Source organism: Schistocerca piceifrons, chromosome 1, assembly GCF_021461385.2.
Source record: "Schistocerca piceifrons isolate TAMUIC-IGC-003096 chromosome 1, iqSchPice1.1, whole genome shotgun sequence".
NCBI lineage: Eukaryota > Metazoa > Arthropoda > Insecta > Orthoptera > Acrididae > Schistocerca > Schistocerca piceifrons.
Genome location: NC_060138.1, coordinates 1,099,700,436 through 1,099,844,614, shown reverse-complemented (window position 1 = coordinate 1,099,844,614; position 144,179 = coordinate 1,099,700,436). Strand labels below are relative to the sequence as shown.

At 42.6% G+C, this 144,179-nt stretch overlaps 1 protein-coding gene across 1 annotated transcript; it reads left to right on the top strand.

The window, feature by feature from the left end:
- Positions 1–56,523: 56,523 nt before the first annotated feature.
- On the top strand, positions 56,524–121,197 carry LOC124777914 (mannosyl-oligosaccharide alpha-1,2-mannosidase IA-like). Its single transcript, XM_047253470.1, has 10 exons — positions 56,524–56,561; positions 58,593–58,728; positions 58,813–59,031; positions 79,950–80,129; positions 93,586–93,799; positions 103,956–104,180; positions 104,295–104,578; positions 111,540–111,656; positions 118,140–118,296; positions 120,483–121,197. Exons 1-9 carry the CDS (start codon positions 56,524–56,526, stop codon positions 118,257–118,259), a joined length of 1,533 nt encoding a protein of 510 aa, XP_047109426.1. The 3' UTR covers positions 118,260–118,296; positions 120,483–121,197.
- Positions 121,198–144,179: the final 22,982 nt, after the last annotated feature.

The window sequence follows — 144,179 nt, the reverse complement described above, 5'->3', positions numbered from 1 at the left end:
CTAATCGCACGGTTTTGCGGTGCGGTCGTTAAACACAGACACTAAACTTATTACAGTGAACAGAGACGTCAATGAACGAACGGACAGATCATAACTTTGCGGAAATAAATGAAGTAAAGATGTCACAATAGGGAAGACTTGAACCAAGGACTTCTTGTTCCGCAGCTGCTCACGCTAACCACGGAACCACGGCGTTCCTGTGCTCAGACTGTCCTTACTGTTGCCTATCTTACGCATGGGCATCTCAGTTTGTATATTTTGATTATTTTTTTCATAGTTCCACACAACTTCTTCCTGTTTTCTCGATTGATCTGTGTTTAGTTTTTCAAGGCCTATCCACTGTGCCAACTTATAACTAAATCTGAGGGGGGTGCGATGGGGAGGTTCCCTTGTAAGTAATTCTTAAGTGGTCGAACTCTTCCTCCAAGTACTGTATCTCACAGTTTGTTTTAGACTTAAACAGTTTGGCTTGCTGATCTTCGTCGAGTCATAAAACGGACCAACGAAGTCTTTATAGCCTCTGGGGAAGTCTCGAGCAGTAGGGGAGGAAACGGCATGCACAGAAACATTGCTAATGTCCATAAAAGTAAAATCATCAGCCGTAAAAACGTGCATTGCATGATTGATAAAAACTGGTTCGTACATAACTTTCTCAATTCTTTTCAGCATTTGCTAACAGGAGACAAATGTTGTGGGGCAAAGACAACATTAGGACATTATTTGTTTAGTTAGTCGTTAGACCATAACTGTCTTTCTTTCCTTTTTGCTTGCAAATCTACCTCCTTCAACGTCGTGGCAAAATCTGTTTTTCGTATGCTAAACTTTATCAATCCCAGTCATTTTTACACTCATCTGATCCTTCTGGTGTCGAAGTCTACTTTTCCATGTAGTCTTAAGAGGTGCCACACTATATAGTCCGTCCCCTTCTACTGATAAGACTTTTATTCCCGCGCCTATCGCTTTTGTGCCTCATAGCGCCCTTTATCTTTGCACTTAATTCCGCGCGGAACCAAACATACTCTCACCTGGCCCGACAGTTATAGCCTCGTGCGGAACCGAAGGTCCGTGTCAGGTGGGCATCGTAAACTGCTGCAAGAACGGTTGCCCTCCTACTTAGTTCTGTCTATCGATGCGGTTATGTTCATGTTCCCTCGTACAGATCTCAGTATCCTATTGGGAACGCGTTTCACATTACTAATATCTCCCATTTCTATAAGTAGCTTAAATTTAGTACAGGGCGCTTCAGTCCGGCACCGCGCTGCTGCTACGGTCGCAGGTTCGAATCCTGCCTCGGGCATGGATGTGTGTGATGTCCCTAGGTTAATCAGGTTTAAGTAGTTCTAGGGGACTGATGACCTCAAATGTTAAGTCGCATAGTACTTAGAGCCATCTGAACCATTTTTAAATTTAGTACACATTTTGAGTTCAACCGTACTGAAATCAAAGGCAAAAATGATCCACAAGGAAGATAAGCAGGGACTCCTAAAACGCCTATGATGCGCAACCCAGTGAGCAGATTACGACTGCGTACGACACCGACGCCTGGCGAAGAAAATATGTCTATCGGGCTTGTAGCTGGACCGAGGACTTCTCGAGGGGCAGGATGACGCCATTTATTTCCGTGTTGAGAGCCATCCATGGACCCTGAAATGTGGACGGTTTCTGGATGATGGCCCCGCCTCTACTTTCGAAGCGGAGCGACGACAATCAAGAACTAGTCGCTTGTTCCCAGCGTGAAGGTCATCACTGTATCACGGTTCTGCTGACGACGGTATTAGATAACCGGTTGCACCATTTTAGGCATGGCGCGCGTTGTGTTGGGGATGATTTGGAGACGGTATATCTTTCGTGGAACTCTACTTCTAGAGATTTAGCATGTTGCCACTCAGCATTCGAGAACTCACTCACGTAGATGTAAATAATGTTAGCGTAGGTCACAGCTGTAGAAATCCGCAACGGGAGCTTCTTGACGAGTGTCCCATTGTTTAAGATTCGGAACTCGTAGTGAGCCATCAGCTGCAATGGTATTATTAATGATCAACGAATGTACCAGCATGCTTTAAGAATTTGGGTGGTCTATTCTAATTTTATATGTATCGCCATCAGGTACTGTAAATGCTTAAACTACATTACAAATCAGGAAGCGACTGTTTAATCGTAGTTGCATATTGCTATTTGTATACGACCCGCATTAGACTGCAGGTGGCGGGAGTCGAGATTGTAAGCAACAAAAAATAAATGTTTAAATAGATAAATGCCATCGCCGGGCACTAGTGCGGTCTGGATGCTTGGCTGGACCAGGACACAGGTGGGGTCGATACTTGACGAAAGCGAGCCTGGTGCGTGGTGGCTGGCTGTGCAGCTCGCGACCCACATACCAGCTTATTGCACTTCGGCGAAACCCGACAAGCTGCGCCTCCGCATTAAATTTCGCAACGTGGGCTCCAACAACAGGCGAACTGAGTCTCAAGGCTCCCACGACACGAGCTGACGTACTCGTGTCAATTTTTTTGCAACGAGGCGCGTTATTTGACTTGCGACCTCCGCCATACAATTCATTATTTTCCAAGTTACTGTTGTTGTGGTCTTCGGTCCGTACACAAGTTTGGTGCAGCTCTCCACGCTAGTCTATCCTGTGCAGGCCTCTTCATCTCTGGATAACTATCGCAACATCCATCCATTTGAATCTGTTTCACACACACACACACACACACACACACACACACACACACACACACACACACACACACACACCCTACATTACCGAAATTATGAATCCTTGAAGCGTTAAGATGTACCCTGTCAATCCATCCCTCCTTTTAGTCAAGTTGTGCTACGAATTTGTTCCTAATTCGGTTCAGTACCTCCACATTAGTTATCCGTTTTATTCAACTAATGTTCATCATTCTTCTGCAGCACCACATTTCAAAAGTTTCTATTCTCTTCGTGTCAGGGCTGTTTACTGTTCACATTTCACACCCCAAATGAATACCGACAGAAAAGACTTTCTAACAGGTAAATTTATATTCGATGTTAACAAATTCCTCTTTTCCAGAAATGCTTTTCTTGCTATTGCCAGTCTGCTTTTTTATGTCCTCTCTGCTTCGGCTGTCAGTTATTTTGTTGCCCATATAACAAAACTCTTCTATTAATGGCCGGCCGGAGTGGCCGAGCGGTTCTAGGCGCTACAATCTGGAACCGCGTGACTGCTATGGTCGCAGGTTCGAATCCTGCCTTGGGCATGTATGTGTGTGATATCCTTAGGTTAGGTTTAAGTAGTTCTAAGTTCTAGAGGACTGATGACCTCAGCAGTTAAGTCCCATAGTGCTCAGAGCCATTTTTTTCATCTATTAATTTTACTGTCTCACTTCCTAATTTGTTTCCCTTAGTATCTCCTCACCTAACTCGACTACAATCGTTTACCCATGTTTTGTTGTTGTTCATATTATGACATCTTTTTCAAGATACTGTCCATTCCGTTCAACAACTTGTCCGGGTACTTTTCCTTACCTGACAGACTTAGTGTCGTCAGCGAACCTCGAAGTTATTGTTGCTGCCTGAACCCTCTTCCAAAACTTTTCTTCAGTTTCCTTTACTGCTTGCGCAAATCGACTAACATATACTTTTCTTCAGTTTCCTTTACTGCTTGCGCAAATCGACTAACATCTGGGATAGGCCACTTTTATTCTCTTTTGATTCTTGTAACTGCAGTCTCGTTTCTTTACAAGTCGTAGAAAACCTTTCGCTCCCTGTATTTTCTCGCTACTTCATACTGAATTCCAAAGCAATGTATGTGTCTATAAAAATGGAATAGTCATTATCGATCATTAATTCCTTATCACGAAGTACTATGGTTGTCTCCTACGATCTGTATGATTTGGCCCTGTAACGGTTTGAGCTGGGCAGGTGAGAGAAATGTTTGTGGACTGCGTCTCAGACAGGGTCTCGCCTCGCCTCGCCAGGGGTGAGCTACGTCACGTCTCGTCACGCTTCTTGTGGCACGGAGCCGTCTACATTGTCTGCTAAGGCTCCGGCCACCGCCCTCACTTGCAGCACGGCCTGTGGAAACTATGAAAACTACTTGCACGGACAGTTTACGGCGCCCGGAGTGAGTATACCGTTATTTAGGAATATCCTTGCTTCTGTCATGGTCATTTCACACAGAGTATCAACGGAACGGAACGTCGACGTTCTCGAAAAGAAAGTTTACACGTTGACTTTGATGGAGGAATGGTGGCGCCATCTGCTAACATCGGAAGTTAACGTGTTCTCGCCACGCTCACTCAGGTTGTAGTTATGGATTCCGTGCTTTTGTCTCTTCTCGGGCTTAATTTGATTTCGTAATTTGTTTTCGAGACACGTTGCAGTGGTTTCATGAGCTCTTTGATACAGTAGAAAGGCTCTTTGTACGGCTTTCTTAATACTGTTTGATGTTGGCGATTTATGTAGGTATGAAATGCAACCATCTTCATCTCTTTCATCACCACCACCAGTGATCTGCCCTAGGAGAGGTATCCACATGTAGCTCTCCATGCAGTCCTGTCATTTGCTACCCTCTTGTTTCCTTTCCTTATACTATGCACTATCTGGTATCTTCTGCGTCCTGTTCTTCTTTCATTCACCGTTCCGTCCATAGCATCCATCAGTAAACAACTTTCTCATCCAGAGTCCAAGCCAGTAATGTTTCATCTTCCGTATTATCTTTAAAATTTCTCTCTGCCTCCACTCTTCTCAACACCACCTCATTTTTTGCTTTGTTTACCCATTCTGTCCCTTCCATCATCCTCCAAATCCACTTCTCAAATTTTTGTATTCTTCCTTCTTCCTCTTTCCTCAGTGTCCATCTCTCAGCTCCGTATAACGCCAAGCTCCACATGAAGCGCTTCGTCAGTATCTTCCTCAGGTCGCTGCCCATACATTCACGTAGAGGCCGCCGCCTGTTATTAAATACCTCCTTGGCAGTTGCCGTAGGCGTTTTCATGTCCTTATTACATCTCATCTCGACTCCCAGATATTTGAAAACACTAACTTGTTCTACATCTTTCTTCCTAACTTTATAGATGTTCTCACTTGTCTTGCACTTATCTCAAAATATTTTGTATTTTTCTTATTAATTCTCATTCCGAATTCCTCACAGGTCGTATTTAATAAATTCCGGTCATACTTCTTTCACTCTCTGCCAATAACACCGTATCATCCGCAAAACGAGTACATACTAACCTCCTACTACCAACCCGCACTCCTCTATTTTGTTTCAAACGTTTCTGAATAATAGGTTCCAAGTATATGTCATGCAGTATTGGGGAAAGATAGCAACCTTGCCTCCCTCCCCTTCCAGTTGTGCTTTCCTGTGTCATCTCAGTCCAAATCTGTACTCGTATTTTGTGTTGTAGGTATAGGTTTTTAATCAAGTTTCTATCCCTCCAGTCGATACCATTCTTCCTTAGAATGTCCATTAATGTATTCCACTCTGTCAAAGCTTCCTCGAAGTCAATGAAAAAAGTGTAAATATATCGTCCTTTTTCAGCGTATCTCTCATCTATAATTCTCAGCAGTTCAATTGCATGTCTTGTACCTTTCCTTCTTCTAAACACACAGTGCTCCTCTGCCATACTTTTTTCCAGTCTGCCGTAAAGTCTTCTATTTATCACCCTTAATAAAACTTTTTCTGCATGATAAACCAAACTCATAGTTCCAAAATCGCCGCATGTCTTGGCATTCGTTTTCTTCTCAGTCGGTATTATTACTGCCGACAGAAAGTTATCCGCCTATTAACTTTTCTCATACCACTTATTACACAGATATGTTAACCCTTTCTCGCGACTAGTCCCAAGGCTCTTAAACAACTCTGCTGGTATTGCATCAACTTCACTTGCTTTATGATGCTCCATCCCTTTCTACTTCTCCATCCAAGAGGGAGCATCCTTTGTCGTCTTCTATAACTCTCGTCTTCTCTTCTAATTCAGTATCCTTTGGCTTTTGATCAGCCTCATATCGGCAGGCACTCTGCATATTCTTGCCACCTTCCCAACACTTCCTCCAGTTTATGAACCGTAGTGCCATCCCTTCTTTCCATTCCCGTACTTGTCTTGCTTTTCTTTGCTTCAAAGACTAGATCAGCAGCTAATCTATGCATTATTTCATATTTTCCATCTTTCTCTAGTTTGTCTATTTCTTTCCATCTCTTTCCATCCGTGCCGGCCGCAGTAGCCGAGCGGTTCTAGGCGCTTCAGTCTGGAACGGCGCTACCGCTACGGTCGCAGGTTCGAATCCTGCCTCGGGCATGGATGTGTGTGATGTCCTTAGGTTAAGTTAGGTTTAAGTAGTTCTAAGTTCTAGGGGACTGATGACCTCAGATGTTAAGTCCCATAGCACTCAGAGCCATTCTCTTCCATCCGCATGTTCCTTGCCTGTTCTGTTTCTCTTCATAATTGGGTATTCAGCTTCTTGTGCATTCTTTTTCCTTCATCTCTTCCTGCTGTCTTCCATTTTCTTCTTTCTTCCATCTTACCCAGCATTGTCTTTGTTTCCTATTCTTTCCTTATTCATTAGAACTTCCTCATCCCTACAACTTCTTCTGCAGATTCATTAAGATTTTGTCTCATCCTCTTCCATTTCTCGTTTGCACTTTCTTCATTGGGCTCTCTATCCCAAGTTGACATAAATGTGTTTTCTAACTCAGCGTCCTTACCTTTTTCCTCTAGTCTCTCTAGGCCAAATTCTCTTTTGGTTTTCTTCCTATCGCTCTCTTCAACCTTATTTGCAAGTCTGCCAAGGTACGCTCTGGCAGTCTTTAGGCAGTGGTTGTACCTATTCTGAATTACGATATAATCTACTTCGTATCTGTCATCGTTCAACCTAGATATCCTTGTATATCGTCGTCTTCTGTGCTGTTCAAACAATGTGTTTCCAATCACAAGAGAATTTTCTTAATGCAGCCAGTCACTTTTTGAATTTGATTCGTATTTATTGTACCATTAGTTTCCGAGCCACTGCAAACTCATCAGCAGGTGCAGGTGTTAGAGGAATTGTATATTCCGCACCATGTGCAGCTAAACGTACGGTCGTGGTTCTAGCGGAACTAACGGAAATTTAGCCAACTTAATGTCACCGAACCGAAAAAAGTTATGTTAGGATACTTACAGAGCACTCGTAACAGGGAACGATTTTTCCTTTCCGTAAACATATCGTTAACTAAATTTCCCGCCGGCCGCGGTGGTATAGCGGTTCTAGGCGCTCAGTCCGGAACCGCGGGACTGCTACGGTCGCAGGATCGAATCCTGCCTCGGGCATGGATGTGTGTGATGTCCTTAGGTTAGTTAGGTTTAATTAGTTCTAAGTTCTAGGGGACTGATGACCTCAGAAGTTAAGTCGCATAGTGCTCAGAGCCATCTAAATTTCCACTATTTACGCCAACTCGGCGACCCTAGCGTCGAGCAGCATTTGGTCCCAGATATAATATCCGGGTAAGACCTCCGTCTGATAAGCTTGCAGCGGCTCAAAAACTACTTAATGGTACAATAAAGACATATGAAATTCGAAAATAATCTGGTTGTATTTCACACCTACATAAACCTACAGTTTAAATCACAGTTGCAGTTAGTCATCTACAGTGGATATAATGTATTGTTTAACGTGTTTGAGTGTATACCGGCTGAACCAGAACTCCATCGACAAACCTTCAGAGGTGGTAGTATGGACCAAAACAAGAAAAAAAATCTTTTTTAGTGAAAGAGAGATGTGAAAGAGAGATGTGTTAAAAGCCACTGTACCAAGTTAGCGCAATAGTTAGCGGATCTGCCTAATGAGCTAGAGACCCCGTTCGAATCCCGGTTTTGGTAGAAATTTTCATTCGTCGCTTCAGTCTCCATATATACATCATAGATGTTTGAGACGGGAAATGTCTCTGGAACCATATAGTTTCATGTAATAAACTTTAACATTGCTTGTCCTTCAGTGCTGGTATTATATTCCGACTTTTTGTATTGCGGGTGGTGTCTCATAACCTGACTTTCACTGTTCGGTACTGGGCTAAGACAAATTATGTCGTGGTGACGTTCCGCTAGTGTGAACACTCAGCTGTTTGACTGCTATCTCCTTCCGCTGACGTCTAATGTGAATCAATCTTCGCTAGGAGCTTGGGGGGGGGGGGGGGGCGGCGGTTGCGGCCGGAATCTACGCGCACTCTAGATGTGCGAGACAAACTCATTGGTCCGAAGATTAAGTGCGGAAAGTATATGACCGACCGTAAAAATTGGCGTCGCTGCTGCACTTACGAAATCAGTCCAAATAATGACCAGCGATACTGTGTAAGAATTGTCAATACACTTGTAACACTAATGAAAATGTCCTCTAGCAATGTATAATAATTAGTTTCAGAACGGTTCCGAGATCCGGCCACTGGACTGGAATAAGTACAGTAGTTCATACACCGCCTCTAGCTGGCTCCTAGCAACTTCGGCTGACAACCAAACGCGTCAGCGTTTCCACCTTATTGCCTCGAATTAGGCCTCACCGCCACAAACGCCAACTCAGTCTAGCTGAAGACTGCACGCTTTGATATGAGGCCGCTGCCTAGCGAGCACGACCACGCTCTCTAAACAGCCAGTCTTGCCCAGAAAAACAGGGAGATGAGTAAGCAGAATTCTGCGGCCGCGCACAGGAACGCGCTTTCGAATTCTCGTACACTCTTAGCCTTCACCCCAGAGGACACGCCGAGAAGGTCTTGCGGCCGACTCCTAGCAGCCCCAGAAGCAAAATGCAGGCAACTTGATTAACCATTTCGTGCTCCTTCACAAATTGCCTGTAAAACTAAAGAAACAGAGACTATTGCATAACAGTTTTAAAACAAAGCATAGAACTCTACAGATAGACAGATGCTGAATGAAAAGCGTTTCGCTGTCAAGAGAGCAATGCCTGAAGTCTTCAATGACTACCATAGCAGAATATTCTAATAAAATTTCACAGAACGCGAATAAATTCTGATCTTGCGTAAAGGCTATTTGTGCCACCCAAGTTAATGTCCAGTCAATCGCAGATGAAGCAGGAACTGACACTGAGGGTAGCAAAGCGAAACCTGAAATGCTTAACTCTTTCAAATGTTCCTTTACCAAGGAAAACCCAAGAGAATTGCCCCAATTTAATCCTCGTACACTGGAAAAAAAATCAGTATTAGCGTCAGTGGTGTTGAGAAACAGCTGAAGTTGTTAAAAGTGAACGATGTATGGAATCCCTATCAAATTCTATATTGATTTTGCGTCTGAGTCAACCATTCTTCAAACTATAATCTATCGTAGATCCCTCGAACGTAAAACTGTGCCCAGTAGCAGAAAGAAAGCACAAGTAACACACCCGTGTACAAGAAGAGGAATAGAAATGATCCACAAGAACACCAACCAATATCCTTGACATCAGTTTGTTGTAGAATCTTAAAACATATTCTGAGCTCAAACATAATGGGGCATCTTGAACAGAAAAAACTCCATACCAACGAGTATGGATTCTGAAAACCTTTCTTGTGAAACCCAACTCGCACTTCTTTCATATGACATACTGAAAGCTGTGGATCAAGGTACGCAGGTAGAGGCAGTATTTCTTGATTTCCGAAAAGCATTTGACTCAGTACCACAGCAACGCTTATTGTCAAAAGTTCGATCATATGGAGTACCAAGCGAAATTTGTGACTAGACTGAGAAATTTTTGATAAGGACGATGCAGCATGTTATCTTGGAGGGAGAGTCATTGTCCGATGTAGAAGTAGCTTCGTGTGTGCCCCAGGCAAGTGTGTTGATATCCTTGCTGTTCATGCTGTGTGTTAATGATCTCACGGTCAAAATTAATAGTAACCTCAGACTTTTTTCAGATGGCGCAGTTATCTATAATGAAGTATTGTCGGAAAGAAGGTGCAGAAATATTCAGTCAGATCTTGACAAGATTTCAATGTGGTGCAGAGATTGGCAACTTGCTTTAAATGTTCAGAAATGTAAAATTTTGCTCTTCACAAAACGAAGAATGACTATAATATCAATGAGTCACTGTTGGATAGGGTCAACTCATACAAGTATCCGGGTGTAACAGTTTTTAGGGATATGAAATGGAATGATCACATAGGTTCGGTTGTGGGTAAAGCAGGTGGTAGCTCTCGGTTTATTGGTAGAATACTGGAGAAGTGCAATAAGTAAAAAAAAAAAAAAAAAAAAAAAGCGTACAGATCACTGAAACACTCGTGTGACCCATCCTAGACTGCTGCTCAAGTGTGTGGGACCTGTACCAGATAGGACTAACAGGGGATATTGACCTGTACAGAGAAGGATCCTTGAAGGCAGACATAAACTATCCTGAGAAAGTCTATTACCAAAGTTTCAAGAACTGGCATTAAATGATTACTCTAGGGACATACTACAACCACTACGTATTGCTCACATAGGCATCGTGAGGATAAAAGCACTCCGTCGTCAGGCCACAAATGACCTATCAGGACCATCCGACCGTCGTGTCATCCTGAGCTGAGGATGCGGATAGGAGGGGCGTGTGGTCAGCACACCGTTCTCCCGGTCGGTATGATGGTTTTCTTTGACCGGAGCCGCTACTGTTCGATAGAGTAGCTCCTCAGCTGGCATCACGAGGCTGAGTGCACCCCAATCGTGAGAATAAGATTCGAATAATTACAACACACACAGAGGAATTCAGTCAATCACTCTTCCCGCGCTCCGTACGTGAAGGGAAAGGGAGGAAACACTAATAACTGGTACAATGGAAAGTATATTCTGCCATGCACTTCGTGATTTGTGTAGTATGGATGTCGATGTAAATGTAGATTGCTGCTTCGTGCTCGTACTTCAAAATTTGTTTCAGACAGGTGCTGGACAATCAATCAGCATCCTGGGAAAGTTACTATCCTGTAATGCAGCATCATAGGTCACGCCACTATCATTTAGGGGGCCTACGGAAAAGACCGACGTATCATCGCACAATGTTCCAGCCTTTATACTCTCGTTGTTAACTGTCTTGTTTATTTCCTCATCCTCTGTTGTTGTAAAGCGGGGTGTGGTGTGGATCGAGAAATTCAATTTAAATTTCTCAGAACGGAGTTCAGATTGTGATAATTATATATTGTTACCGACCGTCTTCTCCTCAATAATCGAGCTTCAGAGAACACTGATAAAAGTAAAGTTCTCCGTTCTGACCCTAGACGGGCCAATCGAGCCCGACACACCGGCGTGTCATCCTCTTCCGAATGGCGTCATTGGATGCAGTGTGGAAAGGTATATGGCATCAGCACGCAGCTCTCCCGGTCGTTGTACGGCTTGTCGGCTTTGGAGCCGCTACTACTCGGTCAAGTAGATCCTCAATTGGCATCGCGAGGCTGACTGCACCCGCTGCGGTCCTCTCACGAAGGGAATATCACTGGCAGTACAGGTTGTCGAACCCGGGTCCTCCGCGTGGGTGTCACCCGCGCCGACCACTCAGCTATGGAGGCGGACAGAAGACAGTATACGAATATGCACTACCTATAACTGATCCATCTGATCAGAAATTAAATGAAATCTTGGACCATTTTACGCGACCAACTACTATTTCAGAAAACATCATCATCTGCAGACGAATCATTTCAAAGTCTCGCTCTTGCGACCGACCCGTGCGACAAATTACCACCACAGCCCGCCATCGACTTGGTGGACCGACTGCTCTCCCCGCGGCTCTCAACAGGGGCAGAGATGCATCTTTTATTTATTTTCACAACTCGCCAACGCTATTGCCCGCTAGAGTCGTATGCACACATTAACTTTCGGACGAGGTGTGATAACAGCATCCTTGAATCTTCAGACTTAACAAAGCCCTCTTATCCAAGTAACGGCAACTCGTTGTAGCGTCCATACGAGCTAAAGCGATTCCAACGGGTTAGTCATGGATGATATGTTACATTTCGACAGTGATCAACCATCTGCGTGTTTCCTACTTAAACCTTACGTTTATCCACGTCTTTCGTTATTTTTAATGTGTATGACGATTCAGTATTGGTTCGGCGCTGATAAGTAAGGTGTCGAGTCCCTAAACGTCAACGTGATAAAAGATGAACTTGAGTCCCAGTGTAGCACTTGCCACGTCACACTCGTTACATTGTACGTTAGGCATTTCTGAACTCTATACGCTGATATCACTTCATGGTACTGTATCTCCATTGATTCTGTTCCCACCGACTAAATTTCCTTTAAGCAACCTTAATTCGATTCGTACGTATCTCTTGACATGTAAAGCGAAGCTCCTCCAACAAATCTTTTACATAATGCTGCTGTTCCCAGGAGCCACGTAGAACAATCTTTGCTTGCAGTGTTCTGAAATCGTAGGTGGAAAAATCTCTGATAATGAGATTTTCACTCAGGCGTTGATGGGATTGTCTGTTGCTACAGGCGACTGTTCTCGAAAACCAGGTGATCCGGGCTACATTCCACATCTGGCGCACAAATTTTCATTCGTTACTTTAAAACACTCGCACGAATTATTTACACAAGAATGGAAAAATTGGTAGAAGCCAACCTCGGGTAAGATCAGTTTATATTCTGAAAAAAATTAGGAACACGCCAGGGAGATTCTACGACTTGTGTTAGAACATAACCTGTAGAAAGACAGACCTACATTTATAGCTTTTGTGGATTTAGAAAAAGCGTTTGAGAATGATGACTGCCATACAATCTGTAATATTCTGACCATAGCAGGTACAAAATATAGGAAGTGTGCAGTCACAAGAGTCCAGAGGACATAAAAGGGAAACCTTGGCTGAGAAGGAAATGAGGCAGAGCTGTAGCCTGTCCCAGATGTTATTCTGTCTGCAGAGTGAGCAAGCAGTAAAGGAAACAAAGGAGAAATTTGGAAAAGTGAATTAAAGTTCAGGGGGAAGAAATAAAAATTTCATTGTTCGCTGACGACAATGTAAGCCTATCAGAGCGGCAAAGGACTTGGAAGATCAATTGAACGAACTGGTCACTGTCTTGAAGAGACGATATAAGGTGAGCATTAACAAAAGCAAAAGAAAGGTAATGGAATACAGTCGAATTAAATCAAGCTATACTGGGAAATTAGATTAGGAAATGAGACACTTAAAGTAGTGGATGAGTTTATCTGTCTGGGCAGCAGAGTAACTGATGATGGCCGAAGCAGAGTGGATACAAAGTGCGAACTGACTATAACAAAAAAAAGTGGTTGTGAAAAATAGGATATTTTTCACATCTAAGATAAATTTGTCTTCTCTGGAGATATGTCTGTAGCGTAACCCTGTATGGAATGAAATCGGTACGATAAACAGTTCAGACAAGAAGAGAATAGGGGCTTCTGAAATTTAGCGTTAGACAAGGATGCTGAAGATGATACATCTGATAATTAACTTGAGGTACAGTTTAATTAAAGAAATGATGGCCTTGCAGGATACTTTCTTACGCAATATGGAAACGTCATTTTCTGAGAAGGAAAATGTGTGTGAGGGAGGGGGGGGGAGGTCGGGGGGGGGGTTAAAATTGATAGAGGGAAACAAAGGTTTGACTACAATAAGCAAGTTCAAAATAATGTAGTGTGCATGCGTTACACAGAGATGAAGGGGCTTGCAGACAGTTGACTATTGTGGAGAGCTGCATCAAACCAATCTTCGAACCGAAGAAGAAGAAGAACACACGGGACTCGCATTCGGGAGGACGACGGTTCAAACCCGCGTCCGGCCGTCCTGATTTCGGTTTTCCGTGATTTCCCTACATCGCTTCAGGCAAATGCCGGGATGGTTCCTTTGAAAGGGCACGGGCCGACTTCCTTCGCCATCATTCCCTAATCTGATGGGACCGATGGCCTCGCTGTTTGGTCCCCTCCCCAAATCAACCAACAGTGGCATTAATTGCATTCCAGCGAGTTTGTTTTAGATGGTAGTCACTGTTAGAGTTTGGCGGCCAGGCAGTGCCCCGTAGCGCTGGCCGGAGAAAGAAGCGACCCCTCGCTATCTGTCGGGCGTAGCGCGCGTGCAGACTCTGCCGCCGTTGAGCTGACTGATTTACGGCATCGCACGCATCTTAATGTCGCCCCAGGCCCTCAGCCGACCGGACTACAGCGGCGAAGTAGTGTCTGCGGCTACAGCTCTAACTGCAGGGTGTGTGGCGGAGGGTGCATAGGGAACCTCTCTCGTTCCCATCGCCCCTGTCTGTCCTCCGATAGATAGCGGCAAGAACGGAATTTACTGGATAACGTAGAAATCTCTGTGAGACTTCTCACCGACAGTTCAGTTGCATACAGAGAAACACTGTAAAAATTTCAGGTAAGAACATCAAATGTAACGTATTGCGCGTAAGGAGGTTGAAACATGCATTAATGTATGACTAAGCGATTGCCGAACAGTCACTGCAAATACTCATATGAACAGTGTTACAAATAAAATTTTCAAGGAAGGTATGTTCGTGTAAATAATAAAAGTGAATTCCCAGCTGTAAAACACGCAAGGGCTATAGGTAACGCTTAAAGGAATCGGAAAGATATATACCATTTTTGGCGCAGACCAATATTTGCTAACTTGCCGCTAGATTTCTGTCTCTTACAAAAGAAAGTCTTAAGAACAAAAATTTACTAACTCCACGAAAAATGATCAGTATCAAATATTTCATAGAAATGCATCAGCTGAACGAAGCACTTTCGTCCCAAAATGCACGAAAAATTTCAACTGTGAAGCAAGTGAAAAAGGGGAGTAACTTTGGAAACACAAACATGTACTTTCTCCGGGCTTGGCTGGTACCCCTATTTGGCGAGTGTCTTTGAGCGTGAGCAACATGTTATTAAATGTAATGTATCTGAAATATGTATGATAAACTATTACGTATTTACTCGTATATCACCAGACACGGTTCTTTTTATTAACATAATACATCGTCAGTAGTGGTATTTTATGTCAGATTTTCACTTGCATCGTCTGCTCGCACATTTTTTTTTAGGCATTCCTCCTCTTAGCAGTGCTGTTCCTCGTATTTTATTTCTATTTATTTTACTGTTTTTCTAACCTCATGTTTGCAGCACTTCACGTATCTTGATGTGAACAAAACAGTTTGCATAGTCTCGCTAAACGTGTCTCTGCGGTATAAATACGTACGTTCTTAAATATGTTTAATAACTGTATAGTAAGTACGGACACTGCGGCCCCACAAATGAAGAATTTAATGTGTCACATTAGTCAATCACAATATTACAGCACCTGTCAGTGAAGGTTCTTCGGTCGGCTTATCGTGATATTCACGAGGACTCGCTGAACCACTTGATAATAAATGAACAACTGTCTTGAAATCATTCACAGTGCGATGTGCTTTCCTTAGTCTCCTCTGTACTTGTTTACTTTAACGTCACCGCCTGTTTGCCATAACGGCCAAAGGAGGCCAAATGCAATACTATCGTGGCCGGGAAATACTTTCCCTTGTGTGTATGCGCTGCACGGTGTCAACACGAACCAGAAAGTCTGTTTGTTCCCACATCTGGCCACAGGTAGTGTCCACAGTTCATACGTATAACTTTGACCAACAGTGTAATCAACAATTAATGTCAAACAAAAAACCGATAGAGAAATTTTTGTTAACAAATTACCGATACGTTTTGTAGGCGGCGCTCAATATGCATGGAGAAGCCGTCATTTGTACTGACTGGGTGAACCAGAAGTTACTGACAATATTTTAGAAGCCGATCAGGGATACTTTCTGCGTATTAGGTGTAAATGAGCAGTGGTTTCTGGTGCCTCGTCAGAGTTTCTTACCCACATTTGTCTTTGAATCTCTGTTACACTGAAAATACCTGCGCAACAGCGTAATTGTGAACGGTTTGCGCTGTTTGCCTTGTTTGTAAACAAACGTGTTACATTCATTGAAGATAAACGCTGTTGGTAACAATAATGCTCATTTCACTCTTCGCCCTCAGTGTTGCGCTTAGTATTGCTCAGTCCTATCTCGGGTTTGTTTTTGCGGCAGTGCTGGTTGTACGTTACCAGTGATACACAGCAGTATAGATAGGTGTACTGACGAAGAGTTGTCCGATACGCACCTTGTGTATGGGTTCGTAAATGTAATGAAGAGCAGTACGACGGCGCTAAGTTGCCTTTCCCGCAGCGACTCAGCCACCGCACAGTACTTTTGCATTTGCACATGGACGCCTGCTTGTAACAGGATCTTTCGGTGCTAGAGTGGAAAGTACTGGTTATATCGTAACAGATGCTTGTAACAGGATCTTTCGGTGCTAGAGTGGAAAGTACTGGTTATATCGTAACAGATGTTTTTGAAGAAACAAACGTAATTAGAGCAACGAATCGATGACGTACTTACGTTTTTCTTACTCTATAACGAGCCGTTGGGGACCCTGGAGCCTTTAAACCGAAATACTTTGAAGATATTCCTGAACAACCTGGGAAATTTTGTTGCTGGAGTTCAGTTTCCCCAATATAAACGAAGAACGCTAAAAGAAACGTGTTGATGATTTTGATTATAATTCCTGTGGTAGAGCAGTTTACGAATTAATAATACGCCGATAGCGAACTTTGGAAGATATGCTGTTAAAAGAAGGGCAGTGGTGGACTGAAGTAGAGCGGCACCGCGTCGTGGATAAAGTTCTGGACTGTCTCATTTTTCAGACTGTGGAAGCGTGGCGGCCGCTCCCCTGTTTGCTTCTGTTGCGCCTCCTTTTTGCCGGCCTGCTGATGTCAGGCTGTGCTGTCTGCGGTGCCTGGGACTTTTCCTCTGTGCCGCTAGGCCTCTGCTCCGTACCAGCATTCCACTCGTGTTGTCGGGGTACCAAACAGCTGGACTGCCCTCGGGGTGTGGAGGTCCGCTTCTAATCGAGCACCTCTGGACCACGCACCAATTACCCGACCTCTCTTGTCAGCACACAGCTATAGTCTGAATAAAATTTTTTACAAGTTGACACTTCACGCTTTGGTGTTGGTTCCTTCCAATCAGAGCACTCAAGTCACTCCCGAACCGTTCGCTGTACCCAGACTGCCACAATATTCTCTTGTCCGACTTTTTCTTGATGTGTTATGGTCTCAAATCCCGGATCTGGCTCTTTTATTTCTTATTTCATCACACATGATAACCCCCCCCCCCCCCCACACACACACAGTGATGCTAATGAAATAAACGTTTCGTACACTGCAATAAACGAACACTACTGGAACCTTCCGCACTCGTCGCGATTCACCGTCTCACACACACATTTATTATAACCAAAGAGATCGGCTTGTATTAGGTAAGCGTGAAGTTAAATTCTTGAATACTGCTGTTCATCGTTTCGACTGCACCATCGAAGTCATAAATACAGAAACATAACACAGTGTAGTGCTGTAGCGCAGCGATTAGACAATAAACGTGATATATAAAAGATAGCAGGGTTCGAATCTCGTCAGATGTAGCGAAAGCTTTTTTAATTTCTAAATTTAATAAAAATACTTTATTGTTTCTGTTCAATTATTTGGTTTAAATTACTTGTATTTCTACACTACTGGCCATTAAAGTTGCTACATCACGAAGATGACGTTCTACAGACGCGAAGAAGACAGGAAGAATATGCTGTGAAATGCAAATGATTAGCTTTTCAGAGCATTTACACAAGTTTGGCGCCGGTGGCGACACCTACAACGTGCTGACATGAGGAAAGTTTCCAACCGATTTCTCACACAGAAACAGCAATTGACCGACATTGCCTGGTGAAACGTTGTTGTGATGCCTCGTGTAAGGAGGAGGAATGCGTACCATCACGTTTCCGACTTTGATAAAGGTCGGATTGTAGCCTATCGCGATTACAGTTCATCGTATCGCGACATTGCTGCTCGCGTTGGTCGAGATCCAGTGACTGTTAGCAGAGTATGGAATCGGTGTGTTCAGGAGGGTAATACGGAACGCCGTGCTGGATCCCGACGGCCTCGTATCACTAGCAGTCGAGATGACAGGCATCTTATCCGCATGGCTGTAACGGATCGTGCAGCCACGTCTCGATCCCCGAGTCAACACATGGGGACGTTTGCAAGACAACAACCACCATCTGCACGAACAGTTCGACGACGTTTGCAGCAGCACGGACTATCAGCTCGGAATCCGTGGCTGCGGTTACCCTTGACGCTGCATCACAGACAGGAGCGCCTGCGATGGTGTAGTCAACGACGAACCTGGGTGCACGAATGGCAAAACGTCATTTTTTCGGATGAATCAAGGTTCTGTTTACAGCATCATGATGGTCGCATCCGTGTTTGGCGACATCGCGGTGAACGCACATTGGAAGCGTGTATTCGTCATCGCCATACTGGCGTATCACCCGGCGTGATGGTATGGGGTGCCATTGGTTACACGTCTCGGTCACCTCTTGTTCGCATTGACGTCACTTTGAACAGTGGACGTTACATTTCAGATGTGTCACGACCCGTGGCTGACCCTTCATTCGATCCCTGCGAAACCCTACATTTCAGCAGGATTATGCACAGCTGCATGTTGCGGGTCCTGTACGGGCCTTTCTGGATACAGAAAATGTTCGACTGTGCCCTGGCCAGCACATTCTCCAGATCTCTCACCAATTGAAAACGTCTGGTCAATGTTGGCCGAGCAACTGGCTCGTTACAATACGCCAGTCACTACTCTTGATGAACTGTGGTATCGTGTTGAAGCTGCATGGGCAGCTGTACCTGTACACGCCATCCAAGCTCTGTTTGACTCAGTGCCCAGGCGTATCAAGGCCGTTATTACCGCGAGAGGTGGTTGTTCTGGGTACTGATTTTTCAGGGGTCCATGCACCCAAATTGCATGAAAATGTAATCACATGTCAGTTCTAGTATATTTGTCCATTGAAATCATCTGCATTTATTCTTGGTGTAGCAATTTTAATGGCCAATAGTGTAATACTTTGCTGCGTCATTTTCAGTATCGTATTCACGTTATTAGATCTTATTTTTCTTCCAGTCATTGTTGTTTCGTTTTGTATCACCTGTAATCTGGAGCCATGAATTAACCAGTAACGTGGCAGCTTGTGTAACCAATATGAGGACAGTTTCAGGTAACCAATTATAACGAGAAATTACAGTTAATGTAAAACAAAAAGAAAAGACGATCATTCCAGTTGGGACCTGTGGAAGGTACATTAGCTTATTTGTTTTCCCTTTAAATATATGTCATATATTATTATTTTTCCGACATGTTCTACATCCTGGAGGACCACCTCATTACGGATCAATTAGAATTAAAGTAAATCTAATCTAGTTTTAACACTGAAATTCAAAATTTTCTTCCTTGAGTTTGTTCGTAGAGATTGGAGCTTTAATCGCCGTGAAAAAGCGATTATGATTGCAGTTTCCGCTGCAGATTGTTTACCACCATTTTCTCGGCTACATTACACATCGTGAGGTTGTAGTTAGTCTGGGACAGGAAACTCAGGGTTACAAAACGCGTCGTCTGCTGTACTTAAGTCACTGGTCGCGTAAAATTAGCTGTCTTCAGAGCGTCCATAATTTCCGTCATACGTGGCGCTGGCCGCTTCCAACATTGCCCCGCGTTGAGCGTAAACAGCATTTGTGAAGTGACCCACGTGTTTGTATGTCGCCCGTTACCGAGTAGTAGGCGGCAGCCGATGTGGCAACACTGTAGCGCCAAGTGATAGACGTCGACTACCAAGTAATTTTCATCGGACTATAGTGCTTCATCTTTCCCATATACGGTCTTTGTGAGTGTTCCCAGCAGAACTCTGGTGAAACAGATGCCGGCTACACTGCGCAAGCCTACTCAAATTTTTATAAGCCACCATTAAGAAAGAAATCTAGGAATATACTGCAGCATTCTTCATATCGCTCCCGTAGGCACCACAAAGACAAGATTAAATTAATTATAGCGTTACAAGACACTTCAGGCAATCATTCTTCCCGCGATCCACACATTGGCGGTATTATTTAGAAGCACCGTCTGCCATGCAGAGTATAGATGTAATTTTAAAAGTAGATTGATTTCATGCTAGTCTCTACGCTAGTCCATCCGATGCGTGGCTTTTTATCTCTACCACTGTAACCTACACTGAGATGACAAGTCATTCCATAGCGATATGCACTTATTCAGATGGCAGTAGTATCGCGTACACAGGGTATAAAAGGGAGATGCATTGCCGGAGATGTTGTTCGTATCCAGGTGGTTCATGTGAAAAGGTTTCCGATGTTATTCTGGCCACACGACGGGAATTAGCAGACTTTGAACGCTGAATGCTTGTTGCAACTAGACGCATGGGACAATCCATTCGTGAACTCGGTTGGGATTCAGTATTACGCGATCCACAGTCTGAAGAGTGTGCAGATAATACCAAATGTTAGGCATTACGTCTCACCACGGACAACGCCGCTGCAGTCATGGACTGTGCGGCTGATCCCGGCGAAGGTTCGAGTCCTCCCTCTGGCATGGGTGTGTGTGTTTGTCCTTAGGATAATTTAGGTTAAGTAGTGTGTAAACTTAGGGACTGATGACCTCACCAGTTAAGTCCCATAAGATTTCACACACATTTTTGAACGAACAACGCAGTGGCCGACGGCCTTCACGTAACGCCCGAGAGCAGCGGCGTTTGCTGTCAGTGCTAACAGACAAACAACACTGCGTGAAATACCTGCAGAAATTAATGTCGGACGTACGACGAACGTATCCTTTAGGACAGTGCGGTGAAATCTGGCGTTAATGGACTATGGTAGCAGACGTCCGACACTAGTGCTTTTGCGAATAGCGCGACGTCGCCTGCAGCGCCTCTCCTGGGCTCGTGACCGTATTGGTTGGTCCATAGGCGACTGGAACATCATGACCTGGTCAGATGAATCCCGATTCCAGTTGGTAAGAGCTGATGATAGGGATCGAGTGCAGCATAGGCCCTACGAAGCCATGGACCCAAGTTCTCAACAATGAGCCGTGTATGCTGTTGGTGGTTCCATAATGATGTGAGCTGAGTTTACATTTAATTGACTGGGTCCTCCGGCCCAACTGAACCGCTCATTGACTAGGAATGTTTATGTTCGGCTACTTGGAGACCATTTGCAGCCATTCGTGGACTTCATGTTCCCAAACAATAATGGAATTTTTATAGATGATGATGCTCCATGTCACCGGGCCGCATTTATTCACGACTGGTTTGAACAACATTCTGGATAACTTGAGTAAATGATTTGGCCACCCGGAACACCCGACAAGAATCCCATCGAACATAATCGAGAGGTTAGTTCGTGCACAAGTTCCCCCACCTGCAACACTTTCGCACTTTGGATCGCTATAGGGGGAGCATGGCTTAATATTTCTGCAGGAGACTTGACTTTTTAAGTCCATACCACGTCGAGTTGCTAGATTATGCCGGGCTGAAAGAGGTCCGACACGATATTAGGAGTTATCGCATTGCCGGCCGGAGTGGCCGAGCGGTTCTAGGCGCTACAGTCTGGAACCGCGCGACCGCTACGATCGTAGGTTCGAATCCTGCCTCGGGCATGTATGTGTGTGATGTCCTTAGGTTTAAGTAGTTCTAAGTTCTAGGGGATTGATGACCTCAGAAGTTAAGTCCCATAGTGATCAGTCATCTGAACCATTTGAAATTATCGCATTACTTTTGTCACCTCAGTCTACATCTACTTCATACCGCTTATTGTAATTTGATCTCAATCTGCAATTTCTATCCCACTATTTCACAGTTCTCTTCATCATGACAGAACTATTCTTAGATGTGACAGTATGTGTCCTATCAACCTACCCCTTCTTTTAGTCGACTTGGGCAAAGCATTTCTTCTCTAGCCGGTTCGATTTAGTACATCGTCATTAGATACTTGGTATACGCATCTAATTTTCAACACTTCTCTAACACCAAAAGCCTCTATACTGCTCTTTTATGTTGCTTATTGCCTTCATTTCATTTCCGTGGCTACGATAAAGACAAATATTCTCAGTAGAGACATCCGAACAGTTAAATTTATATTCGATGTTGAAAGGTTTCTCCTTTCAGGAATACTGTGCTAGCTACTGACAGTCCGCATTTTAGATCCTGTCTACTATTGCTGTGCAAATAGCAAAACTCATGTCCTGTTTTCATTACCTCGGTTCCCAATTTAATTCTTTCAGCTTCATCTGATTTAACTCGGCAACATTCCATTACCTTTGTTTTACAACTTGCTCAATGTACAGAGTGAGTAACGTGAGGTATAGGCTGCATCCCTCTTTTAGTCCCTTCTCAATTACTGCGCCCCTGCGCCAGACTGGGTACATATGTATTGACAGCCGGTAGGAAAAGTAGTGCGGAGATAAGGCACCTGTAGAATCGGGATGGGGTAGCCATGGCAAGGAATGTCTGGTGTGATGTGCTGGCGTGAATGAGAGCGAAACAGAAGTTGTACATCAAAAACTCTCATGTTCCAGAAAGAGCGCTGGATGAGGCCATCGACAATTATTGCTGATGCGTGTACTGCCCCTTTTTCATGGCAGTGCGTTCTCATACGAGTGGCTATTTGTTTCTGCTGCAGCTTTCTACTAGTCACGAAGTATAGGCACTGCTCCGCTGAGGTTTAGGAGACCTTCACTGTTCTGCGAAGATCTGCTTCCACTTAGCCCAGTGCCCGGAGCTGTCTCTTGGTGGATGCCGTCACACTCTTACGCAAGGCGTCTAAGCCGTCCCGAGACTCCTCAGCAGATCCAAAACACGCGACCCGGAGGATTGGGCAGCACCTCAAGTGCTCGCCGGAGACCTTGGTGGCGGCTGTGCGCTCCCGCTGACTCACCTGAATCCGCCAGCTTATCTCACAGCGCCGTTGCTTCCACACGCGTGTTTACTTTCGAGATGATGTGGGAGAACAATTGCCGCGACAAACCCAACGCCTCCTACGTCGACTCGTTCTGTGTTAAGTGCCGAAGATTATGTGAGCACTGTCGCTCAACGAACAAAAGTGAGCGTACAGAAATGAGGCCATCTTTGTGACTGGACCGGGGAGTCCCTAGTAAGTGGAACATAGCATGTCACTCGTAACACACAGAAGTTTTCAGATGCTGAGGTAACTTCGGGCATCCCAAAGGTGTGTTATATTTCCAGATAGGCACGGGTAGGGATATCCCCAGATACACGCAGTAATAGTTGTAAAAACTTGCTCGGATGCGCATTTTCATATTTACACGTGCGGAAATCCCCAATAATAATAACTTTATGGTTAAAACGTACAGGCTACAGTCAATATTGACGTAAAGGCTACAGTCAATATTGTTAAACAACATTCATCAGAATGTGTTGCTTGCGACCGTTGAACGTGAATGCATGAGGCAGTGCTTGTTACTGTGAGAAGTGTAACCTTATGACATCATGCAGTAATATCATGTATTAGTGTGTACATGGTAAAAGGTAAAGGATCTGTGAGACTAACATTTAATTACTAGATTTTTACCTACAGTGTCGGCCCCATTTCACATATAGTACATATATTGCTCACATCTCCCATCTCCTCCTCCCCCCCCTCTCTCTCTCTTCCTCTCTCCCTTCCTCTCTCTCTCTCTCCCTTCCTCTCTCTCTCTCTCCCTTCCTCTCTCTCTCTCTCCCTTCCTCTCTCTCTCTCCCTTCCTCTCTCTCTCTCCCTTCCTCTCTCTCTCTCCCTTCCTCTCTCTCTCTCCCTTCCTCTCTCTCTCTCCCTTCCTCTCTCTCTCCCCCTTCCTCTCTCTCTCTCCCCCTTCCTCTCTCTCTCTCCCCCTTCCTCTCTCTCTCTCCCCCTTCCTCTCTCTCTCTCCCCCTTCCTCTCTCTCTCTCCCCCTTCCTCTCTCTCTCTCCCCCTTCCTCTCTCTCTCTCCCCCTTCCTCTCTCTCTCTCCCCCTTCCTCTCTCTCTCTCCCCCTTCCTCTCTCTCTCTCCCCCTTCCTCTCTCTCTCTCCCTTCCTCTCTCTCTCTCCCTTCCTCTCTCTCTCTCCCTTCCTCTCTCTCTCTCCCTTCCTCTCTCTCTCCCTTCCTCTCTCTCTCCCTTCCTCTCTCTCTCTCTCTCTCTCTCTCTCTCTCTTATATATATATATATATATATATATATATATATATATATATATATATTCCTCTCCCATCTGTTTGTCTGTATCCTCCTCCTCATTCTCGTTTTCTAACTCCTCTTTCTTCTATTTCTGTCCATCTCCTCCACCCCATTCTGTCCTTTCTCTTCTGTCCATCCTCTCTTTCTCAGTCCACCACCTCCTCCCCCTCCTCACTATCCAACTCCTCCCTCTCTTCTCAGCCATGCCAAACCACACCTATAGTCCTTAGAACGCATTCCAATACTTCGCATAGAGCACACCTGTCATGCAGTGCAATCTAGATGTCAGGGGTTATGGAGCCTCCTCAGCACCACCCCACCTGTATGAGAGCAAGGTGGTTCTTACCATCACAGTACTTCTTCCCAAACAATATGTAATTTGTGTACCAAATTCCATTGGAAATTGATCCTGTTGTCTAGGAGGAGATGTGGAACATACACCCAAGAACATATGTCCATTTTTATATGTGTACATGTATGATATGCAAAATGTGATGGCCTGTACCACAATTTCATTTGACATCCTAATGTCGTAGAACTTTTACACAGAGAATTTCATAAAGTCTATTTCAGTATATAATTTATCATCTGATCGCATTCATCAGTTAGTTGTGGTCAGTATTTTGAACGCCGGTACAGATTTTCCAGTTTCCTGGGCACGAGGACTGTTCTTTAGCCTGGAAGCAGTGCACTGGTCTCCAGTTAATCTGATTAAATAGGCGATAGTCCGGGCTGAACGTGATGCTTTCAAAGACGAGTGATTTCCAAAGGATGGCAGGTGTTTCTTAACACTCGCTTGGAAAGAAACTTCCTGGAAATGTTGGCAGGAAACTGTACCTTACAGCAAATACTATGAGCGGTAGTAGGGATTGGCTAATTGAAGCGGCGATATTCTGTCCTGGAGGCTAATAGGCCGCAAGGCTTTTACGTTGAAATAATTTTGTACAGCGGTTTTGGAGTTGGGGAAATCGAGAGCCAACTGGGAGCCCTCGCGATGGTAGGACGTAAGTCGCGGTCCTGTGGGGCGGCGCAGTGTTTCAAAAGTGTTGCGTGCATGAAGTCGGGAGCGAATGATCCCCAGAGATCAAAGAAATTGTTTCTTCTGCTACGTAAAATTGGAGGAGTTGGCATGCAGCTTGTGAAGCACTCGGCGCTTTTTCGGTTTTTGTGAGAAAAAATGCGACTTGATGAGAGAGTCTTGCTACATGGGCGGAGGTTTCCTTTCACAGTGTGGAGACATCAGCTAGCGGGAGGTACTGTTCGATAACAACAAGGCAGACTTGGCGAGGTCTTGTAGAAGATAATAAATTTCGTTGATTCTCCTTTGTAACTTTAGACTTTTATCTTGTTTTGTGTGTAGAGATGACTAGGAAGATCGGCCTCTATGTTGTTATCATCCGAAACGTAAATTACAAGGTCCACTCGAAGAAAGATAGAAAAGCAGGTATGAAATTTCTTCTCAGCAAAAGCCTTGAACGCAAAAATGGAACAATAATGTTTCGCCTCGCTCTTAGATATAGATAGAAATGTGTGGGAATTTTATATGAATGACACTCAAATACAAGTTGATTCCGTATTGATGATCGGACTTCCAGGGATGATGGAGAAGGATAAATGTATCAATTTGAAGTAAGGGCCCCTGATTCGGCAAAGACGAGTCAATAGTTATAAGCCAAAATCGTTCCGGTACCTCTAAACCACATAGACCTACTTTAAGAGCTATGATCACTCGTTCAGTAAAAGAGATTTGTTTAGTAGCAAAGACGAACAAGTTCTCATAGCTCTTACGGTATCCACTTTAGAGCCCATGTTTACTTTTTTTCTAGTTTTGGTCCATTCTGCCAGTCGACCACATCCCACAGTATGGAAAGCAAGAAGAATGCAGTCGAAGAGGTCTACTGTCAGAGGTATCAGGATGATTTTCGGTTGTAAATTTAGACTCGGTCGTTTGCGGACCAGTCTCTTGGCGCAAACTGATATATTTACCCTTTTCCATCATTCCTGAAATTGTAACGTAATCATAGAATCACCCTGGGTAATCAGAGGTGCTGCTTACCGCAGGGGTAAATTGTTTAACAAAACCTCAAAATCTGCGGAAGAGAACTGGGCACTTTCTGATGCGGAAAGCATTTCTCCTACCCGTGCAAACCTCTAGTCATTGGACCACAGCTGTTACCAATGTATGTGAATGGCGTAGTATATGACATCTTAAATTCCTTGAGGCTGTTGACCGATGATGCTGTTGCATACAGGGAAGTAGCAGCGTTAGAAAACTGTGTAGCAAAAGGCAGGAATACGTTCGAAGTATCGAGAATTGGTTCGATGACTGACAGTTCACCTTAATCGTAAACAACTTGCAGTGCGTTTAAATAGCCGAATAGACCCATTATTGTTTAATTGTACGTAAATCAATCATTGGAAGCAGTCAGGTTCACTGAATATCTGAGAGTACGATACGGAGCGATTTAAAGTGCAACGATTACGCAAAACGAATCGTAGGATTGGCGAATACCAGACTGAACCTAATTAGTAGAATCCTCAGGACACGAAGTTCAACGGCGAAGGAGGTAGCTTACGAAGCCTGATTCGCCAAATTCCCGAGTACCGCTTCTGAGTCTCAGACCCTTATGACATAGGAGTGATGCAGGAAACAGACAGAATCCAACGAAGAACAGCGCGTTTAATTATTGGTTCGTTTAATAGGCGCTAAACATCACGGAGATGCTCGTCCAACTCCGGTGGCAGACACTAAAAGAGTGCTGTGCTAGATTATGCTGAGGTGTACGGTTAAAATTCAGAGATCGCAGAAGAGTCAACAAATAAATTGCTTTCTCCTACGTACATTCAGAGATCGCAGAAGAGTCAACAAATAAATTGCTTTCTCCTACGTACAGGGTGTCTCATTTATCTCCACCTAAATAACTTTTTGCTCAGGTAGACGTTATTTAGCTACTATGGGACACGACTAACATGACTGCCTTTCTTGAAACTTCGTAAACACGAAGATACGAACAGCACTACGTCTTTCTTAAACAGTAGCCTTTACTTGTTAGTCAGTGAGCCAGATCCTCTCCTCGAGACCTGTTTAAAAACTTACCATAGTGTGCCACTCACGCCAACAGGACGTTACTAAAAACGTGTCACATTATTGATTAGCCTCTTCTATACCAGCACATAGTGCAGGTATCTGGAGTAACGTAACTCGTCCACTTGCTGGAGTTGACAGTAAACAAATGGAAGCCCATTACTGCAATTATTGTTCTGCTGACTTACATTCTCCATAGATAAGTAGCATTTCTACCTTCTCTTCCGTAATATATATTGTATTCGCACAATGCTCGAGTTGAAGATGGTTGGCTGAATGACTCTGTGTTTTCCTTGTGTTGGCTGTCCAGTCGAACAAGTGGACCTGTCCAGCCGAACAAGTGGACGAATTAGGTTATTTCGGGTTGTGTGCTAGTACAGTAGAGTACATTTTCTGCTGTCTTTTTTGATAGGGTTTTGAGCAGGTCTTGATCAGAGGAAATGTATCACCGAATAAAAAGATGCTTACGGCTTTTCATATCTTCGTAACGAACTATTTTAGAAGAATGCAGTTATGCTCGTTAACGTCCCCGGACAAAAAAATTATGTAGGGTGTTGTGGATAAATGGGTCGCACTAAACCTGTCACGAAAAGACGGTGAAACTAAAATGAAATTCGAGCTCACTGGAAGGTCTTCCGACAGTCGTTTCTCACGAGCACCATTCGTGACTGCAACGGGAAAGGGCTGTAATGACAACTGTACCCTGCGGTAGACAGTGCAAGGTAGCCTGCGGAGTACATGGATCCAGATGAACGGGTGACGCCAGTCGTCGACAAACTCATTAGTCAAAACAGCCAGATATCAACAGCACAACGACTGAAATTTCGTTTTAAAGCCAGTTTTTTTTTTTAATTTCAACTATGTTGGTAGGTACATCATTATTTACTTAACTAGGGTCATTCTAAGCTGGCCGTCGGTAAAAAAGCCCTCAACCTTACGGAGATATGTTTATTGCGGTCGACCTATTTGAACTCTCCTACCAACCCACGTCTCCTATACTTGTTCCGTCTATCTCCTTTCGCTTACCCTATTTGTATGTCCAAGCCATCTCAATACACCTGTCTCAGTACTCTACACTACATCATCTTTCACTCCACAATGCTCCCTAACGTCATGTAAAGTTTTAAGTCTTAGTTAAACTTCAGGTTCGTTGAATCTAAAGCGTGACATAATACATAATAACGATATTCTTTATTGATAAAATTAAATTGTAACTTATTCATAAAATTAAATAATGATAATGACTGCCAAAAATTAGCGTGAACAATGGCTTTGCATTTTCTTGGAAGGTTTAAGTTAGTCAGGTTTGTATATTGTTTTTAATTTTACGCGCGATTCCAGGTTCTCATCGACAAGACAGCTTCTTAATTTACTCTTGGTGTAAGATTCATTCTTGAAAATGAATAGGCGCGAATAAGTAATGAATGGCAAACGCTAACTTTGCTTCAAAGCAGTCGCCCGAAGATAACGCCACACCAACCATGTTTGTAAAAATAGAAATAAGAAAACCAGTCCTGTCTAAAAGTACTTTTATTTGTTATTACACAAGGTTGTATTTCTTTGTCAGTGTCATCGTCTGTTCACTTATTTCCGACTCGGAATTATTATTAAATCGCTTTCCAAATGGTCCCTTGTTAGTTCATTAAAACATAATTATCTTTCTTCGCTAAATCGCTCGCTTTTTTTTCCACATTTCAAGAGAAACTGCTGACATCCTCCAGCGGAATACATATCCTTTCAGGTGCTTTATTTAGTGTCAACTTCAGCACGTTAAAAATTATCAATCGCCACCTGTTCCGAAGATACTGCCACAGTCAGCAAAAGCGATGTTGAGTGACAGCGGATGCACGTGGGCTAAGTCACCTACATCCCTGTCTAGCGCGCCGGTCGGAAACCGACTTGCGTCCATGTTTCATTTGCACTGTCCGTGAGCGCTAGCACGTTTATTTTCTGGAAGAGCCGCTCTCAAGGGGCCAAAGAGCCGCATGTGGTTCGCAAGCCGCGGTTTGCCGACCACTGCACTACGCGAACATTTGGGCATCGAAGCAAAGTCTGGCGATCGACAACCTTATTTCACCTCCCCTCCTCCCTGTGCTGGCCAAATACTACATCACCTACCCTGCTCCCTGTGCTGCCCAAACTGGCGGTGAAATTTTCTTCCACCGCCAAGATTTGAACCCGCTGCCTCCAAGTCGGGCACCGCTGCACGGCGACTTCGGCTGCAGAGGCGGCGGGCGAAGTGACGTGTGGGCGCTGTGCCAGTTTGTGGCGAATCCGCGTTGTTTCTTTCCGGCTTAGTTTTCGCTGTTGGGCGAGTGCGCTGCTCTGGTCGCGGATGTGTCCCATCCGGGCGGCAATTTTTGAAAACGACAGCGATAGCGTCGTTAGAGGGCAGTGGGCACATCCGGCTGGCGGAGCTATCTGCGGAAGGCGACGACGCCGGCGCGTGGGACCGCGCACGCGCAGATAGGTCGGCCACGTCCGCGGAAAGCTCGCAAAAGCGTCACAGCTCGGCGCTTTCCGCTCTGTCCTCCGCGCCCACCTTCCGGGTCCTTTCAGTTTTATGTAGCAGGGTTGTCCACTAAACGTACCTTTGGAAGCCGCCTACTTACTGAAATTATTCGAATAGATCTGCATTGTGAAGGTACTAATGTAGAAGGTGCTAATAAGAATTCACTAATCAAATTACGCTGGTGACGGCAGTAGAGCGGGCGATGTATTTAGTGAAATAGTTTTGAAAAAGGCAGAGCCTGTGGTAAGATAACCTTGTATAACTTGATATACCCTATTGTACAGTATTGATACATCGGTTAGAGTTCTTAACACGAGCCGCGCGGTGTAAGCGTCTTGTCACGGTTCATGCGGTTACCCCCGCCGGAGGTTCGAATCCTCCCTCGGGCATGGGTGTGTGTATTGTCCTTAGCGTAAGTTAGATTACGTAGTGTGTAAGCTTAGGCACCGATGACCTCAGCAGTTTGGTCCCATAAGATCTTACCACAAATTTCCACTTGTTTCTTAACACGAAAACTTGACAGCAGAAATCGAAAGAATTTGAAATACACACAGAAAGAATATTAACCTGGTTAGTGTCGCAAACTACGAGCGATGTGAGGGAACTCATATGGAAATTGTTATATGTGTAGCCTATCCCACCTTTTTTCAGTTTTTACGTAGAGCAGGCTGTGAAGAAAAGCAAGGTGAAATATGGAAATGGAAATAAAGCTGAGGGCGTCGAAATAGAAGCTTTGAAGTTTGCCGACGACATTGTGATTCTGTTAGAGACGGCAAAGGACTTCCAGGATGATTTGAACGTCATGGATAGGGTCTTTAAAATGAAATCAGTATCAACAACAGCTATAACAATTGTAATTCCGAGTTGTCTAATTACATCAGGTGATGTTGATGGAATTTATATTATAAAATGAGACAGTGAAATTATTCGATGAGTTTTTCTATTTGGGCATCAAAATAACATAATGGATGATGTAGGCAGGATATTAATGTTGACTGGCAATAGCCTGAAAAGAATTTCCGAAAATAATAAATATATTAACGTTGAAAATAAATTTGTCAGCAAGTCTTTTCTGAAAGTATTTATCTGGACTGTAGTTGTGTGCAGAAATGGAACTTGGACGATAAACTGGAAAGGCAAGTAGAGAATAGAAACTTAGGAAATACAGTGCTGCAGAAGAGTGCGGGAAGATTAGACGATTAGATTTCTTGAGTAGTGCTTGCGGTTGCTCTTTTTGTAGAATTGAGCTCTACCAAAACTACGGTTGGGTAGTTTTGGTGCAGTACATGAATGAATGATTAATGGATAAATGGTGGGATTACCGGTAGTACTGGTAGCATTGGTAAGGGAACAAACATAAATTGATATGTAAGAGAGAAATTGGAAACCAGAAATTTCTCTTTGTTTTTTAGTTTGTTTGGTTACCTGTTCAACAGATAATCAGAACCGCACATCATCTGAATGTTAGTCCATCGCCGGCCGGTGTGGCCGTGCGGTTCTAAGCGCGTCAGTTTGGAACCGCGTGACCGCTACGCTCGCAGGTTCGAATCCTGCCTCGGGCATGGATGTGTGTGATGCCCTTAGGTTAGTTAGGTTTAAGAAGTTCTAAGTTCTAGGGGACTGATGACCTCAGAAGTTAAGTCCCATAGTGCTCAGAGCCATTGTTAGTCCATTGTGTTTTTACATCATTCCAGGATATAAGTTGCATTATATAAGTAATAAAAATTACTTGGTCGCGTAACTTCATCGCTTTTATGTAACCACAGCAATTACTTTTAATGCAAGTACAGTTTACACGCACATACATAAAAAACACACACAAACAACTATTGTTCTTATTTTGTGCTCAGCAGAACGTTAGATTGCTAAAATATTCTGTTGGTGTCCACTTATATAGAGTGAAATGATCATCGTGATAAAATAAGAAATCAGAGCTCGTACAGAAAGATGTGAGTGCTCAGTTTTCCCGCTCGCCAGTCGAGAGTGGAATGGTTGAGAAGCTTGGAGGTGGTTCGATGAACCCTCTGCGAAGCACTTAATTGTGAATTGCAGACTGGTCATGCAGGTATAGATCTTCGACATATTTTTGTATTGCGCTTTTTTTTAATTTTACCTTTTTGTCGAGGAAGTTTCGTTTTCTAGCACTATATGGTAAATCCGTATGGTATTATTTATTTTTACAACAACAGCCCTCTATTTCTCGTTACAAATCATCAATTTTCGAGTAGAACCTGAATTAAGCATTGATCAATTTTGCTTTAAGTACTCGTTATTTTTAAGCGACTGACAAGAGGATAACCATATAGGCCAAAAAATGTTCCGTAGGTTACACGGACGTTTATACACCGTCATTCAGTTTTTAAGACGGTCTGCATCTTCCGGTTTTTAGGGGAATTTACTAAGACACTGATCGCATATGTAAAGAAAGCTATCGTTACGAGGGTATGCCTGGTAGGTATGCAACAAACCTAATGTATAGGTAACGTGGGCACGACCGTAACTGACAATACCTACCAGGAAAACTACCGTAATCTGTGCTTGCTTGTGGTAGTGTATGGTAGCCTAAGGTAGTTTTATAACTCTACTCAGTTGTCGTCTAAAGCCATTCCGGTTAGTGAATGTGAATTCATTTACCATTGAACACCGCCTTGACTTTGTCAAAAGTATTACAACTACAAGGGAAGTTATTTCCAGACACGACCATACGAGTACTTTAGCATTCGCTGCATGGGGCTCTTTGAAATGTTCAGTTTCTTGTGATCGAATTTGAATCGATATTCGGGATCTTTGGTATATATCCTCAATTATTCTTCAGACATTTGAAATTACCGAATGTTTCAGGCTCATATTACGTACGAAATGGTTCGTTTTTTATGAAAATTAAATACGCAATGAGCTAAATGAAAAGTTTTTCCATCCCACTTATCTTGTAATGATACCTTTACCTCTTGTAAAAGCTGATCATCATCTGTAATAAACTCATATCTAACAACTACTAATGATCTTCAACTTGAGAGAAAGGTTTTTCTTTTTCTTGAAGAAACTTTTTAGATACAGTATTCGGAGCAATCTGTCTAGAAAATTGTGTGATGAAACCAAAAGATACACAAACGCCACTGTAGATTTTTTCCGTGAACGATTTTGGTCTGTTTTGGCATTCGAGCGGGTGTAGTTGATTATTTCTAGGATTATCTGCATACATACGGATAGTGAAAATATAAGCTATGTACAGCGTATAAAGGCAACAAGAAGGTTGCCCGGAGCGGCTTTTGTCAAGTCGACAAGACGTGTGTAACTCGCGGACCGCGTTATGGCGTTACATGCTCCGTAACATTTCCGTGGCAAGGCTGTGGTGTTCGGCGTTGGCCATTGACATCCTCTGACATGTTGCTGTTATCCTTAGTCCAAAGACAGATGTGGCCCAGTTCTTAATATTAGTCTGCCCTGCGCAAGTGTCTTCATGTCTCTTCTACTGAAAGGTATCTCACCTGAATCCGCTTGGAATAGGCAACCCGTAGACTTCATTACAATCTTTGCCCCCCCCCCCCCCCCTTCCCTCTCTCCCACACCCATACACACTTTCTTTCTCTGCCTCGTGATGACTGGGTGTTGTGTGCTGTCCTTAGGTTAGTTAGGGTAAGTAGTTCTAAGTTCTAGGGGACTGATGACCATAGATGTTAAGTCCCATAGTGCTCAGAGCCATACACACTTTCCTCTGTAACCAAATTGATCGCTTCTGTCAGTAAGGTTTTTCCACAAATTTCTTTTTTCCCCGATTACTCGATCTACCCATCGAATCCACGGCACTTTTCAGTAACACTACATTTCAGTTGATACCAGCGTTTTGTTCACTTCTTGTTATTAAAAATATTTTTTTCTAGGAAAGCTTTCCCAGTTCTTACCAGTCTGCATTTTATATTCTCTCTGCTTCCGCCACTGTCAGTTATTCTTCTTCCCAAACAATAGAACTCTTATACCCTTTTTAGTGTGTCATTTACTGATCTGATTCCCTCAGCATCACCTCATTTAATTAGGCTACTCTCCAGTATTCTTGTTTTCCTTTTGTTGTATTTCATCTTATACCCTGTTTTCAAGACACTCCGTTTTAATGGTTATCCAATTCCTTTATTCTCTTACTGTCGCGAACCAACCTTAAAATTTAGCTTTTCTTCCTGAACTGTAATTCCTGTTCCATGAGATATCAGCAGTAGGGCGGTAGAGTGGACGATATATTTAATGAGATAATTTTGAGAAAAGGCGAGCCTGTGGTAAGATAAGCTCTTAAAACTTGTTACGCTCTATTCTACAGTATTGGTCCATTATTTAGAGTTCTTAACATGAAGACTTGACAGCAGAAATCAAACGAATTTGAGATACGCACTGAAAGAATATTAACAGATTAGTCTAGAAAACTACGAGTGATGCTGAGGGAAGTCGTATGAAAATTGTTAAAAGTGAGTTAGGGTTGCAGCCTATCCCACATTTTTTTCAATTTTTACGTAGAGCAAGCTGTGAAGAAAAGCGAGAAGAAAGTTGGAATTGCCGGCCGAAGTGGCCGTGCGGTTAAAGGCGCTGCAGTCTGGAACCGCAAGACCGCTACGGTCGCAGGTTCGAATCCTGCCTCGGGCATGGATGTTTGTGATGTCGTTAGGTTAGTTAGGTTTAACTAGTTCTAAGTTCTCGGGGACTAATGACCTCAGCAGTTGAGTCCCATAGTGCTCAGAGCCATTTGAACCATTTGAAAGTTGGAATTAAATCTGAGGGCGTAGAAATAGAAACTTTCAGGTTTGCCGATGGCATTGTAATTCTGTCAGTGACCGCAAAGGACTTAGAGAATGATTTGAACGGAATGGATAGGGTCTTCAAAAGACTTTATGAAATCAGTATCAACAACAATTGTGATTGAGAGTAGTATAATTAAATCAGGCGCTGTTGATGGAATTTATATTAGGAAATAAGACAGTTAAGTTATTCAAAGAGTTTTGCTATTTGGGCATCAAAATAACACGATGGCTGATGTAGACAGCATGTAAAGTGTAGACTGACAATATGAAGAAAGGGATTTCTGAAAACGATAAATACATTGTCGTTGAAACTAAATTTAAATGACAGCAAGTCTTTTCTGAAAGTATTTGACAGGAGTGTAGTCCTGTGCAGAAATGAAACTTCGACGATAAAGTGGAAAGGCAAAGAGAGATTAGAAACTTCGGAAATGTAGTCTTTTGAAGAGTGCTGAAAGATTAGATGGATAAGTTAAATAACTATTGAGGATGTACTGAATCGAATTGGAGAGAAAAGGAGTATATTGCCCAACTAGATTGAAATAGGTTGTTAGGGATGAAGGAGGTGGTGGTGGTGGTGCACAGATGAAGAGAAAACATAGTTGTCTACGTAGCTGCGACATTACGGAGGCGTTGCCGTAGAGACGATAAAAAACCGCGTTACGTCACAGGTTGAGGTTAGGCGCGCGAAACATCTGAGCCGGCCCACTGAGACTGGACCGAGTGCTACAACAACAATCATTTACACGCGCTCCATACGCGAAGGGAACAAGGAGTATTGGATCGAATCACCTTCAGACGTGCGCTATACAGTTGCTTAGAAATAATGCTGACGTGATAAGGGATGGAGAATGGAACTACCCAGGGAATGGCTGAATAGAAGCGTGACAGAATTTTGAGGAAGACAGGGCAAACCTAATTGAGGGGAATGGGTACCCGTCCGTGCCAGCCTGGGCAGGACGGCACTTGGTCTCGGGCTTCGCAGATCGTGTTCGCAGCTAAGCCGATACGGAGCCGGGAAGCCCCAGCAGCTCAGCAAGCGCACGCACCGCTAGGGACGCCGAACACGCCTTCCGAGCTTAACGGTGGCCGTTTCGTAGTTACCTGCGGGACGTCACTACCAGCATTTGTGAACACACACAGAGGCAGCAGCTTTATGTTAACTTTAAGTAATCCTTAATGATTTTACGTGACACATAGGAACAGTTAAGGACATGACATTAATTTTGTGAATACGAGTCCTTGAAGCGTCTGTGTTTCGGATCTTGCTTCGTATGCGTATTTCGGAGCGGAAGCTGTATGATCAAAGTTGTTCGTCTAATGCGCTAGATTCTTTAAGCTGAAAAATGTAAATCATAGTACATGCTCACTGTCGACCATTATTTCCTGATATCCAGGTCCTCAGTTTAGGATGTAGTGACACCCGTCTAATTTTGGTCGTAAGTGTTGGTCAGTATTCAGGGATATGACAGGAACGCTCGTATGAAGCAAAAAAAAAATCTTCGTATGGACATACACCCTGTTCCAAGTTATTTCCGAGATAGGACACATTAAGCGCCACGTTTTTACGTTTTTCTCGAATACCTCGAAAACCGCGACTTCTAGCGAAAACATGCCGCAGTCAAAATTGAACTACATCAAATTTTCCACAAAAATGGTCCTGTTCATTTTTTCTCTGTGTATAATAGTGCGCGTGAAGAGAGAGAGAGACTATTGAAAATCTTGTGTGATGTGCATACTCTTTAGGGTAGGTGGTTTTTGTAGGCGAATTTGAGATAGTTTCCGACATGATAGACCACAAGTGTCCTATATGAAATTGAAATTGCTCGTCACGACTTCCTCTACATTACTGTCCTACACTGTAAACAATGACTATGTATTTGAATAATGAGGAAAATAAAGTGTACGTTAGACGTGTTTTATCTCGGAAACCGATCGGAATAGGGCATACATCAACATGAAGCTTTGTTGCTTCAAATGGTCGTTGCTGTCATACCCCTGACTATTGACCATTCCTCCTGGGTCACCCTGTACAGAACTCGCATTGTCGGGTACGTTATGTTAGGTGGTGTGTAGATGCGAAGTGTTTGCCACAGGGCAGAAAGAAATGGAGTTCGGCGCCTATACAGTGCTGGCTGTTAAAACTGGGACACCATGAAGGCAAGTGACTTCCGATTCGATATTGCAGTGCCTGTGTTGTTCAGAAGTACGATGCAATGTTCCTTCGGACATGCATGCATGGCCGTGAGTCGTGCTCGGGTAGCGTAATGGTAGGACGACCACTGACAATTAAGCGAGAAATCTGGATTCGAGTTCCGGTCCGACGCAAATTTTCATTGCCGTCATTCCATTAAACAGCTAATGTTTGTCCATATTCGCAACTAAGAGTGCTTTTCATTTAACGTTATAACTTCAAATTGGCGTGAAGTATGCTACTTGCTTGCATATGTAAATAAGGATTTCAGCACAACCACACAAAGTAGGTAGGAGTAAAGCCATCTACATCCTGTACGTAAGTAAAGATTACACAGCGAGTTTGTCATTCAGAAATCGTATTTGCATGTTGTTTCTTTGTGACAAGATCGTGTTATGTCTCGTGGGATAAGGAAAAATATTTACTAGCACGTGTCCGAACACGACATCGGCAGGATCGTTGCCTTTCGGGACTCTGGTGTATCTTCCCGCGATGTTGCTGGTCGCACTGATCGGGATCCTGCGCCTGTCGTACGAATATGGAATCGATCGGTTCAGGAGGGCTGTACTCAACACCGTGCAGCCTCTCAACAGCCCCACGCGTCTAGCGATCAAAAGCGCAGACATATTGTTCTCTCGGCCGTGTAGGACAGAGGAACCACGTCGTGCATCTATAGCCAGGAAATGGGCTTATTTGAAGTTAAATATTCACACACATTCCTGGCTGTCAGCGTGGCGACCATTGTTGCGGCTTACGCTGACGCGCCGGCAGTGGTGCGTCCAACGACGACACCGGGTTCAACAGTGGGGACGCTTCGTTTTTTTTTCCCGGTTCTGCGTACAGCCTCCGACGAGATCGAATGTTGCCAGATGACATTTGTCATCGTCATACCGGCGTGACGGCATAGGGTGTCGATTAGAGCTCAGAAATGAGCTCCGTGTACTTGCTTTAAACTCTCCTCTGAGTCCTGTCACGTCATCTCCCAACTCGCCGTCCCCGTGTGCCTTTAGACTCGACTCGTGAGCCTCCGCTACTGCCCAGTCATCGCCCGAGAGTCGGCTACAAGTGGGCTCGACTCGCTCAGAATGGAGAACGAGTAAACGAGCTTGCAAGTACAGTAGTAGACCCGCGGCATTTCCACTATTTACGCAAACGTTCTGAAAGCAATTTCCGCCATTAAACTGTGAAATACTAGTCATTTATTTCGCACAATCATGATTTCGCCTTTATAGCCATTCTCAGTGCAGGCGAAAATATCACAAAACGTCCGACCTGCCTAAATGACAGAACAAGTTATATACCAATATAATGATCGGTTAGCAATGAATATCGTTCTGTTTATACATAGGTTTACATAGATAACACTTTTTCGAAGACTGCCGTAAATTTTTATTTTAATATTTAATGTCTATACAGAGGATGTCTAGCAATTACATTGACATAAACACACTTTTGAGGCGTTGCCGAGTCTGTAACGACAGCAGGCCGTACCAGAAAACATGACATCAGGATGAAGTGCAGTCTCTAAATGGTTATTAATTATAAAAATAAATTGTAGAAATGAATGATAAGCTACACAACTGGCTGTTAGCCCATAAATGCAAGTTGCCATGGCCAAATAAACATAGAAATAGCGCGCTTTTTTGTCGCAGGGGTATAACAGTGATGGTGCTGTATGCCCAGTTTCCGTTTGACGCAGTATGTGTTTTCTCATTGTGGAGGTGGAAATTACATAAAAGAATACAACCATTCTGTTTGCGTTGGCCCAAATTTGTACGTTTCTCGCCTGGAGCGTGGACTATACCATGAAACTTATTCCATATATCACTCCTCCTCTAATAGGGCAAATTCGCAATTGGTGTTATTAATTTTCGTCTTATTCCCTCCACTTTCTCACAAAACACAGCTTCGTTAAAGTCCATCTCATTCCTAAAAGTAAACTCCGCCCGAACAGGCCATGAAGATCCAACAGAACCGACCGCCCGCCGTGTCATCCTCAGTTCACTGGGGTCACTAGATGCTTATATGGAGAGGCACGTGGTGAGAATACCGCTCTCCCAGCCGTATGTCAGTTTCTGAGACCGGAGCCGCTACTTCTCAGTCAAGGAGCTCCTCAGTTTGCCTCACAAGGGCTGAGTTCACCCCGCCTGCCAACCGCGCTCGGCAGACCGGATGGTCACCCATCCACGTGCTAGCCTAGCCCGGCAGCGCTTAACTTCGGTGACCTGACGGTAACCGGTGTTACCACTGCGGCAAGACCGTTAGCCATCTGATCCCTGCCATCAGTCATTTCGCCTCGTCATTGCTAGTTTACAGCAGCAAGATCGTGTACTCATCATCCGTACTACCAAAAAATCACTGTTAGCCTTACACTGCTGCGTGCTTCAGTAATACAGGACGAGTCGAAGAGTATGAAGCGACGGCAGCGTCACAATTCTCAGACTCGTCAAACTCGAGGAACTACTGCCGGAACAAAGGGAGACCGGTAACAATGATGTAACAGCGGCGCCTTGACGTGTGAAGGAAGTAAGCCAAACGTTAGACTCGTACTCGCTCCGTTTCTGATCCCTAGTGTCAATGGGCATACAAAATGATCGCTTCTGGCTCCCAAAATTGCTGATTTTCAGCATACCTCACGTGTTAAGGCTAGTGCTTTGGAGGTCTATAAACAAGACACAGCTTGCACGTTGCACCTGCTATTAGGATCTTCCCCGATACAAAGGCTGTTGGACTGCTGCGCTGGCTAGCGTGTTCTCCTGGTGTCTCACCCATTGAAAACATCTGGGCACGTTTTGCCGATAGACTGACACACGCCACAACTCGCCAGCCACTGCCGCGGTTGATGAAGTATGGCATGGAATGGCGTACCCGTATGTCACCAGCGCTCATTTCAATCTCTGCTGATCCATTGTGGACGCAGATTAGGGGCTGGTCAAATATTTACAAAGGAAGATCGCCGAACAGTCGTATATTTTGAGAAATTATTTTATTTTATTTTGAGAACCAGTTTCGGCATTTCAATACGCCATTTTCAGGCCCCATATCCACTTCATGTATAGACATTCATATACTATGCGATCAAAAGTAACCGAACTGCGTAGTTTGGCATTTACCGGCGTGATGTGTGGCTTATGAGCAGTCGCTCGACCATGAAATCAGAGTTTTCTCACCTCCCGCCTAACTGATAATACTTGCAGTGGATCGTGATGCAGTTTGGAATTGCTATGTGATGGTCTGGATAGATGTCTGCGTATTGCACATTACGACCCTCTTCAACGGTCTGCGGTCTCTTGTCAGTCAACAGACGAGGACGGCCTGTACGCTTTTGTGCTGTACGTGCCCCTTCACGTTTCCTCTTCACTATCACATCGGAAACAGTGGACCTAGGGATGTTTAGGAGTGTGTAAATCTCGCGCACAGACGTACGACTCAAGTGACACCCAATCACCTGACCGCGATCGAAGTCAACGACTTCCGCGGAGCACCCCATTCTGCTCTCTCACGATGTGTAATGACTACTGAAGTCGCTGATACGGAGTACCTGGCAGTAGGTGGCAGCAAAATGCACCTAATATGAAATACGTATATTTTTGGGGGTGTCCGGATACTTTTGGTCACAGTGTATGTACTGATATTGGCATACTGGAGCCATCAGTATCTGGATACCGAATTCAGGGAAAGGCATTCCTATTGTTCTACAGCTCCGTGTTCACCTCATCTGAGTCCTTGGAACTCTTTTCTTGAAAAATTGAAAAATGTCTTAAAAGGACCTCTTTTGGGACTCTGACGAACAGTCTGTGACCGTCATGTTAAAGGCCCTACCAGCTGAGGCCTTCAGCGCTGCTGCCAAGGTTGGGAACGTACACTCCGCCGGTTATAGCTGCCGAGGGGAACTGCCTTGAAGGGGATAATAGAGTTGTTTGAAGAAAATAAAAAACTGGTAGATGACACACCTCGTATGTTGCGTCAGTCGACGGGTAGAGGAACAAGGTGAAAAGGGCTAGATATAAACGAGAGTTGAACGACGTGTACACAAAAGGTGTTGTGATGTGACTTCCGGCCTCGTACAGTGGGCGGGCGGTGACCTCTGGGGGTGGAGCCGGCGGCTGCGGAAGTTACACCAGCCGGCGGCCTGTCTCGGCTGCTCCACGTCCGCTCCCGTGTTAATGGGTTCTGCCGTTGCCAACAGCGGAATCTGCTGTGTCAATTCCTCTCTTTTGAGAGCGAGTCTGGAAAACGCGTGCGTGCGTGTGTGTGTGTGTGTGTGCGTGCGCATGCGCGAAAGTTCCAGAGACCCCAACTCCGTACAGAGCGGGAACTCTTGTTTTTTCCCCTGTTTCTTTATCACGGTTGAGACTGTAAGTAAAGGATGTTTGACGAGCTACGCAAGCGCTGTGTCCGGGGTTGCGGGGGAACCAGTGCCAGAGGCGCAGGCCCCGATGGCTGCATACAGTTCGGCCCGCTCTGCAGACTGGCGTGACCCGTATCGGATTTTGCAGTACTACACCAGATGGGATGAGCCTTGGAAGGAAGTCCGACAAAATCGATGTGACATTCAGCACTTTTATCCCAGCGTGTCGGTAGAGTCTCCTGTACGCAAACTGAAACTGATGCCTTGCAACGTAACAGTGGTGCACCTCGTAATACTGTCACACAAGCATACGACGTGTACGAAGTCCTGTGCGTAAAAACAACCGTCGGCCACTGAAAAAAGGTTGGTGTATATAGTTCACATATCCATCAGAAGTTATTGTTGGATTGAAAAAGACCGGTCTAATTATTCGCGTTACATTAATTACATAATTCTCTTTTTTACATCGTGCGGAGGGTCTTGATTTGTCTGATTTTGGATTTTTAGAGCTCCAACGTATTTCTTTTGTGAGCTCATGTCATCACAAGAAAAAGATTATTTTACGGTCTGCTGTATAGTGTGAGTACTACCGAACTATCAGTTTAATAAGTGATGGTCGCAAAATACTAACACACATTCTTTGCAGAAGAATCGAAAAACTGGTTAAAATCGACCTAAGAGAAGATCAGTTTGGATTCCGGAGAAATGTTGATACATGAGAGGCAATATTGAACCTTCGACTTAACTTACAAGATAGGTTAAAGAAAGGCAAACCCAGGGTTAAAGCATTTATAGATTTAGAGAAAGCTTCAGACAGTGTTGACTGGAATACACTCGCTGAAATTCTGAAGGTATCAGGGATAAAACACAGGAAGCGAAAGACTATTCACAACTTGTGTAGAAACCAGTCGGCAGTTATAAAAGTGGAGTTGCATAAAAGGGAAGCAGTGGTTGAGAAGGGAGTGAGACAGGCATGTAGCCTATCGTCCATATTATTCAATCTGTGCATTAAGAAAGCAGTAAAGGAAACCAAGTCAAATTTGGAGCAGGAATTAAAATCCAGGGAGAAGAAATAAAATCTGAGAGATGTGCCGAGAACATTGTAATTCCGTCGGAGTGGGAAGAGCAATTGCGTGAATTGGACAGTCTTGAAGGTGACGCTGACGGAATTAGATTAGGAAATGGGACAGTTAAAGTAGTGGATGAGTTTTGCTATTTGCACAGCAAAATAATTTACGATGGCCACAGTAGAGAGCATATAAAATGTAATCTGGCAATGGTAAGAAAAGCGTTTTTTGAAGAAACGAAGTTCGTTAATATCGGATACAGATTTAAGTGTTAGAAAGTCTTTTCTGAAAGTATTTGTCTGGAGTGTAGCCATGAATGGAATTGATACATGGGCGATAAACAGTTCAGACGAGAAGAGAACAGAACAGAAGCTTTTGAAATATGGTGCTACAGAAGAATACTGAGGGTAGATGGGTAGATCACGTAACCAATGAGGAGGTACTGAATGGTAACGGGAAGAAAAGTAATTTGTGGCACAACTTGACCAAAACAAGGGATCGCTACACACATTCTGAGACATAAAGGAATCGCCAACATAGTATCAGAGGGAAATTTTGTGTGTGGGGGGGGGGGGGTGTATTGTAGAGGGAGAATAGGAGACGAGCACAGTTAGCGGATTCAGAAGGATGTAGGTTGCAGTAGTTGTTCAGAGATGAAGAGCGCTCTCAGGATACAGTAGCATGGAGAGTTGCGTCAAACCAGTCTTCGGACTGAATCCCACCACCACCACAGCAGCAGCAGCAGTATCAACTACTATAAACCTCTCCATTAAGCGCAGAGTACAATAGCCAGTCGCAGTACCGACGTCTAGCAACAATAACTGAATTATTCCGTCGGTAAGCTGCCGTTAAGTTGCAAGGTTTCGGTTTGAGGTAGTGAGCTGATTCCGCTGAAATTGTGAACAGTGCAACAATTTTCTCGGACATCCTTCCAGTGCCTCTCCCAAGTCATCTGGTTCTGCTAAAACTGTGACTAAGTAAAAATTACGGGACGAAGCATTAGGCAAGAACATCAACAAGACGAGGCTAATGGAGTGCAGTTGAATTAAATCAGGTGTTAATGAGGGAAGTGGATTAGATAATGAGACACTGATGTAGTGGACGAGTTTTGTTATTTTGACAGCAAACTAATATACAGAAGCGGAAGTTAAGAGGATGTGAATTGCATACTAGCAATAGCAAGAAAGAGTTTCTGCAAACGAGAAATCTATTAGCATCGAATATACATTTAAATGACAGGTAGTCTTTTCTGGTGACACTTGTTGAAGTGTAGTTCTGCACGAAAATTAAGTAGATGGTAAACAGTTCAGAGAAGAAGAGAATACAAGCTTTTGAAATATATTACAGGTGAATGCTGAAGATTAGATGGAAAGACTGGATAACTGCTGAAGACGTGCTGAATCTAATTGGAGAGAACATATTTTATAGCACATCTTGGCTAAAAGACAGGATGGATTGATAGGCACCAAAGAATAATCGATTTGGTAATGGAGAATAGTAGAGGGGTAAAGATTGTAGGGGCGGGCCAAGACTTGAGATAAAGATGCTTGCTCAGTATAGGCAAGCATGGAGAGCTGCATCAAAGCAGTGTTTCAGCTGAAGAAGGAGGAAGAGGACGACGACAAGTAAAGTTCTTAATTCCACGCCTGTGATGTAGGCGCCATCCTGTAATGCTTCCGTTTTTCGCTGCTGTTAGTTTTCAGAAGTCAGTACGTCAGGACAGTTTCGTAGCAGTTTCATGTGGCAGAGGGTACGAGTGGTTTGTCACGTGCTCTGCTGTGATAAGCCAGCTCCTCACAGGCTGCCGTGTGCTCGCCGCGGAGATCTCAAGACGCGGAGTCAAGTGAAGTCAAGCATCGTTAGCTGGAAGCCCTAATCAGGACGTCCGCCTCTGGTAGAAAGCTCAGCCTCGGCTCGTAAATACAGCTCGCGGTTCCGCATCCAGCACGAGTACAGGCAACGGGATCGTCAGACCTGTTACTCGCGGATTTTGAAGAGTCCTACGTTAGCTTTGCTGTACCTGCCCTCAGTATATGGCTAGCGGATGTACATGCGACGGCCCCTAGTTTCTGAGAAAATCGATGCTGAAGTTTTACCCGTACCTCTTAAACCGATAACGTTAATCCTGTTACGCGCAGCAGAGCGTAGCGGCTAAAGCTCACGGCCACCATGCAGATGATACGGAGTTTAGAATCCCGCACGTGTAGACTTATTTTTCAATCATTTCGTGTGGGGCATCATTATGTAGTATGTAGCAAGCAAATGTATTGAAAAACAGTAATTTTCACCACAGTAATTTCATTAATAAATCAATCGTTGTTGTTGTTGTGGTCTTCAGTCCTGAGACTGGTTTGATGCAGCTCTCCATGCTACTCTATCCTGTGCAAGCTTCTTCATCTCCCAGTACTTACTGCAACCTACGTCCTTCTGAATCTGCTTAGTGTATTCATCTCTTGGTCTCCCTCTATGATTTTTACCATCCACACTGCCCTCCAATGCTAAATTTGTGATCCCTTGATCCCTCAGAACATGTCCTACCAACCGGTCCCTTCTTCTTGTCAAGTTTTGCCACAAACTTCTCTTCTCCCCAATTCTATTCAATACCTCCTCATTAGTTATATTATCTACCCATCTAATCTTCAGCATTCTTCTGTAGCACCACATTTCGAAAGCTTCTATTCTCTTCTTGTCCAAACTATTTATCATTCATGTTTCACTTCCATACATGGCTACACTCCATACAAATACTTTCAGAAACGACTTCCTGACACTTAAATCTATACTCGATGTTAACAAATTTCTCTTCTTCAGAAACACTTTCCTTCCCATTGCCAGTCTCCATTTTATATCCCCTCTACTTCGACCATCATCAGTTATTTTGCTCCCCAAATAGCAAAACTCCTTTACTACTTTAAGTGTCTCATTTCCTAATCTAATTCCCTCAGCATCACCCGACTTAATTCGACTACATTCCATTATCCTCGTTTTGTTTTTGTTGATGTTCATCTTATATCCTTCTTTCAAGACACAGTCCATTCCATTCAACTGCTCTTCCAAGTCCTTTGCTGTGTCTAACAGAATTACAATGTCATCGGCGAACCTCAAAGTTTTTATTTCTTCTCCATGGATTTTAATGCCTACTACGAATTTTTCTTTTGTTTCCTTTACTGCTTGCTCAATATACAGGTTGAACAACATCGGGGAGAGGCTACAACCCTGTCTTACTCCCTTCCCAACCACTGCTTCCCTTTCATGTCCCTCGACTCTTATAACTGCCACCTGCTTTCTGTACAAATTGTAAATAGCCTTTCACTCCCTGTATTTTACCCCTGCCATCTTCAGAATTTGACAGAGAGTATTCCAGTCAACATTGTCAAAAGCTTTCTCTAAGTCTACAAATGCTAAAAACGTAGGTTTGCCTTTTCTTAATCTAGCTTCTAAGATAAGTCGTAAGGTCAGTATTGCCTCACGTGTTCCAACATTTCTACGGAATCCAAACTGATCTTCCCCAAGGTTGGCTCCTACTAGTTTTTTCATTCGTCTGTAAAGAATTCGCGTTAGTATTTTGCAGCTGTGGCGTATTAAACTGATTGTTCGGTAATTTTCACATCTGTCAACAATCAATCATTACAATACACTTTCTTCAAATGTGTACTCCGTTTGTGGTTCGTAGTTAAAATTACAAATATCTGGACGACTGCAGACCATGAGGATAAAATCAAAGAGATTAGAGCCCACCCAGAGGCATAATCTTACTTTCCACGAACAATACGAGACTGGGATAGAAGGGAGAACCGATAGAGGTACTCAGGTTACCTTCCGCTACACACCGTCAGGTGACTTGCGGAGTATGGATGTAGACGTAAATGGACGAAGCATTAGCAGATGCGGACGGATTCTAGATACAGTTAAAAGTACTCATTCCTAAATTTGACCTCCATTATGTAATATTAATACCAATCAAACCGGCTGCCAGCAGTAATCGACGCACAATAGATGCCTTATGGAACAAGGACTGAAAGCTATTTGAACAAGATTACTCAGTCCTTTACAGCAAAGGCACCAGGCAGCATGTTTAGTTTTCATGTCCAGGTTAAAATTTATGAATAAAATTCAAAATACTCCCGACTTGCTAATGACTGATAGAAGAACCGCCTCGAGGAAATACATTCCGTAATTCTGCATCACTTAGTGCAAGTGTTTTCACAAGGATGATTAAGTACGCGCGGTTCACATGGAACTTGCTCGAAGAACAATAGTTTTGAATGTAATGTAATTGCGTTTCCAGGCTTTGCTTCTGCGTAATGCTCGAGCCTGCAAGGTAGCAGTTTTCACGATTTTGCATCTGCGACAAATATCTTCCGGCACAGCAAACGACAGTATTGTTTACAAACGGAATACACATTTAAAGATAGTTAACTGTAATGGTTAATTGATTAATGAATTCACTACGGCGAAACTGACTATTTTGAGGAATTTTGCACAATATTTCCTATTTAATGATATTATGTACCGTGAAATTGAAAAAAGTACACGGAAAAATATGGAGCCGTACCGCCAACTTGGTGGCGTTGAGCTGTAGCCACTGCGCTACGCTAGCTTGATCGAAACGGCATTAACGCTACCGGTATACGAGGTACGCATAAAACTTCAACATCGGTTTTCTCGCAAACTTGTCGCTGTCGCATGAAAAGCCGCTAGTCTGGTATTCAGGACAGCCCCGCTACAACGTAAATGAGACTCACCAAAGCCCGTGATCAATGTGTCTGATGGTCCCCTTGTTAGCGGGAACCGCTAATGCTGAGGCGCTCCAACCCGAAATCATCACCATGACCACCTATCAGGCTCCCACTGCTGGATAAAGCCCCAGTTAGACCATGCCATGCCATGCCATGCCTTCTTCTGTACTAGTCTATGGCCGGCCGGAGTGGCCGTGCGGTTCTAGGCGCAGCAATCTGGAACCGAGCGACTGCTACGGTCGCAGGTTCGAATCCTGCCTCGGGCATGGATGTGTGTGATGTCCTTAGGTTAGTTAGGTTTAATTAGTTCTAAGTTCTAGGCGACTGATGACCTTAGAAGTTCAGTCGCTTAGTGCCCAGAGCCATTTGAACCATTTTTGAACTAGTCTATGTCTTGCCTGATTGTTTCTTGTCAAATGCGTTAGCAGAGCGAAAGCAAGACATCCTAGAAAATGCACCACGGATTTTTGTCTGAGTGTTTATACGCTAGAAGAGAGTGGGGAATCGACAAATGGGATAACAACTAGAGCAGCGTGATGTCTAATACTGCATAAAAGATTTAGTTGCGTGGAAGTCAAGGTAATTAAGGAGAACTGAGTTAGTGATTTCAGGGAAAATTGAAATATTTTACGAACAGTTGCTGCTAACCGTTAAATGAAGTGTCGAAAAGTTCCTGTGTTCAGGGCCTACCGATTTTGGGCATGAGGACTTTTAATAATAATTGAATACCGATTTATATTTAAGTATGTTATATTTCATGGTTTCTGAAAAAAAATGAATAAAAAAATTTAAAATAAACTGTCAAATGTTGTGTGAAATTGTTTCTCTAAAAGCAGGAAATAAAATAGAGAAATATTTGACGTGCCTCATTTGGTGTGCATGATTTCCAGGTACAAAGGTGCGTCAAATGTTTTCGTTATGTTTTATTTCTTAATTTTAAACAATTCATTTCACAAGACATTTGACTTTTAAAATTGTTTTCTTCTGATGTCAGCTTTCCACTTATTGTATCGACGCTTCGGTACTGTTTTACTTCCTGGAAATCGGTAAGACGATTCGTTGGTTTATTTGATTTTCGTAACATTCGTAACGACTTTTTCAACTACAGCCTGTTCTCTGAGCCAATAGTTTGTTCTCTTTGTAGCGAAATAGATCTTTTAAGTAATTTCAACTGCTAGCCAATTTTATTGCGGAACTTTTGCCAGAATCTGATGCTACCTACGGTTTGCGTAACAAAGGAGTAACCGTGTTAATGCCACGTTAAACTGCCATAATCGGAAATATTACGAGCTGTTGCCACCCTTGGTTTACTGCAGCGAAGCGACCCATTTTGGATTCTATTTCCCTCTTATAAGCTAACTGTGTGTGGTTTTTTTTTAGTTAACTATTACTAGGTCTGGTCGTAGGATATAAACAGTATTCAGTAAGCGCGTGTGGTATTTGCAACATTAGTCCACAACGCCGATTCGCACAAGAAGAAGAAGAAGCAGCAGCATCATCTCGGCGAAAGAAACGTGGCAGTTAGGGCACGAGACCGAAAGGCGTTTAATCGTGCATTCTTGTCAGCCCAAACTCACTTTATTCACATACTCACCATAATACACTATTGAAATCATAAAATGGGAATAAGAATGAACAACGCCAAATATACTGATCAGCTAGAACATTATGACCGCCAGCCTACTATGTGTATAAACCCGTCCAGGTCATAGCAGCGTCACGTGGCGAGGAATGACCGCTAGTCACTCATGCACGGTGCATGTAGGATCAGTTAGCGTGCTCTCCGAGTGTAGAATGGGGAAGGCGCGCGGTCTGACTGAGTTTCACCGAGGGCAGATTGTGATGGTCCAGAGGCTCGGCACCAGCATTTCTGAAACTGCATGACTTGTCGGGTGTTTGAGGAATGCTGTGGCGTCTTCAACACGTGGGGAAATCAAGGTGAAACCATGACCAGACGTCGGGAGGTGGGCGGCCACCCCTTATTACAGATGTCGGACGTCATAGGCTGGGCAGACAGGTACAATAGGACGGGCGGCGAACTGTGGCGGAACTAACATCAGATTTTAATGCTGGGCAGAGTGTGTGTGAACAAACAGTGCACCAAACACTCCTAACGATGGGCCTCCGCAGCCAACGATCCATGCATGTGCCACTGTTAACGCCACGACATTACGACACAAATAAGCACGTGACCAGCAGCACTGGACGTTGGCCCAGTGGCAGAGCGTTGCATGGTCTGATGAATCAAGATACCTTCTTCATCATGCCAATGGGAGGGCGCGAATTCATCGTCTTCCAGGGGAACAGCTCCTTGCAACCTGTACTGGACGGAGACAAGCTGGCGAAGGCTCCATTATGCTGTGGCGAACATTCACGTGGACATCCATGGGTCCAGTGGAGCCCGTGCAAGGCACCGTGACAGACAAGGAGTTTCGTACACTGATTGCAGACCACGGTCACCCCTTCAAGACGCTCCCGTTTCCTGACGACAGTGGCTTTTTTCAGCAAGATAATGTGCCATGTCACAAGGCCAGGGGTGTGAGGGAATGGTTGGAGGAACAGAGTGGCGAGTTTCAACTGACGTGGTGACCTTTCCCCCCCAGCTCGCCAGATCTGAACCCAATCGTATACTTGTGGGACGCGATTGAACTTGGCGTCAGAGCTCACCCCCCCACCCCCACCCCCGTCTCTTTCTCCGGAATTTAGGGGATTTAGGTGACTTGTGTGTGCAGATGTGCCAATTCTCTCCAGCGATCTACAAGGCCTCATTGCTTCCAACTCACGATGCGTCGCCGCTGTTATCTGTGCCATAGGTGAACATACCGGCTATTAGATAGTTAGTCACTGTGTTCTGGCTGATCAGTGTACGTAAGTGCAATGTAGTGGTGCATAATAAATCTTAATTTCAAACACGAATTGTCAGATGCCAGCATGATTCCGGTAAATATTTTTAAGCCCTTAACTGTGGAAGCAGGTTTCGAATGTCTGATTGTTGAGATAATTACTTTAAATGAAAACAAAAATAATTCATTGTTTTCACTATTATCCAGAACATAGTAGTTTTCTCTTAGGGACAAAGTAATTCACACGGAAGCACAAGGTTAATGTTGACTGCAATCACAACGTTCCGAGTTGAAGCGTGTTTGATGTTACCGAGTGGTCGATTTACAAATTGATCCGATGTTAATTGAACTAATGCAGTCCGCCGACATACTACTGTAATTGTATCGTAGGAAATTTTGCCGGCCTCGCCTCCAACTTCCCACTCGCTTAGTCGTCTTGGACGTCCTCCAGCGATGGTATAGGCGTCTTCCATGTTCATATTATACTTTTGACGTCGGCCACTCGTACTGGCAGCTACAGCTGTCCCTCTCTTCTGCCAGGGCACGACAATCTCCCCAACGAAATGACTGACCACTCACCACTGCTTGTGTTCTTCAGACATTTTATACTATGGTTTATAAAGTTTGTTTCCTTATGTTAACTTCCCGTTTCAGACATCTCTGAAGCTTGGCTCTGAATAATAATAATAATAATAATAATAATAATTATTATTATTATTATTATTATTATTATTATTATTTATTATTTCGTTTAGCTAAACGGCCTGGTACAAGTCTTTCAAATGGACGCCACTTCGGCGACTTGCATGTCTCTAACGTAGCCCAGTAATACTACCGGGGGTACAGTTTAACGTGGAATCCGAACAACGTGTGACATCCAATTGCCCGGCGGGGCGAGCATTGCATAATCTCCAGACTATGCGACAATGTTCTGTGCTAAACCCTAAAGAACCCCTCTAACGTCTCGTGGAGTAAGGACAATGTCGGTGGTGTTCCGTACAGTCTCTTGGTGCTATTCGAGTGAAGTAGACTGTGGGCTGTCACCAAGGTTGACTTGTTCCGCTCCGTAGCCGTATGTCACACAGCTTAATACTACTATGTACTACCCTGCTTCAGTGCTCATGCCCACTACACCGGCAAGAAGGACCATACGTCACTATTTGATATTTCCGTCGAATACTTGTGAAAATAGTACGTCACTGCCTCGAATCAGTGACCAGGCAGGCTTGCGTTGGCTGATTCTCAACCGATTTACTGTGGTGAACTCTAGATCATATGCAAATTCTGTAGCTCGCTTAAGTATCCGACCATTAAAGGGCGTCCATTTACAATAACGTTGCTTTTTGTCTGGTGCACAACTATCACCTACAGAAGGCAGATACGCAATTGTACTCCAATAACTGGTGATTGGAGTTTTGATTATTTTGTTCGGAACAGCTGGTGGTAGGTCACTTCGTAACAGTTGGTGATGTGTTTGTAGAGAGAGAATTCTTTTTGGTGAAGATAGATCCGAGACTATCACACGGTGAGGATCTGTGTAGATGGGAATGGTTCGTCGACCCGTTGCAAGTGCAGTGTCATCTCGTGAGATTAGGCAGGCGGCAGTGCGTTGCTGTTAAGTAGGCCAGCCCGGCCAGTGGGCGGTGGCAGGAAGTAAGGTCAAGCTGGCTGGCCTCCGTCTCAGAGGCACGTGCCGGCGCTTCCGGTCGTACCGCTCTGTTTACTCACAATTCTTCGTCTAAGAGGGAAGCGATTAGGCAGGTTTTGTTTGATTGCTAAAGCAGCTTCTCGATGCTCCTCATAGCAAAGGGGAGCGACGGTAGGGCGCAGTACTCACGGAATGCTAAGGAACTACGCAACAGCGTCTTGTTACGATGTCCCGAACGACGTGGCGCCCTGAACTAGCATTCAGGACAGCAGTCCACATCCCCGTCCGACATCCAGGTTTAGGTCTTCAGTGTGGTTTCCGTCATTTACTTCAGGCACAGGCGGAGACGGTTACTTTGAAAAGTAGGGGCATTCCCCACGTCGAGCTTTTGTTCCGTCTCTAATGATGTCGTCACCCATGAAACTTTACACCGTAATCTTTCCTCCTCGGAATTCTATAGATACACCACTAAGCTGTACTTCTAAGCTTCCCTTACGTCGTCTTCTCGGAACTTCCGTAGCGTCTTGCGGAGTCTCACTTGTGGTCGTGGCTACAATCCACGTAGAGTCAGCTATGTGGGGCACCCGAGAAGTACAGCTCTGCAGATTGGTTGACCTGGAACAACTTACTACACTCTGACACACTTCGAAAATAGTTTTAATAAGGGTCGGCAGCCGAGACAGGATTAAGCTTGTGACCGCTGTGAAGCCAATGATTGATGTCCGGTAGTTTTCAGACTGCATTCAGAAATAGCCTGAGGTCCGATCACTGAACTTGAAAATTTGCACAGTTAACATTTCAAACATTGTCTCTAGCAGACTACTAACAACTCCTACCGATAATCTTCACAAAGACGAAAGAGGAGAACAGTTCAAAGTCAATAGGTCAAAAGTTGCACAAAAATCACACTTAAAGCTTCGGTTAGACCATGTTAAGTCCGACTGTTTCATTAACCACCAACTGCAGCTAGATAATGGCTCCATGATCTTGTAGTGTGGCGGCTGTTTTGTTATAATGGTGACGTCGTTGTTGTATTTCGAAAGTCATCACTTCCATGAACATCATCTTGCTTGCTTCTGTGTAGCATCTGTTGCGTCGAGCTCGTCATCTGGAATTATCTCCTGCATACGCTGCTGTACACTATTCAGGTTATCGGATCTTGATGATAAAACATATCCTCTTCTGACTGCCGGCCGTGGCGGCCGAGCTGTTCTAGGCGATTTCGAAAGTCATCACTTCCATGAACATCATCTTGCTTGCTTCTGTGTAGCATCTGTTGCGTCGAGCTCGTCATCTGGAATTATCTCCTGCATACGCTGCTGTACACTATTCAGGTTATCGGATCTTGATGATAAAACATATCCTCTTCTGACTGCCGGCCGTGGTGGCCGAGCTGTTCTAGGCGCTTCAGTTCGGAACCGCGCGACTGCTACGGTCGCAGGTTCGAATCCTGCCTCGGGCATGGATGTGTGTGATGTCTTTAGGTAGTTAGGTTTAAGTAGTTCTAGGGGGCTGATGACCACAGATGTTAAGTCCCATAGTGCTCAGAGCCATTTGAACCACATCTGATTGAATGCTTGTGTGTTGTGTGCAATACAAGTCAGTGCCAAGACAGCATCTCAACACACATTTTTTATTCACATCTCTGTTTCCAAAAGTCATCCAAGATAAGTTGGCATTGTACAGTAATATATAACTTCTTAGGAATTCAGCGCATTCATGGACGTAAAAAAAAGCAGTCAGATTGTTTTTATCTAAAAAATTGATTCGAGGCACTTTTGGTGTGGTTTAAGTGCTTAAATCGGCGTGTGTGCACTTTGGACTTGGCGCTAAACAGCGCTACGTTCTGTTGTCACAGCTGTGTCTGCTTATTCGCCGCTTCGCGCGCGAGGCGGGAAAGAGCCATACAAATTGCTGGTATAGAATTAGTGCCGAAGTTCGTAACGTTTTTGCATAAGTTTAATAAACACGACAGATCCACCTAAGAGACTGTACCCATCAATAATACACTCTGCTCCACTGTGTACAACAACCTGCCAACCTTGGCGTAACTTCTCGATTACGCAACTGTAGAAATCACGTGGTTTTGAAGCGAAGAACTCGTCGAGCCATGTTAGGACCTCATTTTCATCCGGAAAGGAATTTCCTTTAAGGTTGTTCGATAGAGATTGCAAAAGGTGATCGTCTGAGGGCGCAAGATCAGGTGAATAACGGTGGATGCAGAATGACTTCCCAACCGAACTCAACTACACACTGTGTTTTTATTTATTTATTAGGAACCGTTGGTGTTCTTCACGAGCCAATTAATGATGAGCAAGCAGAGATGCACATATGCCCACCTGCCGATTTTTGTGATTTTGGCGTGGAGCATGCGGTACCCACACGTCCAATTTTTGAACCTTCCCCATTTCACGCCAATTTCATACGATTGTGGAATGATCATAGTTCATCACATTTGCGAGTTTTCGAGTAAACTGACGTGGACCGTTGTGGATTAATGCGTTTAAACGATCTCCATCAAACCCCGAAGGTCTTCCCGAACGTGGAGGGTCACTAATGACAAAACGATCCTCCTTGCCGTGCTCTCTCCAGTGGCATTATCCCCACAAGCGGCGTAAATCTTTCTGGTTGCCTCCGCTGGTATCTCCCCTCTGTTGAACTCAGACAGAAGGATATGTCAGAAATGTTGAGATATCTCCACTTGGCGCTCCATTTTCTAGCGTCCACAGTTCCACTCACTATCTCCAAACGACAAAATGATACTATGTAAACTTAAATAGCAACAGCGAACTACAAATAAAAAAGACAGTCGATAAATAAACCCATAGCAACCGGAATACTGACATGCAAAACAAAATCGCTACGAACTGATGCATCAGCCTAATATAAGCGGCTCTTCTTGCGGCAAAAATGAGGAGTTTTAACATTAAAAAAAAAGTACATAGTGCTCCTTAGCGCGTAAAATTTTTACACTGCATTTCTTTCGGTGTATTCTTCCTGTGTGAAAGATTTCAAAGTAGGTTTCGGCATGTCAGATTGGACCATTCCCTTGTGAGATTCATTGGAATACACCACAAGAAATGTGGAGGTAGTTTTGGTTCAATCGATACTTCAATGTTAGTCGTCATTGATGGACGCGTACCAGATGCGATTGAAGGAGGAAAAAGAGGAAGATCCACAGAAGAGCGCCACGTTTCGTCACATGTTCAGTTAATAAAAGCGAAAGCGTGATGGAGATGCTCTTCCAATGCCAGGGGCAGGCGCTGGAAGAGGGGCGGTGTCCATGGCCGTGTGATTTCCTGTAAGTTTTCTGAATGCGTACGTTCCCAGAACAGTCATCTGTACATTGTTCCCTCGTACGTACATCTCGCGAAAAGAGCATAGAGTGAAATTAGAGAGAGATCACACGGGGCTAATTGTTGTTCTTGCGGATCTTTGTCAACTGGAACAGGAAAGGAGGGGAATTGCAGGGGTACTGTAATGTGGTTTGCGGAATATGCAGTAAATCTAGCGTGGGCCCTCGGGTTCCGACAAGGCGCGCGCCGCTGCCCCGCTGGCTGAGGTATTGACCCTGGCTGGAGGTGCCACCTTCTTGCAGTCTCCGCAGCGGCCTTGTCTTGCCGTGCTCGCTTCCAAACCTCACGAATTTTTGTGGCAGCTCCGGATGCCGAGACGCATTCCTCCTCCTCCCCCTCCCTCCCTCCACCTCCACTTGCTCTCTTCCTTCTCTAGCAGTCGCGTCTTTACCATTACCGTTGAGCTGACTCGAGAGAAACGGCCAGCTTCCCCTTCACGGACCTGACGAACGCATTCTTCGTTGCACTCTCTGGTGATTTCTGCTCCCGGCCAACGCGGTTCGCTGAATCATCAGCTTTCTCAATCTTTCTTCAGCCATGGGAGCTTTACAATCACGACTTCGCGAAAGAAATGATTTTATATTCTTAAGCAGTGTGTAGTTAATACGAGGGATAGAGGGGTAAGTCATTCTCGTCACTAAAATAGGCACCGATAACGGAATGGCACAAAAAGGCCAGGATCAGGACAAGTGAAAGACAGGCTTGTTCATTTTCACGTCTGATGTTTAATTTGCGCGTAGAAGAGCCCGGTGTGGCAGTTGTTTGTCATGGACAGAAAATCAACAAGCTTCGATTCGCTAACGGCGTAGCAGGAGTCGCCGTAAGGAAACGTAAATTGAGTCGGTCTTAATGAAAGTGAGCGTTTTCTAACTAATGGCTGTAAAGTGAAAACTAAAGATACTGGTGTGCGCAGCAGGTGGTTACACTAAATGACTAAATGCCACACTTGAACTAAAGAATTGACGAGGCGGATGAATATTCCTGCCTAGGGAATAGGGCAGATACAGAAGGGAAAGGCAAGAAAAAGATAATAGCAAGGATTTCACAAGGAAAACGAGCTTTCTTTAAAAAGAGATGTCCGATAACATCCAAAATTTAACTCAGAGACGAAAAACAAAAGCTGCCAAAGAGGTAAGCCACTGCACTCGCCTACAAAATCCGGAAGCACTTACCAGGATTCCAGTCCCGTGCAAACGCCGAATGAATTTTCACTCTGCGACGCACACTCCGCTGCAGAGTGAAAATCTCCGCGTCTGCCAGGAGTGCTTGTGGCACAACGTATGCAAAACTGTCTACTCCGGGCATCGGGAGGGAGGTGTCGGCGGAAGTAAAGCGATGAAGACAGGTCGCGAATCGTGCCTGGATAGCTCAGTCGCTAGAGAATTTTTCCGCGAAAGACAAAGATATCACTATCGAGTTCCGATCCGGCACACGGTTTTAATCTGCCAGAAAGTTGCAATTGCAAATTCTTGCAAGTCTCTATACTGATAGTGTTACTGTGTCCACTACTATGGATTCATACCTTCGAAACCGAAAACTGCATCGAAACACCACCTCCCCCCCCCCCCCCCCCTGACAGCTTACGATTTGCCTCTGACATCGAAGAGGTCTTATGGTCATACCTCGCACTTAAGAGGATCCATAATTGGCTCGCTTTTTATGCACGTTCAAATCTTTGTCTGTGAGGCTCAGGAATAGACTGCGGACATTGTCATTTGGTCACTGACTTTACCCGCCAGTAGCACTCCGCTTGCAAGTACTGATTCCTGCACCGACTTTTCTCGAGCCTATTTCCCATCCAATTAACGCAGGGAAATACTTTGGAGTATCTCCAGCCCTGAATCAAGCCTTTTAGTCTCTGACCAGAACACCCAGAAGGTCCTGTGTACCTCCACTAAAACTCGCGGAATGCGTATTAGGGGAGCAAATTCACGAGCTGCAGGCTGGTACGCGAAGCCAAAGTACTAAATCTACAGCTTTACACCGCAAGCCACCTTACTGTGTATGGCGGAGGGTACTTTGTGTGCCGCTGTCATCCCTCCATACTTCTCCGTTCCAGTCCCAAAGTGTTCGCTGGAAGGATCTGTCCGACTTCACGTTCGTGACAAACGCAGGAGGGAGTAGTGTGTGGGGTGACTCTTGCAGGAACGTAATGTCTTGCAATTTTAGCAGTAAACGCCACCCTGATGCAGAACGCCTATCACTGAAGTTGGATGAGCATCTCTGTGACATTTCTTCGTTTACTAAATGAATCTGTAACGAAACAGGCTGCTTCTCTTTGGATCTTCTCTGTTTCGTCTATAAATCGTTTTTGGTACCGGTTCCATAGTGATGAGCAATATTGAAGTATTGGTCGAAGTAGAGTTTTGTAATTTACCTCCTTTATGCTTGGACTAAATTTCCTGAGGATTCTCCCGTTAATCTCAGTTTGGAATATGCCTTACCTGTGATTGGTCTTATGTGGACGTTCCATTTTAAATCGCTTCGATGGGTGTCACTGCTTCCAGAGATAATCGTATTAGATTGGTGCGTGAGTTATTAGAGCTTTTCCATAAGTTTAATAAACACACCAGATACTCATAAAGAAACTTTAGTCATCAATAATACATTCCCCTTCGCTATTTACAACAGTCTGTCAATGCTAGGGTAAATTTTCGATTCCCTGACTGTAGAAATCACGTGGTTTTGAGGCGAAGAATTCGTCGAGCCATATTCGGACCATTTTTTCATCCGCAAAGGAAGTTCCTTGAAGGTTGTTCGACAGAGAGCGAAAAAGAAAATCTGTGGGCGGAAGATCAGGGGAATGAGGTGGGTGCGGAATGACTTCCCAACCGAAATCCTGTATAGTGATTTTTTGTCAGTCTAGCAGAATGCGGACGGGCGTCATCGTGGAGTAACATTACTTCTCGCAGTCATCTTGGCCGTCCTTCTTGGATTGCATCTGCAAGACTTTCCCGTTGTTGCAATACATGTCAGCTGTGATGGTTACTCCTTCGTAGTACACCACGCCATTGCTATTCCACCAGATGCATAATATTACCCTTTGTGGATGCGCGCAGGTCTTTGTACAGGAAGTTGTGCTTTGTTTGGACTCAACTATTACTTTCTTTTCCTTACGTTAGCGTAGAGACACCATTCCTCATCACAAGTAGTTATGCAGGATAGGAATGGTAGGTACTGTTAACGAGCCAATTGATGACGAGCAAGCACATATGGCCACCGGCTGATTTTTGTGATTTTGGCTTTGAACATGCGAAACCCATACAGCCGATTCTTGAACTTTACCAATTATCTGTAAATGTCGCACGATCGTGGAATAATCACATTTGCCATTTCTCGAGTACACTAACGAGGATGTCTGTGGCTTAAAGCATTTAAACGATCTTCATCAAACCCCGAATGTCTTCACGAACGTGGAGTGTCGCTTTGAGAACGATCCTCCTTAAAACGAGAAAACTATTTTCTTGCTGTTGTCTGTCCAACTGCAATATCCCCATGACCGGTGTATATCTTTCTGGCTGCCTAAGAATACGTAGGAAGTGTTCCGATTTTTCCACTCGACACTCCCATTTTCTAGCGTCCACGGCTCAATTCATTATGTTCACATGACAATATGTAAACTCGAACAGCAACAGTAAGCTACAAATAAAATATGACAATCGTAAAGTCATAGCAACCGGAATACCAACATGCTAAACAAAAGGTGTACGACCTTGTGCACCAGCCTAATACAATCAACGGTAATGGGTCTTCCTGCCAAGCCCTCGGGACTTGCAGTAACTCGGCTCGACACATGTTTCCGTTGCCAATCCTAGCTTGCGCTCCGTATCTTGCGATCTGTTCGTCGACGGAACGTTAAGTCCCGATGTCGGGGGTGGTAGGAATGACGTGTGGGTGGCGCACGTGCAGGCGCAGGCGATGCAGCGGCCGCTGTCGTCGCTGGTGCTGGCGCTGCTGCTGCTGGCGGGCGCGCTCAGCACGCTGCTGGTGGTGCGCTCGCCGCCGGGCCGGCCCGCCCCCGCCGCCCCCACGCCCGCCCCCGTGCGCTACGAGCTGCCCGCGCAGGACCGCAACGACTCGGTCGCGCTGGCGCGCCGCCTCAAGATCAAGGAGGTACCCGACTGCACAAGCGGCCGCTGCTCGCAGCCGGTGACAGTAGGCGCAGGTGGTTGACGCCGCGGGCCGTGTGTGTTGCAGATGATGCGGCACGCCTGGGACAACTACGTGCGCTACGCCTGGGGCAAGAACGAGCTGCGGCCGGTGAGCAAGCGCAGCCACAGCAACAGCGTGTTCGGCGCCGCCTCCATGGGCGCCACCATCGTCGACGGGCTGGACACGCTCTACATCATGGGCCTGCACGACGAGTTCCGGCAGGGCCGCGACTGGGTCGCCGACAACCTCGACGTCTCCGACCTGGTCAGTAGCCTACACTGCGTCTAACATTCTGCGTGGTGTCTCTCCGTTCTAAGTCGTGTCTCCCTACCACTTTCGCGCAACGACGCTCTGAGCGTGTTTTTTAGGGAATTGACTAGTTTGAACCTGGGACCTGTTGCTGGTAAGGAGACGCCAGACCACACATGACAGAGTTGAAAAGAGTTCATTGAGACTAGCGCTGATATAATCAAATACTTAATGATTTCAGCGTCAGCTCCACTGCATTCCCTGTAAAAGAATCTCAATACTAACTAAATTTAGTGGAAGGGGTTCAAGGCTTTCCTATTTTTAGTTAGCTGGTAAAATAACGTCGAAAAAGCAGTTAAGTTTACCATTGGAATTTTTATTCTACTCACTAAACGTTGTTTATAAATTGCACTGTTGATAAAAGGAAATATTTTAATACAGGATGATAAAAACAAACTGCGTTCAACAAAAATGTAAACGAATATTCCCTGAATGGGTTTCCAAGTTCTACAATGGATCGAAGGATGACCTATGCCATATCACAGCTATAATCTAGGTTTAAATTGAGTTTCATAAAAGAGAAAACTATCAGAAATGGTCTACAGATACTCTCAATTATCTTTAATTACTTATTTAACTTGTCGTAAATTACAGTGGCTGATGTGGCTTCTCAATAATTATAGAACAGAAAAATCATCGCGTTTCAAATTTTAACTTCTAGTAGCAAATGTGAATACCGTGAGCTTTAATTGATGATCGACATTAGTATTATGCAAGAAGGGGGTGTAATAGATGAGACTTCTGCAGTTCTGAGTGAAGCCTTACGCGGCATCGCGTGCGTTCATTACCTTGTCGTTGGTTAGGCAGTGTCAGGGGGCGGCGGGCGGCGCAGCTCCACACACCTCGCCGTCTCGGAAGCAACTCTCTCTCGAACTTCTCCTTACTACAATTTACCGAAGCTGGTTTAAGAAAAAGGTATCTGGCTGTGTTTTCAACTGACCAATCAGGGTCTCAGTGTTAACCTTACGCTCCGCCTACAAAAATTCTGTATATCCAATGAGAAACGTTATATTTTTCGTGGAGGGGCAATGTTTTTAATGTTTGCTACGTAACAGAGACGCGTATAGTCTCACGCTAAAACTTGCACCTGGTGTGGCCCTTTTAGTGTTATCGTAAGATCTATACTGTTCTTCTGGAGGGCTCTATCTTTTAACGTGGGCTGGGGGGGGGGGGGGGGTGGTCTTGGCGGTCGGCCGGTGATGTGGGTGACCGTCCCTTATCGTAGGACCTTCTAGCTTAACACGGTTCTGCTCTCTGCTTCTGTTCTCGTTTCTCCCCTCTGAACTGCGTCTGTTTCACGGTGGGAAGGTATTACATGCATTTAAGCGTTCTTGTATTAGTCTGTGATATTCCATTTGCTCACTCGTTGACCATATTACTTTGGTTAATTTAATGTCAGGATTTATTCGGAGCTATGTGACATACTGCCGGATTTGCTATCATGTCAGGGTTTTCATGGAAGGTGTTGGATTTGCCTGACACCTTACATACCGAATACGTCCACTTGTGCACTGACGCGTGAAACTGTTGTAAATTTTAATTCTTACTCGATCCTTGTATGGAGAGCGCTGCTGCGCAGCAAATTTTTACTGAATTAACGAATATCCGCTCCAGTTGCTAAAAAGTTTTTTCTATCACTCCACGACAGGTTTTAGATTTGTATCGAAGCGCTTTTCTCTGTGTAATCTGAAACTGACGTTGCAAATACGAGAAAAACTTGCAGTCCGGTAGATTTAACCCTTTCACTGGTGTGGGTGCGTTCACACGTCCTGCTCCACCGTTCACCAGTTTTTATGCTAGTGTACACGCACGCCGTCTGGGTTTTCCTACAGAGCGCCCTGAGCTGCCGATCTCTCGCTCCTGCGAACGAGTTACTTGCATATCGCGATGAATACAAAAGCTTCGATTGTCTATCATACCACGTATGTGCCTCATAGCGTGTTATAATTCGCAGAAAATTCGTTTCGATATCTTGAATCGTTTGAGATATGATTGTTATGACAACATGACTCGCTATCGCTCGGACGTGAAATGGCGCGCCGCGGGCGACCGTCCTTCGGATATAAAACCCAATAACTCCAGAACAAAATGCGATATCCCTCTGCTCTCAATTTTAAATAAAATTTCGCCGCACGGAGTGGCCGCATGGTCTGGAACGCTAAGTAACAGACCAGGCGTCCCTTCACGACAGAGGTTCGAGTCCTCCCTCGGGCATGGGTGTGTATGTTGCTCTTAGCATAAGTTAGTTTAAGTAGTGTGTAAGTCTGGGGACCGATGACCTCAGCAGTTTGGCCCCATAAGAATTCACGCAAAAGAAACAAATAAAATTTCGATATATTATCGACATTTAATTCTCTGCACTGTATGAGCTAAAAGCAACCATACGGAAAGCTGACGACATGTGTTTTATCTGTCCAAGCTCTTCAAAATCCCGTGCAATGTTGTACTTGATTTGATGCAGCGCTATAATTATGACGGATAACGAAAAAAGTCAGACAGATGCGCAAAAATCAAATATTTTCACCTAATAGTTAGATGTGAAAATTACCGAACTATCAGTTTAATAAGTCCCAGCTGCAAAATACTAACGAGAATTCTTTACAGACAAATGGAAAAACTGATAGAAACCAACCTCGGCGAAGATCAGTCCGGATTCCGTAGAAATGTTGGAACGCGGGAGGCAATACTGACCCTACGACTTGTCTAAGAAGAAAGATTAAGGAAAGACAAACCTACGTTCCTAGCATTTGCAGACTTAGAGAAAGTTTTGACAATATTGATTGGAATAGTCTCTTTCAAATTCTGAAGGTAGCAGGGGTAAAATACAGGGAGCGAAAGGCTTTTTACAATTTGTACAGAAACCAGATGGCAGTTATAAGAGTCCAGGGACATGAAAGGGAAGCAGTGGTTGGGAAAGGAGTGAGACAGGGTTGTAGCCTATCCCCGATGTTATTCAATCTGTATATTGAGCAATCAGTAAAGGAAACAAAAGAAAAGTTTGGAGTAGGAATTAAAATCCATGGATAAGAAATAAAAACTTTGAGGTTCGCCGATGACATTGTAATTCTGTCAGAGACAGCAAAGAACTTGGAAGAGCTGTTGAACGGAATGGACAGTGTCTTGAAAGGAGGGTATAAGATGAACATCATCAAAAGCAAAACGAGGATAATGGAATGTAGTCGAATTAAGTCGGGTGATGCTGAGGGAATTAGATTAGGAAATGAGTCTCTTAAAGTAGTAAAGGAGTTTTGCTATTTGGGGAGCAAAATAACTGATGATGGTCGAAGTAGGGAGGATATAAAATGTAGACTGGCAATGGCAAGGAAAGCGTTTCTGAAGAAGAAAAATTTGTTAACATCGAGTATAGATTTAAATGTCAGGAAGTCGTTTCTGAAAGTATTTGTATGGAGTGTAGCCATGTATGGAAGTGAAACGTGGACGATAAATAGTTTAGACAAGAAGAGAATAGAAGCTTTGGAAATGTGGTGCTACAGAAGAATACTGAAGATTAGATGGGTAGATCACATAACTAATGAGGAGGTATTGAATAGAATTGGGGAGAAGAGGAGCTTGTGGCACAACTTGACTAGAAGAAGGGATCAGTTGGTAGGACGTGTTCTGAGGCATCAAGGGATCACCAATTTAGTATTGGAGGGCATCGTGGAGGGTAAAAATCGTAGAGGGAGACCAAGAGATGAATACACTAAGCAGATTCAGAAGGATGTAGGCTGCAGTAGGTACTGGGAGATGAAGAAGCTTGCACAGGATAGAGTAGCATGGAGAGCTGCATCAAACCAGTCTCAGCACTGAAGACCACGACGACGACGAGTTTTCGAAAAACCGGATGATAAGTATTTCATATCGATCGGAGCCCGGTCTTCCGGCACAGACACCGGCATTTGGCGAGCAGTACAGCCATAACAAAAGCCGGCTCAGCACGGTAAGCAGAGAGCACCTTTGTAGCAGCGAAAGGGTTTAAGATGGAGTACCCGGTAGGTCCTTGTATAACGCAGGAGAGAGAGCAACAGAGTTCCACTAAATGCTGCGTCATTTTTCCTGTACCGAACAAGGCGGCAGCTGCAAAATGTGAACAATACCGAACCTTAACCCTAATATCGCATGCCTTAAGAATTCTTGTAAAGATAATTCTGAGGAGAATTGAAGAGAAGGCGAAGGATACAACGAGCGAAGAAGAGTTTGAATTCAGCAGGGTATTACGAACAAGAGAAACGATTGTGACATTGAGACTTCTTACCGAGAAGTAAACACAGAAAAATAAACCAACTTACATTACATTTGTAGACGTGGAAAAGGCATTTGCTGATGTTATCTGGCAAGAGATACCCAGAGTGTTGAAGAAAGCAGGTCTAAAATACATAAGACATGTGGGTGATACATAGCTTCTATAAGAACGAAGTTGTTGCGATCAGGAATTTTTATTTTGAACAAGAAGAAAAAATTAGAAAAAGCGTGAGACAAGGGTGTGCCCTTTCTCGTAGTATATTCAGTGCTTACATCCAGGAAGGTAATGACCATGTTCGTGAAAATATTGGGGCAGAAGAAAGACATGCTACGTTACGCAGATGATATTGCAGTGATCACGGATACGAAAGATGATCTGGAGCAGGTCCTCAGCACATTGGGAAGGATTTTCTGCAGTCAGTGTGGTATGAAATGCTAAAGTAATGATACGCAGTACTGAAGAATAATATGAACCTTTAAACATAAGAATTGGAAGGGAGGAGCTAGAAGTGATAGAGGAATTTACCTTTTTGGGAAACAGGATCACGAGAGATGGTAGAAGCCGGAAGAAATTGCATTTAATTTGAGAAAGAACCTACTCACCAACAAGAACATCAGTCTGGGAATAAGGAAAAGAGTCACGAAAGCATTTCTGTGGAGTGTGGCCCTGTACTGGTGTGAAACTTGAATAGTAGGAAAGCAAGAGAGAAGGCGACTAGAAGTCCTGGAGATGATGTTCAGCTGGAAAGACACAATTATGAATGAATGACACCGAGAGGAGTACAAGAAACCATATTTCTGTGGAGGCACCCCCAAACAACAAGAGAGAAACTCGTAAGACATCTTGAGACACAATAACATCATTGCAACTATAGCAGAAGGAGCTATTGAGGGAAATATTCGCCGGGGACGACCAAGGATGTCATACATGCAGCAGATGTGAATGATGTGGAATGTGGTACATACGCGGAAGAGACTACTATTGCAAACCAACCTCAGGGTTGAACACTAAAGAGAGGAGGGACCAATACTATCGTAAGAAAAAAGGCTGTGCCATGATTACAAAAATTACTATTTCAGGACGTCTAAACAACTATCTTGGTGCCTAAGTGTCTCTTGATATGTGTGCAAATATTAGTATACATGCACGCGGAGGTAACAAAGAAACGAAACAAGTCCTCACCACACGTATCGCCGATTTCCATCGTTTGGTGGTAGAATACTGTACTTTGATAATTCTTGGGTTTCGTCTATAACATGTACGATTGTGCTTTACGACAACAATTTTTGATTCCGTGTACATCACGCAGAATAACAGAACCTGTATTTTGCCACTTCTTCATAATATTTTTGCTTTAGATACAATTAACGTAAATGAATTTCAATGTAGTTGCTTTTAGCAATCATAAGTTTCAGAATATAAGAAAAAGAACGAAATCGAATATCATACTATTATAGCCAAAAATAAACAACAGTTGCAAACATTATCTTACACGGAGTAAAAGCTAATATCTATACAATGCGTCCTGGTTAAAGGTATTCAGAAACATTTGCTTATATTTCCGTATCTATAAGGTTTGTAACTTTATTTGTCCAAAATTGTACACAGAAACTGAAACATACGCAAGTTGGTACGGTTCAGTGTGGGCACCAATTGTAGCTCGACAGATATCGACTTCTCGCCACAAGTTCAGCATGGCAGGTGTTGTGGCCTCTACTGTGGTTATGGATCCGTTACCTCGTATCTTTCAGATCTCGACCCCTTGTTCTGTAAACAATGTCTAGAGGATTCAGATTGAGACACCAGGCAATGGCAACCCCCTTCCATACCCCCCCCCCCCCCCCACCGAACCTTCCGATCCAGTGCTCAGGAAACGTCTCTTGGAGAAATGTGGTAACATCCACATGATGATGGGGTGGGGCTCCAGCCTACTAGAAAATGTCGTGGGGAGGCTTGTCTGGAACTGCGTAGTTCGCCAACATCTCGAAATAGCTGTGCCCTGTCACTTCGAGTCAGTGCTTTGGGGAGGATCACATCTGGGCGAGTGTATCTGTAGCTTGCATATTTGTCCAACAATATAAAATGTCGAGTTATTTCGTTATAAGGAGTTTTTTGTGCATACCTCTAGCTCGGGCGACCTGTATACACTACTGGCCATTAAAATTGCTACACCACGAAGATGACGTGCTACAGACGCGAAATTTAACCGACAGGAAGAAGATGCTGTAATATGCAAATGATTAGCTTTTCAGAGCATTCACACAAGGTTGGCGCTGGTGGCGACACCTACAACGTGCTGACATGAGGAAAGTTTCCACTCGATTTCTCATACACAAACAGCAGTTGACCGGTGTTGCCTGGTGAAACGTTGTTGTGATGCCTCGTGTAAGGAGCAGAAATGCGTACCATCACGTTCCCGATTTTGATAAAGGTCGGATTGTAGACTATCGCGATTTGCTGTTTATCGTATCGCGACATTGCTGCTCCCGTTGGTCGGGATCCAATGACTGTTAGCAGAAATGGAATCGGTGGCTTCAGGAGGGTAATACGGAACGCCGTGCTGGGTCCCAACGGCCTCGTATCACAGGCATCTTATCCGCACGGCTGTAACGGATCGTGCAGCCACGTCTCGATCCCTGAGTCAACAAATGGGGTCGTTTGCAAGACATCCACCATCTGCACGAACAGTTCGACGACGTTTGCAGCAGCACGGACTATCAGCTCGGAGACTGTGGCTGCGGTTACCCTTGACGCTGCATCGCAGACAGGAGCGCCTGCGATGGTGTGCTCAACGACGAACCTGGGTGCACGAATGACAAAACGTCATTTTTTCGGATGAATCCAGGTTGTGTTTACAGCATCACGATGGTCGCATCCGTGTTTGGCGACATCGCGGTGAACGCACATTGGAAGCGTGTATTCGGCATCGCCATACTGGCGTATCACCCGGTGTGATGGTATGGGGTGCAATTGGTTACACGTCTCAATCAGCTCTTGTTCGCATTGACGGCACTTTGAACAGTGGACGTTACATTTCAGATGTGTTACGACCCGTGGCTCTACCCTTCATTCGATCCCTGCAGAACCCTACATTTCAGCAGGATAATGCACGACCGCATGTTGCAGGTCTTGTACGGGCCTTTCTGGATAGAGAAAATGTTCGACTGCTGCCCTGGCCAGCACATTCTCCAGATCTCTCACCAATTGAAAACGTCTGGTCAATGGTGGCCGAGCAACTGGCTCGTCACAATACACCAGTCACTACTCTTGATGAATTGTGGTATCGTGTTGAAGCTGCATGGGCAACTGTACCTGTACACGCCATCCAAGCTCTGTTTGACTCAATGCCCAGGCGTATCAAGGCCGTTACTACGGCCAGACGTGGTTGTTCTGGGTACAGATTTCTCAGGGTCTAAGCACCCAAATTGTGTGAAAATGTAATCACATGTCAGTTCTAGCATAATATATTTGTCCATTGAATACCCGTTTACCATCTGCATTTCTTCTTGGTGTTGCAATTTTAATGGCCAGTAGTGTATGAAAGAGCTGGTTTGAATAAAGTTACAAAATTCGTAACGCGGACTAAAATAAATTCCTGTTACCGCCCCATTTTCAACAAAAAAGAAGAATAACAGCCATGAACACGTAACATGAACTGACGCAACGCCTCAAGGTGGCCAGCCTTTATGCGTTTAAACTTTTAGTTTTTCGTTGGTGAATCAAGCAAGTTAAAACTTCGAACAAGCAAAATATTACTCAGTTCATTGCTTAAGCAAGCCAATACTTTTAGCATATCTAAATGCACAATATTTTACGAGATCATTGGGCACATCACTTTCAAATCTATCCGCTTTTACTTTCGTAGTCACTAGACGTTGCTTCACAACAGCACAATAAAAGCTATATTCTTTTCTCTTTTTTCTCTTCTGTACTTGCACAAACTTAAAGTTTTTGTTGTTGAAATATCTGCATTCCTCTCGTGTGAAGTATTTAAATATTCAATATATCGTATATTTACAATATCAGTTTCAGGCTCCACAACAAAACGGCTTTAATATCGGTCGTGGAGAAGCAGCTTTTTAGTTTCTGGATCGGATTTATATTAACAAATCTCAGCTTGATGCTTCGTCTAGTTGTGACATCGGAGGTGGTCTGTTAGGTCAAAACCAGCACCATCGTTAAACAACCACCCGTCGTTCCTCCGCCGCTGTTGTTCCTGCAGCAGCAGCACACACTACTGTTTATTCACTATATATAATTCCCCCCCCCCCCTCCCCATCTATTAGTCATTTCACAAGCACTACTGAATAAAAATCTCTTTTAGACTTACCCTTTCACTACGTTCTACAGCGATATACGTCCACGCTGGTCTTGTATATATATTTTCTAATCTCATTAACACACTTTCCACTAGTCTTGGTCACTTCTTACTTGTTGGATTCCAGTAAATAACTTCATTGACAAATTCTTCATCCATTCGTCTCGCTAAACATTCGGCCCTCTTCAATTTCATTTCCATTATACTTATATCTCCTACTCAAGTGAATTTCCTGGTCAGTATGTTAGTTTTCCTGCGTTTCCCAGTAATTCTCATCATGCATTTCTCCATGGTCTGACCAATTTCCTTTTTTTGAAAATGGTTTTCGCATTAAAAGGCCATGTCTCACTTCCATAAGTCAAAACTAGGAATACTATTTCACACAAATACTAAGTTTAATTTTGAAAATAATGTTTAGCTGACCAAATGTACGTCATGCCTTTCTTTTACTCCAAAATTTATTGCCGGCCGGTGTGGCCGAGCGGTTCTAGGCGCTACAGTCTAGGCGCAGGTTCGAATCCTGCCTCGGTCATGGATGTGTGTGATGTCCTTAGGTTAGCTAGGTTTAAGTAGTTCTAAGTTCTAGGGGACTTATGACCTCAGCAGTTGAGTTCCATAGTGCTCGGAGCCATTTGAACCATTTGAAGCAAAATTTATTTCTTTTCTTGTCCTCACAGCCGTTATCTTCATCTTTACTGCGTAAAAAACCTGATCATTTAATTTATAATTCACTTAACTATTTTCTCTTTGATGGTTACTTACAGGCCTATTTTCAAAATTTCTCTTCTGACTATTTGTATGTTATCTACGCTAGTGGCGAACAGTAAAATGTTAGGTTCGCATATGTTCTTTTAACTCATGTTCTTATTTCATTTTCGAAATTTAAGACTCTGAAAACTTCCGTCATGATTACTGGGAATAATTTTGGTGGTGGAGGTTCTCATACTCTGGTTCTTCACAGTTCTGTGTATCTCATTATCCTGATGAATTCTAATGGAAGCGGTAGTATTGACATCGGCATCTTCTCCGTAATGTACAAGATACACTCTATAATTGTCGCCAACAGTCTGCGGTTGTTATTACAAATTTTGCCAAAACAGAAGCTAAAGCTTTTTCAGGCTCCATGATTTTCAGACGAAGTAGTAACTGATATTCATTTCTACGTTCTGTTACTTGACTCGTGCTTAGGAAATAATTCGTTGTCCTATACATCTACATCTTGTTGCTGTGCCTATTAATATCCGTTGTTTTTTTTCCATGCGATTGGTGGTAATTTTAGCGAAAACACTGAGGTGACAAGAGTCATGGGATGGAGATACACATATACAGATGCCGTTAATATACCGTACACTGTGTAAAAGGGCACTGCATTGGCGGAGCCGTCTTTTGTACTCAGGTGATTCGTTTGGAAAGGTTTCCTACGCGACTGTGACCGCACATCAGGAATTAATAGACTTCGAACGCGGAAAGGTAGTTCGAGCGAGACGCTATGGACATTTCATTTCGGAAATCTTTAGGGAATTCAATATTCCGAATCCACATTGTCAAGAGTGTGCCGAGGATATCAGGTTTCAGGCATTACCTCTCACCACGGACAGCGCAGTGGACGGTAACCTTCGCTTAACGACCGGGAGCGGCGTCGTTTGAGTTCTCAGTGCTAACAGACTAGCAACACTGGGCGAAAGAACTGCAGAAATAAGTGTGGGACGTACGACGGACTTATCCGTTAGGACAGTGCGGCGAAAGACGACATCGCCTGCAGCTTCTCTCCGGGACTCGTGACCATATCGGTTGGACCCTAGACGACTGGAAAACCGTGACCTCTCATACGGGTCCCGATTTCAGTTGGTAAGAGCTGACGGTAGGGTTCGAGCGTGGCGCAGACATCCTGAAGTCATGTACCCAAGTTGCAACAAGGTACTGTTCAAATTGGTGGTGACTCCATAATCGTGTCAATTGTGTTACATGGAATGGACTGGGTCCTCTTGTCCAACTCAACCGATCAATGACTGGAAATAGTTATGTTCGGCTGCTTGGAGACCATTTGCAGCGATTCATGGACTTCATTTCTGTGATGGCAATGCGCCCCGTTACCAGGCAGCAATTGCTCGCGATTTGTTTGAAGCACATTCTGGACAGTACAAGTGAATGATTTGGCCACCCAGATCGCCCGACATGAAGCTCATTGAAGACTTACTGGACATAATCGAGAGATCAGTTCGTGCCTAACATCCTGGACCGCAATACTTTCGCAATTATGGACGGCTATAGAGGCAGCATGGCTCGGTATTTCTGCAGGGGACTTCCAACGACTTGTTGAGTTTATGCCACGTCTAGTTGTTGCACTACGCCGGGCGAAAGGAAGACCTACACGATAGTAGGTTTCAAATGGCTCTGAGCACTATGGGACTTAACATCCGAGGTCATCAGTCCCTTAGACTTAAAACTACTTAAACCTAACTAACCTAAGGACATCACACACATCCATGCCCGAGTCAGGATTCGAACCTGCGAGCGTAGCAGCAGTGCGGTTCCGGACTGAAGCGCCTGGGGCCGTTCGGCCACAGCAGCCGGCACACGATATTAGGAGGCATTCCATGACTTTGGTCAACTCAGTGTATATACCAAGCGCTGATAAAGACTACTGGATTTTAATCAGGCAAAGTGTATTGGACCATTTAAAAATCGTGAACAGAGCAATGGGTTCTGTTCTCAGCAGCTCTCGGCCAAGTCTTTCAGATCTTTAAAAAGACAGAACGTAGAAGGAGAACGTCTTACTGGTACCACCTTCATCTTGCTGAAGAAACTGTGTTAGCTGCCTCCAGTGCAGATGTGTTGCAACAAAGAATCGGAGAATTTACTACTTTGAAAGTAGGAAGGAAAACTAATACTAATAATAATAAGGGTAATACAGAGTGAATCCAGACTCCACAGTCGGAATTTTGTAGGTAATTCAGGGATACTTTCAGAATGTTTTAGAGTAAGGTACCTGTGACCCGTGTGACACGTAATAGAGTAACTGTATTTCGTATGATTTCGTACCCCATTTACCTTTGTATCTATATTGTGCGAACCTACACAACAGTACAGATGTCGACTGTAGACCCTGTGTGTGTGTGTGTGTGTGTGTGTGTGTGTGTGTGTGTGTGTGTGTGTGTGTCTGTTTCCAAACTTGCACTGTTCACGAACGGTACTTCCTGTTGATTGATAACACTAACAGCTTTCTTTACTGTTTAGCCCCAAGCTTGAATTCAGTGCCATTCTACTTGCGTCTCGTGTTCGTTCTCTAACATGAGTGTTAACTGTATATTAACACTGATACATAGTAGTACGGATAGGTTTGCTGATGACGAATGTGCACCTACCAAAGTGACTACAAATACATTACAATACTTTTGCAAACGACACTGTTGGATTACACTCTTTTGTTTTGTTTTTTACATTTCGGTGGTTCCTGTGGTAGACACATTTCCACCGAAATAAAGGCAGTAGAGGTAAATAATGATTACATTGTTACAGTGTAACAAGCCACAGTAGAACACGGATCCCTTACACCAAAATACAAAATATCCCTGAACTGTAATGTCTGATCAAAAGCATCTCGATACCTATTAGCGGATATGAATATGGGGTTTGTCCAGCATTCGCCTTTATGACGGCAGGTCTGCTGAGGACACTTTGGGTGAGGTGTCTTGCAGCCCATTATTCCGCAAGAGCCGAAACTGGAGATGATGATCATGATAGTGGACGGCTAAAGTACTGTAGCACTGCGGGCGTAACCCGCAATCTGATTATTACCGTAGCGCGGGGTAGCCGCGCGGCCTTGGGCGCCTTATCACGGTTCACGTGGCTCTCCCCTTCGGATGTTCGAATCCTCCCTCGGCCATGAGTGTGTGTGTGTTGTCCTTAGTGTAAGTTACTTTAAGTTAGATTAAGTAGTGTGTACGATTAGGGACCGATGACCTCAGCAGTTTGGTCTCATAGGAACTACACAACTACCGATTATAATCTGTTTGTTGTCGCTAGATATGAAGGACTTATGGTTTCAGGTTAAACACATGGGCTCCTTGGTGCCCCCATTCCCTCTCCAACGGCTGTGATTCTTGTATTCAAGGTCACCTACGAGGACCTCAGCCCCCCCCCCCCCCCACCCATCCACTCTCCCTATGCCCTCTGGACCGGTGCCGATAAGAACCCATTCTACACCTTCATTTTTTGTTGCTGAGACACTTGAGTGGGAGGGGTTACTCCTGAGCGGGACACCATAGGGTGACAATCGGATTGAGTGTATTTGTACAATGAAAAACGAGTCCAAAGCTGAAAATTCAACTTTTTTTATTCACTCGATGACTAGTTTCTGGCCGGGACCCATTTTCAAATCGTCACAACAGAGTCAAAAAATCGTATTTCCGAAAATGCAAAACGATGTCAAAAATGTGCAAACGAATAGCTGCATCGCATACACATAACAAATTATGTTAAGTCACATCACTTGAATGCTGTTTGTGAATTCCAATGTAATATTACGTCATTCAAGGTACTAGCAGGAACCACACCCAAGCAGATATGTAACTACTCTCATTTTTACGCGTTCTTCAATTTTTTTGTGTGTTTCCCCAATTTTATATGTTTGCCATCCATTTTTTTATTGTTACTGGGTTTTACACAATTTTACGTTTTTGTCCAATTACGCAAGACCCGCTCCTCACTGTTCCCGACATTGAATTGACGTCATGATCCTCTCAGACAGTAACAATGCGGTGTGTGCCCAAATTAATTACCGCTGCTATTGAATATACCTCCTTTTCCCATCTTTCATAACTGGGACATCTGAGTGGGCACCATAGGGGTAGGTTGTAGACAGTGTTTATTTGTTAATAACAAATTACGTCCCTCAGGCTCTAAGAAAAGGTGATAAAAATATAAATGATTTCATAGTAAATATTATAAGCACTAACGCCGCTGGATTAGCCGAGCGGTCTAAGGCGCTGCAGTCATGGACTGTGCGGCTGGTCCCGGCGGAGGTTCGAGTCCTCCCTCGGCCATGGGTTTGTGTGTTTGCCCTTAGGATAATGTAGGTTAAGTAGTGTGTAAGCTTAGGGACTGATGACCTTAGCAGTTAAGTCCCATAAGATTTCACACGCATTTGAACATTTTTAAAAATTTTTTATAAACACTAACGATTTCTAACTGAAGACACTGTATACAAAAGAAATACCACACCGCTAAAGAGAAACCTCCTGGCAAGCTAACACTACATTACTAGATTGTGTGATATCATAGTAAAATTCTGACGCTACCAACTAAAGATGCTGTATGTGTGTAACACAGCGCTACAAAATACGCACCTAGAGTTAAGAGTCGACTAGTAACTGAAACCACCCCTGTTGAAATCATGTCGCCTACAGGGTAGACCACCCCACGAGCTCCGACGTATGGGTGTGTAACAGCGAACATCAGTGCCTGGAGCATTATCGCGAATACACTACCCAGGAATAAGCGATAAAGTTGCAGTATGATACTCTCCGGTCCTTTGGATGACACTAAAGACACTGCTGTTGTATCAGTTACAGCCGAAGGATTTCCCACACTTGGTACAAGTGGCAAACAGACCCAAGACACCGCTAGAACTGTCAAAGACGGCGACAAATAGACACCTAGACTGCGAGACTCTCTCCCCACAACCGCGTGTTAAACGAGTGAAGTGAGATCCTAGTAGGGTCGTGGCCAGCGGGTTGTGGACAGGAGAGATCCAATACTACGCCAGACCATCTCCCATGGCGTGGTAGATAAATTTGCATTATTTAAATAATATTTATGTGTAACCATCTCCGACACGAGTGACCTAGTAGCTAGCGTAAATGGCACTCAATGATTCAGGCCGGAGACATCTCGCCACAGCCTACCTCTCGTAACTCGCAGACACCGTTGCAGATAAACGTTGCTAACCGTTTAAGAGCCAAACACCCCCCTCCCCTGTACTCTCTAGACTCTCTAGACCAATCAGAGACATGCTTCCCTTCCTCCTCAACCATCCTGTGGGCGATCAATTTTCAGCCAGCTACAGTCCTAGGTGGAATGAAGACACGATATCTAAACCAAATGAATCCTACAGTGTTGAGTATGGCCATCGCTATGAACATAATTTCGACTGGCCCACAGAATTCCAAAGACAGATGTTGGATACGTAAAGCACTGCAGTAGTTAACAAATTATCGCCACAAAAACGTACCTGGGCATCAATAATAAGAATCTGCCAAACGTGGGCAGGACAGGTGTTACTTACATACCTCCTACTACGCGTGAACCGTACTGGGCACATCGGAAGTAAATTTAGTGACGAAGTACAGTCCTGGAATCATGTTCCCAGACATGTACCTCTCGCAGTGTTACAGCAAGACATGTCCGAAAGAACAGATTACCATCTTCATATATATAAGGCTCACCGGACATTTGACCATCTTCTGTGCAGATGCACAAACAGTGCCCGAACTCTTATGGGAATCGGCAAAAAGCCGCGAGTAATGAGTGTGATGGGGAGGGGCACTATGAATATAGTGCGGGACAATAAGTTGGGAATGTGGGTCTCACGGGAGGCGTGCCAGACATAAGTCCCTGCAGTCGTACTATCCTCTGTGTCCTCGGTGGCTCAGATGGTTAGAACGTCTACCATGTAAGCAGGAGATCCTGGGTTCGAGTCCCGGTCGGGGCACACATTTACAACTATCCCCGTTGACTTACATCAACGCCTGTAGGCAGCTAGGAGTATTCATTTCATTGTAATTTCATGAACCGGGATGTTTATTTTAACATTATCGGTGACGAAGTTAGCCCTTTCTTGTACATCTTCGTGGTGGGTATGCCGTTGGACACTCCTGGCGTCCAAGATGGGAGCAGCCCGTAGCTATAGGGCTGCGCACATACACTGTCTGATCAAAAGCACATAGGACCAACAGACGTCGCAAGAGGCGGACGCGCCAGTATGAAAGGAGGCGGGGAGTATCGTATTGTTAGTGAGAAGCAGTAACAGCAGAACAGGTCTGTCAAGAGAGCTCAGTTTCTTCTAACGTGGACTCGTCATTGGATGTCACCTGAGCAACAACCGTCAGGGACGTATCAACCCTTAAAGCTGCCCAAGTCGACTGTTTAGTGAAGTTGTGAAGTGGAAACGCGAAGGAACGACCACAGCTTAACAAAGGCCAGACAGACCTCACGTACTGACGAAAAGGAACCATCGACCACTGCGGAGAGCGGCTGTAGAAAATCGCGTGAAATCAGCAGAAGGAATCACTCGTGAGTTCCACAGCGCTACCAGCAGTCCAGTTAGCACAATGACTCTGCGTAAGGAGTAAAAGAAGGCGGGGTACAGCGGTCTAGCAGCCCATCATAAGCCACGCATTTCTGTAGTCAATGTTGAGCGACACTTGAGGTGGTGTCATGCATTTCTGTAAACGAGTGATGTAGCAATCGGATGGAAGGACTTAGGTTTGGCGAAAGTCTGTAGAACGGTACCTGTGCCAACAGTGAACAGTGAATCACAGAGGTGCTGGTGTAATGGTATGACGGTGATTTTCGTGGTTGGGGTACGGTCTCCTTATTGCGGTTAAAGGAAATGCTAAAGCCATATTTCACAGCATTGTGTACTGCGTGCAGTAGAGAAACAGTTTGGAGGCTATTGTATCAGCACGACAATACAGCCTGTCTCCCAGCGGCATTTGTGAGGCAGTGGTGTGTTAACATTAACATCCCTGATATAGATTGGTCTGCCCAGAGTCCCGACGTGAATGCGATGGAAAACCTGTGGAATGAGTCGGAACATCGACTTTCCTACAGACCCCACCGTCCGACATCACTGTCTTCTCAGGTTTCGACACTTGAGGAACAGTAGGATGCCATTCCTTCGCGGGCATTCAGACATCTCGTTAAAAGTATCTCCAGCAGAATTCAAGCCGTCAAAAATGCCCGTTTATGACGTCCGCTCCAACCGTTCAAGTTCTACTGTCAGTCTATTATCCCTGTGGACAGTGCAGTACTGTACTTACCGTCTTCTTGTACCGTTGAGGATTTTGAGGAACATGCAAGGAAATTGTATACGTTTCTGCGTCGACATTGCCGGTGTTACCTTGAATACAGTGTGAGTGCCTTAATGTTCTGGATTTTCTTGTGAAATTAACATGAAGTCGTTTTTGTACAAGACACCAGTATTAACTGAAGAGGAACTGATGTGTAGGGTCGTAGTCTCATTCTACAAGAGACAACAGGAATGTTTGGCAGAAAGCGTGATATTTTTTGCACAGTTGTAATGGATGAATTGAAACTGCCGAATGTCATTTTGGTTAGTTACTATGAGAGTATGTTGTTGTTATAAGCTGTTGTCGATTTTGTGAATAAGTCTAAATGCCTGTTTCCACCATTAGCTTTTATTTAAAAATGCTCGGCCTAGAAGCGCCTGACATCCGTGTTATAAGCTCTCGGACAGCTTTCAAGACCGTACTTCAATGGCACACTCAGAATTATGGGAGTACTGAACGGCGCTCTGCACAAAGTTCACGAACTGACACCACATATGGTTCTGACTGACTTCTGTGGACGGAGAATATTTTTTTCGTGAAAATACGACATCCGTAGGATGTAATTGTGTGTGTGTGTGTGTGTGTGTGTGTGTGTGTGTGTGTGTGTCTGTGTGTGTGTCTGTGTGTCTGTCTGTCTGTGTGTGTGTCTGTGTCTGTGTCTGTGTGTGTGTGTGTGTGTGTGTGTGTGTGTGTGTGTGTGTGTGTGTGTCTGTGTGTCTGTGGTAATGAATCGCGTCTTCCCTCCCTGACAAATAATTGACGTTGAATTGTAGGTCAGCCTCTAACTGGCTGAGGAAGTCAGTTCGAATGTAAGAGGAAGGCAAAGGAAAACTACCTACAATATGACCATGCGTGCTGTATTCAGACCCTAGCTTCATGCTAAGGACACTTTTACCTTAGGACGCAATACAGTGAAAACAGAGTAAACGAAGTTTCGCGTTTCATTGTTGAGTTTAGTTACATGTTCCGTTGACATAAGTGCAGTCTCCCGCAATGATATGGAATGAGTCAGATTTACAGTTACAGTATACTTTCTCAGTAACAGAAATGGCAACATGTTGGCTATTTAGATGACTTTCAAAATCACTTTTCTTTCTACTGCGAAGTGTGCGGTGATTTGAAACTTCCTTGAAAATTAAAACTGTGAGTCCACCCGAAACTCGAACCTAGGACTTGGCAGTCGTTGACTAGCCCACGAAAGGCAAGGGTTCCATGTTCGCGTCTCCGCCGAGCACACAGTTTGAAGATGCCAGGGAGTTTCAGATGTGAAGGTAATGATTATAAGATACAGTTTTTCAGTTATTTATTCTCAGCTGTGTTCAGTCTCTCTCCCTTTCATCCCCTTTCGCTTCCCCTTTCTCCCCACCCCTCTCCCACTCCTACCTGTTTCTGTACTCGCTCTCCCCCCTCTCCCACTCCACCCACCCTCTCTCTCTCTCTCTCTCTCTCTCTCTCTCTCTCTCACTCTCTAGCTTTTCATTTATTTTTCAGACAAGAATTCGATAGTTGTTTTGTGATAACGAGTTTTACTGGCAACTGTATGCGTTGTTTGTACGCTGTTAGACTTCTGCGTTGTGTCGGCCACGCGATAATGTCACCCGCTACCGACAGCGTCTTCTGTGGTGGGTTCGGGAGGGGGACCTCAGTGTTTCTCTCTCTCCTCTCGCTTTCAGTTTTGACGTTTATAATATTGCACCTGTGAATGAGGGCTTTTCGGTTAGCTTATCGATAGTTTTTGTCATGATATTTCACGAGGACGCACTGAAACACGTGATAGTATATGCACAGTTGTCCTGAAATCATTCACAGTGCGATGCGTTTTCCTGTCACCACGTGTTTCTGGTAACGGCCATGGGAAGCCAAGTGCAATAATATCGTTGTCGGGTTGTAACACAATAAAATATAAAATGTTTACTATATTAAAACATTTGTTTGCATCAGTGCGTGGCACATTGCTTTAGCATAACTTGCAAGACTTCAGATAAAGGTATCATTTTAAAAGCTTTCGTCCGGAAATTTAAGAAGTTCGCGTCTTGTAATTCGTTTAAAAGCTGCAAAAACAAAAACCCCCGCAACATTGACAACGTCATAATTATCGAGGTACACATTCATTATAAACAGTATTTCATGTAGCGCTACGATTATGAACACAGGTCTGCAGAATATGAGCATGTAAATGGGGCGAATGCTGTTTCTTTCAGTCGGTTTTGCTTCCTTCTTTCAGTAGTTCGCTTCCTGTAGCGTTTTTTATTCCCTTTGGTACAGGGCCTTTTCGTTCTGCCTCGCTTTCCTCAGCTCGCTGTGGTCTCGCTATCCCTGTCAGACTTGGCAGCAGCCATGATTGGCCGCCTTTCTCTGTTCTCAGCAGTCGCTCGGACTGGAAGCCCATCCATATTGGTAGACGAGTGTTAAACACAGATTATATCCGTCTAGAATTCCTTGCCGTTTTCGAGACTTACAGATTTCATGGCACTTCATTTTACAAAAGCCACTGACAAAGTTGATAACTGATGTTTGTAAACGCATAAACCATGGATGTACAGGCTTGTTAGTACCAGGGACCGCAAACCCCTCACGGTGTCTGCGTAAAGGCCGCACTTTGGACTGGGTTCAAAAGGTCTAAGGTCTCCAACGGCCCGATCTCTCCATTTCGAGGGACGATGAAAATTTGTAATAAATAAATAAATACAGTAATACAAGAACGAACGGTGAGGGCCGGCCCCCTTGTGGCCCGCACACCGCGGTCTGTACATCAGTGACTTAAACTCTGGTAGTGATTTATTTATTTATTATTGTTAATAAAAAAGGTTGCAGGCAATCACGCATAACAGCGGACAGGCCTGTCCGCTACCCTCTTTACCAGATCTTTTTTAACGTTCCAAGTCTACAAGAAATGAACTTATTTCTGGCTCTTGTGCCTACATCTACACTACATCTACACTCTGCAAACCTCCGTGAGGTGCATGACAGAGGGTACGTCCCATTGTACCAGTTATTATGGTTTCATCCTGTTCCATACACGTATGGAACGTGGGAAGAATGAATGTTTTGAATGCCTCTGTGTGTGTGCATTAATTATTCTGATCTTATCCTCACGATCTCTATGTGAGCGATACGTAGGGGGTCGTTGTATATTCCTAGCTCCAAATAATGCCACCCCAAAACAACAAGGAACCTCCACTTTGCTGCACTCGCTGGACAGTGTGTCTAAGGTGTTCAGCCTGACCGGGTTGCCTCCAAACACATCTCCGATGATATTCTGGTTGAAGGCATATGCGACACTCATCGGTGAAGAGAACGTGATGGCAATTCTGAGCGACCCACTTGGCATGTTGGGCCTATCTGTACCGCGCTGCATGATGTCGTGGTCGCACAGATGGACCTCGCCATGGACGTCGGGAGTGAAGTTGTGCATAATGCAGTGTGCTGCGCACAGTTTGAGTCGTAACACGACGTCCTGTGACTGCATGAAAAGCGTTATTCAATACGGTGGCGTTGCTGTCAGGGTTCCTCCGAGCCATAATCCGCAGGTAGCGGTCATCCACTGCCGTAGTAGCCCTTGGGCGGCCTGAGCGAGGTATGTCATCGACAGTGCCTGTCTCTCTGTATCTCCTCCATGTCCGACCAACATTGCTTTGGTTCACTCCGAGACGCCTGGACACTTCCCTTATTGAGAACCCTTCCTGGCACAAAGTAACAATACGGACGCGATCGAGCCGCGGTATTGACCGTCGAGGCATGGTTGAACTACAGACAACACGAGCCCTGTACTTCCTTCCTTTTGGCATGACTGGAACTGATCGGCTGTCGAACCCTCTCCGTCTAATAGGCAATGCTCACGCATGGTTGTTTACATCTTTGGGCGCGTTTGGTGACATCTCTGAACAGTCAAAGGGACTGTGTCTGTGATATAATATCCACTGTCAACGTCTCTCTTTAGGAGTTCTGGTAACCGGTGTGATACAAAACTTTTTTTGGTGTATGCAAAGTCATTAATGTACAACATGAACGGCAAAGGTCCCAACACACTTCCCTGTGGCAAACCTGAAGGTACTTCTACATATGACAATGACTCTCCAATTGAGATAACATGCTGCGTCCTCCTACCAAAAGTCCTCAATCCAGTGACAAATTTCACTCGATACTCCATTTGATCGTACTTTTGACAATAACCGTAGGTGTGGTACTGAGTCAAATATGTTGTGTGTGTAGTGTGGCAAGAGTGATACGTTTGTTGCAGACGAGCGACCTGTCGGTGTTCGAGACGAACATCCGCTTCGTGGGCGGGCTGCTGACGTGCTTCGCGCTCACGGGCGACGTCATGTTCCGCGACAAGGCGGCGCAGATCGCAGAGCGCCTCCTGCCCGCCTTCCAGACGCAGACGGGCGTGCCCAACTCGCTCGTCAACTTCAAGACTGGGGTGAGTATACGCTCCCAGCTGCATTCGTCGTTCTTGCGACCAAGTCGAGGTTGACAGTTGTTCACTGTACATTTGGATGAAATCTCACAGAGGTTTTACCGGTAATATTTGTAGCAATTCCTCAGTTATTTTCACTTCAGTTGATTTCGTCATGTACTTAAGAATAAATTTTACCCGTCATTTGCTGCTGAATGTTTATTATACCGGTTTGTGAGGAACCACAATTCTGAAAGAAAAACAGCTGGATAAACAGAAATTTAAAGTAAAGTAATGTGAGATGGAAGAGGGGAACATGTGAGATTGTTACGAATATGGCTGCCGTTTTGGAAGCTGCCATCTTGGACAGAACTCTTTATTTTCGAATGCAGAGGAGATAATCTGACATCTTTCGCATTTTGTTCGTTATTGTTCGTCGTATTTGGTCGTAACGGATGTCACATGACCTCGGTTGGAGTTCGTTGTTGATCCTTTTATTCAGTTTTTTTTTATTACAGAGATCAACCGGCTCTCTGACCGAACATGCTAAGTTACTGTGCCGGCTCATATCTGGCAGATAGGATTACACGAGAAAAACAATGGTCCCTTTTATTTGAGCATAGATTTATTCTTATTCGAGTTCTGTCACTTTTTGTGTACAACATGGCAATTGCTGATGTAATACACAAAGGCTGCAGGTGTGTTGGACGTGTTGTCTGGAACGTTGTAAGGTCCTTGTTATTTGCATCAAAGAAATTGACTTCACCGACATACCCCCCCCCCCCCCTCCCCCCAGAGGGCTCACATCTCTTTTGTGAGTACGTGCTTGGCCAACCACGAGGCCCCTGCCCCCTACAATGCTACTTGACGTTCCGTGCTGCAACACTATCCTTCTGCTGTTCTTTTTTTCCCTTTTGCCTTTCCATTGGAAGGTGGTTTGTTATTTTCGACACTCGTTTTCTTCCCTTCTGGCATTCTAAAATTTTTCATTCTTAAATATATTGTCCCCTTTATTGGGTTTCGACTTGCTACTCCTTTTCCAAATGTTACAGAAGGGAGGACTGCCTAGGGAAGGTCGCCCAGCGTGGCATATATATAACCTTCTGTGCATTTGTCTTCTTGCGCCCTTTCTTTCTTGTAAAGGTTCTGTGCCCAAAAGACGGCATGGTAGCCATTCTGTTGCTGAGGAGAGGGGAGAGGGGGAGTACGTCAAGTACCTGCACGGTGGTAAGCCCCCGACCACGCAGATACCGTACTGTTGGTGCCTCAGCTGTAAACTTCCTACACAAGACAAGGGGTACGTTCCTGTCACAGCTGGGGAACAGGAACTCCAGGCAACAGTTTACTGGCCACATCACCATTGCTGCAGCTGGATGGTGTCCGTGGGGAGAGTCCCCATGTAGACTGCATGGTACCATGGTTCAAGATTTACACATGAGGTGAATTAAACTTTCTTCTGCTGCTGGTCACTATGTCCCAGTGGCTCTTGAGATGTGAAATATTATTGTAATGCAGAGGTATACGACTCCACGACATTTCCTTCTCTGGCAATGCCGTGGGAAAAGAAAAGTCTCCTTCAGCATCTATCAGTGACAGGGCTTCCTCTCGGGATCCCTCTCCCCAGCAACCCCCGCACTGAAGGCTCGGTGCCAAACAGTGGCAGAAGGAGCCACGGCGTGTGGGTCACAGGGCTGTCTGCTCTTCATCTGTCCCTGCACTTTTTGTGAATAGTCCCTTGAACGAACCATGCCTACCAAAGGTTACAAAGGAAGAAGAAGAGTAAGAATTAGGACAAGGCTTCTCCAGTGGCCCCTGAGGCGCCACATCCCTCCACGTAGTCTGATTCTGAGCCGTTGTTCGTGGATGTGGTTCCATCCCCACTTGTTACAGGCACCGATCCTGCAGCACTGCCAATTCTCGTGGCTACAAGGCACGTGATCATTCAGTAGAATTGTAATGGTTACTACTATCAACTGCCGGAACACCATTACCTTACTTCCTCACAAGCAATGCACTTCACTGACGACCATTCTCCAGTGTATTCTGCTAGAACCGTACCGGTCCTGAGAGGGCATCTGTACTCGTTTTGGATTCCCCTTTGTGCTTCATGGGAAGGAGTATTGGCGTGGGTGCAGACGACCTCAGCAATTACCATTTGCTATGTTTACCCGCCTCCAGGCAGACCACTACATTAATCCAAAAACTTTCCCTCTTTTCTCCTGCTTGGGAACGTCGGTGCACACAACTCCCTTTGGGGGTGTGCCATTTCGTCTGATAGGGAACTCCTAATTGACCAGTTTCTCACAGACTATGATCTGTGTTCCCTTTAATGCAACACACGGCACCTTTTCAGCTATTGATCTAACAATCTCTTCTGCTAATCTTTGATAGTACTACATTGGACACTACATGGCAACCTTTGTGACAGCGACCACTTTCGAGCAGTCGTGTCGTTCCCTTACCACCGCCAGTCTGACTGACTGCCACGTTGGGCAGTTCAGAGTCAAGTCATTTGTATGACTCTACTGTTACATTCGCCGCCTATCTATCTGTTGGATTGTATTGATAAGGCTGTGCTGCAAGCCACCTCAGACGCAGTTATTCACACTGCTGGAGCGGCTATTCTCCTTTCTACAGATCCCTCCCACCTGTGACCGGTGTCTTGGTGACATCCTTCACAGACCAAATTATCACTTTTAAGCGACTTTCTGCGAAGGCTCGCTACCTGATCAAATGCAGTAAGAATGAATGCTGGGAATGCTATGTCTCCTTGCTGGGGAGATATGCCTCTTCTTCCCAGGCATAGGCCAACCTCTGTTGTCTTGTGGGCTGCCAGCGATCGACAGCTGTTCTTTGGCTTGCCCTACAGGGTGATTTTTGCACTGATGCATTGATTTTTGTGGAACACCTTGCGGCCCATTTTGGAACAGCGTCAGCATCCTTTTCTTATCCGGCTACCCCTCTGCTGCAGGAGTGGCAAGTTGAGGACATCTCCTTGTGTTTCACTCCCTAATAAGCTGAAACTTATAATGAGCCCTTCATTGACTGGGAACTACTTCAGGCTCTCGCTTTTCCCATGACACAGCCCCAGAGTCTGATTCCATTCATATTCAGATGACCCAACATCTGAAAGTTCCCCACAGGTAACTTCTCATCAGGAACTTCAATCATATTCAGCTTCAAGCTGCCTTCTACACACAATGGCGAGATAGCATAGTTGTCCCAATCCTTAGTCCAGGGAGGAACCCAGCGTCTCTCGACAGTTACCAGCTGATTAGCCTAACCAACATACTCTGTAAGCTGCTTGAAACAATGGTTGCCCACAGATTATGCTGGGTTCCCGAATCTCAATGCTTTTTCTCCACCTATCAGTGTGGTTTCTGGGAGGGATGATCAACAAACGACCATCTGCTGAGATTGGAAGCAAAAATCCAACAAGCTTTCTCTAAACGCTAACACCTTATCACAGTCTTTTTTATCTGTATAAGGTGTATGACACCGCTTGGTGTCGTCACATTTTACTCACACTCCATGACTGGGGCATTTGAAGCCTCCCACTGATTTTTGCTTGTCAGTTTTTATCCAACCGGTTGTTGCAGATTAGAGTCAGCACCTTACTCAGCTCCCCATGGGTCCAACAGAATGGAATCCCACAGGGCTCTGTGTGTAATGATACTCACTTCCTTCCCACCACCTTAGGGCTGGTGATCTCTGTTGACGATTTTTACATTTTTACATTTGGTGCAGCTCCCACTTTGTCGAATCTCCTGAACGCCAGTTCCAAAGTGCCATCTGGCAGGCCTCTGCATGGGATCTTTCCCATGGTTTCCAGTTGTCTCCTACAAAAACGTGGGTCATCCACTTTTGCCATTGCACCACTGTCCAGTCTTACCCATAACTCTACTTAGGAACCCAGAACCTGGACATTGTAGCACAGTTCTATTTCTTGGTCCTACTTTTTGATAAGAAGCTTACTTGGCTGCTCCATATTCGTCACCTGAAGACAAGGTACATCAGGCTCTCTGCTTCCTTGCCCATGCATCTTGAGGTGTGGATTGCGCTACTCCTATCCACATTGACTGGCCCCTGGTTTTGTCCCGACCAGACTGTGGTTGTCAGGTTTATGGCACAGTGGCTCCATCAGCTTTGGAACTGTTACACACAGCCCACCATCGTGGCATGTATCTGGCCACTGATGTCTTTTGGACTACTGCCGTAGACAGTCTCCTCACCAAAGCGGGGGATCTTCCCTCTTCAGATTTGATGGTACCAGCTCTTGGTCTCGTATGTAAACGCCATTCAACAGTTCCATGAACATCCCACATATCCCATTGTATTTGCACTTGATGGGTGTCATCCTTGAGATACCCGCCATCTGATGGGATTCCCAGTTGGAATGCCCCTTGCTTCCTTCTGCCAAGGTCTCTATCTTTCCTCTCTGGACTGTGCTCACTGTGTTTTCTTGTGCACTCCCCCTTGGACGGTGCCCAGTTATCAGATTATGATTGATCTCTTATGAGGACCTGACTTTTCATTGTCCCCATGACCTTTAGGTGTCTTATGTCCAGTTCTTCAAGAATACTCCCTCTGATGTATGTGAGGTTTCTTGTCTTCAATACATACACAGTTGCCTTCACGTGTTCCCACAGATTTCTACAAGTCTAATGTACTTAAATCTGGGGAATGTGATTGTCACTCACCCAGACCTGCATGAGATATCCATATTGAGGGAGACTGGATATCCAGGTGTATCAAGACTGTTAGCCAGTAATACGGGTGTGGCACCATCCTACTGAAGGAAAGTTGGAAATATCCATCTCTGGACAGCAGCAGCAGGCACATCTTCATTGAAAAACTGTATATAACTCACTATTGCTAGTGCCCAACAATACAGGAACCTTATATTCCACACCAAATCATCACTTTTGATGAGCCAGCTACCTTCAATGCATCCATCCAGTGAGGGTTGACATCTGACTAGTACCTGTGACTCTGTTTCTTTGCCTCTGTGTTCACACAGCAATTGGCTACATTTGTAAGCAGTATATAATTGGAGAAAAATGGTTTTTTACCCAGCTTGCATGTTAACCATTCTGAAAACTGACCCCAACAGTCTAGATTGTCCTTAATGAGATGGTGTAAAATTTTCATTCTGCAGAGTTGCCATTTACAAATGACCAAAATTTATTCATATAAGGCTGACACCAGTTTCTTGAGAGATGGAGTGAGTACTGCACTCTGCTGATCCCAGAACATCAGTTGAGTAATTTCCTTCACCAGTAATCTTTTTCATTTGCCCATCATTCACTTGGTATGCAACAGAGCTAGTTTCACAGAATTTTACAAGAAGTTTCACCCATGCACTGGGGACAATGGCTGATCTTTCTTCATGCTGATGAAATCCTCTACAAGAACAAGTGCTCTTTTGTCTTTATATCAGGATGACCTCCCCATTAACCACCATCACCTATTAACACAATCCGCATTCACCTTACGCCTCAGGAAAAAAAAAAAAAAAAACGCCTTGTTATAACTCAAGAATCATTAAAGATATGCTCAAGTGAAAGGTACCAGTGTTTTTCTTGTGTAATTTTCTGTGTGTCTGATATGTTATGTGACCCCTTTCAATTTGAAAATTATGACTTCAGTCCAAGACAGCAGCATCCAAAATGGCCATTGTGTTGGTAACATTGTCTCACAGGTTTCCCCCTCCCCCTCTCTCTCCCATTTCATACTACTTAACTTTCAATTTTTGTTCATCCACCTGTTTTTAATCATATGTTTCACATATTTTGTATTAGGGTCCATCAGTGGTCTATAAGAATCATATCAAACGTTTTCTATGGGACATGCAGTGTTTACTGGCAGCAAATTTAGGATACCTTACTACTTAAACTTCTACTATTGTGATTTATCACTTACTTTTGCACTCTATGTTTGATGAATGTAACAAGTCATTGTTTACTTCCACTCACAATAAAGGGTGTATCAAAAAGAATCATCTGCTTTTAAAAAATCTTAACTATTATGTTATTTTATATATTTGCATGAAAAATGTATTGTTGGAAAGAGCAAACTCTCAAGTTTTACATGGTTCCTGCTAGTTGGCAGCAGTGTGCACACACTTCAGTTCTAGTAAAAATGATGGCACAACAAGAGAAAGCATTTTATGTCCTATGTTTTGCACAGTGCAGATCAGTAATAGTTGTTCAGTGTGACTTTCGCACTAGGGATGGTGTGAATCATTCTACATTACAGACACAGTAGATGATGGCATGAACAATTTCCAGAAACATGTTGTTTGTGTAAAGGTAAATTGTGGACCATCCCCGAGTGTCTGACACAGACATACAACACATCTGCCATAATTTCACAAGGAGTCCGCAGAAATCCGTTTGCCATGCGGCTCAAAAGCTCAATATGCCCCCGATGTCCATCTGGCATGTGTTGCATTGAAATTTACACATGAAACCATACAAAATTTGGCTACGGTAAGTTCTTCATGACGGTGACAAACAACGTGTGGAGGCCTGTAATTTCGTTATGGGCCAGATGGAGGATGACTGTTTTTTTCCATGCTTAGTGTTTAGTGATGAGACAACATTCCATTTAAATGGAAAACTGAACCACCATAACGTGAGAACATGGAGTATGGAACAACCACATGAGAGTGACTCTCCAAACTTTGATGTTTTTTGTGCAGTTTCGCAGTGTAAGGTGTAGGGTACATTTTTCTTTGCCGAGAACACTGTTACAGGAAGCACATATCTCGATATGCTTGAGAACTTCCTTTTTCCACAGTTGTAGACCGATTCAAACAATCTGATTTACCAATAGGATGGGGCACCGCCTCACTGGCATCTGAAAGTATGGAAATTTTTAAATCAAAGGATTACTGAATGATGGATCTGTTATGCTGGACCAAATGATTCAGCCTTACATTACTGGCTCCCAAGATCATTGGACCTGACTGTGTGTAATTATTTCTTTGTTGTTTATAAAAGACTCTGTTTATGTGCCTCTGTTACCAACAACAGTGAATGAACTGAGACATCACATAAAAGCAGCTGTGTAAGCTGTAACTCAAGGCATGTTCACTACAGTGTGGGAACAATTTCAATACTGCAGTGACATATGCCAAGCGTCTCAAGTGGAGCATTTTGAACACCTATGAAAACATATGAAAAAAACTTCTTGAGTTTCCTGTTCATCAAAAAATAACATTCATTGTATATGTTTATTAGTTTCAGAATATTGACATGCCAAATTGGGATGATTCTTTTTCATATACCGTGTATTTTGTCCTGTCACATGCTAGACAGCTTCAGGTGAGCCATGAAAGACTGGCCCAATTTGCACAATTTATTAAATCACTGTAATGCATCTTGCACATCATCAGTAGTAAAACTGACTATTGCAGTTATCATTAATACAACTGCTTGGTGTGGATATCAGTGTCAGTCTTTGATGGGTCACATGAAAATTTCTGGCAGCTAGTAATATTAAATATCTTGGGTGGTAGTAAACAATGATAGACTGCACTGCCAAAACAATGAGTATTCAGTAAGCTGGAAAAATTTTAAGATCCTCAGCTACTATCATGTTTCCTAATCCATTTTGTGTCCCCATCAGATCTTCAATAGACAGTAGATAAGCACAATATAAGTTTCCAATTAACTGCTCCTCGCAATTAATTGTAGTTGCCTAGTACCTACAAAAGAGCTAATAAGCACACAAAAAGAACGTGGAAGATATAAGTGAGTGATAAATCACAATATCACAATTCAAAATAGTGCAATGAAGTAAATATGCTGGTAGGAAACACTAAATTTACGTTGGCATCCATTCTCTGCAATCCACTGCGAAGCACATGAGAGTATCCTCATTATACTAGTTATTAGGGCTTCTTCCCATTCCATTCACAGACGGAGTGTGGGAAGAATGGTTGCTTACATTCCTGTGTGTGCTGTAATTAGTCTCATCTTGTCTTCATCATCCCTGCAGGTGTGAAATGCAGGGTATTAGTGTAGATTCGTAGATTCAGCACACAAAGGTGATTATTGATACTTCGTAAGTAGGCTTTTTAGGATAGTTTGTGTCTATCTTGAAGAGTGTGCCAATTTAGTTCTTTCAGCACCTCTGTGATGCTGTGTCTCATGGGTCAAACAAACATGTGACCTTTCTTGCAGCCCTTCTAAGTATATGTTCAGTATTCCCTGTTATCCTGTGAGATATGAGTCCCATACACTTCAACAATATTCTAGAATGGACCACACGAGTGTTATGAAACAATCTCCTACAATTGCATTTGTACCACTGAACAAAAATTTACCACCTGATTTACCTATGACTGAGCCTGTGTGATCATTACATTTTATAATCCTACAAATTTTAACACCCAGGTATTTGTGTGGGTTGACCAGTTTGGATGGTGACTCTCAGATTTTGTGACCATGGAGATCTACACTTTTTTTCATCTTGTGGAGTGGAATTTTAAATTTTGGACCTTTAAAGCAAGTTGCCAATTCTTGCACAATTTTTGTGATCTTATTAATATCTGATCAAATATTTGTGCAGCTATTTTGACAGTTCTTCATTGTAGCTGCCTCATCTCTGAAACGTCTGAAGTTACTGCTAATGTTGCCTGCACGTTCCTTAATATGCAACATCTGCAGCATGGGTTCAAACATGTTTCCTTGGGGGGAGGGCACATGTGATGTTATTTCTACATCTGTCAATGACTTTCCATCAAAGATAACATAGTGTGTTTTCTCTACCAGGAAATCCTCAGTATAGTCAAAACTCTTTTTGATAGGCTTTTACTTCTGATAATAAATGTGTGTTACTGAGTCATATGTTTTTTTGAAAATCAAGAAATATTCATCTATGTGAGTGTTCATTTTGATCAATGGCTTTCAGGATGTCGTGTGAGACAAATGTGGGTTGTGTTTCACATGATCGATGTTTTTGGTATCTGTGCCGTTTGGCTGGGACACATATGCATAGAAAAGAGGTCTGTCTTATAACAAACATGTATAGTGAAATAAAACAATGGAATAATGACAATATTATGAAAAGGTTAGATTTCTACTCACCACACAGTGGAGATGATGTCACAGATAGGCATAACAAAAAGAATATGAAACAAGTAAGTTTTTGGCCAAGACATCTTGTTCCAAATTAGACTACACACACACACACACACACACACACACACACACACACACACACACACACACACACACACACACAGGCGCGCGCCTGTAACCCTCCCGGCCTCAACTTTCATTAGTCATTGTCTGTCACCCCTCAGTTCCCTTCCCTGTTCACATTCCAGCACTACACAGCTCTCTGTTCCGACAACTCACCTGCTGTCTCTTTACTTCTCTCGTTTTCCACTATCTCTCCTCCTCCCCACCCTCTCTCTAACCCCTCAACTACGCCTATTTGCCCTACCCACTCTCCATCTCGTCAAATGATAAGTTGCCACATTTGAAACTGTTTGGGCAAAAATGTGTGAAAACTGTAACTGCACAGATCTTTACATATGGTAGAAAACATTTGGTCTCTACAACCTTATTCTTTTTTTTGTTTTTCTTCTTTTTTCCTCTCTCTCTCTCTCTCTCTCTCTCTCTCATGGAATAGATACATATAACTTTTTTCTCTCTTTTTTTTCTTTTGTTGTTGTTGTTGTTGATCTTCTTGTTGTTGCAACTGTTACCATGTTGCATTCCAGAATGAAATTGTTACCGTTTGCTCTATTATGTTCCTTTTGATAATGGTTACCATTGTGGTTACTGTGTTCCCTCCTGTTTTGGCTATTACTTTGCCAGTCTTTCAAAATGTGTGTGCCTATTGTGGTTGTATTTCCCTGTTGTTTCCAAAACTCTATCTAATTTATCTACATATTTCAAAAACTGGTCTGTTGTGTCATCTGGCCCATAGACTAGGTCCCTCTGTACCCCAGCAGGTAACCTCGTTTTAAAAAGCATCAGTATGAGTTGAGTTCATCAAAAAGTTTGCTCAAATTAGCTAATTTTTCAAATTGATTTTTTCAAAACTGCTTTATGCTAATATGCCCTTCCCTGTGATTTGGTCCATTGAGAAATTCACTTTTTAGTATACTGATTAGCCCAACTTAATGCCTCACTTTCAAGAAACTTCTTGACAAACTTAATTTTCATAATATCAGTCATATTAGACACAAAATTATCTCTGCAGTGCTGCAGAAAATCTACAGGATATAAACTACTTTCACCTGAAAAGTTTTTCAATTGAATGTTGCAGAACACGGTGCTAACATTGTTTATAAGATTTCTATTAACTATGTCACAGGACAATTCATCAACCTTTTTTACACAGGACAGACACACTACTTTCTAGGATGCTGGTTTTGTTGTTAATTTTACATTTTCTATGAATTTATTACCTAGACTCTTCACCTGTGCAACAAAACTGCTTTCAAGTGTCAGTTTGGTATAGACATTAGTCTCCAAAGTCGAAACTGGCTATTTGCATTTTTTTATCAATAGTTCTTACTTCCTCGGGCACTTTATTGAAAGCAATTTTGTTTTTTCCCCGTCTTCAGTGATCTCATCTTCAGTTTTGACTTCAGTGTTAAATTTAAGTTCAATTTCTTTCATTTTGGACTCAACAGACTCTACTCGACCATCTAATCTCTCAATTTTTTGACTGAAATCATTTATTTGAGCTGTATTTTTACCAATACAATCAAATAATGCTCCTATTGAATGACCGAGTTTTGTGAAGTGGTCCTTACTTTCTTATTTCTGATTTTCACTTTGTCCATTAATTTTTGCAAACTGCTCATCACTCCTTTTTGTTAATTGACCTTTGTTATCATTACTCACTTTCATTAACAGTGCCAACATAGTACTTACATAATTATCATCATCTCTTTTAATAACTCACATGATTCATCAGTATTTTTTTCATGTTGTACTCCTTCATCAATTAAACTTTCCTGTTCTTGTTTCACAGCACTACTTGTCTCCCATTCTGTATTTTTCCCCACCGTTTCAGATTCTTTACAAAGACTGTCATTGTTAATTATTAGTCAACAAAACACTTCACCAAAAAAAGGAAAAAATAAAGAAAAAATTCCATTACTTAACTTTGTTGTTGTATTTCAATGTTGTTAATTGTTCCACTCACTTTTTATTTTTCATGCTTTTTATTCTTCTTGTTTGTGAACTACTTTTGGTGCTATTGTTTTTGTTTCATAGTTGTGGTTCATATTATCCAATCATTCACACAAAATTTTCACAGTATATATACTTTTAATCTGCAACAAGAAAAATAGCCCAACACAGTATTCACATTTCACTTTCAGAAAATCCTGGACGATGCCATCGTAATCTGACCATCACCACCCTCTTTAGCCTAAAGCTGATTTATTAATTTTGAAATAAGGTAATAATTTGTGCAGTTGCTCACATTTTCAGAGCACTAGGCTTGCTGTGATAGTGACACACTGCAGAGAGAGGTAGCAGTGATAGAGTTTGAATAAACAGTTTTCATAATGCTCATCTTGTATTCTTCTTCTTTGTTGTAAGTTGTATGATCATAGTCCATTCTCAAATGTTAATTTTTATTCTGGTCTAGAGGATGCTTTGCTTAATTTTGTTAAATAATATGAACACTGATGGACTTCTTGGTGTTGAACACACATATTTTCAGTCATTTCACTTTACAGTACAAATCAACATCAACCACAATGCTAACACAACACACACAACTTGTACTCCACTTCAAGCTCGCACTGCTAACTGCCCAAAGACAAAGATTTAAATCTAACAAGTAGCACAGAAAATGCTATCATATATCGATCTGTTTGTGCCAAATTGTCCTTGAAACATACATTTCAAAAATAAAGTACAAATAATTGTTTATCATTGCTTTTCTTTTTAAGAAGCCCATAATCATCATTGTAACTACATTGAATGTGTTTATATGTTGATGTTCATACATTTTCGTACATACATTTTCGTACATACATTTTCGTACATACATTTTCGTATTGCTATATTGTGGTAGATTTCTGGTTTTTGAGTCTTCAACTTGGGAATCAGTCATTTCGTATGATCCAAGAATGGGTAGGACATTTGTCTCTACATAACCAGTTTTATTACACAATCCAGCCCCTTACCTGTTCCCATTTCAGCACTACACAGTCCTCTGTTCCACCAGTGGATCCTGTCTCCTTACTTCGTTCCTTTTCTGCTACCTCTCCTCTCTCCACCGTCCTCCATCTAACCTCTTGACTGCTCTACCCTCTCTCCACGTCATTCCTACAAACTCCCACTAGCAACACTTTACCCTTCCCCACCTCTATCCTGTTATCCCTCCCCCTCCCTGCCCCAGCCTCCTCCTTACCACCACCCAATTGCCTCTCCCATCATGCGCTGCTGCTTGTAGTCTGGCTTCGGCAGCTAGAGATAGTGGTTGTGTGTGAGTGTGAGTTACGTGTGTGCGTGCATGCATGCGTGTTTTGTCTGTTTTTGACAAGGGCCTTGTTGGCTGAAAGCTCATTTTCTGACAGTCTTTTTGTTGCGTCTATCTGTGACTCAGCATCTCCGCTATATGGTGAGTAGCAACTATCCTTTTCATAACACTTTTACATTCAATCCTGGATTTTCCATTGTTTCAATAGTGTTCATTATTTCCATTTCCATAATTATTCTGATTTACTCACTACTGATATGGTATAATCTTGACATTTCGAGCACTTCACCTCCAGCAAGGTATTTCTATGGATAGAATTTGGTCATCTTGTCTATTACTTATTTCCCTGACTTTATGACCCCATATACACATATGCTTTAAACAATTTTAGTGTAATGTATGAGCTTACTTCTCGAACATCCTAGTTTAATTATCAAATAACACCTCTTCCTTGCCCAATGATATTTTTAATATCTTTTAGACCCTTTCCATTTGAAGATATAGTTACACCTAGATATTTAAAAGAATAAAACTTAATAGTAAATTCACAGCATGCTGCTGCTAGTCACTACTCATTAACATACTCTCAGTTTTCTTTGTATTTATTTTGAAACTGCATTTTTCAGATCCTTTGAACAGTTTCACCACCTTCTTCAACAATTCTAGGAGAGTGTGTAGTTATCATCTCACACTGACGTTCCCATATTGCTACATTTAGTTCTCCATGCCTTGAATACTTCTTCCACATAAATTGTAAGCAACAGAGCAGCCAACGAACAAACCTGTTAAACCTATTACTAATTTTAAATTCCTCTGATAATACATAACCCATTTTCACTGAGCTGGTGCATCCACAATATAAGGCTGTAAGTGCATTAATGTAGGATATTAAGACACTATTATTGCTCATGCTCTGCCACAACTTATTTAGTCACACTGTGTCATACTTCCTGTCTAGGAATTTATGTTACATACAGAGAGAAATATATCAAATGGGAAAAAACCTGTCTTACAGGCAAGCAAGAACTATGGGTGGGCCAGTGGTGGCTGCAGCATCCTGTCAGAGTTCGGTACCCTGCACCTAGAGTTCTCATACCTGTCAGATGTGACGGGCAATCCTGTGTTCCGCATGAAGGTGGACCACATACGCAGGGTCATCCAGGCTATGGAGAAGCCGAAGGGGCTGTATCCAAACTACTTCAATCCCAAGACTGGCAAATGGGGACAACGTGAGTATATCATTCATTTTTAGATTCGTGCTACTATTGTACTCTGCCATTTCCCTTCTACTGATGCCTTTGTACTAGTTACACAACAATGAGTTAGACTTATCTCTGATGACGATTGCAATAACAATGGCTGTGAAGTTGTGAATGTTGTATATTATTTCTGTGGAGTCATTCTATAAACATCATTCACCTGTCCACCTTCTAGCTACGTGCCTGATGAATTATATGCAAAATACAAACCTGACATACAGCACAGGTGACAAGGCAATAAATTTTCAAGCCACCAGTGAAAAAGTTAAACAGGTTGTACATCTGGGCTCAATTCTTTTGATTTTCCTCTTTCTCGTGTATATTAACAACATGTCACAACCCCTTAATTCCTGCACAGTAAGCTATACAGAAGACAACTCACTATTATGAGGGGGGATCAAATATAAATGAAATTTTTGTTCCTGAACATCAAAAGTTGGTAGGACTGACCCCACACTTCTGCAATGCTTAGGCAGGACAGTTAGAAGTGAGAAGAGCGTGTTGTTAGATACTTCCTGCCATTTTGTCAGTATCACTCACGATGTCTGAGCAACAGGTGCACCCCTCCATTATGCAATTCATAATTATCAAATTTCTTGCTCACAAAGGAGTTACAGTGGCAGAAATTTGCCAAAGATTGGCTGCACTGTTTGGTGATAAAACATTATCAAGGACGTGTGTGTTTGTCTGGCATAAAAAGTTCAAGGAAGGACAAGAACAGTGGAAAATCAGCAACACAATCGTCATCCTCGGACCGGCATTACAGACAAAAACATTCATGCGGTTAAAGACATTATTGACGATGATCGACAGGTGAGAGTATCAGAAATTGCACAAAAAGTGGGAATCAGTTATGGGAGCTGTCAAGCAATCGTCACAAATGCCCTACAATTCTGTAAAGTGAGTTCCAGATGGGTCCCTAAACTTTTGGCAACATGGGTTCACCACTACATTCCAGAACCCAAACAAGTTAGTAAGGAGTGGGGGAGAAAAGGGGAGGCAGCGCCAGTGAAAGCCAAGACTCAACTGTCAGCTGGCAAGGTTCTTTCAACTGTTTTTTTCGATCAGTGAGGCATTTTGCTCATTGATTTTTTGCATGAGCAATGCACAATCAGTGCTGCTTACTACGGCGAACTGTTGAACAAGATGAGAGTTGCTTATCACTACAAAAGACGAGACCAATCGATTCAACAGGTCATCCGCCCCCACGACAATGTGCAACCCCATACTGTCTCCAAGCTACAGGAAATGTACTGGACTACACTTGATTGGCCTCCTTACAGCCCGGACTTATCGCCCTGTGATTTACATTTTTTCGGACCACTTAAAGAAGCTCTAGTAGAGCGACGAGTTGAAGATGATGAAAGTGTGGGAGACTCCATGCGCAACCCAGTTCTTTTTATGATGAGGGCATCAAAAAACTGCCCATTCACTGGAACAAATGCATTTCCAAAGCAAGAGACTATGTGGAAAAATAAATTATAACTGCCTTGAGTTTTTCAATAAATGAATTTAAATAAAAAATAAAACCCCATTTATATGTGATTGGCCCTTGTATTATATTGCAGAATATGAAAAGCTCTGGAATCTTCTACTACTGATGTGTAACTGAAATGACTAAATGTTTCAATGATCAGGTGGTCAATGGGAATATCATTAAATCTTAGTTATTAAAAGTGAAGCAATTAGTTCCACTCCACTAGTATAAACAATACGTGTTCTATTATAGTAAGAGAAATTGGTGCCTGGAAATTTCATAGTTTGTCTGTGAATGAATGCTGTTACTGTGTAAACTACATTAATTTTATATGTGAAAATAAATAGTAGCGTCTCTCTCAATAACTGACTGTTAAAGTGTGTATCTAAGCAAAGTTAAGAATTGTTTATTGTGGTACAGTTTATTCTTTTTCTAACTATGGGTCTGAATTGTATGGTTATGTAGCAGCTTTACACTTAAACAAAATATTGGTGTTACAGAAAAGAATAAAAGGAACTAATACATGGAGTAGGCTATAGAGAAATTTGTCATGAAGCATTTGTGCAGCAAAAATAGTTATCAATGTAATCTTTGCATCTTTTTGAGTCAGGTTTTGTGTGTCAGCAAACTGAGGAAAATAAATGCAGTGCTGTACATAATCACAATACCATGACAGAATACAACTACTTTCAACAGATATTAAAACAAAAAATAAATTACATGTTGAAGCCATATAATGGTAGTTTGATAGGTTTATCAAGCTGCCAAAAACACAGTTACATATGAGAGGAATGATTTAATGCAAAACTAAAATATTTTTATTGATAGAAAAATGTTTATGCAAAATATTTATATCCATCTAGAAGATTTGAAGTGGAAAGTCTTAACATACTCTGATGCGTTATGATACTGTTAAAATAAAAATCAGAAGTAAATTTACTGTAATGTAAGGAATATGTAAGATAAATTAAGAGGCATTTGTTGTTTTATGTGATACAGATTTTTCAAATATAATGGTGGTGAAATTTTTATTTGTGGATAGTGCTACACACACACACACACACACACACACACACACACACACACACACACACACACACTGTCTAAGAGAGAGAGAGAGAAATCAAGGAGAAAAGAAACAACAAAATATGTGGCAAGCAATGATCCCAATACTCTTCAACTAGAGTCACTTGGAAAGGAGTAGGCTGCAGCATTATTGAAATAAAGATTCCAAAATTTCCTCATAATAATCCAGGAAAAATGAGAGACTGCTGAATGAAAATTGGATAGTGGAAAATCCAGGATGGAATATAACAATATTATAAAAAGGGAAGATGCTACTCACCTCTGGCAGCTGAAGCCACACTCAAGTAAGTGTCACTTCTCGCTTCAGGTGCCAGAGACTGCAGAGTGTGTGTGTGTGTGTGTGTGTGTGTGTGTGTGTGTGTGTGTGTGTGTGTGTGGAGGGGGGGCTTGCCAGAGTCCACTTTGGCTTTATTTTACAATTATTGTTCCCCACTTTGCCCCATATAAACAGATACTCTTCTATTTTCAACAAGAGTCTTGTTGCTTATACTGTGACAGTCGTTTTGTTGTGCTTATCTGCAACCCAACATCTCCACTATATAATGAGTAGCAACTTCCCTTTTCATAATATTGTTGAATAAAAATCAGTATTGGAAAGATAGACAATAATCCCACATTTGTTACATAAGCTACAGTAAGGTGTGTTGCACAATGTAACTTGAACTAATACAGACCCACTTATCCTGCCTCTCACTACTCTGAAGCATGGAGTGCACAAAAAGCAGTTACTCATACACATATGCATGCACCCTAATTTCTCTAATTTTATCAGTTACCTTGCAGAATACAGTATGTAAATATATTGTGTAATTGATAACCTGGGAAGGGAAGGGAGAAGAGGTGAGACTCATCTTTTTAGAATTCTATCCAGCCATTTGAACTTCATAAAAAATCTGGAGAAGTGAACAACATTCAAAAGTGTATCATGCAAATAGACATTTGCATAATACACTTTTTAGTAAACTGCACTTTTTCAGACACCCCCAATTATAATGCGCATATGTATTCAGCAGGAAAAATAGCAGATATTATAGTTGATTGTTTTATTGGTGGCACATGGCAAATAGTGAAAAATAATTTGTAAGTTATTGCACAAGGTAATCTCTGGAATGAATTAAGTCAGCTAGTTTGTTTCTCTACTATGATTAATATGAGCAATTGCTGTTTGTAGCAACTGCTGTTCCACATAAGAGCACGAATATGTAGCACATTATAAACTATCTGAAAATTCTTGCTGTTGTGTGGCATTTAAATTCTTTCTTTGATATGATAAATAATTCGAGGAATGAAGGAACATAATGAGAATGCAGTGTGCATATACAGTATTTTTAACACATTCACAATTTTTAGGATTCTGTACCTCAGTTGTCTGGTTGACTGTTAAAAATACTTTTCCTCAGGAATAAGTAGGCACATCTACTTTAAATTTATGTCACATACTAAGGTTTGTGATCTCGTAGTGGTGTAAAGCAGTTAAACTTCTAAGTTAGTGCAGTCAACAGATATGGCCATTTGTCACAAATTTTGATACTTGCAAACTTACTCATTAAAGCCTGTAGGGTATTTCCTGTTGAGCTGGAATTGTGAAATTTTGGTAGGAAACAAGTTTTAACAGAACAAGTAAAGGGAAAAAAAATCCTAAAAGTATTAATTTGTAATTATACAAACGAAAAAAGTATTGATTTCTATTTTTCTCTTTTGCCCCGCTTCTTATCCTACTTCAGACTTAAAATTAAAACTTCCTCAAAAGTCTTGGAATTTCTGGGACTGACGTCTTACCAATGTCAGTGTTAACAGGCAAAAATTTTTGAGGTTCTTGATTGCTGGGATAGATTAATTGCCTATACACGAGGGAGGATCAAAATGCACAATAATTTTTTTCACCCCCAGTTGTTGTTGTTGTTGTTGTTGTTGTGGTCTTCAGTCCTGAGACTGGTTTGATGCGGCTCTCCATGCTAATCTATCCTGTGCAAGCTCCTTCATCTCCCAGTACCTACTGCAACCTACATCCTTCTGAATCTGCTTAGTGTATTCATCTCTTGGTCTCCCTCTACGATTTTTACCCTCCACGCTGCCCTCCAATGCTAAATTTGTGATCCCTTGATGCCTCAGGACATGTCCTACCAACCGATCCCTTCTTCTAGTCAAGTTGTGCCACACACTTCTCTTCTCCCCAATCCTATTCAATACCTCCTCATTAGTTACGTGATCTACCCACCTAATCTTTAACATTCTTCTGTAGCACCACATTTCGAAAGCTTCTATTCTCTTCTTGTCCTAACTATTTATTGTCCATGTTTCACTTCCATACATGGCTACACTCCATACAAATACTTTCAGAAACGACTTCCTGACACTTAAATCTATACTCGATGTTAACAAATTTCTCTTCTTCAGAAACGATTTCCTTGCCATTGCCAGTCTACATTTTGTATTCTCTCTACTTTGACCATCATCAGTTATTTTGCTCCCCAAATAGCAAAACTCCTTTACTACTTTAAGTGTCTCATTTCCTCATCTAATTCCCTCAGCATCACCCAACTTAATTCGACTACATTCCATTATCCTCGTTTTGCTTTTGTTGATGTTCATCTTATATCCTCCTTCCAAGACACTGTCCATTCCGTTCAACTGCTCTTCCAAGTCCTTTGCTGTCTCTGACAGAATTACAATGTCATCAGCGAACCTCAAAGCTTTTATTTCTTCTCCCTGGATTTTAATACCTACTCCGAATTTTTCTTTTGTTTCCTTTACTGCTTGCTCAATATACAGATTGAATAACATCGGGGAGAGGCTACAACCCTGTCTCACTCTGTCTCACTCCCTTCCCAATCACTGCTTCCCTTTCATGTCCCTCGACTCTTATAACTGCCATCTGATTTCTGTACAAATTGTAAATAGCCTTTCGCTCCCTATATTTTACCCCTGCTACCTTAAGAATTTGAAAGAGAGTATTCCAGTCAACATTGTCAAAAGCTTTCTCTAAGTCTACAAATGCTAAAAACGTAGGTTTGCCTTTCCTTAATCTTTCTTCTAAGATAAGTTGTAAGGTCAGTATTGCCTCACATGTTCCAGTGTTTCTACGGAATCCACAGTGATCTTCCCTGAGGTCGGCTTCTACCAGTTTTTCCATTCGTCTGTAAATAATTCGCATTAGTATTTTGCGGCTGGGACTTATTAAACTGATAGTAATGTAATTTTCACATCTGTCAACACCTGCTTTCTTTGGGATTGGAATTATTATATTCTTCTTGAAGTCTGAGAGTATTTCACCTGTCTCGTACATCTTGCTGACCAGATGGTAGAGTTTTGTCAGGACTGGCTCTCCCAAGGCCGTCAGTAGTTCTAATGGAATGTTGTCTACTCCCGGGGCCTTGTTTCGACTCAGGTCATTTAGTGCTCTGTCAAACTCTTCACACAGTATTGTATCTCCCATTTCATCTTCATCTACGTCCTCTTCCATTTCCATAATATTGTCCTCAAGTACATCGCCCTTGTATAGACCCTCTATATACTCCTTCCACCTTTCTGCTTTCCCCTCTTTGGTTAGAACTAGGTTTCCATCTGAGCTCTTGACATTCATACAAGTGGCTCTCTTTTCTCCAAAGATCTCTTTAATTTTCCTGTAGGCTGTATCTATCTTACCCCTAGTGAGATAAGCCTCTACATCGTTACATTTGTCCTCTAGCCATGCCTGCTTAGCTATTTTGCACTTCCTGTCGATCTCATTTTTGAGACGTTTGTATTCCTTTTTGCCTGCTTCATTTACTGCATTTTTATATTTTCTCCTTTCATCAATTAAATTCAATATTTCTTCTGTTACCCGAGGATTTCTACTAGCCCTCGTCTTTTTACCTACTTGATCCTCTGCTGCCTTCACTACTTCATCCCTCAAAGCTACCCATTCTTCTTCTACTGTATTTCTTTCCCCCATTCCTGTCGATTGTTCCCTTATACTGTCCCTGAAACTCTGTACAACGTCTGGTTTAGTCAGTTTATCCAGGTCCCACATCCCTAAATTCCCACCTTTTTGCAATTTCTTCAGTTTTAATCTACAGTTCATAACCAATGGATTGTGGTCGGAGTCCACATCTGCCCCTGGAAATGTCCTAAAATTTAAAACCTGGTTCCTAAATCTGTCTTACCATTATATAATCTATCTGATACCTTTTAGTATCTCCAGGATTCTTCCAGGTATACAACCTTCTTTTATGATTCTTGAACCAAGTGTTAGCTATGATTAAGTTATGCTCTGTGCAAAATTCTACCAGACGGCTTCCTCTTTCATTTCTTAGCCCCAATCCATATTCACCTACTATGTTTCCTTCTCTCCCTTTTCGTACTGTCGAATTACAGTCACCCACAACTATTAAATTTTAGTCTCCCTTCACTAACTGAATAATTTCTTTTATCTCATCATACATTTCTTCAATTTCTTCGTCATCTGCAGAGCTAGTTGGCATATAAACTTGTACTACTGTAGTAGGCATGGGTTTCATGTCTATCTTGGCCACTATAATACGTTCACTGTGCTGTTTGTAGTAGTTTACCCGCACTCCTATGTTTTTATTCATTATTAAACCTACTCCTGCATTACCCCTATTTGATTTTGTATTTATAACCCTGTATTCACCTGACCAGAAGTCTTGTTCCTCCTGCCACCGAACTTCACTAATTCTATATCTAATTTTAACCTATCCATTTCCCTTTTTAAATTTTCTAACCTACCTGCCCGATTAAGGGATCTGACATTCCACGCTTCGATCCGTAGAACGCCAGTTTTCTTTCTCCTGATAACGACGTCCTCCAGAGTAGTCCCCGCCCAGAGATCCGAATGGGGGACTGTTTTACCTCCGGAATATTTTACCCAAGAGGACGCCATCATCATTTAACCATACAGTAAAGCTGCATACCCTCGGGAAAAATTACGGCTGTAGTTTCCCCTTGCTTTCAGCCGTTCGCAGTACCAGCACAGCAAGGCCATTTTGGTTAGAGTTACAAGGTCAATCAGTCAATCATCCAGACTGTTGCCCCTGCAACTACTGAAAAGGCTGCTGCCCCTCTTCAGGAACCACACGTTTGTCTGGCCTCTCAACAGATACCCCTCCGTTGTGGTTGCACCTATGGTACGGCTGTCTGTATCTGTATCGTTAAGGCACGCCACCCCCAGTATTACAGCTAAAATGTTGAAATTTCATGATGATATAGTTTTAAGTTTGTGCCACAGAGGGTATTTTGTTTTCATTTGCAGCTCTAATGAGGGAAGCCTGAACTATGAAACAAACGTGACATACATGTTACTGTCATCAGTTTGTGAAGAGGAGCAAAGCATACTTTGACGTTTGTGAGCCAAAGGGCATAAAAAAAGTGAAATTCACAGGGGCATGTGTGGTGTGTATGGGGATGTGTATATGGACTACAGGAATATCTCCAAGATGGCCCTGTGAACCTTAGTGATTCGCCACTCTCCAGGTGACCGGTAACAGCTGCAACCCTGCAGAATCTCGGAGCCAATGAAGTAGCAATTTTGAACAACTGGTGTGTGCAACTGCAAAACTTATCACAGTAGTTCATCATTTCCTATGGTGCAGTGTACAATATTCTTCATGACACGTTGAAATTTTGTAAAGTTCGTGCTTGCTGGGTGCTGAAGAACCTGACAGACAAACCACTATGACGAGCAAATGATGCCAAGCTTGGATCACTTAACGAATTATTCCACAGAACAGCATCCCTTTCTGAAAGGAATCATCATTACTGATGAGTTGGGGGCTACCAATGCATGCCTGAAGCCAAACAGACCTCTATGGAGTGGAAACATGCTGGTTCCCTACTACGAAAGAGATTCAAAGTGATTGTCTGCTAGGAAAGTGGTTGTGACAGTGTTCTGGGATATTCATGGTGTGTTGTTGGCAGACTTACTGAACATGGGATCACTGTCACTGCTGCAGCCTACATTAAAACTTTAGTTAAGTTGTGTTGTGCCCTTCATGACAAACACCACAGCATTAATATTGACGGTGTCAAACTGCTTCATTACTATGCTCACCCCCATGCTGCTGCTCCTGTTCATAAGAAAAATCTCCAAATTTGGGAGAGAGGTGCTCCTGCATCCACCATAAACTCTGGACTTTTCACCGTTTGACTTTCATATATTTGTTATATATCTTGCTTATGGTGTGAATGGCAGCAGCATATCAAGTAAACTACTTCTGAGTAAAAGTTGGTCATGATAACTGATCGAAAATTTGAAGAGATTGCCCCACAGACAGTGCCTCGGCAACCTAAGCATTACTACATATACATCAAAAACACATTCATGAATTGGCAATATGGGAGGGACTCCATAAATTAATTCCTTGACCACCTCAATAAGATTCATCAATACATTAAATTTATCATAGAGTTTGACGAGAACTGTCTCCCATTTCTTGATGTTCACATGCAGGAGAAACCTGCATGCTCTGGGACATAGGGGAAACTGACGCACATGGACCTGTACCTTCCAGTGACTAACTGGCATCATAAAGGACTGGGATACTCCTCTCTGACAATGCAGGTACATAGAGCAAAGACCATGTAATGAGAGCAACCTACCAATGGAGCTAGATCACTTGAAAGCACTTCTGCTTCCAACAGCTACAGAAATGAAGTACCTGTACTTACGAAGACACCAGGGCACACAGGTGCAACAACAAGAACAAAGAAAGAGGAAACAATGAAAGAGAAGATAAGATTGTGTTTGTGCTTTATGCTTTTGCAGCTTCTGCGAGAACCAGTCAAGCTCTTTCTGAGAAAGATATTAAGCCCCATATTTCTACCACCATGAAAATAAGCTTGTGGGATAGTGTGGAAGATAATCACAGATTTCGTACACATAGGGTCTATTACATTTCGTACCAATGTGGGAGATCGTCCATCAGACAAACACATTGGTATGTACCACAACATTGCACAGAACATAAAGGCAACAAAAGACTTGGGCAGGAAAATAAAAGTGCACTGACCAAGGAGTACTGATGAATCTTGTTAATTGAGGTAAGAAATTTGCCTGTAGAAGACCACATGAGTAGAGTAGAAGTGGATGGTGGAAGTGAGTTGCCAGCTACGTAAACAGTTGACCAGGGTGCTATTAAACTGTTGTGGAGTGGCATTTGAGAGAATTAAATGCCATCTGCAGATATTATATAATGAGGTGGACTGGCACTTTGTCAGAAAATGGAAAGAGAAGTGGCCTTTCCAAAATGTCACACAGACAGTTCAATCTTATATAGCAAGAAACCCAGGATGATGATACTATATTGATATGCCCCAGAAACCTTCGTAGGTCAACCATATACATTACAACGTTAGATTAGTTTCATTGGTGTGTGAAGAATCTTGCACCTATGTCACAGTCTTTCAGTGTATGAGGCATTTAATGTGATAGTAAAGATTTGATTCAGTGACCAATTCGTTAGTAAAGTGTTTAATGATGTGCTTAGGAAAATGTAAAGAATTTTAACTGTGATTCATGTGTGAATAATGTACAGGTCTAAATAGGAGAAACAACATCCATTGCAGATCACATGTCCATTGGTGGCTTGGGTGACAGCTTTTATGAGTATCTGCTGAAGGCTTGGCTGCAGTCGGGCCGCGAAGACCAGGAGGCACGCCAGATGTATGACGATGCTATGCATGCCATCATCCAGCACATGGTCCGTGTATCCCCTGGTGGCCTTACATATATCTCGGACCTAAAATTTGATCGCTTGGAACACAAAATGGATCATCTTGGTTGCTTCTCAGGTCAGTATTGCCAAGTAGTGCATCTTTCTATGTTTTCTTGACAGATCTTGGCAGTTGTTTTAATTTTTGTTGCCCTCATATGTAAGCAATTAAATGTGCCACTATCTGTTACAGGTGGTATGTTTGGTTTGGCTGCCCACACTCTTAAAAATGATATGTCAGAAAGATACATGGAAATTGCCGAGGGTGTTACTAGAACCTGTCACGAGTCGTATGACAGGACTGCTGCGAAGCTCGGACCGGAAGCTTTCCGCTTCACTGAGGCTATTGAAGCAAAAGCACTGAAGAGTAATGAAAAGTATTACATCTTGAGGCCAGAAGTCATTGAATCATACTTCATCATGTGGCGACTGACCAAGGATCAGAAGTACAGGGAATGGGGCTGGGAAGCTGTACAGGTATATAGATTTCACTTTTTACAGTACTCATAATTTAGTTTTTTATTAGTGGAAAATTACTGAAGAACATTTGTTGTTGCTATGTTTGTATTATTATTATTATTATTATTATTATTATTATTGGTGATACACAGGAGCTGACTCTGTGGGCTTTGCTCACTCCTGCTCCCCAGATTACTTAATTCTTTCTTGGGGCTTTGTTTGCTCTCCTCCTTCCAGGGGGACTGGATCTTACTTTTGATTGTTCTTAATTTATTCTACTTGTCACTACATTTTTGTGGAGAAGATCTCTCTCGGAAATGTCGTCAGACGTAACTGCAGATGTTTGAAGATCTTCTATGGTACTTGTGAACCAGGGCCCTGCAGTTTTGGTTTTTGTGTCAAAAAAATCAAATGTGATTGTAGTCAGCTTGTTTTTGTCCTATTAAATAGTGCTAGTCTTTTATGGATTGTACCTTTGAGGTTTTCTACTTTTCTATAAACTTCTGTCTATGACTTTCTTTTGATGAACATCATTCTTATAACTGAATAATTCCAATAGTCCTCTAATGATGTGGCACCACTTTTTTTTCCAGCTCTCCAAGAGATCGTTCACCACCACTTAGGAACAAGGTTTTATTTCTGTTGTTTTGTTTTAGGGTGCAAAAATGACAGGTCGTATGTGCCCAGGGAACAAAGTTTTGACTGCGTACAAAACTACTGGTTTTAGAACGGTTGCGTAACAGCATACACTGATGTTCTGCAGCAGCTGATCTTGGTTGCAGATTAATTATGTTTGGTAGACTGTTTAAAGTTTCCTTATTCATTGCTCTTTGTCCAAACTGTTTTTCATAGTGATATCCCATAGGTACTTAATTTTTTCTACTTTGGTAATGTCACCATATTTTGTCTGGAGTTTTTGTAGTTCATAGTAATTGTTTTTCAGTACTTCCATTGCCTCTGAGGTTATCTCTAACCTTCGGCTTTATTATACGCATTATATTATATTATATTATACTATCGTATAATGTTATAGCTAGAACAAACATGATTTATAGAACAGAGTACTTTCTAGAGCCAATGTAAGATACAATGAAGTACAGGTTGCACATAGCACTGAACACATTGAATGGACAACAGTAATACAGATTACAGAACTTGCTGAACACTCATTTGTGATCACTCAAATAATACTGTTTCTTTGGTGGCTCACCAGAGCACACCAGGGGACAGACTTAGATGGCATTTATAAGTGGGCTTGTGAGCTGTATGGATGTATGATCTCTCAAATCACATGGTGAGGGTACATTACTCCTCCCTTTTACTTACATAAAAACACTAAGCACGGAAAAATATATGGTACACCAAAAGCTGTTCTGGTACTGAAAAAGCAGACTGGTATAAAAAAAACACCGGTACTGTGAAGGAAAACAAAGCACTGGTCTCACAAGACACTGAGATTACTAGTCACAGAAAACACCAGTGATGGTGCAGATAAAAATTTCATTGCCCAACGACAGTGGCTGCTGCAGCATGTAGTGGGCAGGCACCGCCGAGTAGGAGTGGAAGTGATGAGGGGGCAGTATTGTGCACTGCCCTCCCCCCCCCCCCCCCCCCCTCCCATGAGAGGCCATAGAGCAGGACTGGGGACGGCATCTCCATAGTGATATCCTTGTCAAGGTCAGTGGTTGGTGCCGGAGGCGTCAGCAGAGGCGTCGGAAATGACCGCCGCACGTGTAGGCGGTGGCAGTGGCAGTGGCAGCTGCAGTGTTAGGTGCAGCGATGGCTGCACCAGCAATGGCAGTTGAGTGAGGGCAGGGGCAAGGATCCCAAACAGCTATCTGCTGGGCAGTGATCCCTGCTGCGGCACGAACGAGACTGACTGTGATAAGGAACAGGTATCGGTAGTGGCAGAGGCAGTGGGCTCCCCCACAGTGCGTGGCCGCAGCTCGTCAAAGTAACGGGATGCCTGCCCATCAGGAGGGCGCCAGCCCCAGTGATGCTCGATAACAGCTGAAACCCATTTCGGCCTGCAGCTGAAACCGTGAGCCCAGACACGCACACCTGGTTGGAGCTGTTGTGGAGCCAGCAATGTTAGTGGATGCAGTGTCAGATGCAAAATGTAGAGGATGGTCTGTTGTTGGCTTTTACGTAGCAGTTCCACTGGGCTCTTATCCCCCACCAGCGTGAAACTGTACGAACTCAAAAATCGGTCTAAAGCAGCTTCAGGGGTCCTGCCAAATACATGCTTCCTCCGCTTCGGAGTTTTAAATGTCCGAACCACGAGTTTGGCCTCGCCATTAGATTGAGGATGAAACGGAGGGGGGGGGGGGGGGGGGGGGAGCTGTGCACTAACCCGACAAAAAGATGCAAATTATTGCAAATTATCGAGAAACAAACAGGGGGCCATCATCAGTACCTGTGGTATACAGAAGACCCTCAATTGCTAAAAGCTTAGAGGGGTCTGAAGTACTGGATGGACAATGTGCCATGTAGGGAGACTCAGAATAGGTGTCCACTACAAGACCCAATACTGATTTAGGAAAGACCCAGCAAAATAGACTTGTAGACATCTCACGGCTGCTGCTGCATCGACAACAGGGTAAAAAGGTACCCATGGGGCTGCCTTTTGCTGAACACGGTGAATACAAGGAGTGAAGGAGTGATAAACCGTGTAACATCCCCATCTAAGCCTGGCCAATACACATGCTGACAGGCCAAAACTTCAGTGTGAGAGGTCCCCCAGTGACTGACAAGCAGAAGTTGCAGTACATTATGATGTAAGAAAGTGGGAATCACAACCCAGGGAGCAGTGTCCTTCATAGGTAAAAACAGAACCCTGTCAAACACACAAAGTTGGTACTGGATGGAGAATTAATTACACCAGGGATCCAAGGTATGGCCTAAGGGTTTTTCTGCTGCACAAAAGAGAGGAAGGCAAGATATGGCATCACCATTGATGTGTTGTGCCATCGGCTGGTAATGGATTTGATAATAATAACAGGAGAGGAAGAGAGCCCACTGCAGCAAACGATGCACTGCCTTGTCTGGCATGGAAGGTGAAGAAAAAGAGCAACAAATGGCATGTGATCCATGATTAAATGGAACTTGGAACCATACAAGAAGATGTGAAATTTCTCAAGGGCAAACACAATTACTAAAGCCTCCTTTTCAATCTGAGAGTACCACTGCTGAGCAGGAGTTAAAGTCCTAGAAGCATAAGCAATGGGTCATTTAGAATTGTCCACACATTTGTGCACCAAAACCACACCAAGATTGTGCTCAGAGGCATTTGTAGTGAATGCTCGGTCACAAGCTGGGGACCAAAAAAAGGCACATTTTTAACAAAAATGTGTGCAGGGGCTGAGCAACAGTGGATGTGTCCAGTAAAGCCATGATAAAGCCGCAGTTGCATCAGTGTGGTGACACGTCTTGACCTCTGTGCAGGAAACTTCAAAACCTAGCTAAAAAAATTGAGGTTTGGAAGACTGCACTTGAGACCCACAGACTCCAAAACAGAAAATAGCAATTGGAGTTTGCTAAGGTGGTCTTTGGTGAAAGAATCCAAAACAATAATATTGTTATGGGAATTACACTGAAAACTTGTGGGAGCACTAGCCATGCCAAAGGCAAGTGTTGATGTTGGTATAGGCTAAAAGGTGTACTGACAATGAGAAGGTGCCTAGTGGCCTCATCCATGGGGAGCTGGGGGTACACTTCCAACAAATCGGTCTTGGAGAAGTGGAAAAGTAGTGGCTGCCAGATAATTTTGGGAGCAACTCGTAAGGAGGGGGCAACAGATCATGGACTGTGCATGAATCATGTCACTGAAATTGCTGCAGAGGTAAAGCTTACCAGTCTGCTTCTTAATGATGACCAGATGACCAGTGGTGTAGCCCATACACTGGAAGAAATAGGCTGAATGACACTGAGTGTCGCCAAACGTGCCATACCATCTTCTATATTCATCAGTAACACGTTATGTCATGGCATATGACGCAAAGTAAGTTTTGGAAAATGTGGGAGGCAAAGCTCAGTTCTTACTCTTCGATTAAAATGACAACCCAGGCTCACTGAAAAGAAGAAAGTGGCTGACATTTTGTCCCTCTTAGATTACATCCGTCCTGTTCGTGGATTTTTCTTGTCACTAAAACTAACATGTTTCAATAATGAAACCTTCTGTTTGAGAGTGATGAGTGATAAAGTACTTCCTAGCAATGAGCAATGCTGCTAAGTCTTATAGTAATGCTATGTAAATATTAAACAATTGAAAATACAGTGTGGAATAATGTCAATACTGTGAAAAGGATAGAACAGTACTCGCCATATTAGAGATGGTGAGTTGCAGATAGGCACAACAGAAAAACTGTCAAACGAAATAGCCCCCCCACCACACACACACACACACACACACACACACACACACACACACACACACACACACACACACACAAAACACTGTCTCTGACTGTTGAAGGCAGACTGTGAGCAGCTGCATATGACAGGAGAAGCAATCTGGGTGGTGGGGTAAGGAGCAGTTTGGGGCGGGGAGAGATTGGGTAGGAGTGGGGGACGGTACAGTGCTGCTCGTGGGTGTAGACAAGGGGGGGGGGGTGGAGAGAGGGGAGGACAGACAGGTGCAGTCAGGAGATTTGATGGAGAGCAGTGGCCATTCATGCTGACAGACAGCTTGTTAGTTGTCATGCCCATGTAGATACAACACAGCACAGTATAGCTTGTATATCACACGACTGGTTTCAAAGGTAACCCTGGCTTTGATGGGATAGCTGATGAATGTGACTGGACTGGAGTAGGTGATGGTGAGAGGGTGTCTTGCAGCAAAAGTGTGCTTTTCCTTTTGAGATACAATATCTTGAATAACTGAAGACAAGACATGCAAAACAGCTAAAATCCTGTTGACATTGCTTGGAGAGAAGTCGCTTTTGTCACTGTTTTTCTGTAAAATGTGCATGAAGATTTGATTTTCATTACCAGCAGTAGTAATTATCAGGAAAGCAGTGTTAAATATTGGCCTGCTGTAACTGCTAATATGCAAAATGTGTCCATATAGAGCAGCCTGAAACTGCCTCTTCTGTGCAGTAGGTATTCTATGTGTTCATTTTATTACCTCTCTTGCTTTTGTTACTATAAGTTTTACTTTACTGTGACAGGCATGTGTGACCCATACACGGGAGATTTACAGGTTTTAAAGAACAATTCTTTGGTCATTGTGTTGCTGGCTGTTGTTGATGCAGTCACAATGTTACTTATGTACTCAACTATCTTTCCATTTTTTCTCAAAGTGGTCACTGATGACTGGTTGAAGGTACTTTATTTTGTTGGTAGATGTCCTGTAAACCCCAGTTATGTCCCTATTTGCACTGATAAATGTAGTGCTCTTGAAAGCATCAAATAAGTACATCATCTACTGTCCTGCACCATGGATACTGTCACCTTTTTTTTGGGAAGAGAAGTAGTGAAAATATTGTCTCCCTAGAGCTAAATCTTCAAAATTGCACTATTTTGCAGCTCACTTGTGTTTAAAAATCATCTGTTACATGTTAGATGGGCTTTTTAAGGAGGATTGTGCCCTTTTGTATCTCAGGGATTCAAATGCAGCTCAATCTGTTGAACTGTCAGTGGAATACATGTTGCACATCAGTAATTCAAATTTACAAATTGCAATTCAGAAATTAACCATTCTTTTAATGGTGTTGCTGTTTTCATACTGATAAGTGACATCACCACTGAAGCTTTTATGGAGATTCTACATGAAGTATAATTTAGAAACTTTCTTTGTTCATTAATGTTGGAATAGGTGCCTGCCCAGCTAGTTGTGCGGTCTAAGGTGCTGCTTCCCGAACGGGAAGGTGTGCCGGTCCCTGGCATGAATCAGTCTGGCGGATTAGAGTCGAGGTCCGGTGTGCCGACCAGACTGTGGATGGTTTTTCAGGCGGTTTTCAATCTACCTCAGCAAATGTGGGCTGGTTCCCCTTATTCCGCCTCAGTTAAGACCGTAGCAGCAATTGCTGTGCAATCACAGTTTCCATGTACATGTACACCATAATTATTCTACCAAACATTTGGGGTTACACTCATCTGGTATGAGACATTACCAGGTGGGGGGGATCCACTGGGGGCCAAACCGCACGGTAACCCTGGGTTCCGTGTGAGGTGGCAGTGGGGTGGGTGGACTGCTGTGGCCTGTTGTGGGGTTGTGAACCACTGAGGGCTATGGCAGGACGAAGCCTCTCCATCATTTCTAGGTCCCCGGTTTACTACAAACATACAATGTTGGAGTATATCTGTGTTTTGTTAGTAAGAAATAAAATCCTAAAATATACTTCATTATGAATAGCTATGCACTGTATAGTGCTTCAAGAATATTTTCTGTAATTTATAACTTCACTTTCTGGATAACTCTAGAAGTCACATTACCATTCTTCATATAGGACAGTTACCCCTGTGAGGAAAATGTTAAGCTAGTGACACTAATGAAATGTGAAATGCAGTACGCCATTGCCTAACAGAGCTCTTCATTCTCTGACAAAATGCAGCTGTCGGGTTACCCTGGTTTACCTGCATTTCAACTGATGGTAAGACAGTTTCTAATGTGCTGAAAAGAGGCTTGATCATTAATGTATTGCTCACTAATGATCCAGCCATAAATGTTACATATTGCACCTTACTGTGATTTTTCTATTGTGCTTGTATTATGATCGTGTTTGTAATTTAGTGATTTTTTTTCCATCAGCAATTAGTTTTTAAACATTTTGACCAGACTTGCCCGGTGATGACTCTGTATGGATTCCAAATAATTTATCCCAAAATCGAATTTCTGTTATCGTCATAATTAGTGAATATTGCGAATAGAAGACACCAGAATAACGACCACACGTACAGATGTTAATGCTGTTTTGTATCAAAGAAACGCATTATGTGGTTTATTGTTGTAATTTTGTGTCTTTGTTGTCTTATTTAGGCACTGGAGAAACACTGCAGAGTTCCTGGTGGCTATACAGGCCTAAAAAATGTTTACCTTGATGATCCTCCAAAGGATGATGTGCAGCAAAGCTTCTTCCTAGCAGAAACATTGAAGGTACTTAAAAATTATACATAATTTGAGATCTTATTATAAATTTTGCTCATAGTAATTCCTTAGTTTGTAGCTACTTTGTGCTTAATTTCTCCAAGGCTGTGAAAATACAAAATACTGATTTAAACACTGGAAAATCCAGGATGGAATTTAACAATATTTTGAAAAGGAAAGTTGCTACTTGCCATACAGTGGAGACGCTGAGTTGCAGATAGGCACAACAAAAAAGACTCTCACAGTTCAAGCTTTCAGACATTAAGGCCTTTGTCAAAAAAAAAAAAACACACACACCACACGACACACACGACTGCAGTCTCAGATAACTGAAACCACATAACGAGCAGCAGCACCAGAGCATGATGGGAGTGTCAACTGGGTGGGGTTAAGGAGGAAGCTGGGATGGGGGTGGCGGACAGTGGAGTGCTGCAGGTTAGATGGAGGGCAGGGGAAATGTGGGGTCGGGGGGGGGGGGGGGAGGAGTAGTGGAAAAGGAGAGAAATAAATAGACTGGGTGTTGTGGTGAAAACGGCTGTGTAGTGCTGGAATTGGAACAGGGAAGGGGCTGGATGGGTTAAGAACCTTGTATTCAATAATTGTATAGTGTCAGAGGTCACAGTGATGAAAGGTGATACTGTTGCCAATTGTGTGTCTGTATTTATCTTTGGGGAGGCCAGTTGAGAAACTGCTAGAATAAAAAAATCAACAGCATCACAACTTGTGAACAAGCTATGGCAGCTTCATGCAGAAGGTGTGCTGACTGCATCACCATAAAGTTGATTGAGTTGGCCAGGATGTGGTTGGAATGACCTTTTCAGTATTTGAAATACAGTATTTCTGTACAGAATGTTATACAGGAACATATATGGGTCCTCTTCACATTTTATGTCACCTACGTCACTCAGTTATGTACCTGTACCTATACGTGTAAGGCTTTGTAAAATAAAATGGAAGGAGGTATATCAGGAAGCATGTCAAAAGAATCCTCCAAGTGAAGGCCAAACTGATAAAACAGCTGAATGTTCCTTCAGTGTGAATTGTGTGCATTTGAACATTGTGTGATCGTAAAACATCATGGATGAGAAAGAGGCATGAACAGGTGATGCAAAGAGTTTGAGAGACTCTGACTGAGAGTACTGAAAGAATGCATGATAGACTGTACTCTCTCACAAATAACTGAAGACCTGTAGCAGCCACCTTTTTCCACTTGTCTCCACAGTGAGGGATTATGCATGTACTGGCCACTAGCATTTCCTGTAACTGTACATCAGTGATGACAAAGGGCTGAATGGTGTATCATCAGAGTGTTGTGAAGAGATGGGGACTGTATTCTCTCAAGTCTAACTTCAGTTTATGCAAGCATGACCAGTAAATCTGTGTGAGAATGCACACCCACTGATATCCATTCTGAGATGTGGTGTTATAGCGTGGTGTGCAGCTTGTAACTAAATCATTTTCCCCACTTTGTTGTCCTCAATAGCTGGTCTCTCTTCTCTCGATCTTTAACTGGCCAAAACTGTTGCCGATGGAAGGATATTTCCAGTAATGTAGCTCATACAGTATGTAATGTTGGATATTATCACTTCTGACAATGCTTTTGAAATATTAACAGCTCATAATCAGTTCAGGTTTTGTATTTCTCTTTTGAATGCAGGTAAAGTAATGTTACTTACTGCATATAACATACAGTTCCTTCTACATACTACATACAGTTCTTTATATCCCATTTTAGTGCTGTAGACTTACCCTCTGTGAAATAACAAGCAATTTGTTTAGTGGCAAAAGAACAGTCAGCATAAGTCACAAGAATGGTCACTAAGTTGGGTGATGGCATAATTTCACCAGGATAATACACTGTTTTTCAGGTTGAGCAAAAAATACCACAACTAAATGAGATTGCATAGTGAAAGTATGTTCATAGTAGTTACCACTACCTGTTGCTACTTTGGATTGTTATTGCAGCAGTCAACCCTTGTCAAAATTAATCACTGTCATTGAAGTCAAATGCAGATTTGTAGTGTAAAGTAATTAAAAGATTTTATCATTGAGTTAATAAATGCCACATGCAGGACACGAGACCCAAGTCAGACGAGGTACATTTTATGAGCAGTTATTTCTACCACACCGACTTTGGTGAACTTTCCTGTACCAACTGACATAGTTGTTCCTTCGGTGATTTCTGGTCGTGCAATGCAGACTTTGAGACTTAAATGGTGTGTCATAAAGCCTCGTCTAAGAATGCACTATTGTTTTATAAATTATGCAATACTGTGGAAATTGGCTAGCTTGAATTTGACTGTTTTGAATGAATTGCAAGATTTTGCTAAAAATGGCTTATAAAAAATGTTACTGTATAGAAATTCAGAAAAATATATGGGTACTATTACACTTTCAAAATGTGAATCCTGTTGTATACAAGTTTAAGTGTCATATTAAAAATGGTAGTAAATTACATGATTATTAAGGCCAGTATTTGAATGAAAATGTTTTTGATTCTGCCAGTTAGCTCATAGATTTTTTCACTTATCAAACTGTAGTATTATCTTCAATCAACTATAACCTTTGATTAACATTATTGGTGGCCAAACTAATATTATCAATGGAATCAGTGAAATGAACAATAGATTTAAATTGAACTTTGCCTGATAATTAATTTGCAGGATTTCTTGTAGCTATCACATGTTACATAAGCTACTGTTTCAGAGCTTTGGAAAAAAAATCAGTAAATTTTTGGGAGCCGATGACATAGCAGAAGGGGAGTACCCACATGTTATGTATATAGTGTCATCCCTTGTACTGTTTGTGGACAACTGAACACAACACCACACCACTCTCACAGGAAATTTTGTGCTAAACTACCTTTACTTGTTCCTGATGATGACATTTCAGCAATGCAGTGTTTCACCTCATATCACAGTGTAGGGATGCTAAACGAAAAACAGGGCAGAAATTTAAATTTACTTAAGAACTTTCAATTATTATTTTGGTGTTCCATTTATGTGCTATGACTAAGGAGGGTGATGAAGTGGTTAAGATGTTGTAATCTGGAGTTCATGTTTAACAGTAGTTCTCCCTACAACTGACAGGGTGAGTCAGTTGGAGGATGACAGGGTCATACCATCTCCAATTGAATCATGTTCCAGTTTTTATATGCACACTGTCAGCTGGCCCAAGTGCAGGTGCAGGTAGTAGAGGCCACTCACCAGGCAACTTCATTGCTTGCACTCTTCTGGTGAGCCACCTCTGCCTGCAGGTGCACTGTACAGTAACATAGCTATCACCTGTGCTCTTGACTGGCCGCACATTAGCAGCTTGACCGTAACTGCCCATGGACGGACACTTGAGCTGGAATAGCCTGGTTGAAATCAACCTTGAGAGTGGGCAAGCCTACTTCCTTACCCTTAATTGTTTAAGGTGAATGGTGGTGGTGATCATTTCAAAAGAACGTGATTTATTTCATTCACAGAGCTCGACCATGTTGTTAATAGGGCTTAGAACACTAAAATTCCTGTTATTTTGCTTTGAGAGCTTATGGGGGAAAGAATAAGGGCAAACTCAATGAAGAGGTACATTTTTTTCATAATGCCACTTGATAACTGTCAGGTTTTCTGCACGCTTGAGGTAGAAAATCACACATCTGACTGATCTACCAAGGCTGCATAATGCAAACCAAGTAGGGAGCTGTCAGCTGCATTCTCACACAAACCTACTTCCACATTTCTACAAAAAAAGTTTTGATTATTGTCTCTTTAGGTTTTTGGCAGTATTGTATAATTAGGAATTACAATCAGTAATGTATATGGAAACTGTTGAAGTGCATGACTAATTTATAAATCAACAGAATCAAACAATGGAAACTCCAGGTAGGAATATCAACAATATTAGGAGAGGGGTAGAATGTTATTCATTGTGGAGGCAACCTGTTGAGTTGCAGGCGGGGGGCACCACCTGCAGCTGTGACCAAAATAGTGTGTCATGAAGTGTGGGCCCTAATCTTAACCAGTAAAGAAAATAAAAATATTGAACTTTGAGTTATAAGTAGAACTCCTAGCTAACAGCAGAAACGTTTACACAAAGAAAGAAGTTTGAGGTTTAATGAAATAATGTCGGTTTGGCCCTTTGCATAAATTAAGTGCCTTGGGAAGAGATTTGAAGGGCCCATTTAATAAGCAAAAGGAAGAGATGGGGCCCCTCCACGCCCGCACCAACGTGGTGACCAAACCAAAAGTTCTACTGTCACCTCCGTAAACATGTTAGTTGTCTAGTAAGTGGATCACAGGATGCTGGGCTGTGATGTTGTCCGTGCGTCTGGGTAAGGCTACGCATTAACATGGTCCATCAGGTGATAGTGGACGAAACGCGAGTGGGGGTAGCAATTTGAAGAGCAGAGGGAAAAAAGTGCCATGGCTCGTGCCGTGGGAAAAAAACCTCTGCGACAGTGGGATGGGTAGTAAGAGCAGTAGGGGCTTACTAGCTGCGATAGCTCATGCAAGGTTGGATTTGAAACTTCCTGGCAGATTAAAACTGTGTGCCCGACCGAGACTCGAACTCGGGACCTTTGCCTTTCGCGGGCAAGTGCTCTACCAACTGAGCTACCGAAGCACGACTCACGCCCGGTACTCACAGCTTTACTTCTGCCAGTACCTCGTCTCCTACCTTCCAAACTTAGTTCTGCAAGGTTCGCAGAAGAGCTTCTGTAAAGTTTGGAAGGTAGGAGACGAGGTACTGGCAGAAGTAAAGCTGTGAGTACCGGGCGTGAGTCGTGCTTCGGTAGCTCAGTTGGTAGAGCACTTGCCCGCGAAAGGCAAAGGTCCCGAGTTCGAGTCTCGGTCGGGCACACAGTTTTAATCTGCCAGGAAGTTTCATATCAGCGCACACTCCGCTGCAGAGTGAAAATCTCATTCTGGAAACATCCCCCAGGCTGTGGCTAAGCCATGTCTCCGCAATATCCTTTCTTTCAGGAGTGCTAGTTCTGCAAGGTTCGCAGAAGAGCTTCTGTAAAGTTTGGAAGGTAGGAGACGAGGTACTGGCAGAAGTAAAGCTGTGAGTATCGGGCGTGAGTCGTGCTTCGGTAGCTCAGTTGGTAGAGCACTTGCCCGCGAAAGGCAAAGGTCCCGAGTTCGAGTCTCGGTCGGGCACACAGTTTTAATCTGCCAGGAAGTTTCATATCAGCGCACACTCCGCTGCAGAGTGAAAATCTCATTCTGGAAACATCCCCCAGGCTGTGGCTAAGCCATGTCTCCGCAATATCCTTTCTTTCAGGAGTGCTAGTTCTGCAAGGTTCGCAGAAGAGCTTCTGTAAAGTTTGGAAGGTAGGAGACGAGGTACTGGCAGAAGTAAAGCTGTGAGTACCGGGCGTGAGTCGTGCTTCGGTAGCTCAGTTGGTAGAGCACTTGCCCGCGAAAGGCAAAGGTCCCGAGTTCGAGTCTCGGTCGGGCACACAGTTTTAATCTGCCAGGAAGTTTCATATCAGCGCACACTCCGCTGCAGAGTGAAAATCTCATTCTGAAGGTTGGATTTGTTAGTATAGGTATCATGCATCATTACCGTGACAAGCGATGGCGATGTGTCCCAGTTGCTGCAGCTGCTCCATTCCTGGAACAATCAAGATCGTTATACAGTAGTGGGAGATCGGCCATAGATCATCTCGCTGTGTGGGGGATGTGTGGAGCTTGTTTGCATGCAGTGTACGGTACGGCTTCCCTGTGTGGTGCCAGTTATTCGGCAGTGTATTTCAGCTGGATATCCAGTAAATGCGTCTGATTAACAGGGACTCGCCTGTGCCGTTATGTTTGCGTATGCTTGGCCATAGATGTTATGTCCTTGCAAGTATGTCTTTTGGTCTTTTATGTTTCCATCTATGGTTGTGGTCGTAGTTCCACAGATTCAGAATAAACGGGTTCTGCGAATGTGTGGAGTTGCAGTATTTGGAAACAGTGTGTGTCATTGCAAGGAGCTTAAGGTAGACTATCACAGAATCTTTACAGGCATCATAGGAGTCCATGATGTATTGTCTGTCTAGCCATTTCTGAAGAGCTTAGGAGTATAATATTTAACTACTGAGAATAGCAAATTGTTGATGCATTTTCCAATATTGAAGATTGCACAATGACATTGTAGTAATTTGATGCCATCAGTACTGGTACTATCATTCTCCAATCCAAGTATTTTTCTATTCAGAAGTTTCATTGTAAATGCAACTATTTGTGTGTAAAAATGGTGGTAACATTATCTTTGCTAAATAAAAATTTGCCTTTGTTATAATCTTATGTATCCTGTTGTGTGTGTTTCACTGTTATTGTTTTTCACTGATCATTCTATATTAATTGTCATTACCTTACAGATTGAGAGACTGGTTAGGAAATACCTGTTGTTCATAGCTGTTCCTTATTTCCTTCCAAATGTGTACTGCTGTCAATTGCAACAAAAGATACTGCACCAGATGATGATTGCCGTGGGTGTTGTCAGTGTGATGTGTTTTTGTTTCAGTACCTGTACTTGCTGTTCAGTGATGACAGTTTGATTTCACTTAATGAGTGGGTCTACAATACAGAAGCTCACCCACTGCCAATAAAAGGTGTCAACCCACTCTACAGAGAGCAATTATAAGGACTGAATCTTTAGGATGCTAATTTATTTATTTCAGGTAACAAAAAAGTTACACTTACTGATTCTTATAAATTTAAAGTTCTGTATTTTTATTATATTTTTAGTCATAGCCATTTAATTACTGATTGTGACTGTATTGTTATTTTGAATTACTAGCATATTTATTCCATTTTGTTTTTCATTTTTTTGTTTGGTAATTTTGTGCCAGAATTTTTTGTGAGCTAAGAGGTGGTAACAGTCAAACAAGATCTCCCTACTGTCATTATGAAATAACCTGTAAATGAGAAAATAACTTAAACTGATGTGTGTGTGTGTGTGTGTGTGTGTGTGTGTGTGTGTGTGTGTGTGTGTGTGTAAAACAGCCACATTAAGGTGCTTTTATAAATGGTATCACTGATGGTAACACACAGATTTTATTGTAAAATGGTGTCCACAGACTATGGACATGTTAAGACTATCATTGTACAATGTAATTTCATTTCAGTTTATTTACATGACAAGCAGTGACCTGTGGAAATACTCTCACTCATTATATAGAATATCTGTTTAACAGCATCCAAGCCCTTTTGTGGCTGCAGTCTGGTACCAAATGTTCATTCTCCATCAGAGCACACAAATACAGCCCATACTCATACTGCCACTTCTTTCTCCAGTGTTTCAGCACAGCTGGAGTGAGGCACATGGAGTTTAATGGTGTCAGCCAGGTAAAAGTGTTACAAAAATATGAAAATTGGGGGGGGGGGGTTGGAAAAAAGTAAGACCTTTGGAAAGTAGGCAGTTGCAATAGCAAGATGCTTTAGACTTTACTGAAGAAAGTCAAGGGAAGTGGCTCCAAGGTCAAGAAAACTGATAGTGGCTGGGAGAGCAATATACTGACACCAAATGGAGCTTTTGCTTTGATGGAAATCAATAAAGTTGTGGAACAGAGGTTTCCTGAATCTGTTAGAAGGTTGGCATCTAAAACTAGAAATAGACTTTGGTTATTGCAGATGAAATGAGAAAGATAAAGTGGTATAAGAAAAAGAGTTAAAACATAAAGTAGCAGGGGAAGTGGGAACAAAACTGTGAACAGTGCTGTAAATTTAAAGAAGGTGTCTACTACAATTGCCAGCATGAAATAAAAGTAAAGCATAAGGGACATGTAGAATGTATGCATAACAACAGTAAACTTTAGCACTAATTTGGATTAGAAAGAATGGCCATGTTATTGTAAATCATTGCTGGGCAAATTTAGTGCACTATTGTTTGAGGAGGACTGTGAGATAATTTCGCCACCATCATCGTACATCTCGCACAGGGACGATGAGAATACAATAAGAGATATTACAGCATATACAGAGGCATACAGAGAGATGTTTTTTCCATTGCTCAGTCCACAAATGGAGTAGGGGAGAAATAAATGGAATAGGGGAGAAATTTGTTAATTTTGGTCTGAAGTACTCTCTGCTGTGGCCTGTACAGTGGCTTTTGGAGTGTATGCACTGATGTATGTTGCAATTAAGTACTGTTGAAGAAAAATCTTGTTAATGGAAGAGTGTGTTTAAAGAGCACAAGTTACGAAATTGGAGAAAGGTGGTATTGTGTGCAGCATGGAACTCTTTCTGATGAGCTAAGGACATCTCTTACCATCAACATTTTTACCTGCATCAAATGGGAAATCCATGGAAGAATGTTTCTACAACTTCTGTGGCACTTTCACATTTGAGATAGTATCCGAATCTGTACTAGCTTTGCTGCACCAGGTCTCTCATATCTCTAGTTGGAAATTGCTGTAGCTGTTGAGAGGTGAGAGATGACTCATACTAGTAAACAGCCTCAAATTGTGGATTAGGAAGATAGACTGATTGCATCCTTTGTCTGGGAAGAGGTAACAAACTGATTCTGGAGGGAGGAGGGGGTCGAATTTTCCAGTTCAAACTTTTGAGACTATTGGCTTAATAATTTTATTATGAAATTGATGTGTGTTGACATGTTATGTGTTGTTCTGCTGTTGTGGTCAGTCACGATGCATATTTAGGTTAGGAGATCTTAACCAATTGGAAGACATTAGACTTTTCTGAATGAATACTATGCTTTAATTTATAAGTTCACTTTCTCTTTTGAAGTTAATCTTGCCAGAAGTATCTAGTTCTGAAATAAATATTTTTGCTGTAAGTCTTGTTATTAGTATTATGTAGTTGTCAGTGGTAGCATTTATAATTGTGTTTTCATTTTTCCCCACAGGTTTAAATGTTGGACCAGAGCTGTGAAGTAGAATTTTCAGAGTTTGGAACATTCTCCTGTTGATATTTTAGTGAAGAGATGATTTAATTGGTTATTAAGACTGTTATTCATATTGAATGACATTAAGGGAAGGGTGACTTTGGGAATATTTTAACAAATAAGTTTTGTAAGCTTCCAAAGTGTTACGAAGTAGTGATAAAAAAGTGAAGTCACGGGACTGACTGAACCATGAGAGGACAGTTGTGTTGTGGAGATGCTATTCTGTAATATACCGTGTGTTTCTGAATACTGAATTGATGAAGACAAGAATATGTGTGTTTCTTTTTTAAAACTTTTTAACTCTTGAAAACAAAAGGAGTAGTGTAAATAGAGCACAAAACTACTGTGTGTACCCTCTTCTTAATGAACTGAGTGGCTTTGAAAGAAAAAAAAATCACATTGAATATAATAAGGGTACAGTTTTTTGTGATGTTTGATAGCATTCCAGTGTAATGAGAGTATCGGGCAGACTCCATGATTCAAAAATCAATTTTCTTCTCCTGTTGGTTACATCATACAGGAAATCTCTAGATTTCACATAAGAATGTGAAGTACAATATGGTAGATGTTTACTTAAGGATATTGAAAACTGCTGTGTCCACATTCTTGTACAATGAGATTTATGGTTACGTTGAACTTGTGAATGTTTTTATAATTAAAAAAAAATCTTCTTTTATTTGTTAGCTTATTTGGTTACGTTTCAGTCTCTACACTCTACATTGTCATGATATTCCTTCAGAACCAAAGCTTTCAGTCGGGGTGCTCTACTGAGCAACCCATTCAAAGCCTAAAACCTGACCATCTGTGGTCCTGTAAATCAAAATAGTAAATACCTATAACTTAATGATTCACAAAGTCCCTAACATGAAATATGCTTCCACATCTCTGAGTAATTCTGTGAAGGAATGCAGCTACAGTTTTTTTTTTAATAAATAAAAGTTTATTTTATTTATATTCTTTCCATCTAGAGATCTCTTTATTATCTTAAAGTATTTGACTGAGTTTTATTTTAATGTGTGTTTGACAAACTGTTAACAGCCTAAGAATAGTAGTATTTTATTGCTGCTGTGAGGATTTCTTACTGTGATACAGTGAAACCTGAGCTGTCATAGGGAAAGACTGGGGGCCAGTTAAAACTATGTTTATTATCATCATCATCATCTTCCAAGGTACAAAAACATGTCCTCGTCTGCCCACGAGGCTTGGAAACTCATTTGTGTCAAAAGCATTTTCCTGTAATGCATTTAATATTTAGCAGAGCATACGTGTAGGCATACTAGTGTTATGACTGAGAAAAGATTATCTAATTTTTTAGATGAATCTGGGCCTCTTTTAAGAGCCAACATAATTAATGTTCATGTTGAATTGTGCCGGTGATACTTACATTGTTGCACTACCACAAGTTTTGTTTTATCTGATCACAATATTTAAAAGAAGAATGTACAGTTATATAATTCCTTTCTATTATCCAATGGCCACACCATTTGCAGTCTCTTGTTACTTCTTTCTGTTCTTCCAGCTTCATCTACCAGAAAAAAATGGTAGTTTTTTTTCTCCATTAATATAAAAATTATTACTGTACTTTCCTGGTGCTGATATAACACAAAAATCAGCCTCTTCATAGAAATATATAGAAGCTGTGGCTTTAATAGTTTGTTTGAAGTAAAATGATAGTACTTACTTTTTTCTCCATCTCAGTTGTGTGGTACTGTATTAAGCCACAGCACAGCTGTATCTTGTGCATTTGAACTGTTCATTGCTTCAGTATTTTGCTGCTTTGACTGTATTGTGTACATCAATTTTATGAGAAATGTCTATCCTTTATAGTCTGGTTATTGCAACAAGTGTTTGATTGATCCATTATTTGGTTAAGGCAGAATTTTTTTTAGCTGACGATGTAAAGTTTTTTTTAATATTATGCAAAATATACAAAAATACTCAGCTTGCTCAGAATTTAAGATTTAATTGTGAACATACTGGAGGAAACATGACCGATAATAAAGTTATAAATTCTAATATAAATGCCAACATTATCTGTCCTCTACCTAACTCATTTAAAGCTAATAACAAAGACCTTGTACTGAAGAAACATACAAGATGACAACTGTATCAGAGCGAAGTTACAGCATTTGGACAGGAAAAAATTGTAAAAATGAAGTAGCACACCAAATAAATTCACTTACAGAAAGCCTGTAAATACTATCCTAAAAATATAATCCTTGTAGACTGTGTCCTGTCCTCATAAAGCATGTTATATAGGTGTTCCAGGAGGAATAGTCAGTATCTGGGATTGTGACAAGAGTGATCATTTGAAGCAAGAAAGTCTGGTAAAAATGGGCTCTAAATTGCATACCTTAAGAACTCTGGGCACTTGTTCATTTTTGGTACTGTGAAACACACATCTTGTACTCACTACTTCTCCAGAAACTGTCATATTCGATTCTTTGGTTACAGTCAGGAAACACTGAACAACAATTCATGCTAATACATGCAGTCTGTATGATATGAAGGACAAAAGAGTTTTAATGTGAGTCCAGCTTCTTCTCTTGTTGCCATGACACAGTCACACACATCACAGAACTCTCTGTTCTATAGTGCATGATGAATTTCGGAGCTGGGACAAGACTGCATAGAATAAACCACCAAATCGGCAGGTACCACAAAGTGTGAAAAGCTGCTATTGCCATCCCACACTGCGGAAAGGATGCATCCATCCATACCGGGTTACATGCACAAACAAGATCAAACTCCCAAACACTATACAAGTTGTAATTCCGCCACTTTTTTTTTTCCTAGCAGTTTGGCTTCAGTAGCAGAAGACAAGACAGGATGCTTCATGTTATCATTTCGATTGCAGCATTGGGGGCTGCCTAGACAGCATGAGACAGACAAGGTCAGCTACTATAATACTGAAACTATAGTGATAAAAAGGGACTCTCACAGGGTGAAGCATTCCATTGTCACTCACACAGGACACAGATTTGTTGTACCAACTGCAACTGGCAACAGCATGTCGGCACAAGTAGACTGGGCATAAGTATAAATAATCATTAATTTGAGAACAGGGATTAGAAGTTAAGCAGCACCAGCAGAGATGGGAGTGCAATGCCGGACAACCAGCCACTGTGGGACAGCCCACAGCCACTACGAGTTTGAGCTCCCACTGCTGAACCACCTATTAGTGTTGGTTCCTCCTCCTTGGACGTGGGACACCAGTGGGCTGCAACGTGGTCAACTTCCAGCAGCTGCCCGACTCCTGTCCTGCAGGGCAGCAGTTCAAGACTTGCTCGTGCAGGTGCCCAGACACTACTCGCTGCCACTCACTAAGGCAGTTTCCACCGTCGGAGACTGGCATTACCTGCAAGAAACTCGGAAGTCTTCAGCTCCCCTGGCTCTGTCTGTGGGCAGCTGTTTCCCACTAACAGAGCCACATACCACTGCATAAACCACTGGAGTCAGAATTGCAGGGCTCTTATGTTACAGTGCAGTAGTTGTCAGTTCACTGCTGCCACATGCCACCACTCGACGTGCTCAACAGAGTGTGGTTATTGCTTCCATCGAGACATTACCAGTGTAGACAAGTAAGCGTTAATAAAATGGTTTAACTTACTGATGTTGTCTGCCTGAGCTAACAACAGCCTGTTATGACTTAAGTGCACTGCCATGACACAACCCTGCACGCAAGTGGTCCTGCGCCCTCGGATCACTTTGTGTGATGTCAGCAGTGGGATCGATAATGCCTACAGCTACCTTTGGTGGATGAAAAAGATGGCTTGGCTATTGTGTTGTCGAAATTTTGTCAACATGCAACGGGATAAGTGCAGCCTTTTCATTTACTTTTTTTTACTGTGACAATCGTGGAGAGACAGTGGGTTATTTGCCAAATGTGTAATTTTTTTGGCGAATTCAGTATGTGACAGGCAAACTCGGACAGTGTTCTGAGGATGTTTAACTATGATTGTTGGTTTTTGCCTTGTTAATATGGGCAACATATGTTTAATAATTTGTGCATAGTGAGTGAGGGAACATAAAAATCTCAAATCTTGCACGCGGTTTTTTTGAAAGCCAGATGTAACATTGTCGGTTGCATAAAATGAAATCAGTAGGGGCAGCTGAATCACCCTGTATAAGTTGTTAACTGTGTGTGGTTATATAGGAGGTGAAGCTGGCGCTGTTAACGAGTATTCAGTGTTTTAGTGTGTTTAGTAATAATGATGAGCAGCTACTCAGACAGAGTAGTTAAGTTGCAGTAAAAAGTATTATGATATGGTCAGTTGGCAGGATACCAGAGTTTGAGAATTGTAAGAAATATGCATTAATTTGTGCCATTTGGACATCGGAGTAGTCTGGCTCAATAGGGAAGCATATAAAGTAGTGAGACGTGTTGGGATAGCAGTATGTTTCAACGTCCTTGTTGCGTGTAGTTTGTGTCACTGATAGAAAGGTAATAAGGTCATGGATAGTACCACTGGGAGCAGGATTTTCACTACCACAAGGGGCTGTGAGAGAGGTAAATATTGGAAATCATGAAAGGCAGGGTAGATATGCTATTAACAGACAACTTATAATTGTCTAAGAGATTAAGGGCAGATTGTGTGAAGGAGGAGATTTTTGCAATGGAGTTACTCCAGAGTATGTGGAGAAGTGGCAGAAAGGATTTGACAAATAGTGGATTGAAAATTGGCCTCGGGAGATGAAGAATAGGAAGATTTTGGACTGGATGGAAAGAAAGGGAATACTGTTGGCAGAGAAAGACAGAACTGAGAAGGGATTAAAAGGTGTTGAAGGGTACAGGCCTGTTTCTAGTTTACTGTCTCAGCAATTTGTCCAACTACTATTGTTGTAGTTAAACCTGCCATTTCCAGGGGGGAAGTAGGCCAGAATTTGATGCCTGGTGAGACAATCTTGTAAGTGTGAAAATTAATATAACTAATAGAGTTGGCTCAATGTGCGGAGTGCTGTCATTATTGATGTGAAGCAAATAATGAAGCAGTATCAGCTCCAATACCATTTGAGATTGTGGAGTCTGAAGTAGCTGTGGAGTGAGCTGTACCAAACTGAATGTGGATAGCAACATGGGTGATTTAAGTGCAATAGTGTCTACCCCATTGGGAGGAATTGTTCTGAAGCCATAGGGGCCAGGCCAGATGTAGAGGAAAGTGCATGTGTCAGTGGTTTTTGTATTTTGCAGAGTAGAACTGCTGACAGTTATGTTATTGTAGATACTATGGGAATGTACTGGTAGCTGTTGATATTGATAGTTGTGTAGCAGATGTGGGAAAAAATGGTACAGAGCTGTATATTTCCACGCAAGCAGGGTGAATGTAAGAGAGGGAAGAGGAGTTGTGTGTTAAAAAGTTAGTGATTAGGTCAACAAGATATAAATTGTTGAGGAATGTATGCCTGAGATAAGAATGTAGCAGCTGTGCAGACACTGGTTATGGCCTTACAGCTGTAGTAAAACGAAGAGCTATCAACCTGCTTGTCGTTCATATTTTGTGGAAGCTGTGGCTTATTTTTACGTATGATTCCTAACATTGTCAGTTACCTTTTCTGTCCCAAATTTTACGACAAAATAAAATAAAATAAAATTGTTTCATGTTATCTCTGACTTGCACGGCCAGAATGTAAGACCAGTAGCTACTCTCATTCACCGATTTTTTTTCTGGTGCTGCTCCGCTCTCCTCTCCTATACAGATTTGGGCTTTCTGTGTGTATGAAGATTTGCTGTCTCACAAGAGTTCATATCTTGATCCCATATTTTGGCACTTTGCTTGGGATGTACTGCTTGTATGGACAGTGGCTTCTAAATGCTGCCTGCTGCTCAATGACTGTCACATTTCTCCCTAGATTATACATTTTAGGGAGGACTTCTAACCACTCCTCCCAGCTACTGTGAATTGCGGTGAGTTAATCAGTATGTCGTCTTTCCTCTCTTGTGGATTTCTTATCAAATTGCAAAATGAGCAATATTTTACATAATGTTTCTTGGGTCTGGTTGCTCGAAATATGTTCTGGTCGGACGGTATCTTTATCCCACAAGCTTTTTGTAGATCCCCCCTCCCGTGAGCGATATACACCCACAAGGAATAGGAGTCCTAAGTATGTGTGAAAATGAGAATTATCAATGTTTGTCCACTGTTTACCATAAACTCATTGCCCTCAATATTTGACATCTCTATTATTTCATTCTGAAGTGCTGTAGAAAATAATACTTCAGATGAACTTTTTACATCACGTATTCTGCTGTTTGCCTACCTGGTAATGGTAGACGGCTGTTTTGCGATGGTGGTTGCAACTGCCATTCTGCGTTCCTGTTTTTAGAAATAGAAGTCTGTGCACTACTTTTAACAGGCTGTGGACTGTCGTCAATGTCATCAGAACCCTTGCTTTCAGATGGATTACTGACATGATCTTTGAACTTGGAAAGTGATCCTTTTTCTGTTGAGCTATTTACTAATTCTTCCAACTTAGCATCAGTCAATGACGTAACCACCATGATGTCACAATTCAGACTGATCACAAACATTAGAGAGCACAAACTGAGCAGAAACGATGGATAATTTGAACAGTTAACAAATCATAATGACAAGTCCATTGTTGGAAACACAGCCTCTGTTGACTTGTTGAATGTTGAGAATACGTATGAACAATGAAAGTCATTACTACTATAAAATGTGAGACAACCAGAAAGTATTTTACTTCAGGGGAATCATACTAAAGTCAGGTCACACTGACCTGAACATTATGTAAGTAAGTCTGAAGGTTTATGAACAGATAACTTAAAATATTTTTAAACTTTTTTTAACCACATACCGACCTTACATTTTCAGACAAAGCCACCAAATTTGATAAAGTTATTTTGATATTTAAATTATAAGAAAAGAAATGTATTACTATTGCAGGTCATACTGATTTGAACAGAACAGCAGGGTTAAGCTAACCTCCCGTTCTGTATTAGCCCAGCCATAAAGCTCAACCTTTCACAGTACAAGCTTTTAACAAATTAAGTTTCTACTAATCAACAGAAAAGTATACCAAATTTGGCAAACTTTTTTTCTTATGTACCTACATTGTCCTCCTCTTGATCTTATTTTGAACGTATGTACACTAAAGCGCCAAAGAAACTGGTATAAGCATATGTATTCAAATACCGAGACATATTAACAGGCAGAATATGGTGCTGTGATCAGCAACGCCTATATAAGTGTCTGGCACAGTTGTTAGATCGGTTACTGCTACTACAATGGCAGGTTGTCAAGATGTGAGTTTGAATGTGGTGTTGTAGTCGGTGCGCAAGTGATGGGACACAGCATCTCCAAGGCAGCAATGAAGTGGGGATTTTCCCTTACAACCATTTCGTGAATGTATCAGGAATCCAAGAAAACATCAAATCTCTGATATTGCTGCAGTCGGAAAAAGGTCCTGCAAGTACAGGACCAATGACGACTGAAGAGAATCATTCAATGTGAAAGAAGTGCAATCCTTCTGCAGATTGCTGCAAATTTTAATGCTGAGCCATCAACAAGTGTTACTGTACGAACCATTCACTGAGAAGTCATCAATATGGGCTTTCAGAGCTGAAGGCCTACTCTTGTATCCTCGATGACTGCATGGCACAAAGCATTACACCTCCCCTGGGCCTGTCAACACCAACATTGGACTGTTGATGAGTGGAAACATGTTGCCTGCTCGAATGAGTCTCTTTTTAAATTGTATCGAGCAGATGGATGTGTACGGGCATGGAGGCAACCTCATGAATCCAGGGACCCTGCATTTCAGCAGGGGCTGCTCATGCTGGTGCAGGCTCTGTAATGGTGTGGGGCATGTGTAGTTGGAGCGATATGAGACCCCTCATAAGTCTAGATACAGGTGACACATTCATAAGCATCCTGTCTGATCACTTGCATCCATTCATGTTCATTGTGCATTCAGACAGACTTGGGCAATTCAAACAGGACTATGTGACACACCACACATCCAGAATTGCTACAGTCCAGCACTACTTCAGACATTAGTCGAGTCCGTGCCACATTGTGTTGCAGCACTTCTGCGTGCTCAAGGGGGCCTACACGATATTAGGCAGGTGTACCAGTTTCTTTTATTCTTCAGTATATACATGCTCAGAATAATATCAAGAGAAGAATTATGTAGGTATATCAAAAGCCATGTCGGCAAAATATGTTGGTACAGCAATGAATAAAAATAATTGAGCTTTAGCCATATTAAGTGGAACTCAGAGGGGATACTGAAGGGACAGCAGTTGAGGAAGTTTAGTAATCAGGCAATGGTTCTGCAATATGTATTATGAGGCATCAAGGGTTCACCAATTTAGTACTGGAGGGAAGAATGGGGAGGGGGGGGGGGGGGGGGGGGCTTGACATCATAGGAGGAGACCAAGAGATGAATTCAGCAAGCAGATTCAGAGGGATGTAAGTTGCAGTTGTTACCCGAGATGATGAGCCTTGCACAGGATAGAGTAGCATGGGGAGCTGCATAAAACCAGTCTTTGGAATGAAGAGCACATCAACAACAACAACATCATATATGTATGTAATATTTTTATTCTTTTGTGGGACTGATCTCACGCCAGAGAAGTTGAATTTTTAAGATTAGCAGCATCCTGTTGTTGTCTTACCTGCTGTAATCCTTTACTTTTTATTAGCTACACCGTGAACAGCATACAAACCCCAGACACTTGCAACACCTCTCCCATCAAGGTGTAGGTCATCCTTTTTCATTTGGTCCACTGACTCAATTCATTACACAATTTGTATATAGGAGTACAGTATACGGCTTAATTATTATGTACCACTCTACTCTATACTTTCCTCATATCGTGAGATAACTTAGTCCAAAAATATGTAGGACCATTTCCTGATTACTGAGCTTCCTCAGCTGCTGTCGCTTCAGTATCCCCCCCCGAGTTAGACTTAATATGGCTAAAGCTTAATTATTTTTATTCATTGTTGTACCAACATATTTTACTGATGTGGCTTTCGATGTACCTACATAGTTCTCCTCTTGATCTTATGCGGATGTTAGCACATCAAATATTAAATATTCATATAAGGGTACCATCCCTTTTCTTTCCCCTTCTGACATGATGTCATTAACAACCAGCATCTATAAAGGTGGTTCTTCAAACAAAAAAATTTTTTTGTTAACATGCTTTTTCTATGGTTTTGTAGACATGTCCTGTGCAATGTTTTCATTTCGGCAACATATGCTATTGTATGTATGTTTACTAGGACCTTATGCCTCCAACATAAACCGGTAGTATTAATTACACTCTCATCCACATCTTTTTTGAGGAATATACAAAATTGTAATGGGTCAGTATTTGTTGATTATAAATCTACTTTGATTATAAGAGACAGATGGTAATGACTGTCTGATTATGTTACACTACTTATCCACATGTGAATCAATCTCTCTCTCTCTCTCTCTCTCTCTCTGTCTCTCACACACACACACACACACACACACACACACACACACACACACACTATTATGTTGTCCTATGCTTGTAATTGCTTTAATAAGAAATATCTCTGACAGGATAGTTAAAGGAGCTGTAATTCATAGAAGACATGATACTGGGAGACTCGGAAACTGCTATACAGAAAAAGAAATAATAAGTAATATAGCAGCTAACTAGGCATCCTGTGGTTGGCACACGATTGCTTCCATAAAGAACACCTGCTCTCCTGAGGTAATGGTGCTTAATATTCATTCTCGTGTGCCTGTATCCAAGAAGGAATCCTAGATATCCTTAGTCAACTAGTTTGCTTAAAAGGTCTCCTGCACTCGACTTCAAACCTACCATGCTGCTCCTTTGTAATTTTTCCAAAATATTTAAAATCAGCATTTCACATAAGGCAAAGTTCACACGAAAATGTACAACTGTAACTCACTCTGTACTTTTCACAAGAAATCGCTTTATTACATAATAACAGCAAGTCATTTGTCTTCAATGTTTTTAAAATATCATACATGTCTTGTAAATTATCATCAGATGATAGACAATTAAATCTACACAATTATTTTGAAATCATTGACAAAATTCTGTCAAATAAATGTTTCACCAGTTAAATTGGAATCATCCATCAAAATTGAATAATCTTTCCAAAATGGACTTATTAGCTATGACCTCTGGCAAATGGGGTTTGTTGATACTTAATTCACCATATCAGTGCTATACACTTCCAACATTGATAAAGCAGAACACAAAATGTCTACCCGATGTAAATCCGAATCTTGGTTTGGAGTATTTAGACTGTTTGTTTTGCTTCAATATTTAATTCAACAAAACCCGTAATTAATTTATTTACCACAGAGTAAGACTGTACCGTTATACGAAAATGTAACACCCTTGGTGTTGTCACTATAGTAGCTTCCAGTTCCGATATTTTATTGATTTTTTCCTCAATTTTCTGTATGAAAATCAGCAATATCTTCCTCAAGTCTGGCATTAGTTGTCTATATTTCAGTATTTAAGTTATCCCCTTGTGTATTGAACTCAGCTTTTAATTCTGAATGAATGTTACAGATTTTATTAAAACCAGTTTCAATTATTTAAACGGGCATCTTCATACAAAATATGATCAAAAGTATCTGGACACCTGTCTGAAAATGACTTAAAAGTTCGTGGCGCCCTCCATTGGTAATGTTGGAATTCAATATGGTGTTGGCCCACCCTTAGCCTTGATGACAGCTCCTACTCTCACAGGCATCTGTTCAATCAGGTGCTGGAAGGTTTCTTTGGGAATGGCAACCCATTCTTCATGGAGTACAGCACTGAGGAGAGGTATCGATGTCAGTCGGTGAGGCCTGGCACCAAAACATCCCAAAGGTGTACTGTAGGATTCAGGTCAGGACTCTGTTCAGGCCCTTACAAGAATCTTATTGTCATGTAACCACTCTGCCACAGGCTGTGCATTATGAACAGGTGCTCAATCATGTTGAAAGATGCAATCACCATCCCCGAATTGCTCTTCAACAGTGAGAAGCAAGAAGGTGCTTAAAACATCAATGTAGGCTTGTGCTGTGATAGTGCCATGCAAAACAAGGGGTGCAAGCCCCCTCCATGAAAAACATGACCACGCCATAACACCACTGCCTCCAAATTTTACTGTTGACACTACACATGCTGGCAGATGACGTTCACCATACCCACACCCTGCCATCACATTGCCACTCCACGCAATGTTTTTCCACTGTTCAATCATCCAATGTTTATGCTCCTTACACCAAGCGAGGCGTCGTTTGGCATTTACTGGCATGATATGTGGCTTACGAGCAGCTGCTCGACCATGAAATCCCAAGTTTTCTCATCTCCCACCTAACTGTCATAGTACTTGCAGCGGATCCTGATGCAGTTTGGAATTCCTGTGTGATGGTCTGGTTTGATGTCTGCCTATTACACATTACTACCCTCTTCAACTGTCGGCGGTCTCTGTCAGTCAACAGACGAGGTCGACCTGTATTCTTTGCTATCACATCGGAAACGGTGGACCTAGGAATGCTTAGGAATGTGGAAATCTCGCATACAAACGTATGACACAAGTGACACCCAGTCACCTGACCAAGTTCGAAGTCTGCGAGTTTCGCAGAGCACCCCATTCTGCTCTCTCACAATGTCTAATGACTACTGAGGTCACTGATACGGAGTACCTGGCAGCAGGTGGCAGCACAATGCATCTAATATTAAAAACGTATGTTTCTGGGGGTGTCTGGATACTTGTCATCAGAAAGTTTATCTGGGATAAAAGGTTACAAGTCAGTATTATTTCAGAATACAGCAGCATTAACAAGAATAATTACACAAAAGCTGTTCAGAGTACAGACCAGGATACAAACACACGGTGTCTAAATCAAGAGAATAAGCAAGACACTTGGTCATTACAGTGGCCTCATCCTTAAGGAAATGTCAGCTATAGAATAAAATTGCATTGCTATGATCCAAGGCCAATGGCACAAAGCTACACGCAACAAAATTCCAGTGAAAACATACCTTATAGTCATATTTACAGTAAACTTATTTAAAACACATTGTAAAAACATGGCTGCAGTATGCTAATTATACAGGCCAAAGCAATGAATTTAAATTTGTACCAGCACTGGGATTCAAACCAGAGTCTCCTGCTTACTAGCAGATGCTTTGGCCATTACATCACACTGGCACTGCATCAGCCACAGCTGCATGGAAAATCCTAGTACATCTCCCTCCCCAATACAAATTCCAACTCATACCTCAGTCCATTGCTGATCCCCCTTCTAAACTCGCATCAGTATTGCTGAGGTGCTCCAATACTGGAACAGTACCTTAGCAGTGAGTGAAAAGGGTTTCAATTGCCTGTACCTGTAGTTGATATCCCTGAGACATATTGAATCTCATATTTATCTGTGGTAATGATGTAGGCCAAAGCAATGAATTAAAATTTGTATTGGTGCCAGGATTCAAACCTGGGTCCCCTATTTTAATTCACTGCTCTGGCCTACATCATTATTGTAGATAAAAATGAGATTCATGTCTCAGGAACATCGGCTGGATGTGATTAATATATCACTGTAGCAATTTGAATATGACAGAACAGTTTTTCAGCAGCTCCTGTCCTTTCACAGCACAGAGTTCCATTTGCGAGTTGTAATGAGCTTCTAATAAGAGGAAGCAACTTATATTTTTATTTACTTTGTGAACTTCAGCTTAAAAATCCTAAATTTATTTATGTTTGTGTTTCTAGCTCCCAGAGTTTCGCATTTTAACTACAGGTTAGTGTGTATTCCCACTGTTTGTTTTGTGTCAGGTTTTTGTTTTCATATGAATAGTCAGTTACAACTGTAGAACTCAGTTGGTCAGCAGCTCCCGTCTAGGCAGCAGCACTTCAGAATACAGCATTTTGTTTGAGAGTTCCATGTTTTAATCACAGTTTATCCTATAGTTTCTCTGCCTTTAGGGTGGGTGGGGACTGGGGTTGCTGTGTTTAGATGCTAGTTGAGTTGGTGATGCTTTGCTCACAGCTCCATGCAATGCTGGCTTCAGTCAAGAAGTTTGAGGCTGTTGCCAATGAGCATAGCCACGGGGGGCTAGACCTGGTTATGTGAGGTATATCCAGAACATTGCTTATGTCCCCTGATTGGTCTACTTCTGTGACCTACCTGGCACTGTCCACATTGAGGATAATCCCCCTCCTGTGGTCGAGTGGGAGGTTGTTTCAAGGTGCGGCAGGCAGCAAAACACTTTGCGGGGGTGGGGGGGGATTGAAAGGCCTCTGGATTTCATCTGATGACTAGGTTTCAGGTGCTATCTGTGGCTGATAAAATCACTGAGCTAGATGCAGTCACTCTCTCTGTTCCAGAAGAAGCCTCTTGGCTGGTAAGATCTGGGTATTCACAGAGGGCGAGTTTACTGGTAGTTGGGAGCTCCAATGGCAGGTATGTAATGGGGCCACTTAGGGATGTGGCTGCGAAGAAATCCAATGTGCACTCTGTGTGCATAGTGATAGGAGTCATTTCAGATGTGGAACGAGTGCTTCTAGATGCCATGAAGAGCACAGGATGCAGCCAACTACAAGTGGTGGCTCATGTTAATATTAGCAATGTAAGTCACTTTGGATCAAAAGAGATTCTCTCTGGTTTCAGGCAGCTGACTGAAGTGGTAAGGACCACCAGTCTTGCTTGCAAGATGAAGGCAGAGCTCTTCTGTAGCATCATCGACATGATTGTCTGCCAACTTATGGTAGAGAGCTATGTGGAGGGTCTGAATCAGAGGCTTAGAGGGGTTCTGCGATCATGTAGATTGCAACTTTCTCAACTTGCACCATGGGGTGATGGGGTTTCAGGTTTCGCTTAATAGGTCAGGTGTTCACTACACACAAGTGGCTACACAGGTAGCAGGCCTGTGTGGAATGGACTGGGCAGTTTTTAGATTAGAGGGTCTCCGTGAAAGTGCAGAAAGGGCTTCGATTTGAAAGGGTGCATTATGAACACAGGAAGAGGGTTGACATAGCAACAATACATGTTATAGTTGTAAACTGTCATAGCTGAGTTGGGAAAGAATCAGAGCACCTAGTGCTTTTAGAAAGTACTGAAATTCAAGTCATTGTAGGTACACCAAAAGTCGGTTAAAGCCAGAGATAAGTTCAGTGAAAACTTTTACAAGGAACCCAACAATTTCTTGAAAGGATAGATTAAATACAGTTGATGGTGGCATCTTTGTTGCTATTAGAAGTAGTTTATCTTGTAGCAAAACTGAAGTAGATAGTTCCTGTGAGTTAGTACGGGTAGAAATTATACTTGACAAACAGAATAAATTTGTAACTGATTCCTTTTACTGACCCCCAACTCGGATGGTACAGTTACCAAACATTTCAAAGAAAACTTTAGCCTCAGTACAAATAGATACCCCACTTATACTATTATAGTTGATGGTGAATTCAATCTACCCTTGATTTGTTGACAAAAATACATATTCAAAGCCAGTGTCATGTATAAAACAGTCACAAATTGTACTAAATGCTTTTTCTGAGAATTATCTTGAGCAACCAATTCAGGAGCCATTCAAAGTGTAAAAGGATGCAAAAACATATTTGTTCTCTCAGCAACAAGTAATCGTTAGCAAATGGGGAGCATCATAACGGGTACAGGGATTAGTGACCAAAAGATTGTTGTAGTAGGACAAACCACTGCAAGGTCCAAATCCACCAAAAGTAAACACAAAAATATCTGTTTAAAAAAGTACACAAAATTCGCTTGATGCCTTCCTAAGAGACAGTCTCCAGTCTTTCCCAACTATGTAAGTATAGATAAGATATAAGATATGGCTTCAATTCAAAGAAATATTATCAGAGGCAACTGAGTAACTTAAAAAAGATGGTGCTGATCCCCCAAGGTACACAAAACAGGTGGTAACATTGTTGCAGAAGCAACAAAAAAAAAAAAAAATGCCAAATTTAAAAGAACACAAAATCTCCAAGATTGGTGAAATTTTATTGTAGTTCAAAACTTAGCATGACTTCAGTGCAAGATGCTTTTAATAGCTTCCATAATTAAGTTCTTTCTCGAAGTCTGATAGAAAATCCAAAGAGATTCTGGTCATATGTAAAGTACACCAGCAGCAAGACACAGTCAGTATCTTCACTGTGTGATACCAATGATAATATTACTGATGACAGTACCAATAAAGCATATCTATAGAATACAGTTTTCAGAAATACCTTCACCAAAGAAGATGAAGTAAATATTCCAGAATAACTGCCGATATGAGTAACTTAGAAGTAGATATCCTTTGTGTAGCAAAGCAGCTTCAAACTCTTAATAAAGGCAAGTCCTCCACTCCAGACTGTATTACCAGTCAGGTTCCTTTCAAAGTATGCTGATGCGATAGCCCTCTGCTGTCCCTAACCCACTTAAACAACAGCCCTCTTATATTGTTTGTTTGTAGATAATGCTATCATTTACTGTCTAAAAAAATAATCATAACATCAAAACCAATTGCAAAATAACTTAGACACAATATCTGAATGGTGAAAAGAGTGGCAATGGTCTCTCAGTAAGGAAAAGTATGAGGTCATCCAGAAACCCCTCAAATTTCAATTACATGATAAATCACACAAATATAAAGGCTTGAATTCGACTAAATACTTAGGATTTACAATTATGAACAACTTACATTGGAACAGTCGCATAGCTAATGTTGTGGAGAAGGCAAACAAAAGACTACAATTTACTGGCAGAACACTTAGAAGACACAATAGGTCTGCTAAGGTGACACTTTACACTATGCTTGTTCATCCTCTGCTAGAGTACTGCTGTGTTGTATGGGGCCCATACCAGGTAGGGTTGATGGAGGAAATTGAAAAAGTTCAAAGAAGTGCAGCTCATTTTGTATTATCATGAAATAGGGAAGAAAGTGTCACAGATATAAGTAAGCTGGGATGGCAATAATTAAAACAAGGACATTCCTCGTTGCAGTGAGACCTTCTTACAATATTTCAGTCACCCATGTTCTCCTCTGAATATGAAGATATTTTATTATTGCCAATCTACATACAGAGAATACATAATAAAATAAGAGAAATCAGAGTTCGTACAGAAAGAGTTGAAACAACACCTAACAGTTACTGCTTGTGCATTTTCTGTTCCAGACAGTATTCTTTACAAGCCAACCAGCTGTGTCTTTACCTGTTGTAATGTAGGTATTTGGGCTATGAATGGCTCTGTTGAAAAAGAATAGCTTAATGCACTCATAAGGTCAAGCCACGCACATTTGCTTTCGCGCCCCACAGCTAACTCGCTGCAAATAACAACATGTAGCTGTGATCTTGCTGTCAAATAGTCCATGTATTGCCTAGAACTGCGAGTTAATAAAATACACAGTAATACAAAACAAAACACAAATGAGTTATTTAATAAAAATTGTTCTATCCTAATAGCTTTAATTGATGTAGGCAACAGAATTATGTTGAATAATGTTTATTCAAGAAAGAACATCCCAAATAAGCAGAAAGTGATTTTACACCTATAATACAGACAGAAATGCTCTTCGAAAATGCAGTAAAGTTATGCTGAGAGCTTTGAGAATGGTAGCAAAATACCCAAACTAAATCATTATCAAAGATACATGAAATCTAAGTCCATTTCATTATTACAATACATGAAATATTCACCAGGTCAAAATAGTTCAGAGTTCAACAAAATGATTCAAAAATTAATACACAAAATGCAAAGAACAGTAACTCATAATCTTTCTATTCTCAGTTCCATAGTACAAGTGAAAAAAATTAGAGTCCTACTCTGGAGCACATTCAAACCCATTGAAATACACTGAATTGCCAAAGAAACTGGTTTAGACATGTGTATTCAAATACAGACATACTTACACAGACAGAATATGGTGCTGCAGTTGGTAGCACCCATATAAGACAAGTATCTGGCACAGTTGTTGGATCAGTTACTGCTGCTACAATGTCAGGTTATCAAGATTTAAGTGAGCCCGAACATGGTGTTGTAGTCGGCGCACGAGCGATGGGACGCAGCATCTCCAAGGTAGCGATGAAGTGGGGATTTTCCTGTATGACCATTTCACGAGTGTACTGTGGGCGTCAGGGATTTGGTAATACACCAAAACTCTGACATCACTGTGTTCGGAAACAGATCTTGCAAGAATGGGTCCAACGACAACTGAAGAGAATCATTCAACATGACAGAAGTGTAACCCTTCCACAAATTGCTGCAGATTTCAATGCTGGGCTCTCAACAAGCGTCAGTGTGTGAACCATTCAACGAAACATTATCGATATGTGCTATCAGAGCTGAAGGCCCACTCTATGTACCTGTGATGACTGCACCACACAAAGCTTTATGCCTCGCCTAGGCCTGTCAACATCGACACTGGGCTTTTGATGACTGGAAACATGTTGCCTGGTCGGATGAATCTCATTTCAAATTGTGTCAAGTGGACAACCTCATGAATCTATGGACCCTGCATTTCAGCAGCGGCTGTTCAAGCTGGTGGAGGCCCTGTAATGGTGTGGGGCATGTGCAGTTGGAATGATATGGGACCCCTGATATGTCTACATACGACTCTGACAGGTGAACACATACATAAGCATCCTGTCCCATCACCTGCATCCATTCATGTCCATTGTGCATTCTGATGGACATGGGAAATTCCAGCAGGACAGTGTGACCCAACACGTCCAGAATTGCTACAGGGTGGCTCCAAGAACACTCTTCTGAGTTTAAACATTTCCGCTGGCCACCAAACTCCTCAGACACAAACATTATTGAGCATATCTGGGATGCATTGTAACATGCTGTTCAGAAGAGATCTCCACCCCCTTGTACTGTTATGGATTTATGGTCAGCCCTGCAGGATTCATGGTGCCAGTTCCCTCCAGCACTACTTCAGACATTAGTCGAGTCCATGCCACATCGTATTGTGGCACTTCTGTGTACTCACAGGGGGCCCTACATGATATTAGGCAGGAGTACCAGTTTCTTTGGCTCTTCAGTGTATAATGTCCCTCCAGAAGTTAAAGTATGGTAGTGGCCATTCACCACCCAAAGTCAATCACCCACTTCATCAAAAACAAGATGATACAACAGGCTGGTCTGCCTTCTTCCAGAAAGCGGCACAGAAGTTCAGAACTGCGCTACCTTGAACTCTTCACTTGAAAAGTCCCAGCCTCCACAAGAATCCCATAGCATTCTACATCTACATCTCTCCCACGTACCGTGAGGTGCTTGGAAAAAGGTACAGTCCATTGTACCAGTTATTAGGGTTTCTTTCTCTTCCACATACATATGGAGTGTTGGAAGAAGGATTGTTTGAATGACACTGTGCATGCAGCAATTACTCTAATCTTATCCTCATGATCCCTGTGTGAGCGATATGTTGAGGGTGTAGTGTATTCCTAGAGCCATCATTTAAAGCTGGTTCTTAAAACTTTGTTAATAGACTTTCTCAGGATAGTTTACGTCTATCTTCAACAATCTTTCAGTTCAGTTCCTGAAGTAGCTCCATGACACACTCCCACAGGTTAAACAAACCTGTGACCATTCGTGCTGCCTTTCTCTGTATACATTCAATATTCCCTGTTAATCCTCTGTGGTACAGGTCCCACACACTTGAGCAATATTCTGCTACTGTCTGCTTTTCCATTGGCTGAATGTCATCCCTCTCAAAAATACATCATTCTTAATTGCTACAGACTTGATTTGACTCAACATGACAACTTCCCGCACTAAACTAATATATTACAACAATGTTTAACCACTGAAAGACAAAGTTGCAGGTAGTTTCTGGGAGGAGCTAGATGATACACTGAAAAACATACCATATAGAGATGTACAGAAACTCTTAGGAGATTATAATGCACATATTGGAAGAGAGACGCAACATAAAGGAGTAGTGGATGAGTACCCTGCACACCAGCGGACAAACAAAAATGGAGAAAGACTAATTGAACTGTGCCGAGAACACTAAATGAGATTGATGACAACACACTTCAGGGCCAAACCGGGTAAGAAAAAGACATGGGAAAACCCATGTACCTACCTTGGGGAATTCCAAATTGACCACATAGCAGTCAGCTGGACAAACACTAAAGAGATCATAAATACAAAGGTCAGGATGAACACAAGAATAGAATCGGGCCATTATCCTACAGAAGTTAAGTGCCTTTGGATTCCAAACAGGGACAGACTGGCACAGACGAATAGAAGAACCGGAAACATGAAGATAGACAGAGACAAATTAAGACAATCGATCCAGATATGAGGAAGGAACTGAATCATTCAATGAATGGGACGAAATGAAGCGAAATATGGTGAAACAGGCTGAACTATGGGGAAAGGAAGAAAAGAAACGAAGCACTGGTGGTGGAACAAGGAATATGAAGAAGTGGTAGAGACTTGCAGAAAAGCCTGGAGAGAGTGGAGAAGCAAGGAGGACACAGAAGATGAAGCAGGAACTGGAAGAGATTGAGACCAACTTCAGGAAAAACAACAGCAGACACTTTTTCGGGAAATTCAAAGAGAGTCTGACTGGAAACAAGGATAGAGAACTGTTTATAAGAGAGAAGAAAGGGGAGCTGGCTGTTAGTGTGAAGGAGAGCTGCAGGATTTTTGCAGGGTACTTTCACGACCTGCTGAACTGTGAACCACCTGAAGACGAGCTGAAATTGGGGGCTGACACTGAAGAGAGAGAGCTAAGCCCTCCAACCAGGGATGAAGTCACACATGCCTAAGCGATCTAAAGAGTAATAAGGCAACTGGAGAAGATGATATAGCAGCCAAGATGATAAAGTGGGGAGGCAAAAACGCAATAGACAACATGATCAACATATTCCACCAGATTTGGAGAACAAAGAAGTTGCCAGAAGGATGAAAGAATACAATTGTAGTACCAATACATATGAAGGGGGACAAGAGAGATGTAAACAACTACTAGAGGTCGGATACAAGGTGCTGTCAAGACTCTTGCTCCAGAGAGTAGAAGAGCAGGTAGAAAGTACAGATGGCGACTACCAAGCGGGATTCAGGAAGGGAAGAGGATCTATAGAACAGATATTTATCCAGAAGCAACTGATATAACATAGGGCTTTAACAACCAAATGACATTAATAACCTTCGTGGACTTCACAAAGATGTACGACTCCATCGACAGACTGACTCTTGTTAGGATCCTGAAGAACAGAGGACTAGGTGGGACTACACAAGTAATCATAAAAGAAATTCTGACAGACACAAAAGCAAGAGTAAGATTCAGAGGAGCACTGCCAGAAGAATTTGAGATCACGACTGGTGTTAAACAGGGAGATGGATTGTCACCATTATTGTTCAATACAGCACTGGACGAAGTGACCAGGCAGTGGAGAGCAATACACAAGGAAATGGGAATACCAAAGACCCATGTGGGGGACAAAAAGAACAGGGCTCAAGCGGAGTGTCTAGCCTTTGCAGATGACATAGCAATAGTAAGTGAGACGGAAGACGACGCAAAGACTCAACTAACTCGACGACTTAAGTACAGTAGCCAGAAAGGTGGGACTGAGGGTCGCCTATAACAAGAAACAGACATTACATACCACTGCAGACTGGGAAACACCATAAGGCACTGTGCAAATGGTGGATAAATTTAAATACCTGGGAGAATTTATAACAGAAAGGAACAGGAGCAAGGAGGGAATAACAGAGAGGATAAAGAAGATGGGTTCAGCTTTCTGTATGACAAGAGAGATATACAATAAAAAGAATATATCCACAGAGGCAAAGATAAGCCTCTATAAGGCAACGGTGAGGAATGCAGTATTATATGCTGCTGAGACAATGATACTAGGAAGAAATGGGGCAGAACAACTAGTGAAAGAAGAGAGATAAATAATGATAAAAATACTAGGTCCCAAAAGAGGTGGAGAGAGATGGATGCGAAGACCTAGGGAAGAACTGTACTGGAACATGAGAACAATATCTGGGGAAATTAGACTCAAAAGAGCAGGGTTTGCTGGATGTATAATTAGGATGAGTATGAACAGGATGATGAAGAGAGTGTGGGAAACAACAGGGAGGACAAGGGGAAAGACAGGAATGTAGTGGGTTGTTGAACTTCGTAAGGACTGGTTGGAATTGGGGATCAAGGTCGAAGGAAAGGAAAATTGGAGAAACAAATACACACCAACCAATATGCTGGAGATCGACGACAGAGAAGAATACAGGGAAAGGTTAGAGTGTCACCAGTGGAGCAGACAGGAGAAAAGGACACTGAAGATCTCGGAAGAAGAGCAGGAGAGAAAAAGAGAAAAAATGATGAGACCGTAACACAAGAAGAAGAAGAAGAAGAAGAAGAATGTTTAACCATGTACACTGATTACAAATAACAGACTGTTCATACATAAATAAGCTAATATTATTCCACAATTGCACTTATGTTGAATGACAATGAATTGCCATTAAATAATATTTAGATTATAATTTATGCCTTCAGAATGAGGTTTTCACTCTGCAGTGGAGTGTGCGCTGATATGAAACTTCCTGGCAGATTAAAACTGTGTACCGGACCGAGACTCGAACTCGGGGCCTTTGCCTTTCGCGGGCAAGTGCTCTACCAACTGAGCTACCCAAGCACGACTCATGCCCCATCCTCACAGCTTCACTTCTGCCAGTACCTCATCTCTTACCTTCCAAACTTTACAGAAGCTCTCCTGTGAACCTGCAGACAGATGCCAACAGGTGGCATAATATTATGGAAAGCTAATAAGAGAGAAAATTTTAACATTAATAATACTTTCTTCTTTACAATCTTCACTACAAAAATACTATTACATAACTGGATGCTAAATGAAATTATGTTTGACCTCCCTGTACAATATGAAAGCCGGGAAAAACAGCCTCTAGGTATGCTAGCGGCCTTATAACTAAAAGACAATTCTTTTCAACTAATGATGTTGTAAGGGATATAAAATATTATACAATATGCATAACATTCGCTTACAACTTGTAATAAGAGATAAAATAATTTAAATTGGCCAATAATGGAAGTAATACATGGCCTTATGTATACGTGAAACATTAACTGATGTTCAGGGTACATACTGGTTGTTCTTCTTATACTAATTGCATGTAGAACATGTCTGTATAATGGTAAATAGGTTAAAATGACAAAGCAGGAAAACAAATAGTGTGAACAACCCTCAAGCACGACAGACTAATTATAAAGTCATACACAAATATTGACATTAAATTTATAAAAGGGAGCAAAATGTACATGCTCAAAAACAACTGAAACATACTCTTGCCAAATACCATACAGAAATTAAAAAACTGCAAATAGTCTCCAGGTATAAATAGTGGCTTTGTAAATACAAGGCAATAGATTCTGAACTAATGTTACAGCGCAAGATAATGTAATGTAATATATACAATATTTATACAACTTGCAGTGAGGATATAAAAAAATTACAAGCAGATGTAAAATTAATATACAGAGGGATCCAGAAAAATGCAGACATTCTTTGAAACAAAATGACACATCACTCAATTTTGTGCAGTAGCATAGTCCACTGCTTTCTCAACAGATCTTGGCATGCAGTGTAGCAATGAACGAAGTAAGATTGTCACTTGAGCAACACAAGGCTGTATTGATGTGGTACTGGAAGTACAAAAACATAATGGAAGAACCAATGGTAATGGGGTAATGTGCATGTAACTCAGCCGCCACCACCACGTACAACAATTTACCATATTCTGGAATTTGTTTGAAGCCCAGGGTACTGCCAGGATGTACATAAGGAAAGGTCTGGCCAACCAAAAACATCAACTAGTCAACCTTCCAGCACTTCTGTGTTGCACCATTTTACTCCTCAAAAATCTGTGCACAAGGGTGCACATGAAAGCAGGGTAAGCCAATCATGCGTACGACGAATTCTGAATGCTGCAAACTGAGAAGTATACATTCCAAGACGGCTGCACGACATGAATGAGGATGACCCGGATCAAAGGATGGAGTACTGTGGTTGGCCTGAAGGCATGCTTCATGAGGACAAACTGTTTGCAAGGATTGTTACCTGGTCTGACGAAGTGCAATTCAAACTGAACCACCACAACTGCATGTACTGGGCTCTTGAAAATCCTCACGTTCATGTAGACAAATATGTTAATCTCAGGGTTTTAATCTGTGGTGTGAGACATCACTGAGCAGTCTGACTGGAACATTCTTCTTTGAAGGCACTGTAACTGGTGAGGTGTATCATCATATGCTGCAAACGTTGATTTTGCCTGCCACCTATGAGGTGCATGGAAATTAAAGATTTTACATACAAAAAGATGGCACTCCACCTCACTACAACAGAGATGTCAGAGCCTACCTGGATGAAAATCTACCTGGACAGTGGATAGGTCAAAGAGGAGCTTTTGACCATCCACCATCATCCCCATACCTTACTTCTCTTGATTTCTTCCTGTCAGCATAAGTCAGCTACACTGAATGAGTTATGAGAAACCATAGAGGCATCCCATCACACCAGCAGTACTGACAGCCATAGTTCAGTCAACAGTTCAGTGTTATCAACATTGTTTGGATGCTAATGGGGGTTACTTTGAACACACAAAATAACCTTCCCCCCAAGCAAGAACTGTAATGGGTATAATTTTGTT

Coding starts and splice junctions, on each gene's coding strand:
- LOC124777914 (XM_047253470.1), top strand. CDS start 56,524: ATGCGTATTAGGGGAGCAAATTCACGAGCTGCAGGCTG. Junction 104,181..104,294: donor TCATCTTGGTTGCTTCTCAG/GTCAGTATTGCC, acceptor TATCTGTTACAG/GTGGTATGTTTGGTTTGGCT. Junction 104,579..111,539: donor GGGGCTGGGAAGCTGTACAG/GTATATAGATTT, acceptor TGTCTTATTTAG/GCACTGGAGAAACACTGCAG.